General features: G+C 39.4%; 4 protein-coding genes across 16 annotated transcripts in view; 2 read left to right on the top strand and 2 right to left on the bottom strand.

Annotated features, from left to right (window-relative positions):
- Window positions 1-64,322: 64,322 nt before the first annotated feature.
- On the top strand, window positions 64,323-66,749 carry EIF1 (eukaryotic translation initiation factor 1). The gene is made up of 4 exons (XM_074223941.1): window positions 64,323-64,488; window positions 65,109-65,272; window positions 65,416-65,517; window positions 65,834-66,749. Exons 1-4 carry the CDS (start codon window positions 64,458-64,460, stop codon window positions 65,876-65,878), a joined length of 342 nt encoding a protein of 113 aa, XP_074080042.1. The 5' UTR covers window positions 64,323-64,457; the 3' UTR covers window positions 65,879-66,749.
- A 19,817-nt stretch (window positions 66,750-86,566) lies between these two features.
- On the top strand, window positions 86,567-87,423 carry GAST (gastrin). The gene is made up of 2 exons (XM_074220545.1): window positions 86,567-86,777; window positions 87,323-87,423. Exons 1-2 carry the CDS (start codon window positions 86,567-86,569, stop codon window positions 87,421-87,423), a joined length of 312 nt encoding a protein of 103 aa, XP_074076646.1.
- Window positions 87,424-89,606: 2,183 nt separating this feature from the next.
- On the bottom strand, window positions 89,607-121,289 carry HAP1 (huntingtin associated protein 1). 5 transcript variants are annotated; one of them, XM_074223937.1, is made up of 17 exons: window positions 121,211-121,277; window positions 116,138-116,216; window positions 111,396-112,957; window positions 106,174-106,250; window positions 104,873-104,989; window positions 104,528-104,628; window positions 103,160-103,268; window positions 102,840-102,918; window positions 98,963-99,093; window positions 98,686-98,760; window positions 97,006-97,143; window positions 96,660-96,727; window positions 93,537-93,707; window positions 92,462-92,751; window positions 91,953-92,165; window positions 90,730-90,832; window positions 89,607-90,564 (listed from the first exon to the last, which is right to left on the bottom strand). In XM_074223937.1, the coding sequence occupies exons 3-17, from the start codon at window positions 111,460-111,462 to the stop codon at window positions 90,165-90,167; spliced, it is 2,139 nt and encodes a 712-aa protein (XP_074080038.1). In that variant the 5' UTR covers window positions 111,463-112,957; window positions 116,138-116,216; window positions 121,211-121,277; the 3' UTR covers window positions 89,607-90,164. The 5 variants fall into 5 exon arrangements, with proteins under 5 accessions (XP_074080038.1, XP_074080040.1, XP_074080039.1 ...); XM_074223939.1 differs by lacking the exon at window positions 121,211-121,277 and adding an exon at window positions 121,084-121,204; XM_074223938.1 differs by lacking the exon at window positions 116,138-116,216 and having other exon boundaries at window positions 121,211-121,289.
- Window positions 121,290-138,555: 17,266 nt separating this feature from the next.
- Window positions 138,556-144,179, bottom strand: part of JUP (junction plakoglobin) — a 50,782-nt gene continuing 45,158 nt past the window's right edge. For all 9 annotated transcript variants that reach the window (XM_074223929.1, XM_074223930.1, XM_074223933.1 and 6 more), the window contains exons 9-15: window positions 141,859-142,014; window positions 141,556-141,675; window positions 140,980-141,130; window positions 140,712-140,833; window positions 140,413-140,452; window positions 139,957-140,129; window positions 138,556-139,443 (exon numbers count right to left, since the gene is read on the bottom strand). In XM_074223929.1, the coding sequence (XP_074080030.1) occupies window positions 139,975-140,129; window positions 140,413-140,452; window positions 140,712-140,833; window positions 140,980-141,130; window positions 141,556-141,675; window positions 141,859-142,014 (744 nt within the window). In that variant the 3' untranslated portion in view covers window positions 138,556-139,443; window positions 139,957-139,974. The remainder of the gene's footprint in view (window positions 139,444-139,956; window positions 140,130-140,412; window positions 140,453-140,711; window positions 140,834-140,979; window positions 141,131-141,555; window positions 141,676-141,858; window positions 142,015-144,179) is intronic.

The raw sequence follows: 144,179 nt of genomic DNA, 5'->3' as shown, positions 1-144,179 counted from the left end.
ATTGAATGGAACTGGGGTAGCTAGGTGGTGAAGTAAATAGAGCATAGGCCCTGGAGTCAGGAGTACCTGAGTTCCATTCCAACCTCAGGCACTTAATAATTACCTAGCTGTGTGGCCTTGGACAAGCCACTTAACCCCATTTGCCTTGCAAAAGCCTAAAAATATAAAATAAATAAATAAATAAATAAATGGATGGATGGATGAATAAATAAATAAATGAAATAAAATAAAATAAAATATAAAATAAAAATAAATTGAATGGAACCAGGAGTAATGAATGTCCTGGATGACTTGGTGGCACCATAGTTCACAGAGTATAAGACCTACAGTCAAGAAGATGAGTTCAAATACAACCTCAGACACTAACTGTAACCTGTTTGCCTGAGTTTCCTCATCTGAAAAATGAGGAGGAGAAGAAAATGGCAAACCAATCCAGGATCTTTGTCAAGAAAACCCCAAATGGGGGTCACATAGAGTCTAACACAAGCTGATAATGACTGAACAACAACAGCAAATAGATGGACATTGAGAAAAACTAAGGTAGGGTCTATAAAAGAAAAATTAGACTAATAATAAGATCTATTCTTAAGTGGGAATGTGCTGCTGAAGGAGGTCATGGATTCCTCCCCCTTTGAGCAAAAGGTTAGATGACCAGTGAAATTCATCAGGTATGGGCTAGACTCAATAGCTCCTGATATTTGAGTCAACTCTATCACTATATCATACTTCTTTTTCAAAGGTTCTACAAATATTATCAAAGGCCCTTTTGGAAGCTAGGTGGTATAGTCGTAAGGGCTAGTCTTGAAATCAGTACAATTTATGTTATAATCTGCCCTCAATAGGGGTTGCTAGGTGGTACAGCCCTGAAGTTAGGAGGACCTGAGTGCAAATTCAGTCCCAAATACTTGATACTTACTAGCTGTGTGACCTTGAGCAAGTCACTTAACCCCTTTGCCCCCACCAAAAAAAAAAGTGGGAGGAAAGAAGAATCTGCCATCAAACACATTAACTAGTTGTTTGATCCTAGGCAAATCCCATTTCCCTAGTTTTCTCATCTGTAAAATGTGGGTAATTATAATACCTACCTCCCAGAGTTGTTGTATGGATAAAATGAGATAAATTAGGAAAGTGTGTTGCAAACTTTGCAGCATTATATAAATGCTAACTATTATTTATTACTCCTATAATGGTGATAGTCAGCAGCCTGGTGTGAATGTCTCCATTGCCCTTTGAGTCATACACATTGAATGAATATTCTGGAATGAATGAATGAATGAGTAAACGAAAAAGCATGCATTGAGTACCAACTAGGTGCCAACCACTGTGCTTTGTGATTCTAGTAAGACCCACAATGCTTCATGATTCAGGAGCCCTTGGAGAATATTGATGTGTTTTTTAAAAAATGGATTTTTTTAGTCTGGCATCACAGAATCAATCCTAGATCTAGACATAGAAGGGACTTCAGAAACCATCTAGTACTCCTCCCCATTTTACAGATGAGAAAACTGAGACCCAGAGAAATGAATTGACTTGTCCAAGGTCACACAGAATGTGATCAGTGGTAGAGGTAGGATTCAAACCCAGGTCCCCTAACTGATGGAGGTTCTTTATACTGCAGTATATAGTCTCCCTAAGCATCTTGGGATTACTGAGGCCAGTTTCTCAAATGCAATTCAGTCCTTTATCCTCCTCTGATTTAGTTCTGGGTCCAACTCATTTCCATCCGCCTAAAAGAGAACCCACTGACAGACCAACACATTAGGTTGCTGATCCTGCTGTGAGATGTTCGGGACAATAGACTTCCTTGTGGAGAAGGGTCTGCCATCCCTGACACTGGCAATAGCAAATAGTAAATGCTACCTATAGGCAGGTGACCCCAGGAAACCCAGAAATAGCAATGACTCCCAAAACTCCAGTCTACACTGCTTCTGAACCCTCCTGCAGAAGAGCCAAATTGTGGAGAAGCAACCTAGCAACTACTACATTTGCCGCAGCTGCAGCCACATCAGTTAGCACAGTTACTGAAGTACTAAAAAAGAGAACACACCATCAAAACCCAAGCACTGTCAAAAGAGTCAGCACTAAAGATGGATATTGTTTCATCAATGGAAATTACATTAAAGAGGTTATCTATATTCAAGGATTCCCCAAGTCATTGCTTCTATCTTGCAACTGAAATCTTCTTTATGAGCTGTCTCTACCCATTAGAAAGTATGGACAGCTAGGTGTCACAGTGGATAGAGTGCTGGGTCTGGAGTTAGGAATATTCAGTTTTCCTGAGTTCAAATCTGGCCTCAGACTCTTATGAGCTATGACCCTGAGCAAGTCACTTAACTCTGTTGCTTCAGTTTTCTCATTTGTAAAATGAGCTGGACCACTCCCAGTATATCTGTAAAATGGCAAACTACTCCAGTATCTTTGCCAAGAAAACTCCATAATGAGCTCACCAAGGGTCAAAACTGACTGAAAAATTACTCAACAATTAAAATGCAATCTTCTTGAGGGTAGGAACTGTTTTGTTTATTTATTTATATCCCTATTTGGCACATAGCAAGTATTCACATTCATTCATTCATCTCCACTCTCTTCCTACCTAAGAATAGGATTCTTTCCCTGGAGCCCACCTGGCAAGTGATAAGCCATCTTTAGTTTTATCTGACTCAGTCCAGGTCTCCAATGCGCTTCTAGACCATTTATTTTACAAATATATGTATAAGTGTGTGTGTATACATATATATATATATATATATACACATAAAGATATATAATTTGTTATTCTAACTACATACAATGGTTTTAACCAATCATTTTTGCAAGGTTTAGAGTTTTACAATTTTTCTCTTGCCCTCCCTTCCTTTCCCCCTCTCCCTGACAAGAAGCAATCCACTATAGGTTTTACATTTGTGACATGCTAAACATAAATCAATATTGAATGTGCTATGAGAGAAGAATCAGATCCAAAAGGAAGAAAGAAAACATTAGAGACAACAAAATGACATAATACATAAGACAACTTTTAAAAATTAAACATACTAAGTTTTAGTCTTCATTAACACTCCACAGTTCCTTCTCTGGATTTGGATGGTATTTTCCAACAGAAGTCCTTCAGACCATTTCTAGGCATGTTATCTGCTCCCTATTTCATGGGGGACCATCATCTCCTCTCCCTTCCACCTGAGAATGGACCCCTTTAGTTACCCTGGGCTTTGATAAACCAGTTTGGGCTTTATCATACTCAGAATCTGACCCTTAAAAAGTTTAATCCATGGTCACCTAGACATAAATGCCAGAGGTAAGATTTGAACCCTATTCTCTCCTGACAAAAAGTTAAGGTACTTTGTCAGGGGATTGGGGCAGTGACTTTTGCCATGGTGTAGGGTATGGACCTGGGGCCAAAAGGACTTTTTCTGGAAGATGAAGCATTAGGGGTCACTGGAAGGTTCTCTGGGACATTACCTCAAATTTCCAGTTCCAACTCTATAGAGTCTCCCTTCGTTTCCTCCCTTCTCTGCTTCAGTGGGTCCCATTCAATCTTTTTAGAGAAATTGTTGATACTCAGTTTCTCCATCCTCTGGCTACAGTAGTTGCCATGATTACTTTGCATCTTTGTACTTGCAACATCCAAAACTTCCTGGAAGATGCAGCCCCACTAGACCTAGCCTAGGTCCTGAGCTCAGTCACCTCCCTACCAAGAGCAGCCCTATTGGGAGCAAAGAATAGCCACCCAGAGGAAAGCAGATGAACTACCTGGACACCCTGAAATGCTGAAGCTGCCAACCAGTCCCCAAATCTTTAACAGGCACTCCCTCTGCTGGCTTTTAGGCAGTACTGCATTTCTGCTGTACTGTGATTAAAAGAGAAATGATCGTCCAGGATATGTGGTCTCACAGCTGAAATGAATTGTAAAGATTAGAACAAGAAGAGAAGAGAACTCAGAGTCCAGCCTTTCTTATCTTGCCCATGAGGAAAGTGAAATTTGGAGGAACTAAGTGATGCCCAGGATAGCACAGCTAGTAAACGCCAGAGGTGGGATTTGAACCCAGGTCCTCAGACTCCAGCTCATCTAATTTAATAGAGAGAGAGAGAGAGAGAGAGAGAGAGAGAGAGAGAGAGAGATGATTTCCCAATCTCGTCAAGATTCATGCCTAAGTGTTCTGATTCCTCATCTGGGGCTCCTTTTACCCCACCTTATTGCCATAGAGTTTCTGGGAATTACAGGAAGTCATTTGGTGAAGAAGAAGGCAACTAGTAGAGTACTTGAGGGAAGCAGCAGGAAGAGCACAGATACCTAAGCTCGGGTATGCGTGTCTATCTAGGTGTATCTATTTATCTGTCAGCCTCTGTCTATAGGTAACAATGTACAATTATGTTGGTGAATGTATGGGACCCCAACACAAAAGTATGGAAATGGTTATGGCACTGATTGCACGAACTTGCAGGTATCCTCCCCTCTGCCTCAACACCTCATGTCCTTCATCCCATGGAGAAGTTCTGCGTAGAAAAGCTCAATCCTTGATCCTCCAAAATAACTCAGAATTTAGTTTCTATGCACTCACCCCGCCCCCATCCCCAAGTGGGGAGACATCTAAAAGAAGGGGATAAAAGAGAAGTGGATTTAAGGAATTAGGGGAAGATTTACTTTCCAAAGCAATTGGAAACTGAGCAGGGGAATTTTCTGATATCCATCACCCCCAGAGGGCAGTACTGAGCTGCTTCCAAGGAAATAGGTAATGGAGATTCAAAGCATGTCCTCTGATACCATTATCAGATCAGCTAGTTCCTATGACCACAGACAGTCGATCTGTGTCTCTTGATTTCCTGATCTGCAAAATGAAGGTGAACTAGATGGCCCTTCCATCTCTTGATCTAAAATCCAATAAACAATTGGAGAATCCAGGGTTCAACTTTTCCAAGGTGTTTAGGGAAAGGAGAAAGAAAGAAAGAATGGTGTTGGAGGGTGAAAGAGAAATTAAAATACTTTCAGAATTAGGTAATTGAGAATTTCCCCCATAGAATCATCTGTATCTAACTTTTCATGAACAACCTGCTAAAGGTATTCCTTCTTTCTCCTTTCCCTAAACACCTTGGAAAAATTGAACCCTGGATTCTCCAATTGTTTATTGGATTTTAGATCAAGAGATGGAAGGGCCATCTAGTTCACCTTCATTTTGCAGATCAGGAAATCAAGAGACACAGATCGACTGTCTGTGGTCATAGGAACTAGCTGATCTGATAATGGTATCAGAGGACATGCTTTGAATCTCCCTCCCCCCCAGTCTTGTGTAGACCTTTCCCTGTCCTGTTAGCAGAGGTCAATGTAATACATCGAAGCCCTCTCTCCTGATGAACAAGCTATGGAGCAAGGTTCTGCAATTAAAAGCTTATCCTCGGGGATGGCTAGGTGGTGTAGTGGATAGAGCACTGGCCTTGGAGTCAGGAGTACCTGAGTTCAAATCCAGCCTCAGACACTTAATAATTACCTATCCGTGTGGCCTTGGGCAAGCCACTTAACCCCATTGCCTTGCAAAAACTAAAAAATAAATAAATAAAAGCTTATCCTTAAATTTTCTACACTAGCTCATTTTACAATAAGGAAACTGAGACCAACAAGGTCTCATACTATGTGACTGTTCCTTGCTCACAGTCACATAGCTAATAAGTATCAAAGTCTAAATTTGAACTCAGACTTGATTCCAGAAGCAGTGCTCTAACCACTGTACCACCTAGTTGACCATGTCAGACATACCAATATTTTTTTAGATTGAATGCATTATTTCAATAGTATAGGGGACTCCCAGTGTGGAAACTCCCTCTACCAATGCAAGTTGACAACTTTTCTGCAATTTAGAGTCCTAGAAAGTCTCCTGGGTCACCAAAATATTAGCTGATTTTCTCAGGATCATACAGTCAGTATTGGTCAAAGGTGGGATTTGAACCCAACTTCCTGATTTGAAGTCAGTTCCCCAATCCAATTTGTCACTCTACCTCTCATATTAAGTTCATTATTTGGATTTTGTTAACTCCTTCCTCTGAGAACATATATTCCTTACTACTCTTTAATGCTACTCCTAGGTAAAGATATTTTCCTCCTCAGCTGTGAGGAGAAACATCCTCTGAAAGACAAACTGTGTGGTACAGTCTCTAACTCTGTGCATGGTCAAATGTATACAACAGGAATAACAAGAATTCTGGAAAGAACCCTTCTCTAGAGAAAGAATAGTGTCAATCAGAAGACTTATGTGAACCCTGGTTGAGTCATTAGACAGGCTGTGAGCTTAGACAAATCTCTTCCAAATCAGTCCTTCCCTCTCTCCCACCTCAGTTTCCCTCTCCGTAAAATGAAGGGGATGATCTCTAAGGTCCCTTCTAGGTCTAATATAAAGAGGCAACTAGTGAAGCTATGTCTGGAGTTGGGAAGACCTGAATCCAAATATGGCCTCAGACACTTATTAGCTATATGATCCTGAATAAGACACTTAATTTGTGTTTGCCTCACTTTTCTTATTTATAAAATGGGAATATTAAAAACCCCTACTTCCCAAGGTTGATGTGAATCAAATGAGATCATAATGTGCTATGCTATAATATACACTATATAAATACTATTGCTCTGTCATGTCCAAATGTGACCCTGTGGACACAGCATGCCAATGCTGTTCATGGGGTTTTCTTGGCAAAGATATTGGAGAGGTTTACAATTTCCTTCTCCATTGGATTAAGGTAAACAGATGTAAAGTGACCTGCCAAGGGCCACACAGCTAATGTCTGAGGAGGGTTTGAACTCGGATCTTCCTGACTTCAGACCTGGTGCTGCATCCACTAAGCAACCTAGCTGTATATATGTGACTAGGCATGTGTATGTTTATGTTTGCATATATGTAATGTGTGCATGTGTAGTATGCATTGCTGGGGTATCGATGTATGTGTCTTTATACATGTAAATGCATATACATGCTAATATTATAACCTCATTGTCATCTCAAGAATTCTCTAGTTAGTGTTGGAGCCTAGGAGAAATCCCCCCTCCCCAGGTTAGTTAGCCCCAGGGACTCAGGAACTTTTGCACCACAGGAGGAGGAAGTTTTAGCTTCATGACTGTATGGGATGAAACAGGTTTCCCACTACAAGCCTCTCCCTCTGAGGCCCCAGGATACCAAGGAAAAGTAAACATCTTCCCTAATCTGGGCCCCCTTAATCCCACTCTATCCCCGTGACACCACCAAGGAAAATAAAGGGATCTTTGAGAAGATTCCTGGTTCTGTCAAAGGTCAAATGCTACTGCCCTGGATAACCCAACAAGAGTCTCTGGGAATTGTACTATACCGTATGTAATCTGCTAACTCAGAGTTGGGGAGATGAAAAGAAGTTAGTCTTTGCAGAGGGAGGTTTGAAATGGGGTCTGTCAGCCCAAAGACCCAATTTCACTGTTCATGCTGAGGGGGGGGGAAGTGAAAATAAGGGAATCAACCTAGAGAGAAAAGGATAATGACTGAAGGAAGGGGACACTCTGAGAGAGGGAGGCGAGCTGGAGGAAAGGAGGGAGGAGTCTATGGATCATGAAGTAAAGAGAGGTCTAAATGGACACTGGGAAAACTGTGGGGCCACAAGGAGAAGAAAAGAGACTAGGGAAACACTGGAAGGCCAGGGGGGGCAACTGGGGGAACACTAGGGAAAGAGTGAGGGACTGGAATATGGAAGGATTAAGGAGACGGACCTGAGGGAAGGAGAGGGGGTCCAGGGGAGCAGAGAAAGCTGGGGGATGTTGATGGAGAGGAAGAAGCTAGGGGTTCTGGGGAGAAGGAAAAGGGGTAGGAAAAAATGGAGACAGAAAGGGGTTGAGTGGACACTGTGAGAGTGACAGTGGGAATTGTGAGAGTGAGGAGGGAGTTAAGGAAGACAATGAGGATAAAGGGGGAAATAGGGGGATGTTGGTGGAGCAGCAGGGACTGGGGACACTAGGAGAAGAGTAAAATGAGACTATGAGCACACTTTGAAAAAGGAAAGGTAACTGGGAGACCTTAAGGGAGGGGGCTAGAGTATATTGGAAGAGAGGGAAAAGGGTCTGAGGGAAAGGGAATCAGGGAAGGTCAAGGACCAGGAAGGCTCTTAGGGAAGAGGGGCTTGGGCTGAGACCGATGCCCTCTCTCTGCCCATGTTTTACAAGCACATTCTTGGGTAGGGTTGTTGCTATGGGGCCTTGCTGAGCATGCAGACCTCCCGCATTCCAGGAGTCACACCCTGCCAGGTATTGAGCCCTTCTTGTTCTCACCAGCACCCTCCTCCTCATAATAGTCTAGTTCTCATGCCTCCACCCCTCCAACTGGGCTTTTGGGGGCCTATCCCTATGTTCATTTCTAAAAGGCAAGTTGTTCTTTTTCTCCGGACCTTAGTTTCCTTATTTGTAAAATGTAGTGGGACTAGAATGACCTAGAAAAGGAGAATAGGATAACATATTTTCTAAGATCCCTTCTACCTTCCTCTTGAAATGAGATACTCATTTTGGACATGGCCAATATAGAAATTTATTTTCCTTGACTGTGCAAATTTACTACCAGAATTTTGTTTTTCTTTTCTTTGAAGGGAGTAGAAATGGAAGCAAAGGAAGATAAAAGTTTGCTATCTATTAAAAAATTTTTTTAATTTTTTCTAAAAGAATCCCCCAGGCCAGAAACATAAGAGAAGCTGCTTACTCCTAACCAGGCCCAAGGCTCAAGACAAAGCCCTGAACAAAACAGATATTCTTTAAACAGAGACCCAGTGCCAATCTCACTCAACTCTGAAACTCCCAAGAAAGTTAGAAGTGTCCATGACAGGGGGAATTAAAATTCTTCAGAGTTCTCTTCTGAAAAAATAGGGCAATGCCCCATGATTCTACTCAGGGCTTCCCATCCCCTGCCTCCAGACTAGGTCCTCTTGGACCCAGACCAATTTTTTCTTCCTCATCCATGGCACTATGGCAAATAACATTGCCTTACTACCCTTGAAAGCCAGAGAGTCAAAGGGAAAAATTCAATGACTTGAGGTCCTTACCATGGGGAGGGGTGGGTATTACTCCATACCCCTTCTATGCCAGTACAGGTCACCTGGACTCTGCCAGACAGAAAGCCAATATGAGACTGTAAGGAAGAGGGGTGAGGGAAGGGTGCCAAGGAAGAGTTGGAAAACTGCCCTCAAGGAAAATTGAAGAAATCAATCAATAAATATTTATTAAGAACCTATGAAAGATATGACTCTAGTTCTAACATGGGGAGGAAAACCCAATCTCTATCTTGGTTCCTTGTCCCCCCTCCAAATCTCTAACATTAGATCAGGCCCAGAGAAGCCAGACCACCACTCTTCCTCCTCCAGAATCCTCCACTACCATCCCCAATGTATGCCAGCTAATCACTGGTATATATCAGAAATGTATTTTCTGTACAGAATAACTTAAAAATCTGAATTTAACAAATACCAAATTAAATGAGTATTTCCACATATGAAGTAGAATGAAAAAAAAAAGAGGATTTTACATGAAAGTGTAGCTCTCTTAGGTGTGGTTTTGTTTGTCCTTTTAGGTATATTCCACATATAACTTTCAAAACTAGTATTGCTTATTTAAGTTACCTTCTTTTGACAGGACTTACAATGGGAGTTGAAGCAGCTAGGTGGTGTAGATGCTGATAGGATATCAGACCTGAAGTCAAGAAAACAAGCTCAAATTCTATTTCCAGAGAAGACTTCTCAGACCCTGCTAGGCCTAGTTAATGAGAGTTTCCGACTCTATCCTGGGAACTTGGTGGCAGACTTAGCCTGCCCTCCCTCCCTTGTTCCTGAGGTTCACCCTTCCCTGGCCCAGCCAGAGAACGTAACTGAGATGAACTGGGAGGCTAGGCCAGGAGAAGACCTAGCATAAAGGCTCTAAGCCCAGAAATAGTCAACACCACTGGAACTAGGCAGGGAGGATGAACAGGATGGGGTCAACAGGCCCTGGATCCTCAAAACCAACAACTATCTAATAGCCTCTGTCTCCCTTGATTGGTACAATAAGTAGACAGAGTCCAAAGAGGACTCTGATTGCATCTCCTCTGACTTCAATTTGTAAGATCTGGAGCTAGAAGGGACCTCACAGGTCTGACCCCTTTACTGAGGAGGGAAACTGAGGCCCAGGGAAATGAACTGACTTGCCCCAGGTCACACTAATGGTAGGCATCCAAGGAGGGATTTGAACAAAAGTCCTTTCAGAACACTGTACCCTAACTCCACCACTTTTTGTCCCTCCCTAGAGGAAGAACTCTCCCAAAGGGCAGAAGAAAAATGCCTTGACCTTATTTTAGAAGAGAAATGAAGAAAAGTGACTCAAAGACTTAGCATCATGGTGGAGGGCAGGTGCCCAGTTGGTACCAAGGAAGTTTCTACCTGAGAAGAATAAGCAGACAGACCTCCCCCAAAAACCTATCTCCCATATTGTACCTTGTGCAAACCCAAGCTCCCCAGCTAGGGTAAAGAATGGGGAAAAACCCACCTACCAAAAAAAATCTCCCATATTGCACCAAATGCAAATCCTGTCTCCACAGTCAGGACCAAGAACGGAGTAAACAAAAAAAAACTTCATCTTTCACATTGCACCAAGTGCAAACCCAAGCTCCCTAGCCAGGGTCAAGAATGGGAGTAGGGACAGGGTGGCTAGTGACCATTCCAGGAATTCCCCCTTCTTCTGTTCACACACACACACACACACACACACACACACACACACACACACACAGCTCCCTCAAGACTAAAAGCTTCCACTCCTTTCCATGAGAAACAGAATCACTAAGCATCTCACCCCCAGCTTTGCCTTTCTTCCTAACCCCTTCACTTACCATATAGTAGGAGTTTCATATTGGCTAACCAACTAACTTTGTATCCCCAGAGTTTAGTTAAAAACCTAGAACATAGCACTCAAATCTTCCCAAATCCTACAACTCACCAGCTAAGTTCAGAACTAACAGAAGTTAGGTGGATACAGTATTTGTGAGGGCAGTGTAGGGTGCCAAGCAGAGGGACCTCCAAAGGATGCATCTATCCTGGGGTTTTCAGGGGGTCACCCCCTCCCCCAAGTCTGTTGATGCTAAGCCAGCAGTTCTCATAGCCCAACCCCAGCTCAGGAACTAGCCTGTTACCTTACAAGGTCACAGAGCTGAGTTGGCTCCAGGCAGGGCAATGGGGTGGAGGCTTTAGGAGGGGTGCACACACCTGGCTTGGCCAAGCCTGAAAGACATTGTAATAGGAACGTGGGCGCCTCCCAGACTCGTAGTCTGGGAAAAATGCCCAAACCCCGAGGCTCCCACCCATCCCTTCTGCCTGACTCATCCCTGGGGAATAAAGAAAACAGCTGCCTCAGCAGAGCTAAGAGATAATCCCCACCCCAGCCCTCAGTCCCCAGCCCCAGCCTCTCCAAGCCTGGGAAAGAAGACCTAAGATCTTAGGTTCTTGGGTCTCAAGAATAGGGACAAAGTAGAGAGACCTAGCTCCCACAGAATCCAATTGCCCTCATGAATGTTTTCTTATGGTATATGATCTAATATGTTTTACTGTTAACACTATAGTTTTAAAATATTTCAGAAATAATCTATTTCAGCATTATCACGTAACATACAAGGAACAGATATGTTTTCCTGTAGCCTAACTTTATTACAATTTTTGAATACCAAAAATAAAGGCATTTAACAGGCTTAACTCATTCATCTGAGGCTCCTCAGATCTCTTTCTCTAGACAGGGAAGGTAAAAAAGACATAAGGATGGAGCAGCAGTAAAGGCCTTTCTTTCCTGAACACCTCCATTTCCTCAATCAGCCAATCCCAAGACATGGATCTGTGAACAACCTCAATGAGTTCAGGAACTCCATACTGGGTTCAGAGAACTGAATTCTACTGCAGTTAACTCTTTGGGAAAATCCTTCCCTGTAAGTTCTCTGGAAAAGTATATAATGAATTCCAAATTTTAATGCTCACTCCCAAAGAGAATGACAGGAAAAAATCACATTCAGGCTAGTTAGGTATCTCCATCCTTCCCTTAATCCACAAACAGGTTAATGAGTTGCCCACCAATATAGATGAGGAGAGGGAGATTCTCTTATATTAAGAAAGTCACTGCCTCCCTTGTTACCCATAATTTCCCTAGTCCCTGACCCTGAAAACCAGGAAGGTCTATCCAATAACCACACTCAACTTCATCCATGAAAGCCCTTTTTCTTTCATTCTGTCCTTTCTAATTATTCCTACTGTTCCCTCAAAGCAATTAGGGAAGAGAGGATATTAGTCTGAAGAACCACAGGGTTCAAGGCAGAAGTTAAAGCCCCATTGGGAGAGGGAGAATAATATAAGGTATGAGGTACTATTGGGTTATGCTATATATTGACCCTCTGTCTTAGAGTTATTGTGTGACTTTGAAAAAAAAAGTTATTTTTCTCAACGGAGAAATGAGACAAATGGTTAGGGCAGAAGAAACCGGCCAATGCTGATCTGGAAGTCATAAGTTTAAAAAGGAAAGAAAATGGGGAGGAGAGGGCTTTGAGTAGTAGAGATATAACCTATTCTTCATCCTCAGGCTCCTGCCCCCCTACCCACAGGTGTTCAGGCTTGGGTGTATGTGAAAGGGAGAAGAGGGAGTAGCAAGGCATAGTGTTTGTTGTGAGTTGTTCTTGGAGGTTGCCAAGGAAGAGAAGGGATGGGCTGGTTTGGGCTAAGTTTATGTTTGGGCCCTAGGCAATAAATGTGGGTGGGTAGGGAAAGAGGGAGAGGTAAGCTTGCCTGAACTTTCAGGTCCTCGGCCCTGGGCCAAGAAGCACCCTGTTGGGGCAAGCTGTTCCCAGACGAATTGAGACAAGTTCTGTTCTCTACCTTTCTGATGGCTCTGGGAAACTTGAGTCCCTGTCAGATTGGGTGGGGCAGGCCACAGTCCTTCTTACAGACAATAGAGAGAGGGGAAGCAGAGGAAGCAGAGTCTGGGGGAATTAGATCCTGAAGCTCCCACCTGGTGGTCCTCCTAATCACACCAACCCTTAAGAGTTGGCTTATATCAGTACCAAGGAGAGAGGACTCCTGGGTCTTAAGGACTTCCCCAAAAATAGTGAGGGTTGTTTTTCTTTTGGAGACTGGACTTTCTAGACCTGGAAGGACCTAGAGATTGCCTTATCCAACTTTGTAGTCCATTGTGCAGATGAATAAACCAAGGCTCATAAAGATAATGGGGATGGCAGGCAGAGTAGCTCAGTGGGAATAGCACTGACTTTAAAACCAAAAAGATCCAGGTTCAAATTCTGACTCAGTTAACCTGTAAGACCTTGGGTAAGTCACTTCATCTTGGACCCCAGTTTCCTCTGTAAAAAGAAACAAATGAACTAGATGTCTCTAAGACCCTTTCTAGTTCTAAATTGATGATATTATGGCCTTAGTATCACACAGGTAGCAACTTTGTATTATAAGGTAAATTGTTTCAAATTCATCTTTGTGCTCCCTTTAGGGTGCAAGCACAGTGTTTTTCAAGGGAAGTATGCAGTAATCATTAATTAATGATCTTTGAAAGAATGAATGAAAGGGCAGATAGTTAAGGTAGCTTGGAGGAAAGAGCACTGGACCTGGGATTAGAAAGACCTAGAATCAACTAACTTTGTGACCCTGGGCAAGTCTGTCTACCTCCATTCTTTATCTGTAAAATGGGAATAATAAGTGTACTTACCTCCTCACATCAAAGAGATAATATTTGTAAATATTTGTAAAACACTTTGAAAACCTATTATTATTACTTACCATAGCTGAAAAACTTTGGATTTTTAAGCCAAATGAGCCCAATTTGAATCCAGCCTCAGATAATTTACAAGCTGGGTGACCCTTCTCTATGTGGTTTTCTGTCTATAAAATGAAGGAAATGGGCTAGATGGTCTCTGAGGATCCTCCCAAATCTAGATCTATGTTCTTATGATCCTATTATTCAAATAAAGAAATAAAAAGTCTAACAAAGTAGCAAAAATTCATTTCAACATGAAGAAGATGCTTATAACCAGCCAGATCAATTTGGTCCTTTTCCCATAATTCCTAGTTCTACTTTCCAGGACCAAGCAAAGCAAACCCAATCCCTCTCCCATTAAGAGTCCTAAAAACACATGGACTCAGTTATTGCATCTCTTCTCCAGGCTAAAACTTCCCAATTCTTTCAGTGGACCTTTCCCCTCTATCCTGGTTTCCCTCTTCTAAATGTTCTCCATACTATCTACATTATTCCTAAAAATATGGTGCCCAGACTCACAAAAGAATGTAAAAAAATATTTATAGCAGCTCTTTTTGTGTTGGCAAAGAATTGAGGAGATGCCCATCAACTGGAGAATGCTTTGAACAAGTAGTGGTATGAATATAATGGAACACTATTGTTACATAAGAAATTATGAGTGGGCACATTTCAGAAAAACCTGGAAAGACTTACATGAACTGATGTTGAATGAAGGAAGCTGTACCAGGAGAACATTGTACACATTAACAGCAATATTGTGCAATAATCAACTATGATAGACTTAGTTCTCCTCAAAAGAACAATGATCAAAGACAATTCTAATGGACTTGTGATAAATAATGCCATTCACATTCATAGAAAGAACTGTGGAGCCTGAATGTAGACCAAAGCATGCTATTTTCACTTTTTTTTAATTTGTTTTTTCTTTTTTCTTTCCTCAAGGTTTTTGTGCTGATTCTTCATTTACAAAATGACTAATATGGAAATATGTTTAACATGATTGTACATGTATAATTTATATCAGATCATTTGCTGTCTTGAGGAGAGATGAGGGAAGGGAGAGAGGGAGAAACATTTGGAAATCAAATTTACAAAGATAAATGAATTACATATGTAGGTGAAAGATATACATATTTGTACATCTTTACATTTAATTAAAAAAATAAAAAACTATTAACTGAAAAAATTTTAAAGAAAAAATAGGTGCCCAGTTGAACTCAACACACCAGTTGTGTTCTAAACAGAGTAATATACATCTCCCTAGTCCTGGGAGCAGTGCCTCTCCTTAGGATGACCAAGACCATGCTCCTTTTCTAGGCTACCACATCACACTGTTGATTCATATCAAGCTTGCAGTTCACTAATACCACTCAAAGGGGACAGCTAGGTGGCACAGTGGATAAAGCACCTTCCCTAAAGTCAGAAGGACTAATACCCCTCAAATTTCTTTCCAGTGAACTGCTCTCCAGCTCTACCTCCTCCATCTTGAATTTAGAAAGTTTATTTTGGGGGAACCAAATGGAAGACTTGACATTTAGCCTGAGAAAGTTCAACTTGCTGGATTCAACTATGATATCTGCCTGTCATCCAATGTTTTAGAAAGCCTTCATAGCTTTGTTCCATCTATAAACTTAATGATCTGATGTTGCCTTTACCCAGTGTTTTGATCAAAATATTCAATGGCATCAAGCCAAGCACAGATTCAGTTTGACTGATGTTTCGTTATAGAAGCCACTTGCTTCTCTTTGATGTGTGGTCATCTTGTTTTTATTCTGAAAGCACTATTCCTTCTCAAGTTCATCCATCTAACACATACACACACACACACACACACACACACACACACACACACACACACCCTAAGTGCAACCATATGTACATGGACACAAACACAGACACACCATATATGTAGAAGTATAGTATAAACAGTGGCATACTGGTAAATATTAACAACTGGTTTTCCAGGAGGGGGGGAGGAAATGTACACATAGCACACTTTAAGGTTTAATCTTCATTATTAACATTTCCTCCATCCCTTTCAAAAATCTAGACAATTAATAAAGCAATAAATCAAAACCATTTATGAATCCAATTTTCATTGTGTAAATGTTCACACTGAAAATTTAACAATTGACTCTAATGAGTTAATTTAAGTTGGCTTCAGTAACCTTTGTACATAGAGTCCAAGAAGCAATAGAGCTGAAATAATAGAAAACCTGGGTTCAAATCCAGCCTTTACCACTTCTTATAACTTGTAAACTTGGATAAGTCACTTTCCATCTCTAGTTCTCAGCCTTCTCCTCTATAAAATGGGAGGATTAGACAAGAAAAGAATTCTTAATCTTTTTATGTCAATGGAATCCCCCCTACCTTTACAGTCTACAAAAACCTAAGGACTCCTTAAAATCTTTTAAATACAGAAAATAAAATTCATAGAATTACAAAGGGGAATTATACAATTAAACAGAAATGCAGTTATTGTTTTAAAAAAACAATATCCCAACTATGCTCAAAGGGCAATAAAATTGTATGTACCCTTTGATCCAGCAATACCACTACTATGTCTATATCCCAAAGAAATATTTTTTAAAAGGGAGAAGGACCCACATGTACAAAAATATTTATAGTAGCTCTTTTTGTGGTAGCAAAGAACTGGACTGAGGGGATGTCCATCAACTGGGGAATGCTTGAACAAGTTGTAGTATATGAATGTGACAGAATATTATTTTTCTACAAGAAATTGTGAGTACAGACTGAAGCACATTTATTATTATTTGGGGGGGGGGGTACAGGGCAGATGGGGTTGGGTGGCTTGCCTAGGGCCGCACAGCTGGGTGATTGTTGGGCGTCTGAGGCTAGATTTGGACCCTGGTGCTCCTGACTCCGGGGCCAGTGCTCCATCTACTGTGCCATCTGGTTGCCCCTATTATTACTATTTTTTTATTTTAATTTTAATTTTTTTCCCTCTTTCTTTTACTTTATTGCTCATGAGGGTCTATATTTTTGTGGGGGAGGAGGTATTATGTTTACTCTTAAACAAGAATATTTTAATAATGTATAAAAAAGCATCACTTGTACAAAAATAAAATAAATATCATTAAAAAAAAGAAACTGTGAGTAGTAATTTTTCAGAAAAGCCTGGGAAGACATACATGAACTGATGAAGGGAACCAGTGAAGGAAGCAGAACCAGGAGAACACTACACACTGTAATAACACTGTGTGATGATCAACTAGGATAAATTTAGTTCTGCTCAGCAATACAGTGATCAAAGACAGTTTTAAAAGACTTGTAATGAAAAATCCCATCCACGCTCAGAAAAAGAACTATAGAGTCAGAATGCAGACCAAAGCATACTAATTTCATGTTTTTGTCTGTGTTTTCTTTCTCATGGTTTGACCTTTTTGCTCTGATTCTTCTTTCACAACATTACTAATATAGAAATATGTTTGGCATGATTATATATTTATAACCTATTAGATTGCTTGTGGTCCATAGGAAGAGAGGAGAAAAGAAAAGGAGGGAGAAAATTTATAAAAATAAATGTTGACTGTGAAAAATATACAAAAATAAAGAACTCAGGGGTTTAAAAGACTCCTGGACTCCAGAGCTGTTAGGTTCCTTCCATCTCTGATTTCTGTTATTTACTGTGCTCTATTAGATTAAAAATACAATGGTAATTAATTCTAAAAAGGGGAAAGAGTTAAGACCTCAAATGGGTGGGAGCTCCTCCCTACCTCTAGCCCCCCACAAGAAGCATAGTTAATAGCTCCCAAAACATGTTTTGGATAAATGCGTATGTGCTCATTCTCATCTAATCCAGGATTAGGTCACCAAAGCCCAAATTCCAGGTTTGCAAAATAGGAAAATAAGCCTGTCAGCACATGAGATTCCTGCCTCATCTGCCTAGGCAAGGCTGTTGCAAAGAGGGAATGGAGAAGAGAGGGGCTCTGAGATATGGTCCTGAATTTTGGACTTATTCATTACACAGACACACACACACACACACACACACACACACACACACACACACACACACACAAAACCAACAACAACAACTAAAAGCCACGGTAGATTATCATGGCTAAGCAAGAAAACATTTAGAAGTTCCATCACAATCCTTGTCCCTCCAACTCCTCATTGAGACCCACAAGAAATGCAGTTAGCCTTCTACCTTCCAGTGATCTCTGAAACCCCAGATTACAGATAGGATTGGGGTCCTCAGCACTAGTCCTAGATAGCTATCCCCCTCACAAAGATTTTCCCTTTGACTTGGGATATAGTAAGAGTGAGAGCTGACTCAGCATAGAGCCAAGCAGGTTCCAACAGACCAGACCTATGGGTGGGGAAAGGAGAAGCTGCTCAGAGAATACCTTCCTTTCTCCTTCCTGGAGTTCACCTTCTGTCATTGCTCTGGGATTCAACTTGCTCTTGAGATGGATATTGAAAGATTTGACTAGAATAAGATCATTAAGATGCTCTCCTTAGTCTACTGAGACATGATTCTCAAACTGAAGAGGAGCTTCAGTCATTTGTTTTTGTATTGCCAGGCCCAGAAACTGGAGTTTTCTCACCTAAGTATTCCTAGGTCTGAACACTGAAAGAGTTGGAAGGCAATTCATTTCCACTGCCTCAAATTATTTGCCCAAAGTATTACCAGATAATATGTTTGAGAGGTAGGATTTGAACTTGGGTCCTTTAACTACAAAGTCAGTAATCTATTCTCTATCCCTCAATACCTCCCTAAATCCCATTTCTCCAAAAACATTCCCATTGCTCTGCCCCACAACTAATCCCAACCTACAATTTGATCATTTAAAATACATGCAATGTGGGAATTGACAAGAAATTTTTACTTCACTTCTTTTAAAGCCCCCAGCCTAGAGCCAAACACACACATACACACACACACAAATACACTCACTATTTAGCCACAACTTTGTAAGAAGACCATAATTACCCCATCTTACAAAGAAACCCAAGGAATCATCCTAAAGTTGGGAGGACTTATGCCTAACTTCCCTAGAACTGTTTCCATATTCCTATTTCTAAAACTTTCTGCAATCTAAACATGACCCTTATCCTTTTAAATCACCAAAAGAAAATGCTATTCAGGAGATTTGAACTCCTCTAGCTCCTACATAAACTTCCCCATAATAAGAAATCAAGGAAGACTGCATCAAAAAAGGAGTTTCTTGAATTAAGCCTTGAAAGAGGATTTTTCTCAGCAAAGATAAAGAAGAGATGGCTGAAAATATGTGCTTGCCAACTCTGGAGTCAGGAAGACCAAGCTCAAATGCTACCTAAGACACTCCAGCCTTTGCCACTTCCTATACCCTGTAAACTTGGATAAGTCATTTTCCAGCTGTATGACCAAAGGCAAGTAGTTTAACTTCTATATACCTCAGTTTCCTCATCCATAAGATGTAGATGAGTAAGCTGTACCCTCCTCCCTGTGTTCTTGTGAGAATAATACTTGTAAAGTATTTGCATAAATCTCAAAGTGCTATTTAAATACTAACTCTTTTACCCAATGATGGAATACTGAAGTAAGAATTAGTAACTCTGGGAACCTAACCTATTAGTGCAAATGAAGGTTGGAAGAATTATTACAGAAGTGGTTAGAAAACTGTGTGTATTGTCTCCCTCAATTAGATAGTAAGTTTTTTGAGATCAGGGACCACCTCACTTTTCTATTTGTATCCCCACAGTTTAGCATATAATAAATAATGAATGCTTTTAAACTCATTCACTTATTCATTATCTGAATAATTTAATTGCTCTCTTTACTTTGCCTTTTATCATTTATACCTTAGTCAATAAGTTTCTTTAAATTATATTTTTACTATATAATTATTAATAATCACAAATATTTCATTATTCAAGCACAAAAATAATTATATATGAAACTATGAAAAAATAAATAAATACTAACTTTCTTTTATTTTTTTTAGTTTTTGCAAGGCAATGGGGTTTAGTGGCTTGCCCAAGACCACACAGCTAGGTAATTATTAAGTGTCTGAGGTCGGATTTGAACCCAGGTACTCTTAACTCCAGGGCCGGTGCTCTAGCCACTCCTTAAATACTAACTCTTATTAAAACACCAGTACAGGATGGAAGAGGTAACAATACTTTGTCTGAATATGATCTGAGGGTCCAAGCTTCATATGAGAAGAGTTAACATGGCTTTAACCAGGAAATCTAACACTAATGAAATTTGAGATTGCATTAAATGAAAAGTGGTATCTTAGATTAAGTAGATCATAAAACCCCTCACTCTGACCTGGTCAGACCATGTCTAGAGGACTATGCTATTTATATTGGGTGCCATATTTTAAGAAGGAACCTGAACATCTGGAAACTGTCTAGAAGAGGGTAATCAGGATAATGAAGGGGTTTGAGTTAATGTGATATGAGAATTCACTAAAAGAATTAGGTGGTTTTGCCAGGAGAAAAGATGACAGCAAGAATGTGGAACGTGATCACTTTGTTCTAGGATTTGAAGGCTGATTATTTGGAAAAAGAATTAGATATGTTCGGTTTGGGCCCAGGGGGTAGAACATGGAGTGAACGGTGCAAAATGTACAAAAGAAGATTTAGGTTTGATGCCAGAAAAATCTTCCTAACACATAGAAATGATTCAAAATGGAAAGGGTAGCCTTGGAAGGTGCTGATATTCCCTCAATGGAAATTTTCAAGCAGCTGCTGTCCAAACCCTTGCTAGATGTTTGGATATGGGAATTCTTGTTCAGAAATGGGTGGAACTGTGTTGATGCTAAGGTTATGCCAATTCCTTTATGTAGTCTCAGGCATGAGGGATGGCCTTTATGAATCCAGAAAGGTAGAACTGAGCAGGTTGAAGTAGAGAAATAGATAACACTAATCTGCCTGGAAGAGAGAGAATAAAAGTAGTTATGTAAAATGAGACTGGAAAGATAGTCAGACCATGGAAGAACTTGAATACCATGGTAAGAAGTTTACACTTAGGGGTGGCTAGGTGGTGCAGTGGATAGAGCACCAGTCTTGGAGTCAGGAGTACCTGGGTTCAAATCCAACCTCAGACACTTAATAATTACCTAGCTGTGTGGCTTTGGGCAAGTCACTTAACCCCATTGCCTTGAAAAGAAAAATTAAAAAAAAAAAGTTTACACTCAATTCAACAGCTAATTGGGAGCCAGTGAAGACTCATACAAAGCAGAGTCACATGGTTACACCTGTGTATTAGAAAGATTATTTTAAACAATGATGTGGAAATTAAACTACTGAGGAAACGAATATTAGGAAGTTAGCATGAAAATCCAGTAAGAATTAGGGTGGTAGTCATATGGGTGGAAAAAGAAGAATTTAATGTGAAAGGAAGAAATATTGTGGAAGTAGAATTTGGCATCTGAATGGATATGGAGGTGAGTCAAAGATAAATGGAGGTTTCAACCATGGGCTTCTGGGAGGTAGGTTGGTTGTGCTATCGACAGAAATAGGGAGGGACAGCTTTAAAAGGAAAGTGAATGAGTTTCTTTTTGGATTTGTTGAGTTTGAGATGCCAATAGAATATCTAAGAAGAGTTATCCAGCATGGCAATGGAGATGTGGAACTGGAGCTCATGGAACAGATTGCAACATAATAAATATGCCAGTATAGCCCCCAAGAATATAGCTTTCTCTCAAACAATCCAAACCATAATGACCTCCTTTCTTTTCAAAAATCTTATAAAATACTATCTTCCTTTTCCTGAGTGCAGTGTGTTTTTATTGAAAGAACAATGTAGAGGATCTCAGGTCAAATCCCATTTCCAATGCTTATCATCTCTGTGACTTTGGGAAAGTCATTTAAATACTCTAAGCCTCAGTTTCCCCATCTATTAAATGAGAGATTTGGAATTGATGGTCTCTGAGGGCCCTTCCAAATATAAACTTATAATGCTATGATCCTTCTTGAAGTTTCCTCTCCCAGATCTTCCCCTCAAACCTCTCCTATTCCACCCAGAAAATCCAAGTGAAAGATAAAAGTGAAAGAGAAAACAAAGTGGTCTAAAGCAAAGAGAACCATAGATTTAGAGCCAACAGACCTGGATATTCAAATCCTAGCTCTGCTATATAACTAATTGTGTGACCTTGAGAAGTTCTCTCTGAATCTCTATGAAAAGAACATTGCTAGACTAGAACATCTCCAAGGTCCCTTCCACCTTGAAATCCTCCAACCTTCTGTGATATAAAAGGAAAGACATGGGGGGAAAATGCTAACTGCAAGCAAACAATAGACAAACCAGCTTGGATTCTCCTGTATTGCTAAAAACATTTGGAGTTAGAACCAGTCCTTTATGGGACAGATAGGTGATGTTGTGGATAAAGTACTAGTGCTAGATTCAGGAGGATCAGAATTCAAATCTTGCCACAAACTCTTACTAGCTAGGTGACCCTGAGATAATCACTGAGTCTACCTCAATTTCCTCAACTGTTTAATTTAGATAATAATAGCACCTGCATCCCACAGTGGTTGTGAAGAGATGGTAGTAATAAGCACTTAATAAATTTTTGTTTGCTTCCTTTCTTTTCATTACAATAATCAATAAATTATTCATTAAACAACTACTAGGTACCAAACACTATGTTAAATGGTGGTGATAAAAAGAAAGAGGTAGAAAATAATCTCTGTCCTCAAGGAGCTCCAGAGTGAGGGAAGAGCTTGATGAGAAGATGAACAAACTCAAAAGTTGAGGCAAGGGAAACAAAGCTTACTATTTGAAGAAGGATCATAATTGAGAATTTGATGCATAAACTAAAGGGGTCCCATGGACACCCCAGTAGACCCTGATCTATGAAGATCATCCTTACCATATTAACAAGTAGCACTTATATAATACTATTATTTTCACTTTGTATTTGTTGAGTTTGAGATGCAAATGGGATATCCAAGAAGAGTTATCCAATTAGCCATTGGAGATATTCATGGAACTGAAGTTCATGGAACAGATAGAAATGTCTTTACAGTCCCAAGAATAATGCTTTATCTAAGCTCTGTTTACAAATATTATCTCATTTGATTCTCATAAAAATTCTGTGAGGTAAGTGTCATTATTATCCCCATTTTAAAAATGAGGAAACTAAGACAACCTATGTTAAGTGACTTGTCCAAGGTTATATAGTTACTAAGTGTCTGAGTTCAGATTTAAATTTAGGTCTTCCTGATTCCAGGCTTAGCATTCTATGCACTGCACCACCTTGCTGTCTCAGACCTAGGACTCCATCTCTATAGCCTTAAATTATATTATAGTGCATATAGTGCACATATATAGCGTATGTTATATATTCTCCATGATCACAAAGGTGCTTCACATATATTATTCCACACAACCCTGATAGGTAAATAATGCAACTATTTATTATGCCCATTTTACAAATGAGAAAACAAGTTGAGAGAGGTACCATATCCAAAGTCACACAGCTAAATAGGGTATGGAGCCTGGACTCAAAACCAAGTCTTGCAATTCAGGTTCCATGTTTCTTCCAATTCAGGTTTATAATAGAATGGAAGCTTCTAGAGGGCAAAGTCTATTTATATTGGTCTTCATATTTCCAGCATCACATACTAGACCTGTTTAATTGAATTGAATTACACCATGATGACCAAATATTCTCATAGAGCAAGGAACATTCTTCCCATTCCAATCTATTCAGAGAAAAAGAAGAAATAACAGGATTCTTTTTCAATATTCACTTCCTCCCCCTGCTCCTCTTATCATGTCTGAACAATAAAAGATTAGGATAGGAATAAGATGATTCAAGTAGAGGGATTAGGAGATAAAATTACAGAACCCTTAAGTGTAAACACTTTCAGTATTGAAATAACCACAGAGACCTTCTTGTTCAGTTAGCAACCAAACCAGAATCTTTTTCCAAATGCTCAACAACAGATGCTCAACAGCCTCTGCCTATAGATCTGCGTCAGTGATGGAGAGTCTTGCACCTTTATTCTAGGATAGCTCTAACCAACTGGCAGTGTTTCCAGACATCAAACCTAAATTTGCCTCTGCAAATTTAGCTCCTACTTCTGTCTTCTGGGACAAGTAAAACAAAGCTAATCACTCTTTGAAATAATCAGTCTTCAAATACTTGAACACAGTTAAGTTATATTTTCTTTCTTTTATTGTTGCTCATTTAAATAATTTTTATTTTCAGTCTAATTCTCCCCATCACTGTCCATTGAGAAGATAAGAAATACTATATTTATTCTACATATGAAGTCAAATCATATACAATTATCCTATCTATTCTATATATATAAAGTCCCTTCCACATCACAACTTTCCCCATCTTGGTTTCAACATATCATGAGTTGGCATAAGAAATTAAAAGGGGGCAGCTAGGTGGTGCAGTGGATAGAGCACCTGGCCCTGAACTCAGGAGTACCTGAGTTCAAATCTGGCCTCAGACACTTAATAATTACCTAGCTGTGTGGCCTTAGGCAAGCCACTTAACCCCATTTGCCTTGCAAAAACCTTAAAAAAAAAAAAAAGAAATTAAAAGGGAATTTGGGAGGAATTTTGTGGAAGCTCCAGATGAGACACAAAGGCCAGTAGATGAAACAGAGAAAGTTATTTTTCATACAGTATTTTTACTTAACATTTAACTAAGTATAGCCTATGACCAAATATTTAACCCAGATTTTACAATGAGGGACTATAAATACTGTATAAAAGAAAAAGAAAAAATTCAAACTTCTCTTTACAAAGGGAGGGCCAAAAATTTTGCCAGAATTTTCCAGGTCCTGAGGGCATTATGCCCCTAACACCCTCCCCAATGTGGAAGGCATAAGTGCACAATATTTTCTATATCTTCTCTCCTCCAGGCTAAACAAGCCCAGTACATTTAACCAGTACTCATATGCCATTAAGCACCCTTCATCATACTAAACACAAGTTCGTGAACTTGTTTTTTTTAATATTTTGATAAATGTTTCAATATAATTGGCTTCTTTTGTATTTTATTTGATTTATTTGAAGATATTCTTCTGAGAAGGGATTCACAAACTTTACTAGACTGTCCAAGAGATCAATGGCATAAAAGAAAACTAAGAACTCCTAATCATGGAATAGTGGACAGAGCATGTATGATCCTGGCCAAGTCACTTAACCCTGATCACCTCAAAAAAACTAGATGGCCTCAAAGGTCCCTTCCAGCTCTAAATCTGTGTTCCCAAGTGACTTGTCCAGGATCATACAGCTGGTACATGACTAAGACAAGATTCAAATTTGTCTTCCTGATTCAAGTCCAACATTCAACCTGGCTTTCTCTCATTCACCTTCTTAAACTGGGGAATTCAAAATAAGCACAAGACCCTTCATCATTATCATCATCATCATCACCATCATGGTTAACATTTATATAGAGCTTTAAGATTTACAAAGTGTTTTTGCATATTATTAGGCCAGTTGGGGCAAAAAGACCCATGGAGTCAGTCCGGCTGAGATGACCACCTGCACTAGCTGGGCCATGATGCTTTATCAACCAGCAAAGCTGGGAGGGCAGGGGAGGAGGCAGGTCGGCTGTACAAAGCCTCCATGCAAAGACCAGGAAAGTCAGGGAGGAATACCAAGAACTCAAGACCCAGAAGCAGGATTGTTTTATCACGATCCCTCCTTCTTTGGCCTCCCTACTTCACCACTCTCACTGTGGCAAAGCAAACCCCCAAAGTTCTTTGCTCTGCAGACTTGAAACCAGGACCAATTAGGGACTAATCAGTTTCTGACTCCTCTCTGTGCCACCCCCCCACCCCCCCCGACTCCCCCAACACCCCCCCCACCCTGCTATACCTAGAGAGAGCCTCCTGCTGGCTCACCAAGTTGGCATGGCAGCCAGGTAGTATGCTAATTAATACTCTTCTACTGCCACCTTGTGGTCTCTTGAGGAAGGGAGTCTCAAAGCATCCCAGTTGGAGTCTGGCCAGGCCCTACCCAGATCCAGCTCTCTCAATAATGTTGAATATAAAACCTTTTGATTTACCCAGACTGAAAGGGCAATGCCTTCACTGTAACCAGTGCTAAAGTAACAGAGGGCCCGGCCCCTCCCCACTGTTTTCCAGTGCAAGGCTCAGGTATAGTTTATGGTGGAAAAAACTTTGTTATTATTTTATTTTTTTTAATTTGCTTTTTATTCTGAATTTCAAATTCCCTATATCCTTCCCTCCCCTTCCCCCAATTTGATATAGTTTATACACATAAAGTCATGCAAAATATATTTCCATATTATTCATGTTAGGAAATAAAACAGTTCAAAAAAAAAAAAGAAAAAGGAAAAAAAAATTTTTAAATACTCTGATCGGCATTCAGACTCCATTAGTTTTCTCAAGAGGTGGATAGCATTTTTCATCCTAAAACTGGAAGGGACTTTGGAGGTCATTTACTCCAAGGCCCTCATTTTACAGGTGAAGGAACTTAAGATCACATTTGTAGCAAAGGGCAGAATCTAGATGTGAATCCAGCTCTCCTAACTTCAAATTCAGCATTCTACACACTACAGCAATGCTAGGCTATCTAACCAAGTTATTCAAACTTCTCCAAGTCTCCATTTCCTCATCTGTAAAATGAGATTTGTAATCCTTTAGAACCTGTGTGACTGATATATTGTTAGGAGATTTAAATAAGATCATATATTGCAAAATACTTTGCAAAGTTCAGAGAAATGTTTATAAACATCCGTTTATTATTATTAACTCACAATTACCTTTGCATTCTTCATGGAACAAGACAAAGAAGTTGTTACAGAATCTAAGACCCACAGAATTTGAGAGTCTGAAGGGGTCTCAGACAAAATTTAGTGTCCTGAAATGAGCCATTCTGTTGGGAGGTAAAAGACCTGGTTTCAAGTTCCAACTCTGTCATTAATTCAGTGTGAAACTTTGGGGAAGTCACTTTTCTTTCCAAGGTGTTTCCTCTTCTGAAAAATGAAGGGGTTGGAACTGATGACCTCTTAAGTCCCAGTCAGTTCTAAATCCATGATGTTATGACCTCTGAGCTCCCTTAGAGTTCAAATATTCCATGATTCTAGTTCAACCTCTTAGCTTATGTTGGAATATCATGAACTGGAAAACTCACCATTTGATGAGATACATTTATTAGGTACCTTACTATGTGCTAATCCATATGCACTATGTCATAGAGACTGCACCCCAACCTGTGATAGTCTTCCAAATTTGTATTGGTCTCACTGTACCTTGACCCCAACATTTTGGTCCTCTTCAAACACAAAGGACAACAACATACCAATCATGTCCCCAGGTACTGGGGGTATGAAAAAAAGGCAAAAGGTAGTCCCCGCTCTTGAGAAACTCACAGTGACAGCCTAAAAACAAACGAGATACCTACAGGATAAACTACAGTCACAGAAAGGAAGGTTGACATTAAGGGAGATCAGGAAACTTGTAATAGGTAGAATTTTTGTTAGGAAATGAAGCAGTGCAAGAGACAGAGATGTGGCAAAGAGAGCATTCCAGACATGAAGCCAGCAGAGGAAATGCCTTGAGTCTGGAGATGGAGTGTCTACAAAGAGGTCAGTATCACGGTCATGGAGGAATTTGGGGGAGTAAGGTGTAAGAAGACTAGTAGCCATGGGTAGCCCCTCATAAGGGGTTTTAAAAGTCAAACAGGAGGTTCTATATTTGATCCTGGAATTAATAGAGAGGTGGAGTTTATTGAACAGTTATGGAAAATGACCATTTTATAGAATGTCTGATCTGACTTCTATGTGAATACTTTCAGTGATGGGCAGTTCCTGACTTCAAAAGGTAAACCTTTCAAACACAATGAGCTTTTCTCAGTCTTTATCTTTCTTGATCTTTATTCATTATTTGACAGTACTGGTCTCCCTATCCTTGAAATTCTAAAATAATGACTTTTTATTGTTCTCTTCCTCCTTCTCCACCTTTTTAATTTCTTCTTCTCTTTCTCTTCATTGCTTCTCTTCCTCTCCCCACAACTTAATGAGGATGATGCCTAAGGATCTGTTCTTAGCCTTCATTTCTGTATGAGATTCCCTTCCAATGATCTTACCTACAATTGTGGTTTTGGTTCTCACTCCTGTACTCATAATTCCCAGACCTTGACCACTAAGAGCCTATCATTTTCCTGAACTCCAGTCTAGCATTTTTCAACAATACATTGAGAGAACATCTCAATCTCAATCAATATACCCAAAACAGAACCCCTTTTCAAAACAAAACACCCTGCTCTTCCTCTCAGATGCTACATTCCTATTAACGACACTATCAGTCTTCCAGGTTTAGGAGATCCTGACCTTATTCAAACCTGTCATATGTCTATATATTTGCTCATGTCATCCAATCTTCTCCTATCCCACCCCTATATCTACTTTTTTAAATTCTGCTTATTCAAGGTTCAACTCAAGTGGTATATCCTCCAGAAGTAGCCCTTTCTAGAAATAACCTTTCCTTCACCCTCATATCCAAACAGTAGAATCATGTTGATTCTAACTCCCATTGCCAACTTTAGTTCTGATCTGTCTAACCTCTCTGATTCAGACCATTGCAGACTGTGAATCTGTCTCTTTGCCTCTTCATCCTTTAATCCATTCTTCACCCTGCTTCCAGAATCATCTTCCTGGTATATAGGTCATACCCCATCATTCACTTGCCCTAAAACTTTCTCCAAAGCAAAGTCAAAATATTTCAAAATTACAAAATATTGAAAACAATACAAATGATATCTGCCATATCAAGTTCCTGTGTAAAAGTAAAAACTAAATATCTAAAATATTTGGGAATCATGAAAAGGATTAGGAGATGAATGTGAAACTGATTAAGGGTTCATCACTGTCATAAAATATATAATAGAGTTTCAGTTGAGACTATAGCAGTGCTTCCTATTTCCTAATTTGTCATAAGGTCAATGAAAAATTACTTATAGTCACCTTTTGTTTCATTTAACACCAAAATAAGTTTTCATTACATTTAAAGCTCCTGTAGAACTCAGACTGTAGCTCCTCATTACCTATAGAACAAAGTAAAAGAGGACTGGAAAATGAAGGCCAGTCCCTTGCTGGGTTGCAAATCTAATATATAGAAAGCTTGAGAAGCCGACTTCCAGCCTGGGAGAGCTCTTGTTGTGTCATCTATGACACAACTCTTAGGTCTCCTAGTTGGCTGAAGAGCCAGAAGCACTATTGACTCAGGAGGCTCTAAGAAAGAACTGTTCACATTCAAAAAGAACAATATTCTGTCCTTTAGCTTTTCTTTCCTGAGACAAAAATTGCTATTAGCTGCCAGATGGAAGAAAGAGCATCTACTGACCTATTCCCCACCTGTCCACCATATGTCCTGAATACATGATATGTCTTTTTTTGTTTGTTTATTCTTTCCTGATTTTAGGCAAATGTATATTCTAAGAGGGGAGTTTCCAAATAACCAGTGAGATAAGGAAATTTACCAAAACCATTAAGGGTTCCAGACAACAACCAGAGCTAGTTGTAGCAACAGGTGAGTCTGGTGAGAAGCCATAGTAACAACTGAAGGACTTGATTGACTCATCACAACAGTAGATTGACCTGTAAGCCAGGATATGCCACCCTCCAGCTACTGAGCCCAGCTGAACAAGGGGAAGGTCATTTGTCCATCAGAGACACCTAACCTAGAAATCAATTTGTCAAGGACTCTGCAAGTGAGAAAATGCCTCCTAAGAATAGGAGTCATGAATTATTTTTTGGCTCTTTATGTTCCAAATAGATGTACAAGATCCACATTATATATAAACATATACACATATTTTTGTGTATAACTCTTATACAGATATACATGTATGTATAAATTAATTTATACATAATTTCCTTCCATTAGACTTTAAATTTGAGTCCACTATCTCTAAGAATCTCCTATGTGTGTAAAGAAAAGGCTGTACCACCTGGTTTGAGGGGATTGTTTTGTAACTCAGGAAGACCTGAGTTCAAATCCTATTTCAGACCCTTTTTAGTTATGTTATTCTTGATAAGTCATTTATCCTCTGTGGGCATTGGTTTGCTTATCCTTAAAATGATGAGGGTGGCCTCAGTGACCTCTAAAATCCCTTTTAGTTATAAATCTTTGCTCCTAAATTCTTGTATACCTTCTCAGTAAGTTCCCTTTTATAAAAGTTGACTGATAACAATTGGCTGATTGATATTGTGCAGCAATAGGATGAGGGCTTATGAGCAAAAGCAATAAAAACCCAGATCTCTAGGAAGTTCCCCCTAGAATCCTGAGGGGACCAATATTCCTCTGGGAAACCTAACCTGGTAGTGCATATCGGGAGACTGAGTCCAGACTACATATAAACATAGGTTCATATACATCAATATAGACATGTAGATGTGCATATGCTTATACATATATGTATATATATATATATTGTTCTTTGATCAACTGAGTTAAAAGGTAAAAATAAAAAAAGGACACTTACCTCTTCCTACCTAATATTGTTTCTTTCTTCAGAGTAAATCAGAATCCTTTGAAAATTATGAAATGTTCAGTGGACAGAACATAGGTCCTGGAGTCAGGAGAACCTGAGTTCAAATTTGGCCTCAGACACTTAACACTTACTTAGCTGTGTGACCTTGGGCAAGTCACAACTCTATTGCCTTGCAAAAACAAAAACAAAAAATTATGAAGTGCTAAGAATGAATAGAAATTCCAAGAATGAGTCGACACACTTCCAGACTTTCAGAGAAGTAAAATGGAGCAATGTGATGCTAGATTTAAACTCAGAAAACCTGGATTTCCATTCTAGTTCTGACATTTTCTAGTTATGTGACTTCATTTTGTTAAAATGATCATTCTTCATATTATTCATATCACTTCAATTCTGTTGGGTTTTTAATTCTTGTGTTAGTATTTCTGCTGAATCTCATTTTTTTATATTCTGTCTCCATTTTTTTCCCTTCAACGACTTTTGATTTATTTTCTACCTTCTTCTCTAAACTTTCAATTCCTGTTTTTGCCTTTTCAAATTTTACCTAAATGGTTCTTCCTTATATCTTCCTTATATCTTTATTTTATTCCTTTTTAAGGTATTATCACACTTTATATGTCCCTTTGATTGTTTCATTCTTAATTGAGGGTGACATTATTATAGTATGATTCTTTTTTCATGGAGATTTTTCTTCATCTTCTTTTATCCCAAAGTATTTAGTAATAATATCAAGAGCTCCTTTGTTAATTCATTTCTTTAGTCTTTCTGTTGATTTGATGAGGATGATTTATTTCCTTTCTCCTTTTTGGTGTTCTTTTATTTTGAGAGGTTGAATGCTCTTTGGGAGGTGATGCAGAGGAGCTATTCTTAGAATCAACTACTTGATCATCTTGCCAAAAGTGTCAGCTAAGTGATTTGGGGGGGGGGGTTGCAAGGCAAATGGAGTTAAGTGGCTTGCCCAAGGCCACACAGCTAGGTCATTATTAAGCGTCTGAGACCGAATTTGAACCCAGGTACTCCTGACTCCAAGGCCGATGCTTTATCTACTGCTCAACCTAGCTATCCCTTTCAGCTAAGTGATTTTAAACAAATCATTTAACTTCTCTGAGTCATGATTTTCTCTAAATGAAAAGTAATGATAATTATTATTGTACTACCAACCTCATGGGGTTGTTGTGAGGCATTCACTACTAGCTGTGGGACTCAGGGCTTTGAAAATATTAAAGGTAAAGAAACATGACTTTCCTAAGATTTGTGATTTTATCACTACAAAACAACTCTGTGAAGTAAGGCACACAAATTATTCTCATTTTACAGATCAGGAAACTGAGGCACATGAAAGTTTAGGTCTTGGCCTTGGTCACACAGTTAGCCAGGTATCAGGATTGGATTTAAACCCAGGTTTGCTGACTCCTTTTTATTAATTTAATATCTTTTTTTCCCAATTACACGAAAAGCAATTTATAACATTGTTTTTTAAAATTTTGAGTTCCAAATTACCTCTATCCCTCACTCCCTTTCCTCTCATTGATAAGCAATCAGATACAGGTTATCCATTTGCAATAATGCAAAACATTTTTATATCTGTCCTGTGAAAGAAAAAAGAGTCCAAAGACAAGCAAACAAGAAAAATAAGGAAAAAATTTTAAAGTGTGCTTTGATCTGCATTCAGTCTCCATCAGTTCTTTCCCTGAAGATGGAGAGTTGTTTACAAAACAAGTCCTTTGGAAATGACTTTTTCCACTCTTACTACATAAGGGCCAATGACCCTGGTAGCCAGTCTATTGTTAATCAAGTAGTTAATTATTTGCAAAACATTCCTCTAATTGCTACTAATCCAACCCATTATGTCTTATCTCAAACATAAGGAGAAGCAAGGCAAACAAGAATGTTCTTAATAGGACAAATTTACAACTCTCCCAATTTGTCAACATGGACACAACAGTATAGAACGGGCTAGCAGCTCCCTCTGCTGGACATATCCTGCTTTGTCACTTCTCGTTTCATCTTATGTCACTGCTGCCTTGGGATAGCATAGAACCAAAGGGAGCTGAAAGAAATCTTGTAGGACATTCTAAGTCGGGGGTTTCCAGTGCATTTTGTTCTAATCATCCTTTCAATGACAAAAACAAATGTGTTGTGATCTACCAAAATATGTTAACATACTACTCATAATATATTTACTGCTTCAAGTACCATTAAACATTTTTAAGTGGGAACCCCTTGTACCAGATGATTTATGAACCTCTAAATAGAAACCACTGATCTAATCCAACCTTACTTAGATTGCAGAATGAAATACAGCCCTAGAGAAGGGTAGTGATGTTGAAGCAGTCTTATAGGGACTCAGTCACATAATGGAGGGATCTTAGGTATCATGAAGTTCAACCTCCTCATTTTACAAAGGAGGAAATTGCTCATCCCAGAATCACACAGGATTTGAATCCTCCAAACACAGAACTCTAGCCACATATCCATTGAATCTTCTTATTCTACATTTCTAAGTAGCAATCACCTTCTGAATCAACCTGAAAAATGCCATCACTATTTCCAGCTCTCTCCACTCTTTACCTGTCTTTTGAATTAGTATTAAAACAAAGTTGGAAAAAACTGTGAGGGAAAGTAAAGGTTTTCTAATTCTTTTGGGGGGGGGAAGATTGTGAGGAAATGGGGATGAGTGATTGCCCAAGGTCACACAGCTAGCAAAGTAAGATTTGAACTCAGACTCCAGGAGCTGTGCCCTATCCACTGCACCACCTAGCTGCCCTAAGAATGTCTACTTCTAGCTCTTCCTTTTACAAAGGGGGGAATTGAGGCTTAGAGAGATAAAAGTGGCTTTACCAAGATCACTTTTAAAATCTGGAAAAAATGGTGACTCATAGGATAGAGCACCGGCCTTGGGGTCAGAAGGACCTGAGTTCAAATATGGCCTCAGATGCTTAATAATTACCTAGCTGTGTGGCCTTGGGCAAGTCACTTAACCCCATTGCCTCATCAAAAAAAAAAATCTGGAAAAGTTTTCTCATCAGCTTTGTTGAATATGTTCTTGCCCCAAGACAGAGAGCTCTATCCATGAGGAAAGGTTAGCAAAGTATCTGATACACTGGAGGAGCTCAATAAAAAGATGCAATCAAAATTATCCCTAGGCATATTAATGAATGCTTGCTGACTGATCCCTCCTGCCTCCCTTATTAAGTCTCACCCAGGAGAAGAACTGCTGGGTAGTAATTTGGGGGGAGGGAAGTATAGCTTCAACCCCTCTTGACCCCTTACCTATCCTTTAGGGAAAAAGCAGTTCTTCCCAAGGAACCTCCTACCACCACCATCACCCCATCACCACTACCATCACCACTATGGTCCCCATCCTGATCACACACTATGACTTATTAAACAGAATTGATGATCCTAGAGCTTTGCCAACACCCCAGGCTTGTTAGAAGATGCCCTTCTGGGCCAGGACAAAGTCTCTGCCTGGGAGGACTTCCTGTAGAAAGTCTCTGGGATGCTCCGGCTCCGCAGCTTTTTTTCAGGTTCTAAATATCTAAATCCTGCAACCCTGGTCTATGCTGCCATCATGTGGTAATTCAGGGTAGTGCACCTTACCGTTCAATTACAGTCGATAAATATTAATCAACTGGGGGGTGGGTGGAGAAGGAAAGTAATAAGCATTTCTATAGAGCCTCGTATGTCCCACGCTAAGCACTTTAAAAGCATTAACTCATGTGAACCTCACAATAACCCTACAAGGTAGGCACCATTACTATCTTCCCCATTTTACAACTGAGAAAACTGAGGCAAACAGAGGCTGGATTTGAACTCTGGTCCTAGTGACTCTAGGGCCGGTGCTCTATTCACTGTGCCACCTAGTTTCTCCCCCATCTTTGTTCTCTGAACATCGGATTTCCTTCCTATCCTGCTTTCCCAAGTCAGTTACTCATCATACAATCTACTTAGACCATTTTTTAAATTGTTTTTAAATTTTGAGTTCCAAATTCTCTCCTTTCCTCCAGTCTTCCCTCATCCATTGAAAAGGTAAGCAATATGATATCAATTATACATGTGAAATCACACAAAATATATTTTCTCATTAGTCATGTTGAAAAAAAGAAAGAAAAATAAGGTAAAAAATTTTTACTTCAGTTTGCCTTCGTAATTCATAAATTCCCTCTCTGGAAGTAGCTAGTATTTTTCATAATGAGTCCTTTGGAATTGTCTTGGATCATTGCATTGACCAAAGTAAAAGTCTTTCACAGATAATCATGCTTACAATATTTCTATACAATGTCCTCTTGATTCTGATTACTTCATTTTGCAATAATTCATTTAGATCTACTCTGAAGGTTTCTTTAATGAGGAAAAGATACTGTTTGCCAGTGAGCTCTTATTGGTATATTTTCCTAAGACCTAAATTAATTTTCAATTCAGGAACAAGGGATATAAGATTTCAAAAAACTAAAGCAATATTCTCCAGGGAAATCAACTTTTTTAAATTTTTTTGGTTCTTGAAAGGCAATGGGGTTAAGTGACTTGCCCAAGGTCACACAGCTAAGTAAGTATTAAGTGTCCGAAGTCAGATTTAAACTCAAGTCCTGACTCCAGGACTGTGCCACCTAGCTACCTCCCTTTTTAAATTTATTATTTTATTTTTTCCAATTACATATAAAAACAATTTTAACATTCTTTTTTTATATAAATTCTCTCAATTCCTCCTTCTCTCACACTCATTGAGCCAGCAAGCACTTGACATAAGTTATACATGTGTAGTTGGCAAAACACATTTCTATGTAAGTCATTCTGTGAAAGAAGACACAGACCAAAAAAAAAAAAAAAAACCAAAAAATAATGAAGGTTAAAAAGTTCTTTCTCTGGAAATGAACAGCACCTTTCATCATAAATCCTTTGGAATTATCTTGGGTTATTGTACTGCTGATAATAGCTAAGTTATTGATGATCATACAATACTGATATTACTTCATATAGTGCTCTCCTGGTTCTGCTCATTGCTCTTTGCATCAGTTCATGTAATCTTTCCAGGTTTTTCTGATAATATTCTGCTCATCCTTTCTTATAGGACAATAAGATTCTATCACAAGCATATATCACACATGTTCAGTCATTCCTCAATTAATAGACATCCCCTCAATAAGAAATAAACTTATTGAAAAATGGAATGATCCATGGATCCAACCAGGTATCTAAAAGTTCAGGTCAAAGTTGCTAAGCAAAATTCATCCTTCACATTCATTTTCCCAAAATAAAACTGTCAGGAAAGCAAGATCTAAGTAGAAACATCATTCAATTCAATTTTGTTTTACTTTTGCCTTTTTTATCTCCAGAACCTAAGTCCCAAAGCTGATTAATATGGAACTCTTTCTTCTCAGTAGAGATCAATTCCCTTCACCTTCTTGAGGGAGGGGAACAAAGTTGTTAGAACCTGGAGAGAGGAGACCTCTGCTCTCCTCAAAACAATTGAATTGTCTCTTCAAGCTCTTCAAGTCTTTTCAGATCTCTTGAAGTATCTAGAACTCTTTTCAGATCTCTTGAACACTCTTCATATGTTGCAGTTGCTTTGGGCACTTTGGGCTTCTAGATTTCAGAAGATGGATGATGCCAATCATATTGAGGAACTTTCTATTGGGTGAGATCCAGGACTTTCTTTTAGTTGAGCTCTCGATGAAAGAGCTTATTCATGCCTTTCTATACTTTCTCTGATTTCATTTTCCTACTGACTAGGATAACTGGATTTCTTTGCTATTTCCTATGTGCATTTATTGCAAAATTTGGTATTTAGTGGGAACAGAATCAGGTTTTGGATATAAAGTTTAGGTCTTCCTTCCCTCACTAATAAAATGTGATCAAAAGTTTTACTTGAATCTTGAAAAAACATATCCCCTAAACTAATAATATTTAAACAATCAGAGAGCATAATTCTAGCTCCATACCCCTTGAGGAGAACAGAGATTCTGGTTTCAACCTCCTGCTTTCCCTTTTGGCAGGAATTAAAGTCTTCCTTGAAGAAGGGTGGGAGAGAAAAGGCTAGAGATGTCTATTCTGTCTCTATTTGTGTCACTCCCCAAATGGAAGATAACCCTCACAACACTAACCTTTGGTGTAATGAGTACTTAGATAGGTGTAACCCTATCTTTGGTCATGCCCACAAGTGGCAGTTCCCTCCAGGAAAGAAAAAAGACCTGCTAGAGAGATGACTATGATTTGCCCAATATTCCAATCTTCAGGGTCTGATCTGACCTTGATTTGTTTTCTTTTTGTGAGCAAGTTGTGCTTTGATTATTAAAGCCCCAATCAAAACTACCCAGTCAAGTGGCAGCAGAATTTTTTTCTTTTTTACAAGGCAATGAGGTTAAGTGACTTACTCAAAGTGACACACCTAGTTATTTATTAAGTTTCTAAGGTCAGGGGCAGCTAGGTGGCTTAGTGGATAGAGCACCGGCCCTGTAGTAAGGAGTACCTGAGTTGAAATCCAGCCTCAGACACTTAATAATTACCTAGCTGTGTGGCCTTGGGCAAGCCACTTAACCCCATTGCCTTGCAAAAACCTAAAAAAAAAAAAGTTTCTAAGGTCAGTTTCGAACTCTGGTCATCCTGACTCCAGCAAGGACTGCATCACCTAACTGCCCCTAGTTGGCAGCAGAATTTTTACTTAAAATGCTAGCCCAAATAAAGTGCAAGCCTGAGTATTTTACTGACCTTATGAAAAGAAGGAAGCCATCACAAGTGAGAAAAGGAGGATGTCAGGAATAATAAGCACCTGATTGGAAGAGCCAGCATGAGCAGAGTAATAACCCAGAGAAGGGTGGATGTTCTAAGAGTCCACTGGGGATTGGGCTGAATCCATATTGCTGAACAAAACTAATCCAGGAAGAAAAGATAGTGATTTTTCTCTCATCTATTTCTGATTCTCCTGAAAGTTTTAACATCTCTGCATTATTTGCTTAATTTCCTTTGCTGGCTCATCATCCACATCTTATCCCTTAATTCTTGGTATGCCCCCAAAGTTCTGCCTTAGGTCCTCTTTTCTCCCTCTATACTTTCTCCCTTAGCATCCTCATCAATTCCTGTGGATTTAACTATCATCCCTGTCCAGATATAAATATCCAGCCCCAGTCTTTCCCTTGAGTTTCAATCCCAGATCACTAATTATCTATTGGACATTTCAAATTACATGTCCCAGAGACATCTTAAAACTCAGCATGTCTAAACTAAATTTGCTATTTATCCTCTCCACAAAAAAAACCCTCTCTTCCAAACTTCCTTATTTCTGCAAGAAATCTTTCCTGTTTCTCAAATTCACAAACTCAGCATTATTCTTGACTCCTCATCTTCCATTGCCCCACATATTGAAATCAGTATGTATACATATAAAATGCATATATTTATGTGTATTTGTATTTGTACCACCATCTCTTGTCTCCAATCCCCTCTCCATTTATATAGATACTACTTTAATTCAGACCCTCATCACCTCTCTCCTAGATTATTTTTTTTTTTAGTTTTTGCAAGGCAATGGGTTTAAGTGGCTTGCCCAAGGCCACACAGCTAGGTAATTATTAAGTGTCTGAGGCTGGATTTGAACCCAGGTACTCCTGACTCCAGGGTCAGTCCTCTATCCACTGCACCACCTAGCCACTCCTCTCTCCTAGATTACTGCCATAGCCTTCAAGGGATCTCTCCCTGCCTCAAGCTCTTTCTCACCCCAGGTCCTCTTATGCACTGCTAACACAGTAATTTTCCTAAAAAATCTGACACTGGACTCCCCTAATCAACTTGTAGGATAAAATATGAGCTCTGTTGGAAGTTTAAAGCCCTAAGCAACTTGGCCCTAATTTATCTTTCTAGTCACATTAGTTATTACTCCTCCTTCTACACTGAAAGCTATGCTGGGTGATGGAGCTAACCTGACCTTCAGTCATGAGACACTCCATCTCCCATCTCCATAGCTTTGCAATGACCATCTCCCATGAGTGTAAGACCTTTCTTTATTCCTTATCTCTACTTCAAAAAATTCTTCTCTTCCATTAAAATGCAACTCAGGCACTATCTTCTATATGAAACTTTTTTCTGATTCTCCTCCAACTGTTAAGGCTCTCTTTCCCAAACTACATTGCATCTACTAGCTAGCTAGCTATTTTTCTATCTACCCACTATCTACTTATAAAAGTTATGTATACATATAAAATGCATGTATTTATGTGTATATGCTTATCTATATTACAAGTACATACTATTAGTTTTATGTTGATGCTGTTTATATATCTTATATGTACTTGTCTCCTCAATTAAAATGTAAGCTTCTTCCAAGTACAGATTGGTTTTTTTCATATTTGAATCTCCAATGCCTAGTACTGTATCTAAGACATAATAAGGAGTAAAGATATTTATTGATTGGTTGAATGAATGAATGAGTATTCATTTCCACTCTGCTTCCATCTGTCTCTCCTAGGCTATTAGAAAGGATAACCAGGGCTTTGAGAGCATTTTTCTTTGCCTAATTTTTCATTTTCTTCTTTTAATCACCAAAATGTAAAGAAAAAAAGAGAAATAAACCTTGCTGATCAACAAAATCACTAGTTGTTGTTGTGTTTTATTAATGAACAATTGTAGATAAAAAGAGAGAATGAGGATTTCTCCTTCCAAAGAATGAAAGAGGAGTTTTTGTACAAGACTGGGGTTAAAAGCTAGTAACTAGTACTGTCTTTCACAAGCCTTGCAAAGATATACAGAGGTATCCTCAGATTCCTTTCTTTTATAATGTCTCCTCTACAGAAAGAAGGACTTTCCCTGGACCCACATAAGCTATTGGAATTTAGATTTCCTCCCCTCACCTCCTACTATGCTCTCTCACTCCTCTTCTCTCTCTCACTCTAGCTCTTTCTCTCTGTCTCTGCCTCTCACTTTGTGTGTGTGTGTTTCCGTCTTTCTGTTTCTGCCTGACTCTCTCTCTCTCTCTCTCTCTCTCTCTCTCTCTCCCCCTTCTCTCTTTATCTCTCCTCTCTCTTCTCTCTCTCTTTCTCACCTCTTCTCACATCCCACCACATCCCAAAACTGCAGGGAATTTCCTTGCTTGGGGGTTGAGCAAAAACTCCAGATCCCAACAGAATCACAACAGAATCCCAACAGATTCCCAACAGAATCCCAACTCTGCATAAAAAGCATTATACTTCTCCAAAACACCCTTTTTTTTCTGGAAAAGGCAGCAACAAGCCAGAAAAAAAACATTCTGTGAAGGAAAAGAAAAGCTAGCACCACTACACTGAGAGATTTGGGGTTTCCCCACTCTTTTTTCAAAAACCAACCAAGTAAAGAAAAAGGGAAGAGGGAACAAAGACACAATCCACAGCCTCCGAGTTGAAGGGCATCAACGATGCAACGTTCAATCAGTCAAATGAAGCTTCCACAGCAAACCCCGCAATATTACTAGTGTCTAAAATTGATCAAGAGCTCCCTCAAGTGGTTAAATATATGAAATGAACCGAATTGAATTGAATTTATGGAAGCCTAGTTGGAAACCTTACTACCTTATTCATTAGATCTCAGATCTTTATTAACATCCAGCAGGAAAAGAAATATGGTAAACAATTTATATTACAAAATCCTAGGTTTAAAATGATTCTCAGAGACCATCTAGCCACACCCAATAAAAAATTTCCTTCAGTTTTTGCTTGTAGACCTCAAGCAAGAAGGAAGCCAAGTTGTGGATATTGCTTTAACTGGCTCATGAAAATCAATTGGCAGATTTTCAGGTAAAGCATTTATAACTCAAAAAGCTCCAAATAATAGATTGAAATATTGTTTCGGTTGATTATCCAAACTTAAGGCAGTGATTGAGAAAATATGAATAGTGGAGATTTAAAAGTCTGTTTTAGGTGCTTTTTTTGTAGAACCTGTTGTTAAATATTTACCAGTACCCACTCGGAAGAGACCCACTATATCCCAAGGCTGCCTATTCCACTTTGGAATAACATCTTATTTCCAGACCTAAGCTCTCCAAGAATGGAAGGGTGGGAATGAGGAAAAGTTTGTCTGCCACCAGTTTTGTTACAACCACTTAACAATTTTTCCATCTACTTTTTTCCTAGTTTATCTAGGAACAGTCAGCCCTGTCAGTTTAGCCACAGGAACAACTAGCAGTGGCTGCTGGACCTGGAGTCAAGAAGACTTGAGTTCAAATTCAACCTCAGACACTTACTGGCTAAGCGAACTTGGGCAAGTCACTTAACCTCTGCCTGCCTCAGTTTGCTCATCAGTAAAATAGGAATAATAAAAGCAGCTACCTCCCAGAATTGTTGTAAAGATCAAAGACCAAGTAAAAAGTGCTTAGCACTAGCATATAGCACATGCTTTATAAATGCTTATTTTAAAAAATAGTGGCAGAAGTTATGCATGGGTATATGGGTACACTCTCTCTCATTTCCTCAAAATCCTATCATTACCATTGAGATCTCTCCACCTCTTCCCTCTCTGTGTCTCTGGTCTCTGTCTCTATCTCTTTTTATCTCTTTCTCTCTTATCTATTTCTCTGTCTCTCTGTCTCTATCTATCTATCTATCTATCTATCTATCTATCTATCTATCTATCTATCTCTATCTCTCTCTCTCCCCCTTCTCTCTTTATCTCTCCTCTCTCTTCTCTCTCTTTTTCTCATCTCTTCTCACTTCTACGTATTTCTCTTCTCTTCATTCGTAATCTGTCTTTCCCATCTATAAGATGAAGATAATAATATTGCCTGCATCTCAGAGTAGTTATAAAGATTAAATATGGAAACATTTTAATATTTACATAAATATTATTAATAAAAAAGTAATAATGTTTAAAATTGCTATTTTGACCAGAAACCTTAAGGGTCTTTCCCTCAGAGATTGAATTTTTTTTGTATGAGGATCAAATGAGGAAATAGTTGTAAATCACTTAGCACTGTGTCTCCAAGTTGTGGGTGTATTAAAAAAATATTTGTTTCATTTATTCCTTTTATTTACTTTATTCTTTTATCAAGGAATTTTGCAAAATTTCCACATGTGCTTGGAAGGTACCTTGTTGGAGGAAAACCAACATTTTCCCACAGTCAACAAACACTAGCCACCTTCTCCTATCCTTTCAGTCAATTGCAGAACTATTTCACAGAAACACGCAATTGGAAGGGAGCGCAACAAAGATCTAGTTAAACCCATACGTTTTCTTCTCAGAAAGAGGTGTTTGCAGAGGCAATTTCTAGTTCTTTGAATCTCCTTATTGTGGAAAATAAGTTTGCATCATTTCACTTTCCTTTGATTTCATCTATTTTCATTTTTCCTTATCAATAAAATATTTAAATGGATCAGGTTGGAATTGTTTTGATTGCAATGCTATGTCTTCTCATTTTTATTCTTTCTTCTCATTTGGAATTGATTTCTAGCCTTTTAAAAAAAAGTACTTTGCACAATCCATTCAGAAATCCCTCTTACATTGGTCATCTGTTAATATAATATAATAATATGCAATATATAACATGATGTATAATGTTAAAAAGACATATTCATAACATGTAATGTATAATATATTATAAAATATAATAGATTACTTATAATGTATAATAATATTATAAACCTAATAGGTTACATATAATGTATAATAGATTATATATAGCATATAATGAATAATGTTATATCATAATATATAATAAAATGTTAAGTTATGTGTTAAAATAGTTGTAATAAGAAGGGTTGGGGTGGCTAGGTGGTACAGTGGATAGAGCACCAGCCCTGGAGTCAGGAGGACCTGAGTTCAAATCCAGCCTCAGACACTTAATAATTACCTAGCTGTGTGACCTTGGACAAGTTGCTTAACCCCATTTGCCTTGCAAAAACCTAAAAAATAAAAATAAATAAAATTTTTTAGAAAAGAAGGGTTAGCTAGGTGGTAAGTGAATAGAGTGCTGGGCCTGGAGTCAGAAAGATCTGAATTTACATCCAGTCTTAGACACTTACTAGCAGCTGTGGTACCCTGGACAAGTCACTTCACCCTGTTTGTCTCAGTTTCTTCATCTGTAAAATGAGTGGAGAAGGAAGTGGCAAATCACTTCAGTATCTTTGTTCAGGGTCACTCTGATGGAAACTATGTGAGGCTAAATCTGAGCTGAGGTCTTCTTATGCACTCTGCCTAACATACTATCCTCTGGTTTGGGAGGCTGCTATACTTTGGCTCTTGGTATACCTTCTCAGCGGACAGCTTAATGACTAAAGAGCACTGAGCAGAGTTCTTAAGACTTAAGTACTACATGGGGGAAGGATCAGGGAATAAGCTTTTGTGCTAGGCGCTTTACAAATATGATCTCATTTGATAATTCTGCAAATTTACAGTAACCTCATAGGCTTCTAATTTTATATGAACCATCATGTCAGATCCCCAGAATGTGACTGACTATATATCATCCTGCACATTCTCATAGTAAATCTGAGGAGTTGGGGGAAGGCTGTCTAATACAATAGTATTCAGGAGCTCCCAATGCTTTTGCTTCCCCTAAAAATGATTACCAGTTAATATCTTCCTGATATCACGTAACCATTTTTTTAGCAAGGCAGTGGAGTTAAGTGACTTGCCCAAGGTCACACAACTAGGTAATTAAGCATCTAAGGCTGGATTTGAACTCAGGTCCTCCTGACTCCAGGGCTGCCACCTAGCTGCCCCTTAACCAACTTTTTATAAAGAGGTATTTACTGAAAAAGTAATGTTGTTCAGTTGTGTCTATATCTGACTCTTTGTGACTCCATTTAGAATTTTCTTGGCAGAGATACTGGAATAGTTTGCCATTTCTTTCTCTAGCTCATTTTACAGATGAGGAAACTGAGATAAACAGGATTATAAGTCTAGTGTCTAAGTTCAGATTTGAACTCCGGTCTTCCTGACTCTAGGCCTGGCTCTCTAGCCATTAAGCTGTCCGCTGAGAAGGTAAACCATATATACTGATGAAAGAAGGTGCCTCATCCTAGATTCTTTGCAGTCATAGACAAGGATCTAAGATGAGACACCTTTCTTCATCAGTTAAATTAAAGACTCGATTAGAATCAGTTTTCTTGACTCCAACACTCTCTCCCTTGAACCATACTTTTTTTTTTTTTTAGGTTTTTGCAAGACAATGGGGTTAAGCGGCTTGCCCAAGGCCACACAGCTAGGTAATTATTAAGTGTCTGAGGCTGGATTTCAACTCAGGTACTCCTGACTCCAGGGCTGGTGCTCTATCTGTGCGCCCCTTGAACCATATTTGCCCCTCTTTTTAGATGATGATTTAATTTGAAAAAGCATAGTGATAGAGCATTGGCTCTGGAGTTGAGGACCTGAGTTCAAATCTAACCTCAGACACTTAATAGTTATGTGACTCTGGTCAAATTAATTATCTCACAATTGCTAAAAAGGAAGGAAGGAAGGAAGGAAGGAAGGAAAGAAGGAAGGAAGGAAGGAAGGAAGGAAGGAAGGAAGGAAGGAAGGAAGGAAGGAAGAAGAAAAGGAGGGAGGGAGAGAAAGAGGGAAGGAGGGAAGGAGGAAAAAACATCATAGATAGAAAATTGGCCTTAGAGGCAGAAAGACCTTAGTTCAAATCCTGCCTCTGAGTTTGGTTATGTGGCCTTAGGCAAGTCACTTAATTTCTCTGTGTCCAGGCAATATATATATAAACATATAGAGTGTATATATATATATATATATATATACTCTATATAATATAAACAATAGAGTAAATACCAATCAGCTTTTGCTGAAAAAGTTTCCTCACTATATCACAGATCTGGACCTACCCCTCCTCCTTCTTAAAAAAATAAATAAAAAATAAAAATCTAGAAGATTTTATCCAGTTTTCCATAAACTCCACCTCCTTCTTCATTCTCTGTAACAGATGCTGGTACATAAATTACAATTGCAGTCAGTTCTGCTGTAACACTTGCTTTGAAAGCTCAAATTTGATCCAAAGGGAGTGATAGAATAGGGAACAATTTGAGCATAATTAGAATTTCAAATTGCTGATGTGAGATTTCCTTTTCCAGAAACAGCTGACAAGAAGATAAAAAACTTCCTATGCCCATTTCCACAAGCAATCCAGGTGTTGTTGGTTTTTTCCCAAAGTTAAGAGTCACATTTATTATATATGAAATAGCGACTATGGATAAAGGAGAATGATCTGAACTGACTGCTCAGCTTGGGCAAGAATTTGCCAGTCCAGACCATGGAAATTGAGTGTGGGCCAAACTATATTCACTATTTATATTAATATTTATACATTTCTTAACTATTATATATATATATATATATATATATATAAAATTGAGCTACTGTTTTTTATTAGTTTTCTATCTTTTTCTTACATGTCATTGACAAAGTTTTTGAGCATTATGCCCAAAATGCCTGTAATTTTTATTTTGTGATTTTGCATAGCAAGAGGTTTTGGGGAAATACATATATCACAAAACTGAATATCTTCATGGTAGTCTCCTTGTTTCCTATCTAATCTACATTATTAATATTTTCTCTCTCACTTTCTTTAGTCTAATCAACAACAAAACACTAAATCAAGGTTGATTTGCCAGTGTTGCCAATTTCCTAGATGTAAATATTCAGATTGCAAATTTAACAATTGGTTCCCCAGCTAGCTCCAAAAAATCCCTGGAAATAATCCTACCTGTTGACAGAAAACACAAAAAGTCTCTATATATATAGATAGATAGATAGATAGATAGATAGATAGATAGATAGATAGATATTTGTTACAAGAGAGCTTTTAACCATGAGGGGAGTTACTAATAGTTATGGAAAAATAGTATCAATAAAATACTGTTTTAATAAACAATAAGAAGAAAAAAGAAGTATATAAGTGAACATAGGGAAGCTAGATGACTCAGGGGATGGACCTGGAGTTGACAAGACTCCTCTTCTTGAGTTCAAATGTGGCCTCAAACATTTATTAGCAGCGTGACTCTGGACAAAGTCACTGAACCCTGTTTGCTTCAGTTTCTTCATCTGTAAAAATGAGCTAGAGAAGGAAATGGGAAACTACTAGAGAATCTTTGCCAAGAAAATCCCAAATAAGGTCATGTAGAGTAGGGCATGACTGAAAAATGACTGAATTAAGTGAATACAAATAGAGCAATTATATTCAGCCTTCTAAACTTAATATTCGGGGTCTTCCAAATGTCTTTAAATTTAAATAGCTTAAAATAGACCTTAGGACTTTTTGTAAATGTATTTGGTAATATTAGATTGGGTGTTTGTTATAGGATGTTCTCTGAGTGAAACAAAAACACAGATAAAAAAATCAAATAAATTCTAGGGATTCTAGCATTTATTTAGAATCTATGATGCCAGGGGTGGCTAGGTGGCACAGTGGATAAAGCACCGGCCCTGGAGTCAGGAGTACCTGGGTTCAAATCCGGTCTCAAACACTTACTGATTACCTAGCTGTGTGACCTTGGGTAAATCACTTAACTCCATTTGCCTTGCAAAAACCTAAAAAAAAAAATCTATGATGCTGCAGGAACTGTGCTAGGAAAATAAAAAGACAAAAACGAAATAATGCCTGCCCTCAAGAATCCCTTATTAGCTTTGTTCTACAGAGGTAGTAGGGCACCCTAATTCAGCTGTGTTATTTCATCACCTAAGGTACAAGAGACAACAATATCATACTTCCTGCCTCCTCCCATAAACATCACCCCTGTTCATATTTCCCCAAGCATCTTCCTACTTGGTTTGGTTCTTCTCTAGCCCATTTTACTACAGACTTTCAAATCCAATCCCATCCCATTCATTTTTAACATTCCACTATATTTTCAAACTTTTTTTACAAACATTTCTTCCACCTCAATTGAATTTGATTAAATAAGCATTTATTAAGCTCCTACTATTTAGACTTCTTGATCCTCAGTTTCCTCAGAAGTAAGATGAAAAAGTTTAAAAAGAAAAAGGTTGGATTAATTGACCTTTGAATTAGGCTGTCTTGTGTAGGATTTCTGACTGCTTTAAGCCCTTTACATTCCTCCCTTATCTAGGGTTAACAAAAATCCTTAAGCCTACTAACTCCCAAAGAAGGTCCAGAAGTTCTATCCAAAGGTAGGAAGTCCATTTGTTTAATCTCAAGAGTGAGGGGAATGAAAAAAAAAAAATGTGAAGGGAGTGGTCCAAGATGAATGAGATAATGACTTTGTTGTTCAATTCGAAAATGGCCATTCAGACTACATTTTAAAATATCTTTTCTTTGTCAAGATTCTTATAAATGTAGACTGAAATTTTGGAGCTGAGAGTCATCTTGGAGTGCATGTAGCACTATGCCAGTTAGATCTTTCCAATTTAGGAATGTCTTGCAAATAAAACCTTTTTTCCAACAACTCATCAAATTTTTCTCTTTAAAAGTTCTCATATTTAAGTGATATAAGTGATTCATATTTATAAAACTAAAAGTCATTCCCTAATAGGTAAATGGTTAAAGGATATGAAAAACAGTTTACAGAGGAATCCAAGTTTATCAATAACTATATGAAAAAATGCTCCAAATCATTAATAGAGAAATGGAAATTAAAACAACTCTAAGGTACCACCATACATTCAAGGGTATGCTGATAAATGTTTAACAATCACCTCTCCCCATCACACTCATCAGATTGGAAAAAGCACAAAAAAAAAGAAATAAAAAAGGTATACAGATACATTGTTGGTAGAGCTGTGAATTGGTCCACCCATTCTGGAAAGAAATTTGAAAATGTGTCAAAACTTACTAAACTATGCATACTCTTTAACCCATCTCTATTACCAAGCCCATACCCAAAAGAGATCAAAGAAAAAAAAAAAAGAACTCATATTGTTAAATGCATCTCTTTTCACAATAATATATGAATGGAGTGGAAAACTATTGTGCCATAAAAAATGACAAAATGAGCAATTACAGAGGAAATTAATTGATGAATAGTGAAAGGAATAGACCTAAGAAAATAATTTACACAAAAATAACATCAGGACAGCAAGATGGTGAAGCAGAAAGAGCACTGGCCCTGGAATCAGGAAGACCTGAGTTCAAATTTAAACTCAGACATTCACTAGCTGTGTGCCCCTGGACAAGGCACTTAACTCTGATTGCCTTAAAAAAGATGACATTTTAAAGAAAGTATCTCTGAAAGATTTTAGAATTCTAATTAATAAAATCATCAACCACAAATCCAAGTGCACTTGGATTTGTCAAGAGCACTGAAGATGAATTATGCCCTCGTCTCCTACTAGGGAGTTTATAAACTGAAAATCCAGAATGAGGTATGTCTTTGAAAATGACCAATAAGGGAATTTGTTTTACTAGACTTTAGGTATTTATTGTGAGGAAGTAGATTTATGTATTTGTTCTGTTGGGGAGGAGTAGATGAGATAAAAACAAACAAATAAATAAATAATATTAATTTGATGTTTATTTTAAAAGAAAATGTTAATAAATTAATTGTTTTTAAAAAGAATCCATCTCAAACCTGGCCTTAGACACTTAATAATTACCTAGCTGTGTGACCTTGGACAAGTCACTTAACCCCCATTGCCTTGCAAAAACCAAAAAAAAAAAGGTATCCACTTGAAAGCTATGAGGGAGATGGACTGAAAAGGAAAGAGAGTAGATGCAGAAATGGCTATTATAAGGCTATTGCAATAATACAGGAAAAACTGAGATCCTGAACAAGGATAGTGGCTACTAAACAGAGAGAAGGGAAATGAAAAATGTTATCATTAAATTCTGGCCTTCCTCTAACCAAAGTAACCTTCTCAACTCATCCTTCTTCTACCTACCTCAACTCATAAAATCGAGAGAAATGAATATTTTTTCTTTTATATTAATAATCATTTACTGAATTCAAACTAAGACTCTTCCCCTTTTCTACTTCCTCATTCAGAAATCAGTCCCTGTAGATTATTCAGCTTGTCTTTAAATTGCCAGGTAGATAATGGGATGAAATCGTGGGTAAAAGTTACCCAATTGGGAAAACTTAGTCTAGATATGGTGAATTCTGGCCCATTGTGTTTTTAGTTAGACAGATCTGAATGGAAATGGCTTGCCCCTTTTATCTAGATTTCTCTAGACTGGGTTGTTCTGAGAAGAGATAAGTCTCTATGTCTAGGACTGTTTAATCAGAGTCCCATTCCTCAGCCACTTATTAGAATAAGTCTACTTCTCATTATAATATTCATTCTCTCTTTAACTGTTAACTAAATGGAGTCATTGCCCCTTTTAGGAAACACCCACTCTTCCAAAAGCATAAAAGTGTTGAAAGACCTGTTATGCAGGGTCTTTAGTTTATGAGAGATGGCCAAATGACCATCCTTTTATTCATTATCACTAGCTAACTAATAAAATGATTAATTATCCAGAAATCGTGTCTCAAATTTTTTCACATGCCACAGAGCCAAAGGAGAGAGATGAGTATGCTTTCTGATCTCCACTGCCACTTGCATTCATTCCCTTACTACCACCCTTTATTGACCTGTCCTCCTCTGAGGCCTAGGCTGCCTGTTTTTGCAACCCTGAGCCATCCTTGTTATCATCTACCAACCTCCAAGTCATTATCCTAACTTTTCCAATGATTTCAGTACCTGATTTGCTGTATTTCCTATTGCCCTCTCCCCCATAATTTTCTTCAGAGCTTCAATATTCATCTTAAGAGCCCCTCTAACAGCTTAACAACCCCTCTATGGAGGCAGCTAGGTGGCACAGTGGAGAGAGCCCTAGACCTGGATTCAGGAAACCCTGAATTCAAATGTTACCTTAGAAACTCACTAGATGTCTAAGAACAACTGCTCTCTGCCTCAATTTCCTCATCTGTAAAATGGATATAATAGTAGCCTTGACTTCCTCATCTTCAAATTGGAGGTAAACAGTAGCAACAAACCTCCCACATCTATTCCATATTAAATGGACCATGTAAGCACTTTATAAATATTATGTCATTTGGGATCATCCGTTAGCTATCATTATTATTATTATTATTAATATTATTATTCAGTCTCCTCACTATGCTACTTCAGCCATATTTTATTCACCAGTTCTCACAATTTTCCCACTTCACAATGCAAAACTTTGAAATTTCACTCTCCTTTGACAACCTCCAAAATTCCTACTTCTCCCACTCTTACTCACCAATGCTTCACTTCATCCTGATTTTGATATTCATAACTATAACTTGTACATAATGCTTTAGAATTTGCAAATCACTTATATATATTATCTCATTTGATCCTCATAACAATCCTAGGAGATAAGTCCTATAATTATCCCTATTTTACAGGTGAGGAAATTGAGGCAAATAGCAAGTAAATGACTTATCCAGGGTCATACAGCTAGTAGATTTCTGAGGTTGGATTTGAACTTAAATCTTCCTGACTCCAGGTCCAATGTTTGATCCATTGCCCCAGTCTGTCCCTTGACTCATCTCTCTTGTCCAAATTCATCTCTTTTTCTTCCTTAACTAGAATTGACTCAATGATTCACCACTTTAACATTTCACTGGATGAGAAGAGGAGGGAAAGGGAAGAAGGAAGAATAGAAGAGTGGGGGAAAGAGAGAGAAGAAGAAGAATGTAGAAGAAGAAGAAGAAGAAGAAGAAGAAGAAGAAGAAGAAAGAAAGAAAGAAAGAAAGAAAGAAAGAAAGAAAGAAAGAAAGAAAGAAAGAAAGAAGAGAGGAAAGAAAGGAGGAAAAAGAAAGGAGATACACGAGAGAGAGAGTTCAGAGACAAAAAGAGAACGTCTATTTAAAGAGCTTCTTATATGTTTGGTTCTGTGGTACCCCCCTTAGAATTCCTTACTACTCATCTAGTACTGTCAACCTTCATACTCATCCTTGAGTGATCTGTCTCATCAAATTTCTCCTTGCTTGCTTGTTTCAGTCTCAGAATGTAAATAATAAAGTTCACAAAACTGAGGTCTGGATGGTGGCTAAATGCAAGAATAAACCAAGTAATAGGCTAAGGAGTGAATAACAAGTGAAATTGGTGACTCACATATGCCTATTACATATATGGCAACAAGACTTTCAAACCCTTCTACAAATGTAAGCACTTTATAATCATCTGATCCCTTCCAATTGCTTGAATATGAATATTTTTCTCTCTGGTTCTCTTGGATCTGCATTTGCATTTCAAAGTTTCTGCTGAGTTCTGGTTTGGTCTTTTGATCACTGTTAATAGGAAATAAATACCTGCCCCATATCTTCTCTGTTTCTCTTGATTCCTATATTTGCTTTTTAAAGTTTCTGCTGAGTTCTGATCTAGTCTTTTCATCATTGTTTATAGGCAACAAATACCTGTCCCAAGTCTAATTCAAATTATGTATCGAATAGCTTTCTACTTCCACATTTTTAAAGAAACCCTAAGCCAAACACCTAGGCTGGAGAAGGTATCTAATGAACTGAAGAGTGTGAGAAAAGAGAGTATGATCCCTTTCATTAATGGCCAAACTCTTCTAGGACTGAACCTGGTATGAACCTCATTACTGGTTCCAGAGTAGTTACTCTTGGGGAAAAGCAATGCCAATCCCTTGGTCCCAGTAATCATTTCTAAGACTAGCCCATGGGGGTGGCTAGGTGGCACAGTGGATAAAGCACTGGCCCTGGAGTCAGGAGTACCTGGGTTCAAATCCAGTCTCAGACACTTAATAATTACCTAGCTGTGTGGCCTTGGGCAAGCCACTTAACCCCATTTGCCTTGCAAAAAAACCTAAAAAAAAAAAACTAAAAAAAAAGGACTAGCCCACATTTAAGTGAGAATTTGAAGCACATTCCCATTCTCCAACAAAATAGGCTTAAACAAAAATAAACTCATTCAACATCTGCTCACTGGACCATTTCCTCTGAAGGCTTCCATCGTTCTTTCATACATAGCCTTTTGGACTCATCTTTCCACAGCCTAACTTAAACCCTTAGAGTGAGCCAGCCCCAAACCAAGCTTCACATTCCAAAAATCACCCTCCAGGAAGCAAGGGCCTATATATGTATCTTGCTATCTATCCTAATTCACCTCACCTTTTTCACTTCTTGCTCTAAAAACTGTAACTAAATAATACTATCACTGTTACTAGAAAAGTCTAACTAGTTCTCTCATCCCTGTCTAAATTCTGAGCTCCAGCTACCCTGTCTCCACTTACAACCCCTGCTATCCTTCAAACCAAGATATTTTCCCTAATTATTACTCTCAAAAGTGTTAACCTGAAAATAAATGATCAAAGAGTCATTGAGATTATAAAAAAAAGTTTTACACCAACTGGCAATTGAAAAATAATAAAATAAAGCACAGGTTATAGGCAAAAAACCTTCTTTATTCTGTTGGTTAAGCAAACCTAATGCTAAGTTGTTTCATTCTTTAAAATTCATGTCTCTGGAGGACAAGGGATTGTCTTATTTTCCTGTAACTCAGGATTCAAGCCTAGATCATTTATGTTAGATTCTCATCATAGATAGAGATAGCTGAATGAGGACAGAGTTGACCCAAGAAAAAACACATTCTTCTTCCCTTCTGCCTGTAGAATAGACAGGTATTGTTTTAGACACCCTTCAGAGAAAGAAGAGAGAAAGAGAGAAAAGTCTTTGAGAAACAGTAGCAGACATGAAGGTAAGTTGACAGCTCATATGTCTGCCTCTTCTCAAAGCCTTTTCTTTCCCTCTTATCTGGAACCACTTGTGCCCTCCCCACTTGCAATTATTAGGGTTTTAAGCAAATGACCCAGGCTTGAACATTAGGTAACATTCATGGTTGTATGCTCAGCACCTGTACACACTAAGTATGTAATAAGTGATTTTTTTTCATTCATTCACTTCATCCCAACACACTTCTTAAAAGTGTGAAAATCTCTTCTTGTTGCAGTAGAGTTCCTTTTTGATACTGGCTTCAGTATTCAAACAGACTGATTCATTCTTCACTCAAGAGCTAATATCCAGCTGAGGGAAGCTCCCAGAATCCCACAGGAAACAACTGGCTATGAACTAGGAACTATTGTTTATCCTCCTTTATTGACAAATTCCCCCATTCGGGATATATCTAGGAACTTCCACTGGGAAGCACCCATAGGTTTCTCTTCACAGATCAAAAGTGGTCTCCCACAAAGAATTTTTCACTAAGAGAAAGATTGCTTAGAAAAATTGAGAGGAACCAGATCTGGCTCAGCAGAGCTTTTCTCTGGGGGAGTAAAACAGATAATAAACTCAACTAGTTAATGAGCGAGCTTGGCTTAGAGCCTGGGGGATTTGAGAGAAAGGAGGCTGTTAGTAGGCCACCCAGCTCCTCCACCCCCTACAATATAGAATAAAGAGGAACTAATCTATCCTTGACATCTGAGAACTCAAAACAAACCTGCTAATGGAAGGAAACCAAGAAGACCCTGATTTGGAATTAGAAGAGGGGGTTCTCTATTCTTTAGGGCAGTAGGTGATGCAGTGGAGTCTGGAAGACTTCTTTGTGAGTTCAAATCCAACCTCAGTCACTTCCCAGTTGTGTGACCTTGGGCAAGTCATTTACCCCTGTTTGCCTTGGTTCATCAGTTCATCTAGAAAATAAGCTGAAAAAGGAAATAGCAAACCACTCCAGTAACTTTGCCAAGAAGACCCCAAAGTGGGTCATGAAGGGTGGAACATAAATGAACAACAGTTTCTATTCCCTGGTATACGAGAAGGAGAGATGAAAGGAGTGTAGGAAGTTTAATTAAAGTCAGGTAATTGAAAGAACACAAAGGAAGGGAAAGGGCTTGACGCCATTGAAAATGACAAAGTGGTATAAGGATAGTTTTCTAGCCAAAGCAGTGATGCTTCATGGGGAGCTGGCATTGGAAGAATTGATTGGTATTTTACCTCATATGAAGGAAAAGGGAAGAAAGTGAGTGACCTAAACAAAGTTGCAGTTATCCAAATATGGATGTAGAATTAGATAAGATAACTGAGGTTCTAACCCAATAACTGAATTTAGAAGAGGTTGATATTCCAATCAATTCTTCATCATAGAAACAACAAAGCTTTGCAACTGATTAGCAACCAATCAATAAACTTATTAAGGGCTTATTATGTGCTAGACAAAAATAATTTGCTGATTCCTTCCTTCTTTGCAGAAGTAGAAGGAATATGGGTATGGAACTTTGCAAATACTGTCAGAATTGGTTGAAAAATACAAAATGATTTTGCTGAAGTTTTTTCCTCTTTTTTAATTTCCTTTTTTATTTATGTCCTCTTTTATTTTATCCAGTCCTCTGGATAAGTGACAAAAGATAAAAAAAAAGTCTTTTGAAAAAATAATTAGTTAAAATAGCTAACGGATGGTTTCTAGAGTGAGCTCCTCCCTCACCCCACCCTTTCAGTGAGATACTCAGGGGTGAGTCAGTCCCAAATGAGGTCATTTTGTGCTGATTAACAGGGTCTATGTTACTTGGGCCTGGAGCAAAGAATCCTAGTTAATGCCAAGAAATAGCAGCATACCTGTTTGAAGAATTGACCCACAATGTTGGCCCCAGTAACTCATATGTGAAAATTGCCTACTAAGGTACAGTGGGATTGTATAGTACTGTAGGAAAGTAATATCTTGCTAGAGCTGGAAAATTCCTATGAGGTAGACCAGTCAGGTTAGTTTTTCCCTTAAAAGGCAACGGAATCATCCTTAAAATTTAATTGGTCCAGGAGACTATTGATCCCTGGTCACCTAAGAAATTAAAACCCAATATCCAAGCAGCTGGCAAGGGCCAGCATGGCAAATCTGGGGGTAAGAGGAGTTGCATCCATTCATCTGAACCCAAAGTTACATGCTTGCAGGATATCTTCCCATGCTCATTGCTAAACAAACTTCCTTTCATAAAATACTATTGGTGTACTATTTATCTCATTTTGTTCCAGTCTAGAGCCTAAATAACCAGACTGGTCTGAGACAGGCCTGTCCCACTGCACTAATAGACAAAACCACAGCAGAGTGGCAACTTGGAAAGAATGTTGGATTTTGAGAACTGAGTTCAAATCTTGCTTCAAACACTTACTAGTTTTGTGATCTTGGGCTCTCACTCTCTTAGTTTCCTCAACCCATTAAGTGGAGATAATAGTATTTATATTTCTTACAATTAAGCAAATTATTCATTGAGTATCTATACTTTCTAGTTACTTTCTGGGTGCTCAGACAACACAAGACAAAAATGATAACAGTTCCCACCCTTAAAGGACTTGTATTTATTGTCATGGAAACATGTACATAGACAAGCAAATAAAAAATTTAAGCAGGGCAATGTAAGAGTGAGTTCAAAAGTTTTTCAGATTTTACTTTCACTATCTGTATTTGAATGGCCAGAAACATGGCATCAAAGGTGGGAGAGGCAGGCCCACACCTTCACCCTATGCCCAGGTCTTCTCATCTATAGAGCAGAAGTGGGAAAAATCTGGGAAACCCCTAACCTCAGAGCTGTTTGTCAGAAAATCTCTGCATAATTAATGACTAATTCAATCTCACCCTTCAGAATTTAGCATCTGTTTAGCAATACATTAAGCAATTGACAGGTATTTATTGTGCTAGATTAATAGATCGATTGATTCTGGAAATGACATCCTGAAATAACTCATTGTAAAGTAGGATGCATTTTCCCATAGAAACATTGCATTCCTAAATTGGAGATTAAGTTAATCATAGTTATGAACAATTTGTGGCTAAAACATAGTATTTTTTCTTTTTTACACTGTAACAACCTGAGGGCTGCTAAGTGGATAGAGTGCCAAACCTGGAGTCAGGAAGATCTTAGTTCAAATCCAACCTCAGATCCTCACTAGCTATGTGATCCTGGGTAAATCATTTAATTCTGTTTGCCTCAGTTTCCTCATCTGTAAAATGAACTGGGGAAGGAAATCACAAACCACTCCAGCATCTTGGCCAAAAACCTCCAAATTAGATCACAAGGAATTGGACGTGACTGAACAAAATGTGCTAGGCAAGATTCAACCTTCTTTGCAAAAGTGGAAAAAGTAAATTAGAGTGAGGTTACCCCATAGAGATCTCAAGCCCAGACCAAGTAATTGAGTCCAAAGATAAGACATATTTGAGCTTGGAACCTACTTAGCTAGAATTATCTGGTTTTGTTTTCTGTGAAGCCTTCTTCCATTCGAGATAGAAGGCCTTCTAAACAAAAAGGTCATCCTCTAAGACAGGATGGGGTACCTTTTTTCTGCCAAGGGCCATCTGGATATTTATAACATCATTTTGCAGGCCATGCAAAATTATAAGCTTAAAAATTAGTCCTTTGGGGCGGCTAGGTGGCATACTAGATAAAGCACCAGCCTTGGAGTCAGGAGTACCTGGGTTCAAATCCAGTCTCAGACACTTAATTATTACCTAGCTGTGTGGCCTTGGGCAAGCCACTTAACCCTATTTGCCTTGCAAAAACTAAAAAAAAAAAAAAAATAGTCCTTTAACCTTTTATTAGATCAAAGACTTAATTAATGCACCCTAAGAAGCTCCTCCTTCAGTTGTTATGGCAGTGCCAGACCAAATGATTTCGGTCCTTGGGAAACAAAGCCATGGAAGGGTTTTTTTAAGGACACATAGAAGTTGCTTAACACATTTGTTGAACTGAATTAAAAGTCCATAACCAAGCCTTTCCAATGTTTAAAGAACTGCTGGAGTTTGCCCTCCACAGCAAAGAGAAAAGGAGAAAGGAAGCTAAGTACTCAAAGTTTTGTCAAGTTTCCCTTCCATTGGATTACCCTTTTATCTTCCTCTTTGAGAGGTGGGGGCTACCAAGTCAAAATACTGAGATTTTGGTTTCTGGCTTCTCTCTCAAAAATCTCCAACTGTGTAAAACCAGAAGTCAAAGTCTCAAATATATCACCCACTAGTGGACTCAAGTTCTCCCATAGCCAGCCCCCAAAAGGCCAGCAATGTAGGGCCTACCTTAATTAACAAATATTAATTGTATTAGATGAATACCTAGAATAGGTAGACCAAGGGTAACATATTAATGAGGACTTTAAATGCCATTGGATTTTGTATGTTTCATAATATAACAAAAATCTGAAGTTTTATCAGTGTTTAATTCTATTACTCTGAAGTTACAAAAACAAAAGGGAAATACTTGTCCATATCCTCATGGAGTTTACATTCTACTTAGGGAATGCAGCCTTTAGACAGTGAATAAATATTTAAAGTGCCCACCACTGTATTCTTATGTTGGAGCTACAAAGAAAGGCAAATACATGGTTTCCTAATTCAGGATATGTTGGTAAATATTTATCAACTGGTCCTTCAGGAAAAAAATGGACACACTTTTACATTTATTTAGAATTATTAATATTTCCTCCATTCTTTTCTTGAAGATAAAATGATCAAAAAAAATAAATTAAGTCCTGATATCTAGGTTTGTAAATTTTCATACTGAAAATTTAAAAATCAGCAGCTCATCTGATTCTAACATCACATTCTACCCTCAAAGATCTTACATTCTAATAGGTGAGGTAATGTACACAAATATTATACACAGTTTATATTGAAAGTAATGAGTTTAAGGTGGGGAAGCACTAATAGGGAGAATGGAGGAGAGGGAACTGGGAAAGACTTCTCAAAAATACAATATGTGCACAAATAAATAGATGGCAAATAATTTAAAGAGAGAGTACAAATTACCAAAGCAATAAGAGGTATTAGAAAAAGCCTAGTGTCTGAAATGACACCTGAGTACCATGGGATATCACCTGACCTGTATTTTGAAGGAAGTAAAGAATTGCAAATGGCCTAAAGACATAAAGAGGGAATGTATTTTAAACATGGCAGAAAGGCTAGGTGAAAGGTACAGGGAGCAGGCAGCCAGCTTGACTAGAAGGGCTAGTGAATAAAGTAGAGTAATAGAAAAAATCTAGAAAGGGTACTATATTGGGGCAGCTAGGTGGCTCAGTGGAAAAGAGCACCAGCCCTGGAGTCAAGACTGAATTCAAATTCAACCTCAGACACTTAATAATTACCTAGCTAACTGTGTGACCTTGGGCAAGCCACTTAACCCCATTTGCCTTGCAAAAAAAAAAAAAACCTAAAAAAAAAAGGTACCATATTATTGAGGACTTTAAATGCCACAGGGGTAAAGATATTTTATGGTTTATTAATATAACAAGTCTTGTTGCTTAAGCTTTCCTATATGATAATAAGGGGCAACTAATAATAAAGAGGTCACAGTGGATAAAATGCTAAGCCTGAACTCAGGAAAACTAGAGTTCAGAATCTCTGCAAAAATAAAATCTCAAATAGAGTCACAAAGAGTCAGACATAATTGAAATGGTTCAACACCATCCCCAAACAGTATTTCCTTTGTTTTCAGAACTTTGTCTACCATAAAAAGTGCTGCAATTAATATTTTGGCATATATATAGGACCTCCCTTTCTGATTTTTATCCTCTCTTGGTTGTCATGCCTCATGATTGAGATCTCTGGGTGGTTAAATTTTTTTAATTTTTCAAAATACTTACAGAGCTGTGACCATATTGTTAATTCAGACTATATTGGGACTTAAAGAAAGTCAGGGAGATCTGTATGGGGGAAAAAATGTCCAGAAGCAAGTGATGGCGTTCCTTGGGAAAGTGTGTATTGAGGAGTAAAGTGTGTATTGAGGAGTAAGGAGTAAAAAAATTGGAAAGGTAGGAGGAGGGGGGTAGGTTATGAAGAGCTTTGAATGCTTTGACTCCAAGTCCCCAACCTGAAACCAAATTCCTGGCAGAGAATACTTCAGTGTTAGATTATTACTATCTCTGCTCTGGAAATGTTTCCCCATTCAGTTCCTTCCTCCCAATTATCTACCCAAAAAAATATTACTCCAGCTAGAAATATGCTAGGTGGATTGCTTTATAAAGACAAGAGAATTATATTGAGAAATTGACTACCATGTAAAATCAAAAGGCATCAAAAATAAAGGGAGGGAGGAAAAAATGTATTCAAAGGGTAATAGATTATTTAATTATTACGTGTAAATGACTTTTTTCTCCAGGAGAAACTGTAAAGACCATAAGGTAAAGAGAGAGCTCTCTACCTCCTCCAGCCTAATTTAATTCTTCTCCTCTCTCCAATCTATATGAAGTCCTTTTTATTGACTGAACGACTCCTGCTTCACCTCTGACCTGCCCCAACCAGCTTTCAGTCCCTCCCTTAGCCATGCATGTTTGTGTTTGCAGCAATAACTATTTACTGACTATGAGTTCAGTCCTAGCACCTGTCAGAAGGTCATCAGAGGGGAAGCTGAAGAATGTGAGCTATCCAAGCTTCTCCCTTCAGGGGTTTCCTTTCTGCTAGGAACAGTGAGCATCAAAAGTTGTTTCTCCAAAGTAAAGACTAACAGACTGCCTTCTAGGGGGGCGGGGTGAGGGAGGGAAGCAAGATTAGGGGGAAAATTGTAAAATTTAAAATAAATAAAATCTTTCTAAAATTTTTAAAAAAAGGAATTCAAAGTAAAGAGTGTATATAGCATGTTGTAGAAGAGTGTTGGGGAGATTATAAGAATCAGAACCCACTCAGCAACCACAGGGAGATATTGATTTGCCAATGATATAAAGAGAAATCTCTGATATCAAATCAAGTACATAACCCAGTGTCACAAGGAGTTCTAGAAATTAATACTTGACCCCAAAAAGACACAAACTAAAAGAAAAAATTTACTCTAGATAAGGAAACAATGTTACTTCAAACAAAACTAGGGACACTAACAAATTGTATATACATACATACATACATATTTATATTTGCAAATACACATATATGTTTGGATATACATATTTATTTGTGTGTATAAATACACAAACATATATTGTGAATATATGTACATATATTTATTTATATATATCTCTTTTGGAATATATAATAATATAAATATATAATTATATATTTACACATATGTCTGTTGGAAAACCCTCTTTAAAGTAGGTTTCACCTGCTGAAAATTCCAATCTATAGAGTCTCCATAAGAAATAATGAGATAATAAGCAGTAGCAGCAATCCCATAGTTAGATGTTCTCGACTTCCTTCCTAAATGAAGATGACCTGCCCTATGATTGACCTCCTCAACAGCATTACACCACCACTATTTCAGGAAATCAAAATTCCATTCAAACCTAGTCAACTAGGTACTTGTACATACATGTGCATAACAGTTTTTGGCTTTGGATTCAGATTTTTGGTGTTTGTTGTCCTTTGATCATTTTCAGTAGTGTCCAAGTCTTTGGGAGCCCATTTGGGCTTTTCTTGGCAAAGACATTGGAGTAGTTTGCCATTTTTCTTCTCCAGTTTAGTTTATAAATGAAGAAACTCAGAGGTTTTTTTCCTATTTTTTTTTCTTTGAATCATACATTTTCTTAATCTTGTATAATTTAGTCTTTTTTTATTTTTTTTTTTTTGCAAGCAGAGTTAAGTAACTTGGTCAGGGTCACACAACTAGTAAATGTCTGAGGCCTGATACTGATTTGAATTCAGGTCTTCCTGATTCCAATCCTGGTCCTCTATCCACTGAGCAACCTGGATGCCTTGGAATCCAAGGAAAGGGCTACAAAGGCAATTACTACTGCTGCTTACTTACTTTGTGATCTTGGGCATATGTGTTGCTTAATTTTCCAGTTTCCTAATGAATAAAAAAAATGCAGGATCTCCTTGAGACCTTTCTAGCTCTAGACTTCTAATAATCCTGGTACTTAAGTGGCACACAGGCTATAGTGCTAGGCCTGGAGTTAGAAAGACTTGAGTTCAAATATGACCTCAGATACTTTCTAGCTGTGTGACCCTAGACAAGTCACTTAAACTCTATTTGCCTCAGTTTCCTGATCTGTAAAATGGAGATAATACCCTCTATCTCCCAGGGTTATTGCAAGGATCAAATAAAATAATAAAACCATTTAGCACAATATAAGCACTATATAAATGTTAGCTATTATAATTATTATTAAATTAATAATAGTACTATTATTAAAATTTAACATTCCACCTCCTTCAGGTGCCAAAGCACAGTCCTTCAAGACAACTAGGTGGTACAGTAGACAGAGTGATAAAACCAGAGTTCAAATTGAGTTCAAATACAGCCTCTTATATACTTACTAGTTGTATGACTCTGAGCAAGCCATGAAAATTCTAGTTAAGTTTTTTCATCTGTAAAATGGGGGTGATGATGGCACTTACCTCCCAAGGTTATTGTGAGGATTAAATGAGATATTGTAAAGCACAAAGCCTAGTATGTAAATACTAGCTATTATTACTTCAAAGAGAGAGCTAGGTGGTACAGTAGATAGAGTACCTGATGTGAAGTCTGAAAGACTCATTTTCCTGAGTTCAAATTCAGCTTCAAATACTTACTAGCTGGGCAACTAGGTGGCACAGTGGATAGAGCACTGGCCCTGGAGTCAGGAGTTACCTGAGTTCAAATCCAGTCTCAGACACTTAATAAGTGCCTAGCTGTATGGTCTTGGCAAGTCACTTAGCCCTATTTGTCTTGCAAAAACCTAAAAAAAAAAAATACCACCTGTGTGACTTTGGAAAACTCACATAACCCTGATTGCCTTGAATTCAGGGCCAGCTCCAGTCATCCTGATCCTTATCTGGCCACTGGACCCAGATGGCTCCAAAGAGAAAGTGAAGCTTCAGCACAGCACCCCCTCACTCAAGACCAATGCACTTGCTTGTCACGGCATCACCTCCATGACATCATGGTCCTTTTAAAAAAAAGGACAAAAATCATCATCATCATCATCATCATCATCATCATCATTTGCCTCAGTTTCCTCATCTGAAGATGAGCTAGAAAAAGAAGTAGCAAACCACTCCAGTATTTTGCCAAAAAAAAAAAAAAACCCAAATGGGATCATAAAAAGTCAAACATGATTGAATAACAAATTATTTTTAGGAATTAGTTCAATGTGGGTGGGGGGACAGCTAGGTGGCACAGTGGATAGAGCACCAGCCCTGGAGTCAGGAGGACCCGAGTTCAAATCCAGTCTCAGACACTTAATAATTAGCTGTGTGATCTTGGGCAAGTCACTTATCCTCATTGCCTTGCAAATAAAATAAGAATTAGTTCAAGTTCCTCCCACAGAAGCCTGATTCTTAATTCCATCTCACACCTCCAGTGTTCTCTACTCCACCAAATTAAGTAATATTATGTGTGTATACACACACATTAAATAATATTAAATAAGCTATATAATTTTCCTAAGCCCAGGGACAGTGTGTATTTGTTTGTTTGTGTGTGTGTTTTTATATTCCTTCCCCCTCAACAAAATAGTAATGATTAGGTACAAGATACTAAAGTTTGTTGAATGAATATTGAATACATTTGATAGAAACCTGACCAACTAGAGGCCCCAAGTACTATTGGGAAATTGCAATTCCTCTGAACCTGGCTTTTTGATCTCATTACCTCTCAAATCCTTATTAGCATATAGAAAAGACGAATATGGAGAGATGATTGATATCAGAGACTCCTGGATGAGTAAACTCCTTTTCCAATGTAGATTAGGACTTTAGGTGTGTTAGGAAAATATGACTCCATTATCTTTACTAACTGGAGAACTAAGGACAGAGGTGTGACTATACATAGATTATCACTAACCATACACAGGTTCCTTAATTCTTACAGGGTCCTTTTCTCAACTTATCATCTAGTATCACCTTGATTGCTGTTGTTTCTCCTAACAACCTAGTTTCTTCTTCTGTAATCACTTAACTCCAAGTTTTAAAAATCTTCTTAGCCTTTCTACCAAAAAAAAAAAGAGAAAAATGCAACCAATCATGTGTTTTGTTTTGTTTTTTAATATGTGGAAATAAATGCTTCTTGTTTGAATACCCAGAGTCTGTCACATGGGAGTTGTTATTTGGAGTTTATCCATAACTTAGTGTTTGATCAGTCTTCACATTCTGTGAACAGGTTAAATATTTGTTGACTTGATTAACTGGTGTGAATCTCTGGGCTTGTTATCCATGCTAATGACATTCCAATGAATCTGGAGATAAGTCTCCAAGAGAAGTTTAAGGAAGAAGCTATAGCTAAGTTGGTGTTTACACGGAGGGTCGTCCTTTCACAACAAACATTTCAGCCCTAAAAATTTAAAAAGACTCTTTTGCTAACTAGAAGAGAGAAATCTTTACCCCTGAAAATATCAAGAAGGAAGCTGTTAAGGATGCCTTCAACAGCATCATTATTAAGGATGTAATCATAACTTTTAATAGAATTGACTTTCTTGGTAATTCTATATATTTTATTTAGAATTTATTTGGTACATTTACAAGGATTATTCAAGGATGGTTTCATGTTTGAGTGTTTTTTGTTTTGTTTGTATTCTAGCACTTAGTACATAATAAAAAAAATCCTTCTTGAATGAATGAATGTTTATAAGAAGCATATACAGGCATCCTCAAAATCTCCCAGAATATTTAGTCTAATCCTGTTCATTGAATGTATTTAGGAAGAAATTGAAGCTCAAAGAGCAGAAATTATTTGCCCATAGTTAAATAATTTCTAAGAGTCAAAATTGGACTTCATATCCAATATGAATGATCCCAATAATAATAGTTATCTCACCTGGGTTCCCATATGTTAGCTTTTTTTATGACAGAGTTGGAAGAGAGTTCATTTTAATAATCCTGGAATTATTCATCAAGAGTCTTTGAGGGCAGCTAGGTGGTGCTGTGGATAGAGCACTGGCCTTGGGGTCAGGAGTACCTGAGTTCAAACCCAACCTCAAACACAATAATTACCTAGCCTTGTGGCCTTGGGCAAGCCACTTAACCCCATTGCCTTGAAAAAAATCGAAATATATATATATATATATATATATATATATATATATATATATATTGATTACTTTTAAAAGAATTGTCTTTCTTGGTAATTCTATATATTTTATTTGATGCATTTGCAAACATCATTCTGAGAAGGGGACCATAAGTTTCCCCAGCTGCTAAAAAGGTTGAGAAACCCTGATCTAAATCCTATGCATAGGGGTGGCTAGGATAGAGCACTGGCTTGGAGTCAGGAGTACCTGAGTTCAAATCCGACCTCAGACACTTAATAATTACCTAGCTGTATGGCCCGTTGCCTTGCAAAAACCTAATAAAATAAAATAAAAATAACAAAAATAAATCCAATACATAGCCAAAGAGGGATCCCCATGCGACCCCCCCACCCCAGTGGTCGCCCAGCCTCTCCTTATCAACATTCACTACTTTCCAATGCAGATCAGTCTACTTTGGACTCTGAGAAAAATTTCCCCTTAGGACAGGCCCGAATAGGCCTCTTTGCAGCTTCCACTCCCTTAGCTCTGGGGTTTTGGCCCTGGGACCCAACTGAGTAGAACTGTCTTGAATTGCCCTATGAATGGTGGAACTAGCAATTACCCCATATCCCCTTCCCAGTCCACCCTCCCTCCCCTAAATCATTCTTTTTTCAGGTTTCAGCCTGGATTAGAAATTCACTTAATCCCCAGTTCCTGCAACCAGTCAAGGAGGTTCCTTAGCCTGGTTGCTCTTTCAGTAACATTCCCCAGCTTATCAATACCCTTATCAATATCCTAAATAATATCGTGTGATTTAGGGGAATCTTCTTGGGACTCATTGGGTCTTTTTAGAGAATGACGTGTATGGAAGGGCTGAATGTGAGAGACAATGGAAGCGAGGGGCCACCCTCCGGGGACACTGCAGGACAGGGGCTCAGCCTGGGCACTGGGGGGGCCAGGCGGCTCGGCTCGACGCTTGACTCGTAATGTCTGGGCCGCACCCCTCCCGCCCGCAGCTGGGAGGATCCCGGAGAGCCGAGTGCTGATTGGAAAGGAGAAAAAGAGCGGGCCGGACTGCCCAGGGCGCATGCGTCACGGGTCTCTCCGCCCTCCTGGGTCGCATCACTCGGCGCTTGCGCTCAGGGAGCCGGGGCTGGGTGGCGGGGGATCAGGAAACCTCCCCGAGCCAAGAGAACCCCCTCCCCCCGCCAAGGCCTTTCGCCGCGCAGCCTCCTTCCCACCTTCCTCTGGCCCCGACCAATCAGGAGCGGCGCAGTCCCTGCAGCTCGGGGCCGGGCTCGGCGGGTGGGGCTGAGACGTGAGGGCAGCGCGCTGACGTCACAGGGGCGCCTATATAAGTGAGTGCCGGCGCCGCCCCCCCGCCCCAGTCACTGAGCCGCCGCCGAGGACTCAGCAGCCTCCCCCTCGAGCCCCCTCGCTTCCCGACGCTCCGTCCCCCCCGCCCGCCTTCTCCCGCCATCGCCTTCCGCAGGCCGTTTCCACCGAGGAAAAGGAATCGTATCGTATGTCCGCTATCCAGAACCTCCACTCTTTCGGTGAGCGCTGGGCGGGGCCGCGGCTCGGGGCGGGCGGGGAAGGGAAGGAGGGGACCCGGGCCCGAGGCAGGCCTAAGCCTCCCGCTTACGGGGGAGGGGGAGGGGAGGGGAAGAACGGCGGGAAGCCGCGTTTTCGGTTGGTTCCGAAGCATTGGGTCGGCTTCCCGCGGCCCGATGGGAAGCCGTGGGTCTGAGGCCGAGCCTTGGGCGGACCCCCCAGAACCGAAGGTGGCGCATTTACTAGTGGCTTCTGGCCTGCCTCGGCCACGCCCGCCGCCGCGCGTCACGTCCCCTCACGTCCCCGGCCGTTGCCAGAGAGGGTGTGGCCTGGGGGAGGCGGGGCCGGGCGTGAAAGACGGGGGCACAGGCCTGTAAGCTGCCGGATTGCGTCAGTGGGGCGGAGCCGCTTCGATGCGCGCTTCCTCCTGCTCGTGATTGTCCCAAGGGCTGCTTGGCGAGGGGAGGGCGGGACTTGTGGCCTGGATCGGGCTCCTCCGGAAATGCCAACTCCAACTTTGGGCTGAATTTCCAGCTCTGTTTATCCTTTTGTGCCAGCCAGAAAAAAAAAGAAAGGATAAACCCAGTAGCTCTCTGACTTAAAATTTTGTCCTTCGTACCAGACCCCTTTGCTGATGCAAGTAAGGGTGATGACCTGCTTCCTGCTGGGACTGAGGATTATATCCATATAAGAATTCAACAGAGAAACGGCAGGAAGACCCTCACTACTGTCCAAGGGATCGCTGATGATTACGATAAAAAGAAACTAGTGAAGGCATTCAAGAAGGTAAGTGGTGTTGCTTTTACGTGTTTGTATATGGATAGATTGATTGTTCAGCATTTTAGCTGAAAATTATAGCAAAAGACAATCTTACTCCTTCACCCCCAATTGATTTAGTCAATTAAACTAATTTAAATTTACCTTTTCAGAAATTTGCCTGCAATGGTACTGTAATTGAGCATCCAGAATATGGAGAAGTAATTCAGCTACAGGGTGACCAGCGCAAGAACATATGCCAGTTCCTCGTCGAGGTAAAAACTGCTTTGGGTTTAGTTATGAATATATGTAGAGAAGTAGACTCCAGGTTTGAATTTAGCATCTTAATAAAACATTGGTGAGAATTTAGAATTAAGAAGCAGTCAAAGTCGTTTAATGACAATGGCAAATTTTAATCCTTTTTCTTCTAGCCTTAGAACCTATCAGTGTACCTAATCAAAATGAAGCAGGAACAAATACATTTGCAAATTAAATAATGACTGTCAGTGTTACCATTCTGTTAAAATTAGTGTTGGTTGCTTCTTCCATTTTTGCCCTAAAAAACATAACTTTTTTTTTCTATTTTTGCAGATTGGACTGGCTAAGGACGACCAGCTGAAGGTTCATGGGTTTTAAAAGTGCTTGTGGCTCACTGAAGCTTAAGTGAGGATTTCCTTGCAATGAGTAGAAAAATTCCCTTCTGTCCCTTGTCACAAGTTTAAAAACCTCACAGCTTGTATAATGTAACCATTTGGGGTCCGCTGTTTAACTTGGACTAGTGTAACTCATTCATGTAATAAACTGAAAAGAGCCATGCTGTCTAGTGTTGCAGTCCCTCATTTAAACAGAGGTAAACCCTGGCAATGCCCAGCCTGAAACAAATAATCTAATGTTTCAGTCGAATCCAAAGCCCTTGTAGCATCTGAGACCATGTCTGTCCAGAGGCTCCTTGGTGCTCCCTCTGCAGAGCTCCCTGTCCATTTAAGAGAACATTACTACCCTCTGAGCTGCCATTGGTGGTAATGCTCAGAAGAGTAAGTTAAGGCCACCAACCCAAACCAGCTATACCACCAAGATAGTTAACTTTGGGTAGTAGAACAGGGTTACCCCTGGTAACTTGACCACCTTCCTAGGGAGGAGTTTCATTTTGGGGCAGTGGCAGGACATTTTGTTTCTTACATCACATCAAGGTCCAATGTTGTCTGACCAGACATTTTTAATAGTAGTGCCCTACCTCTGGGGGATGCACAAGTGGAGAGAACACCATACTGTGAGGCCAATTTTACCTGAATTAAACTTTTGACAAGGGAACAAATTTTGAACTAATGTATCAAAACAGTCAAATGTAGTAACTGCAGAGCTTGCAATTTACTAGCAACAGCTGCCCAATGCCATGTGAAGTAACAGACTGGTTTGGTTTTGGTTTCTTTTTTCTTTTTTTTTAGTTTAAATGTTATGTAATGTATTTAAACTCTTATTTAAATAAAACTGGTTTTCAGAAATGTGACTTTGTATATATTCCCTTTTTTGTAATGACTTTTCACAAACTTACATGTTATAAGGGAATAAATATAGGTATAATTCTGGAATGAGCCATAATTACATATATTCTAGTAGGATACTTTCAGAATGCTTTTAGGTAGGATTCTTCCCTCCCTCCCAAACTGGTTTTAATGCCCAGTGGACTCGGCTTGTTCAGCTCAAGGGCAAGTTAAGAACTGAGCAAGCAGTTGTGTAAGATTGTTACATGGTGAATGTCATCTTTTTATATAGGTGCAAAAGGGCAGTGGTTGGAAAAAATAGCATATGACATCCTTGGCAGCTGACTCATTAAAGAGCCGCTGGGCATTCCTAGGCCTAATGCAGGATCTCTCCCTAAGGAGTCCTTACAGTAAAGTATAAGAAAGTAGATAAAAGTTAGAAAGTCACTAATTAGTGTGCATAAGTTTGGTTAGGGTTTATGCAAAGGATCCAGAGGGATTCGTGGTGGCTGAAGGAAGGCACTGATACTTTAAAAATCCCAAAAGGTTGACCTTGCTATATTCTAACAAGGATTAGTTAGTACCTTAACTTATTTATGGTAGCAAAAAAGGGAATACAAAGAAACAAGTCATTCCCCTCAAATAATTTTACTCCATAATAACCATGTGTATTGATTTTATAAGTGAGTAAAAGTGGGTTTGATAAAAGAAGTATTTTGAACACACCAAGCATTTGAATCCTTACTTTCTAGAGCTTAGTATGTGGTCTTGACCCTCAAGTGGAAAAATTGAATCCTTATTGGGAGGCTCTGGAGTTCACACTTGTACAACTAGTTCAAGTTGAGCAAGACTATTTTCAGAAACTTAAGAATCAGAGAGCTCCAATCCATCCTTTTGCTCACAGTGAGGCCTGCCAAAAACGGCATTCTCGAGTCTGTAAAGTACAAAATTGAGGTTGCTGTTAGTCTTAACCTTTGTAGGGTCGTGTGTGTAGTGAATTAAAAATGGGCTAATTTATTAGATTATACATTAATTTCTAGGAATGAACTTCATTCTTATTTGTCCTCACTGTCAGAAAGGCTTCAAAAGAATTTCTATAGTTAGCTTGGGTAGCTAGCCCTCTTTGGTAAATGCCTAACTTCCACACGGAAGTGCCAATAACAATTGTCAGTTTATATTCCCACCTGGCTTGCTTTTGTAAGCCTAACAAAAAAAGAACTGTAAGTCTGAAAAGAGTGCTTTAGGCTGAATAAATTAGGTCATTGAGTCCCAAACTGACTGGCTGTATACTTTTTAGTGTTTTTACCAAGAAAATATAATGTGGAAAAGAAATGAAAATTTTTCAGCTTGATTCCCTGGGAAAGATAAGGAGCATGAAGGAAATGGCAAAAGAGACAAATTTAGATTTGATCTTTGAAAAAAAAAACCTTAGTTATCCAAAAGTAGAATTCTAGTAGTATGGATTGCTTCTCTCTGGATGTCCAAACTACACAATGAAAACGTTGATATCTGTTGAAAAGCATTCAAATAGGGGTTGGATACCTCCAGAGAATTGAGGGCAAATAGTGTCCACTGAAGTATTACATATATTCAAATCTGCACTATTTGAAGTCATTATAATTATGTAAAATAGTCATTGTTTCCAATCTAAGGAAAAATTGGCTGCAAATTAATGTGATTAGTCATTTTTTAAATGCCTAATATGTCCAAATCACTATTATAAGCACTGGTCATACAGATACAAATAAAAGAATTCTCTGCCCTCAAGGAGCTTACAATCTAATGGAGGAAGGCAACTCAGAAAAGCTGAAAAGGAGAAGAGGGAAGCAAGGAGAGGAAAAATGTGGTGTTCCCCCTCTTTAAAAAGAGGCCCTCCACTTCCAGTCACAGGGTCTAATTAGAGGCACAGAGAGGGTATTGATGAAAAGGACCAAGAAGATTCAATCTTGAAACAGATTTCCCAATGAGTAGGTTTCCCAGGAAAGGGTTTTCTGGAGAGTTCTAGAGAAGTCCAAAAGCAGTGTAGCTGTTGATTTACTATCTATGCCAATTGAAACTTGGTTGTAGATGGCTTGTTAGTTCCTTGCCAATTCTGAAATTCTGTGACTAAAATGATGTGTAAAGAAAAAAAGAATTGACTCTTGACAAAAAAAGATGATGGACTCAATATGCCGAAGGAAATAACATTTTTGGACATAAATTTGGTGGGGGGGGTGGGATGTTTTTGAGTAGTTGGGGATGGGAAAGTAGAGAAAGGTGTGAAAATGCTTTTTCATTAGGGGGGAAATGCATTAAGGGTTGGGTAAATGAGTAGATGCATTAGGAAGTCAGGAGGAAATTACAACATTACCAAGTCTGAAATCTAAGCAAGGCAACACAGGAAGACCAGAGTTCAAATCAGCTGGATGGCCCCAGGCAAATCACTTAACTTCTATTTGCCTCAGTTTCCTCAACTGTAAAATGGAGTTGATAATACACCTACCTTCCAATGTAGTTATGAGGACCAAATGAGATATTGCAAAATGCTTAGCCATAGGGCCTGACAGTGAGCACTTAATATATACTTTGTCTCCTCTTAATCACCTTACAGCAAGTAAACTGTAAGTAAGCACAGGTAGCTCCTGCTGATTTCACATCATTTTATCAGCCAGGATACCCTAGAACGTGTGAATTCAACTTCCTGTCTTGGAAAGAAGTAATTGGTAATTAATTGGTAATAGTGTTGACACTAATACTTCCAATAGCGTAAATAGCTACATCATACAATCCCAAAAGCTGAGGTTGCCAAGGAATGGACAATTGGTCAAGCCATAAATAGTCATCCATTTTGTTATCAATAATGATTAGGAAGTTGCAGAACTGCTCAGAGAACAGTCATATCCAGGAAAGGAGCACTTTATCACTCAGTGATCCCAACCTGTTTCTAGGAATGCCCCACTCTGTTGCAAGGGTATTAGATTGGCCTGCTCAGTAGGGGTTGGAGATGTCAGATGCCCCATTTCTTCTAAGAATATCTCACTAGAAGAGAAATGGGGGTGGGGGGGTGGACCTAGGATCTAGGACTTCTCCATGGGTATCACAAGGTTTCCTCATCTGTAAAATATAAAGATGAAATTAGCCCTATCATAGCCAGAGGACTTAAATGAGATAAAATGTATGTAAAGCACTTCATAAATCCTATAGCTAATATTATACATGGTTTATATTTTTAATGAATCTGTTTTATTCACAAAATAGTTAACTGATACATCCACTTTAAAATCTTTCACTAGAAACACAACAGCATATGTAGAAATATGTAGAGAATCAATTTCTAAGCCAGATCTCATAAAAATAAAAAAAAATGAACAGATAAAGTAACTTTCTTCCATTGTCATGTATGCTTTGTGAGGATTCACCTGGAAGAAACGGTAAAGAATATTTTACTTTGGAGAACAGTCAGAGGCATGACATCAAATATGACCAAATATCTTATGGGACATGACACAGACAATCAAATATCTGAAGGGCTATTATTACATGAAAGAAGAATGAGGCTAATAATGCCATCCCAAACAAATTAACACTTATCAGGGAAGTAGTAATTCATGCTTCCTGAAAGATTAGGAAGTTAAAGAGAATTCATACCTCCAAAAAGGACTGAAATTGACTCCCTCTGATGCTAAGATTCCATAAATGTATGAGAAAACAGTTTTCACATGACCAGATGCTAAAACTCTATGGGAGGACCTGAATGGGACTCTTATAAAGCAGCAGAATCATGGCCCAGGTGTCCTTTAACAGGTCAGCTAAGTGAACTGCTCCCATGTAGAAAAGATATTACTTTGTGCTACATTAAAAGGCTGTTAGATATGTGCATTCTTTTCTCACAGAAGTGTCTCTAGAATATAGCACAAAGTCCAATAATTCACTTTCCCCAGCAAAAGAAGACAATCCTAAGCAAAAGTTCCAAGTACCCATGGATTGCAATCCTTTGGTGACTGACCACTCTTGACCACTCTTTGAAAAAAAAAGATCAAATTCTCTGTCTTTCCCACTCTTATCAAATTCAATAACTATCACATTAATCCCATATATTTGCCTGGTATGATGATAGACATTGGGAATACAAAGAAAACAATTATGACAGTTCTCCCCAAGAAGTTCACATGTATACAGATAAGTAAATTACAAAATATGCAATGGGGGGAGGGTGTTTATTTTGGGGGATTCATTAGGGAGCATAGCAAATTTTAAATCACCCACTGTGATAAGGTACTGTTTAATAGAATCTTGGTTTCAATGTATTATTTTTAAAGTACTCACAAAAATCTGTTTAATAATCCATTGTAGAATGTTTTTGGAGAATCAATGTCAAATTCACTGGATTTTTAGTATACATCTGTTTCTTTAAAAATGGGTATAATTTATTCATCTCAAGCTTTAGAATCTTTCCTCTTATGGGGGGATGAGTACATTATTTTTATTTTTATTCATTCAATTTTGAATACACCATATATGAGTCTTACCAACATAATGATTTCCAAATAAAAGTTGTCTTTCTTATCAACTCTTGATTCTTCAATGCTTTCCTGTCAAAATTTCTTGTCATTTTTTCCTATTTTTCAATATTTTTTCTTTTTTAATTATATATTTTATTTGTTTTCCAATTGCATATAATGGTAGTTCCTACCGATCATTTTTTTGCAAGGTTTTGAGTTTTATAATTTTTCTCCTTCCCTCCCTTCCCTCCTCCCTCTCCCCAAAAGAAGGCAATCTGATAATTGACTTTATATTTGCATGCATGATAACTATAGATAGAAATTGAATTTATTGTGAAAAGAATCAGATCCAAAAGGAAAAAAGAAAACATTAGTTATAGTAAAATAACATATTACATAAGACAACTTTGTAAAATTGAAGATAACAGGCTTTGGTCTTCATTTAAATTCCACAATCCCTTCTCTGGATATAGATAGTATTCTCTATCACAAATTCCCTAAAATTGTCCCCGATTATTGCACTTATGGAATGAACAAGTCCATCATGGTTGATCATCACCCCATGTTGTCGTTAGTGTCTATAATTTTCTGGTTCTGCTCATCTCACTCAGCATCAATTCATGCAAGTTCAATTTATATTTTTAGGTTTATTATCCATTACTTTCTGGCACTGTATGGTTCAGCTGAATTTTTCCTTCAACCTTCAACTTTTACTGCACTCTATTTTCCACTACATAGCCTCACAATTTAAGAAAAGCATACTCCCTCTTCATCTCCACTCTTTAAAATCCCAAATTTCTCTGAAAATTCAGTATAAAGGAATCTTCCTAATCTCCTGGCTTTCAATTTCTAGTGCTTTTCTCCTGAAATTATCTTGTAATAATTTATGTTTTCTTTTTGCTTATCTTTGTGCAGGTCTTATCACCCTAGAATGGAAGCTCCTTGACAGAAAGAATTTGTATTCCTAAAGCACCTTTAGTAGAGTGCTTGGCATATAATATAGAATCATTATAATAAATGCCTATTTCTCATTGTGCAGCAGCTAGGTGCTAGAGGATAGAGCACTGGTCTTGGAGTCAGGAGAACAGGAGTTCCAATCCAGCCTCAGACACTTGCCACTTACTAGCTGTATGACCTTGAGCAAGTCACTTAACCCTAATTGCCTCACATCCAGGGCCATCTCCAGCCATCCTGATTCATATCTGACCACTAGACCCAGATGGCTCTGGAAGAGAAAGTGAGGCTAGTGACTTAGCACAGCACCCCCTCACTCAAATCCAATTCATGTACTTGTCATGAATCACCTCCCTGATGTGATTCATGACAAGTACATGAAGGACAAATATCATAATTTCTCATTGTATGCTTTTCTATTCACAAGCCTGCATGAGTAAAGGAAAGGATTATAAGTACTATTTAGATGAAATACCTGGATAAGAGTGTTTTCAGAGATTCCAGAATCCCAAAATCTCAGAGCCAGAACTGACCTCAGAGCTCATTTGGTGTGACTCATGTATGAACAATGTTCACATCTCTCAAAAATGATCCTCCAGTCACCATTATAAGACACTTGGTGAGTGATGAAGAAATCATTACCTCATTAATTACCACTCATTCCATTTGTGGCCAAATCTATTGTTGGGATTTTTTTTCTTTGCATGAATCCAAAAACTGCCATTTTGCACCTAATACTCCTACTTCTGCAATTTGAGACCAAAGAGAATAAAACTAAAACCTTCTTCCAGACTTGAAGAAAAATGGGATGAACTTGAAAGAGGAAGGTAACAGGATGAACTTTTTAAAAAATACAATATTTTCCTATCACATTTGAAACAAAAATTTATATGGATTTAAAATTAAATGCTGAAGCATACATTATAATAGTGCTTTAGTCTTACTAAAAAAAGGCAAGAGTAGCTAGCAATCATGAACTCAAGGTAAGAGTAAAAATAAATATGACTATATTATGCTTGAAGTTATCTTAGAGAATCAAATAATATTAATATGCATATGTACTCAGGATGGAAAAAATCATTGAAAAATAGAAATACAAAATAGTGAGGTGCTTAATGTTACCCCTTTCAGAGCTAAAGAAATCTAATAGATAAATAAGAAAGAAGTTAAGGATCTAAAGTAGAGTTTTAAAAAGTTGGATATGATAGATTTCTCATGATTAATGAAAAAGAAAAGAAAGAAATATACATATTCCTCAATTATGTATGGTACCTTTGCAAAAATTATCCATGTTCTCTGCTAGTGCATAAAAACCTCATAAACAAATGCAAAAGAGCAAAAATTTTTTTAAAACCCTATAGCAACCTCACCAAAATAAAAATTTATCATCAAAAAAGTACCTTTGAAGAAAAAATTCCAACATAAATGAAGACTGAGACAAAATTTAATCCTTTTTTTTTTTAGGTTTTTGTAAGGCAAACAGGGTTAAGTGGCTTGCCCAAGGCCACACAGCTAGGTAATTATTAAGTGTCTGAGACCGGATCTGAACCCAGGTACTCCTGACTCCAGGACCGGTGCTTTATCCACTGTGCCACCTAGCCTCCCAAAAGCAAAAACTTTTAAGCCCAAAACAAAAATAGAAATGCTAAAACTAAAATTAAAACAAATTTAAAATAACACTGAATTAATAAATTATATCAGATTTTTTTCAAAATAAAAATACATAAGTGACTAACAAATCTTTGTTTTTTGTTTTTTTGTTTTTATTTTTTTAGGTTTTTGCAAGACAGATGGGGTTAAGTGGCTTGCCCAAGGCCACACAGCTAGGTAATTATTAAGTGTCTGAGACCGGATTTGAATCCAGGTACTCCTGACTCCAGGGCTGGTGCTTTGTCCACTACGCCACCTAGCCGCCCCATGACTAACAAATCATAAGGAGAAAAAGAAAACCACATTACCAAAATCAAAAATGAAAAAATGCCCAGCAAGTAAAAAGAAAATAAATTACTAGACATTATTTTTCCTAATTATATGTCAATAAAATTGATAATGTAATTAAAATGGTGTGAATATTCACATAGATATAAAATATCCAAACTAACAGAAAAAGAAAATAGAGATTTTTAAATAACAATCTCAGAAAAGGAAATTATGCATGTCATAAAGGAGATCCCAAAGGGGTTTTAAAAAAAAGATGGATTTATGAATGAATTCCAAGAAACATTCAAAGAAGAATTAATTACACATATAACATGTATGTCTGTATGTATGTATATGTACACATAAACTTATTTTCAAAAAGAAGGGATTCTATGGACTCCTTTAATGAGCAAATGATGGTCCTGATACCTAAAATAGGGAGAGAAAAAACAGAAAAAGAAAATTATATGTAGGGCATCTAGGTGGCATAATGGCAAGAGTACGAACCTGGAATGAGGAGGACCTGAGTTCAAATCCAGCCTCAGACACTTAACAATTACCTACTTGTCTGACTTGGGCAGTCACTTAACCCTTGTCTTGCAAAAAAAGAAAAAAGAAAAAAGAAAAGGAAACTATGTATATTGATGCAAAAATACTGGCTAAAGAAACAAAAGCATAATAATGAAAAGATTGTATGGGAGGGTGGCTAGGTGGTATAGTGGACAAAGCACCAGCCCTGGAGTCAGGAGTACCTGGGCTCAAATCCGGTCTCAGACACTTAATAATTACCTAGCTGTGTGGCCTTGGGCAAGCCACTTAACCCCGTTTGCCTTGCAATAACCTAAAAAAAAAAAAAAAAGATTATATACCAGGGTGGGTGGGTGGCACAGTGGATAGAGAACACTGGCCCTGGATTCAGGAAGATCTGAGTTCAAATCCAACCTCAGACATTTAATAATTACCTAGCTCTGTGACCTTGGGCAAGTCACTTAACCCTGTTTACCTTGCACAAAAACAAAAAAAAAAATAAACAAAAAAAAATATTATATACCAGGAATGTTGGGTTGCTTTCAATAGTAGAAAAAACTATAAATAGATCACATCAATAATAAAAAACTTAAATTACATGATTATATCAATAGATATAGTTGACAAAACATTACCCCATTTCATGTGAGAATCATTTAGAAACATGGGGATAAAGGAACCTTTCCTTAATTTGATAAATTGTATCTAGCTATACCTAAGAACTGGGGCAGGTAGATGGCATACTAGGTAGAGTACCAGGCTTGGACTCAGGAAGACTATCCTTCCTGATTCAAATTTGACCTCAGACACTTGCTGACTGTGTGACCCTGGACAAGTCTTAACCCTGTTTGCCTCAGTTTCATCACCTAGAGAAGGAATTAACAAACCACTATGATATCTGCCAAGAAAACCCCAAATGAATTTGCAAAAAGTCAGATCATTTTTAAGCAACAAACAATAAAACAAAGAACTAGCTTTAGTTGTAATGGAGAAATGTAAGAGGACTTTTCAACAGTATCAGTAGGAAATCAAGGATTCCATCAGCACCAGAAGATCTAATTCCCAAAATAAATATGGAATTGATGTAAATATTTTAAGAACAAAAATCATTCCTCAATAGGAAAATGATCAAAGGCTATGGGCAGGTAATTTTCAAAGAAGAAAAGCAAACAGCCAACAGCCACATGGGGGAAAAAATGCACCAAATCACTAACAAAGAGAAGCACAAATTGAAACAACTCTGAGGTTCCTCCTCATACCCATCAAATGACAAAGGTGACAAAAAAAGAAATTGAATATTGTTGTTAGGTGATATGTGAGGGAAGGCAGAGTTGAGAAGTATTCCAATCTATCTAGAAAACACTTCTGAATTGTACTCCCCAAAAGTCTCTAAATTGTGCATATCCTTCGATCCAAGGATACACTAAACTCATACCCTTTACAGATCAAAGAAATCTTATATTAAAAACATTTATAACAGAAGTTTTTTGTTGAAGGAAAAAAAGTGGCTATCCACCGGCTGGGGAATGAATAGCTAAAAGAAATTGTGAAAGTAAAAGAATGTTTATACTATAAGAAACAATGGATCAGAAAAACTGGGGCAGAGTTGTATGACCTGTTGCAAAGTTAAATGAGTAGTGGGGCAATGATCAATCTTGATAGACTCATTCATTCCATCAGTGCAACAATCAGGGACAATTTGGGGCTCTCTGCAATGGAGAATGCCATCTGTATCCAGAGAAAGAACTGTGGAGTTTGAACAAAGACCGAGGACTATTGCCTTAGATTTAGGGAAAAAAACTGATATCTTATTGTCTGATCTTGCTATCTCTTATATTTTGTCTCTTCAGTAAGGATATGGTTTCTCTCTCCTCACACTCAATTTGGATCAATGTATACCATGGAAACAATGTAAAGACTGACAAATTGCCTTCTGTGGGGGGGGGGGAATAAGATTGGGGGGGAAATTGTAAAACTCAAAATAAATAAAATCTTTAATAAAACATTTAAAAAAGAAAAAAGTTAAATGAGTAGAATCAGAAGAACAATTTATACAATGACTACAATATAATGAGGAGAAATTACTGTCAAAAAATTAAAAATTATGTTCAATGCAAAGAATAATCAGTTCTCCAGAAGGTTAATAATGAGTCTTGGATTTACATCTTCACACACAATCAATGTATAGGTTTGTATTCTGTAAAGAAAGTTAATCACTCACAAGGGACAGATTTTTTGGGGGGGAAAGGGTGAAGAAGATACTAAAACATTAAATTAAAAGATGAAAAATGCTCTCTTCTACCTTTCCAGACGCCTTAACCTCTACTTAACTTTCCTATCACTTTCTTTTGTGTTCTAACTTCTTTAATAAATCTCTATTCTCTTTTACACCTGCAAAAAAAAGATGAAGAATGTCAGTTTATCATTTTAAAAGTACACAGAGATAGTGCTATTGTTCTGTAAGAAATCATAAATAGGCAGACTTCAGAAAAACCTGGAAAGACATACATGAACTGATGATGAGTAAAAGGAGCAGAATCAAAACACTGTATACATCAATAATCACATGTAAGATAATTAACTATGATGGACTCAGGTCCTCTCAGTTCAGTAATCAAGAACCATCCTAAGATTTGTGATAGAAAATGTATCTACATCTAGAGAAAAAACTATGGAGTTTGAATGCAAGCCAAAGTATATTATGTTTACTTTTTCAAAACTTCTTTTACGTTTTTCTTTGTTTCTCATGTTTTTTTCCCTTTTTTGTTCTAATTCTTCCTTCACAACATGACAAATTGGTAATATGTTAAACTTGATTGTACATGTACAACCCATATCAGATTACTTGCTGCCATGTGAATGGGGAGAAAAGGGAGAGTATTAAAAAAAAGCAAGACTCAAAAGCTTACAAAAAGATGAATGCTGAAAATTATCTTTGCATGTAATTGAAAAAATAAAATAATATACCCTAATAAAAAATCTTACGTAAAGGAAAAAATTTTTTAAATTAAAAGTACATAGAAAAGGGCAGGGGGCGGCTAGGTGGCGCAGTGGATAAAGCACCGGGCCTGGAGTCAGGAGTACCTGGGTTCAAATCCAGTCTCAGACACTTAATAATTACCTAGCTGTGTGGCCTTGGGCAAGCCACTTAACCCCATTTGCCTTGCAAAAACCTAAAAAAAAAAAAAAGGCAAAAGGAAGCTCCAAAGGGGATGCAGAAAAGAAGGGACAAATTTCTCCAATAAAGGATAAAAGCAAAGGGCAAAGAAAAATTAATCTAAAGAACTGAAGATTGTTTAGTGATAAATGGAAAATGAAAGTTAGAGAAGAGTACCTTGCATAGTGGTTACATTTGATAATTGTCATTAGGGGGTTAACTGACCACTTCAACTATATATGTACTTCATATTTTTTTATTTATATTATAATGTAGAGGAAAATGTATGCCACTTAGAGTCAGAAGACCTGAATTCAAATACAGTCCATGCTACTCAAACTGAGTGACCCTGACCAAGTTACTTTCCCTTCTAGGTTCTTATTTCTTTTGTTGTTGTTTAGCCATTTTCATCACTGTTGACTTCATTTCTACCTCCCTCAAATAAAGAGGGATTTCTAAAATCCTTTCCAGCTATACTAATGTTAACTGATATTTGTATGGCTCAATAATGTTGACAGAGCAGCTGGGTAGTGAAGTGGATAGAGACATTTGCCTCGGTTTCTTCATCTTTACCATGAACTGGAAGAGGAAATGACAGACCACTCCATTATCTTTATCAAAAACCCTAAAAGGGGTCACAAAGAATCAGACGTAACTGAAAATAACAACAAATAAGGGTTCCAAAGCATTTTATGTGCATTATCTCATTTGATCTTCACAACAACCCTACAAGATCAATAGCATTAATAATTATTATCAATATTTTAGAAAACTGAGGTTAAGAGATTAAATGATTTGTCCAGGATCACCCAGTTGGGAAATGATGGAGCTAGGATTCTAAGCCAGGTCATCTGATTCCAAATCCATTGTTATACCAATGTTAAATTTTAATACCAAATTTCAAGTGCTATACCAAGTTAAATTTTAGTGATAAATAGATGATATATGGATGGATGAACAGATAGATGAATTAGATAAATTATAAATAAATAAAATGAAATAAATTATCAAATTATAAATTATAAATGAAATATTATCAAATCATAGAACCATAAAACATATTTTTTTTTATATATTTTTCAAGGCAATAGGGTTAAGTGGCTTGCCCACCGCTAGGTAATTATTAAGTGTCTGAAGTCTAATTTGAACTCAGGTACTCCTGACTCCAAGGCTGGTGCTTTATCCACTGCTCCACCTAGCCACCCCCCATAAAACATAATATTTAAAAGAGATCTTAGCAGTCCTTTAGACAATTTATAGAAGGTTGATAAGGAGTTGCCTTAAGAAAGAGAAAACTTTGCATGATGACTGTAGCAATATAAAGGAAAACAATCAGCAGACACTGGAAGTCTGATCAGTGCAATTCAGAATACTGCTGTGACACACTATGCCCTCACTCCAGGGATATTATATACCCTAAGTACAAGATAAGCTTGTGTTGTCAGATATATAAACTATATTTATTTGTTACAATGAAGGGATGAGATCAGGTGGGAGAAGGATTAATTAGAAGTATAAAAAAATAAATCATCAATAAAGCATCTATTTAAAACTGAGAGAGAAAGTATTTCTTGACTAAGATTGCACAGAAAATTAGTGACAGATTAGAGACTTGAATCTTGTCCATTTGGAATTCTAAATGGGGAGTAAATAGAGCCAGTCTAAATTAATGTATAATTAAATTCAGAATATGCTCAACTGCTGGGGAAAAATTATGGTACATGGATGTAATGGAATACTATGATGAATCAAATGAATGACAAAGTGGACAGTTTTATAGGGACCTATCAGAGTGAGGGGAGAAGAACTAGGAGAACAATTTATATAACGTAAATACCATTTTAAAGAAAAACAACTTTGGAAGGCTTTAGATCTTTGATCAATGCAATGACCTCAAGTCTAGAGAACTGAAGAAGAAGCATGTTCCCCATCTCTGGCTAGAGAGGTGATGGATTAAAATGTAGAAAAAGATATATTTTGGAAATGAAATTGTGGACTTTGTTTTGCTGAAATATGCATCTTGTTAATGAAAGTTTTAAATTTCATTTTGTAACTGATCGATTAAGGGGATAAGTAGGTGGAAGATTTAGCAAATTATTGTAAAAATAAATATTAAAATGTCACCTTTCCGAGATCTTGAGGGGGAAATTATTCTTTGGGTGGGGAAGGACTAATTGACTTCTAAGGGTCCAATGCTGGAATTCTATCATTTACCTACCAATACAAAACAGGTTTTCAGAACCTGGTGTATCAGAACCACAAATTTGTGCCTTAGTTCTTTATTGAGTTGTATACAGATCTCTTTGGGTTGGTAGCAAATCCCCTTTTCTCCTTCCACTCTTAATTCCCACTCACCTTCTCTCTTCTTTCTCCTCCCTACAGCCCTATTCTAGTTTCCATACTTTGTGACATATTTTGCAAAGTGCTTAGTGACCTTGAGTCATGTGAGGATGAGAGCAGGAAAGAAGACGAAATATATTTAACATTCATTCAGCAAGTATTTTATAAGAGCTTACCACAGGTTCTATGGCACAGTAGATAGAGAGCTAGCCTTAGAGCCAAGAAGCCCTAGGTTCTAGCCCCACTTATGATATTTCATGGCTATGCCACCCAGGGCAAGTGACTGAACATCTCAATGTCCCCAGACAACAACTTTATAAGACCATAAATTACAGAACTACAAGGGTTTATCTTACTGGGAGATCCACATACCAAGGAAATCTCAGGTTTTATCCCTCCCTCCTCCCAAGAAAAAGGATATATGGGGTGCCGTGTACTGGAGATGCAAAGTCAAAAACAATCCCTGCTCTCCAGGAGCCAAGAGTTAGGTTGGGGAAGTGACTCTATGCTGGGACTCTCACTAAAATAAATGTATACATACATACATACACACATACATACATCAATACATAAATAAATGAAAATTAAAATGAAGCATCATGAAAAATTCATGGGGAAATGCCAGTTCCAAATAGAACTTCTTCCCATAATAATTTCTATTCATATGGCATTTTTAACAGATAAGATTTCAATATTCAATTTAATTCAATAAACATTTATTAATTACTTACAGGACTAACACTCTGTGGAATATACAAAATCTAAGAAAACTTCCCTCAAGAAGCCTATGATCTAATAGGGAACTAAGATTCAAAAACAGATAATCTAATATTAAATCACACATGATAAGTACATGGTCCATGTGCTATTTGAAATCTGAGGGAATGTGAAAAGTCCTTATGAAAGTCTTTCAAAAAGAGGTGGTATCTGATAAGAGCTTTAAAAAAAGAAGAAGAAATTCAACAGGCAAAGATGAGAGTGAATGGCATTCCAGATGTCAAGAGCAACATAAGTATAAGAGGTAGGAAACCAAAGGCAAGAAGAAGAAAGAAAAAGGAAGGGAAAAGCATGGGAAAAGATTGGGTGGATAGTGAAATGCCAGATTGTAGAAGGGCCTAAAAGTTAGACCAAGTATTTCGAGGAGGGCAGAGCCAAGATGGCAGCACAAAGGCAGGAATTCCAAGTTCTTCCCCCTAAAAAAACTCCAAAAGGTATAAAATTAGGACACCAAACAAAACCTAAAAGGGCAGGACAGAAAGACTAAGTAATCTTCCAGTCTAAGATGGCTTAATGAATCCATGGGAAAGTTCTGTTCCACCAGGACCAGGGGTCGGAAAAAGCTACAGCACAGCCATGCTACACTGAAGCAAACCAGCTCCAGCCTTCCAGGAACAATCTGCGGGGTGCCTGAGTCCCTGGGGGTGCCTGGATCCATGACCTCTTGGTGGGGAGATTACCTTGGCTGGAAAGCTTGGAGGGTCAACAGGAAAAGTCTACCCCACTAGCGTCAGCACAGAGCCCAGACTGACATCTGCCTCAGGTGGGAACCTACAGACAGTAAGGGGCTGGGGAGAAACAGAGAGTAAGGGGGTGGGAAGAGACTGCAAAGGTCTCTCTGCTATCCCTGGAGCAGGACTCTGTTACTTTGCCCATATTCCGATCCAGGACCCAGTCTAGGCCCCCATACTACCATAGAGGAGCAGGGACCCTCCTCACAGCTCCAGGACAGTGGGGCATGCCTTTGGTCAACCACAGACCAGAGCCCAGGCAAGAGAGCAGTCAGAGCCTTTCATAAGACCTTGAAGGAACTGAGGTGTGTGTGTGGGGGGGGTTGCCCCCAAAATTCCCAAAAGCTTTGGAAGTATGGTAATTTGGTTCACAGGCTGAGGAAATGAACAGAAAAAGAAGAATCTAACCATAGAAAACTATATACTCAGAAAATTACCAAGTCCAAGCTTCTATATCCAAAGCCTCCAAGAAAAATAGAAAATGGTCTCAGACTATGGAAGAGCTCAGAAAAGACTTTGAAAAGCAAGTAAGGAAGATAGAGGAAAAAATGGGAAGAGAAATGAGAGCAATGCAGGAAAATCATAAAACCAAGTCAGCAACTTGGTGAAGAAAATACAAAGAAACATTGAAAAAGATAACAAGTTAAAAACCAAATTTAGTTAAAACCAAATTTAAATTTTAGCCAAAGTTAAAAACCAATTTAGTCAAATGGAAAAAGCAGTTCAAAAGACAAATGAGAAGACAGCCTTGAAAAGGAGAACTGAACAGTTGGAAAAGGAGATTAAAAAAATTCTGAATAAAATAACTCCTTCGAATGTAGAATGGAACTAAAGGAAGCTGATGACCTTGGGAGAAATCAGGAAACAATAAAACAAAACCAAAATAATGAAAAACTAGAAGAAAATTGAAATATCTCATTGGAAAAACAAGTGATCTGGAAAACAGATCTAGAAGCAATAATTTAAAAATGATTGGGCTATCTGAAAGTCATGACCAAGAAAAGAGTCTAGAAAATTGCCCTGAGATCATAGAAGCAGAAGGCAAAATAGAAATTGAGGGAATCCACCAATCACATCCTGAAGAAATTCCCCCCAAAAAACTCCCAGGAATATTCCATAACTCCCAACTCAAAAAGAAAATACTACAAGCATCCAGAAAGAAACAATTCAATTACCATGGTGCTACAGTCAGGATTACACAGGATTGGGCAGCAACTACATTAAGGACTCATAGGGCTTGGAATATGATATTCCAGGAGGCAAAAGAGATTAGATTACAACTGAGAATTAATTACCCAACAAAATTGAACCTCCTCTTTCAGGGGACTTTCAGATGGACTTTCAGGGGCAGCTAAGTGGCACAGGATATAGAACACCGACCCTGGGGTCAGGAAGACCTGAGTTCAAATGTGACCTCAGACACTTAATAATTACCTAGCTGTGTAACCTTGAGCAAGTCATGTAACCCCATTGCCTTGCAAGCACCACCACCATCAAAAAAGAAGGAAAAGATGGACTTTCAAAGAAATAGGCAACTTGAAGATTTTCCTGTTGAAACAACCAGAGGTGAACAGAAAATTTGATCTTCAAGTACAGGACTCAGGTGGGTAGACAGGAAAGGCTAATTATAAGGGATTTAATGATGCTGAACTGTTTGTATTCCTTCATGGGAAGAAGATATTGATAACTCATATGAACCTTTTCATTGATAAGAACAGTTAGAAGGAGCATATTTAGACAAGGCACAAGAAGGGAATTGAATATAATGATACAATATAGTATAAAGATGGAGTCAATGGGTGAAAAAAAGAATGTACTGGGAGAAAGGGAAAGGAGAGGTAGAATGGGCTAAGATATTTTACATCAAAGAATCAAAATAAGTTTTTGCAATAGAGTCAAAGAGAGGAAGGGGGACAGGGGAATATGTTGGTGTTAAAAGAGGGAAGAAAGTGAGAGTGTAGTCACATACAACAAACTTTGAAGAGGGACAGGGTGAAAGGAGAGAGAGAAGAAAATAAATGGAAGTAGGGAGGAATAGAATGGAGGGAATTAGAGTTAACAATAACAACTTTGGGAAAAAATTTTGGAGCAATTTCTCTGATGGACTTATGATAAAGAACGCAACCCATATAAGAGACAGAGCTAATGGTATCCTGAATACAGAATGAAGTACCCTTTTTTCCCTCTCACTTCATTTCTCTTAAGGTTTCTCAATCTTCTGGGGGGAGAGGAAGAAAGTTAGGTCAAGCAAAGATTCTTTACTATTTCAGAAGGCAATAGGGAACTTGTGGAGACTCCTGACCAGAGAATGACGCCGATCAGATGAAGGATGAACCTATAACCACCAAAAATGTTGGTAAATAAAGAGTTTAGATAGGAAGACCCAATAGAAAGCAATTGCAGCAATTCATGCTTGAGGTAAAAAGGGTCTAATTTTTTAGCTGGATATGTGAACCAAAGTGGTTGAGAAAAATATTTCAGAGATAGGATCATATCCTAAATCAAAAATACATTGAAGGAATCCTTGACTTCTTAAGTTTTTGTCTAGAATAATTCACTAATCAAATTTAAAAAGACTAAAAGGAAACAGGTAAAAGGAAAAATCAAGAAAGAGCAGTAGTACAGAAGGTAGAAGAGAAAGGAGTATCTAGAAGAATAGCATTATCAAGGCCAATCAATAGTGCAGAAAGATCAAGAAAAAAAGAGTAAGGAAAATCTACCTTATGAAAATTCTTTTGCCAACAGAAGGAAAGATCAGAAGGAATTATTCTAAATCAATGACCCAGTAAAAATCAAAGCAAGTTGTTTAAGTCATTACAAATTCCTAAATTAGCAAGATGTTACCATTAAGATATATTTAAGTTGGGGGGGCAGCTAGGTGGCACAGTGGATAGAGCACTGGCCTTGGAGTCAGGAGTACCTGAGTTCAAATCCGGCCTCAGACACTTAATAATTTCCTAGCTGTGTGACTGGGCAAGTCACTTAACCCCACTGCCTTGCATATATAGTAGAGAAAATAATAATAGATCATAAGATCACAGAATGTTAGATCTCATAGACCACTCAGGATAGCACCCTCAGAAATGAATAAAAAAACTCAGGGGTACCTCACACCCAGGAGTGTTAATCCTATGGACTAATGATAAGAGGGAACGTACCAAGAGGGAAAGATAGTGTTGGCTTTGTCAACAGAATCAGAACTAATTCAAAAGAACAAAAAGGGAAGAGGCTTCAAATGGGAAAGATAAGAGTTTAAGGGGACCATGCAGAAGGGACAGTTGGCAGAGAGAAGTACTGTCTGGGGTTGGGACTTGTACAGAGGTGCTAAGCAGTTGTCCAGCAGACATCACTGGGCTAGTAAACAGAACAAGTAAGGAAATACATTAACATCGCATGGTCCATTGCTCCTGATAATCATGCATGTTCTGTTTGTCAAACCTGAGAGTAAGGAAAGATCAATACACATCTGCTTTCTCCATCACCATGAACCCCACCACTATGGGTTTTAGACACTTTCTTCTGGTTCCAAAGTCATCGGGTCCATCCCTTTGCCTTCAGGGATGGGGAGGGGGATTGTCTAGAAAAGATCTCCTCCAGCTCTAACCAGCTTATTCTAAGAAAAGGTGAAAAGTGGAGAATACTTCCTCTGGTCCCTAAGGAATCTCCTTTCCTTCGTCCTCAACAATGGAATCCCCCTGTTCTCCTGACTCCTCACTCTGTGCTCTGTGGTACTCAGAAATAGAATGTCCAGGTTAAGATCAGAGAAAATAGTAGTTCCTTAAGGGCAAAGACTCTCATTTTTGTCTTTTGTTTCCAGTACCTAGCACATAATGATAATGCTTGTTGAGTGATGGCCTGCTCCTGATATCCACAGCAGCCCTTGACTATAAGATATAGCCAGAATCATCAAAGGAAGGAGTTAGTGTGTTTTCCATCTGTGCCTCCACCTCCCTCCCCTTCCTCTCCTCCTCCTCCATTTCCATTAATACCTCCTCTCCCTCTTTCCTTCCTCTGACCTCATGGTGGGAGGGGTAAAGTGAAGGGAGGGGCCTCAGGATTATAAAAGGGAGAGTTCTCCTTCAGAGCAGAACACACCTAGAGGACACTCTGAATAATTGCCACCACCATCCAAGACCCTCCTCAAGAACTCTGCAGGTAAGAAACACTGGGAAGGGAGAGTTATGAGTGACAGAGGAACATTCTCCCTATAGGTAGCCTGGCACACACCCATTATGCTAAGCTAAATTGCAGGACCCAGATTCCTCAGGGTAGATCAGGTCACCTCTCCCTACTACCACCTGAGTTGTGGTTCTGACTAGATTCCCAAAGTGAGAGTCGACTGGAACCTCAGACATTGCTTCAAGACTATAGCAGCTTCAGGTTCCATCACACCACTAAGAATCTTCAGTCTGTCTTGACTATGGCCACAAGTCCTGTCAGATAGAGAGGACTACTACTGTAATCTTCTCCCACTATAGATAAGAAAACAGAGACTCAAATAGAGGTAGAGCTAGGAGTACTGTAGAATCCACAATTCCCAAGGCAAAAAGCTCAAGGATTTTTCTTCTAGAGCATTTTGTCCATTTTCCCTTTCTGTAAGGGGGGACACTCGTACAAAAAGGGGAAGATATTGGCAGGTACTAGAGAAGGAGGGGTAGAAGTATTTTATCCAGTTTTCTAGGGAAAACTAGAGAAAGTGCAAGTTGTTTTCACTATTCATGCTCACTTGGTATAGTAGGAATGGGGTAATTCCTAGGTTTCAGTGTTCTCTCTGCTGATTATTGATTATCTTGAATTCACCTCCTCCCACTAAAGTTCTCAGTTTCCTCCTCTATAAAGTGTGGGGACTGATTCTTTAAAGTCTCTTTCTAAACCCTATGATCCTAGAACTGGGAAGAGGGTATCAGATGGGCCTGCCTTTCCTCCTCCACTGAGTCACATCTTTCACAGACAGGATGCTGCCACTATGGGGGTGCATACTGATTTCTGCCCTTGCTCTGGCTACCTTCTCTGAAGCCTCTCAAAACCCCGAAGCCCTGCTCCAGGACTCTCCTCCAGGCTCTGAAGCCAGTAAGAACTTCAACCTGAAATGGCCAAAGGCTCTGGGTTCTCCTTCCTACCACAGGAGACAACTCCACCCTCAGGACCTTCCTCACCTCATGGCAGGTAAGAATTGCCACCAGGTTAAGGTTGGGGGAAAAAAAGATTAGGGCTTAAAATCATAAATTTAGAACCAGAAGAGATTGACTCCAACCTCTCATTCTATACATGAGAAAATTGAGGCCTAGAGAGATCGACTTGCCCAGGGTTCCATAGATAGTATACCTCAAAGGAAGAATAATATAGGTAAGTTTAGAGAACCTATCCTGGGTGTTCACATGGACTATTTGTGCCCAAACTATGGTAGAGCATTTTGAGCTTGTATTGGTCTGATCAGCCACAGTAGAACACATTGTAACTTGTCTCATAGTGTTGTCATTTTGGTCTTCTTCAATAACGAAGGGCAAGAACTAACCAACTAATCAACCAACCAACAAGATAGTACACCCTTTTGAGCTCAAAGTCTTACATCAAGTCAAGTAAGGTTGGTCTGGAAATTCAGGTCTAAGTCTTAACAACAGAGGCCACCTCCTCTCCTACAATCCCTCAGTTCATTTCCCCCAACCTTTGATTCTTTCATTTTCAACATATCTCATCTTTCTTAGTACCAGATCTGTCCAAGAAACAAGGACCATGGCTGGAAGAGGATGAGGCCTATGGTTGGATGGACTTTGGACGTCGCAGTGCTGAGGAAAGGGACCAGCTCCCCTAGTACACACCTCCCTGTCCTATGTCCACCCCTTCTCCACCCTACCCTCTGTTCAGTGCCAAATCAGAATAAACATTTTCTTACTCTATCACATTGTCAGCTTCTTGGTTTGTTTGGTGGTTGGGAAGCAGGAGGAATGAAGGGTGAGAAAGAATAGAGAATAGAGAACATGAAAGCTGGGCCAAAGGAAGCTACCTTCTCCCACTTGGGTCAAGAGCATGGGCTTTTGCTCCATTATGGATAATATAATGGAGATAAAGGAAAAGATTTGACATCTGACACTTCTATAGCTTTCTTCACTCCAAGCCAGGGGTGCAGCTATCACAGGTGCTATCCCCATTTTAAAGATAAGAAAATAGAAGTTTAAAAATATAGGATTGAAGCAATTCTCCAAAAGGTCATACACGGATTGACAAAACCAGGATTTGATCTGAGACCTTCTGACTCCAACTCTAGCATTCATTACACTACACCACCAAAGTAAAAGATAATCAACACTACCCCAATCCTGTCCTTCCCCATTCTACTCCCCACCACCACCAAAAGCCACCCTTAGCTGTCTAAAGGAGTGGAAATCTATGGAGATGTAGGATAGCAAAAAAACCCAAAACACCAGAGATCATAAGAAAGAGTAAAAAACCCACATGTACAAAAATATTTGTAGCAGCTCTTTCATAGTGGCAAAGAATTGGAAATTGAGGAGAGTCGATTTTTACTATTGGGGAATACCTAAACAAATTGTGTGGTCTATGAATTTGATGAAACACTATTGTTCTGTAAGAAATCATGAGGGTAGGGACTTCAGAAAAGTCTAGAAAGATTTTCATGAATTGATGTTGAGTGAAATGAAGAGACCAAATGAACATTATACACATTAACCACAACATTGAGTAATGATCAACTATGACAGACTTGTTCATTTCAGCATTATAATAATCAAAGACAATTCTAAAAGACTTTGTTGGGAATACTATCCATTTCCAGAGAAGGAATTGTGGAGTTTAAATGAAGATCAAAAATTACTATCTTAAATTTTTAAAAGTTGTCTTATACATTATGTCATTTCTCTCTAATTTTTTTCTTCTGTTTGGACTTGATTCTTCTTTCACAACCTGATTAATATAAATCTATGTTTAACATAGTTATACATATAGAACTTATATTAGATTGCTTTCTGTCAGGGGGAGGGAGAAAAATATAAAACTCAAAATTTTACCAAAAAAAATCCAACTACATATCATTGCATGTAGTTGGAAAAACAAATAAATAAAACTTTTAATTTTTTTTAAAAAGAAGCATATTGCAACAGTAACAATAAAAGAAAAAAGAAATAAGCCACTGGACATCAAAAAAACCTAGAAACATAAACTGATGCTGATTGAAGTGAGCAGAACCAGAATATTATACACATTAATAACAACATTGAATAATGATCAACTATGATTGGCTGCTCTTTTCAGCAGTATGATGATCAAAGACAATTCTAAAGGATTTGTGCTGGAAAACACTATCCATAGAAGAAACTATGGATCTGAATATAGGTCAATGCATACTATTTTTAATTTTTAAAATGTTTTATATTTGTTTTTCCCTCACAGTTTTTTCTGATTCTTTTGTTCTTATTCTTCTTTCACAATATGATTAATATAGAAATATATTTAACCTACCTATATATGTATAACCTATATTAAATTACTTGTTGTCAAGGAGAGTGGGGAGAGAAGGAAGAGATAAAAATGTGCAGCTCAAAACCTTACAAAACAATGAATGTTGAAAACTATTTTTGCATGTAGTTGGAAAAATAAATTTATTAAAAAAACAAAACATTAGGGGTGGCTAGATGGTGTAGTGGACAAAGCACCGGCCTTTGAGTCAGGAGTACCTGGGTTCAAATCCAGTCTCAGACACTTAATAATTACCTAGCTGTGTGGCCTTGGGCAAGCCACTTAACCCCATTTGCCTTGCAAAAAACCTAAAAAAAAAAAAACCCACTAGATTAGGGTTTCTGGAGCTCCAATTCCAACTATGCCATCAAACCTCTCAATGTGATCTGAGCCTCAGTTTCCCCCTCTAGACCATGTTAGAAGAAGTGATCTCTTCTAAGTTTCCTCCTAGCCTCAAGGTTCTATAGCTCTAGAAAGAATTCCTTCCCTCCCCTTCCCCACCCAAACTATTCCCTCTCCAGGGAGACAGAACTCAGGCAGTCACCAAGATCATATCATTTATTGCATGGCTCTTCACAAGGAGGGAGAACTCAGATGAGTTTAATGAGCATCCATATGGTGATTATAGCAGGGAGGAGGGGGATCTAGCTACCTCTCCCCAGAAGTGCACATGTAAAGAGTGGTGACTTTTAGAGCAGAAAGGCTAAAAAAAAAAATAGTTTTTTTTTAAAGTAGGGAATCCAGGGGGGCAGGACTCTTACTATCTTACATTATTCACAGGTGAGAACTCCTCACCACTCACAGTAATATATTAACCTCTATTTACAACCAAGACTAAGCTGGATGGGGGAAGGAGGAAGGAGGTATAGGGAAACTAAGTGCCAGGTCCAAGAAAGTGCATATGGCAAGTGGAGACATGGGTCTCAGGACGTCTGTGGGTGTGGTTGGAAGGAGGGAGGAATGGGATCCAACGTCAGCTGCCTCCCAGCAACAGGATAGGGGCGACAACAAGGGGTGAGGAAAGAGATACACCTGCCCCCCCAGAAAAAAAACACTCAAGGGATACTTTTTCAGCACCAGTCAACCTGTCCCTTGTCTGGGAGCTGGGCCAGGATCAGGAGGCTCTTGAGCCCCTACTTGCCATCCTTTTGAAGCCCCTCTGGCCACCACACGGTCCAGTCCCAGTTGCTGTAGTTTCTGTATCAAATTGATGCTGAAGCCATTGATCCTCTTCCGACCATCCCACCCCCCACTCCGTCTCGATGCCCCCGACCCATCTTGAAGCAGTTCTCTGGCTAGACCAAAGCTTCCCATTGGCCAGCCTCTCCAGCCTGGAATCAGGGGTGGTGATAATGTGGGCTTAGTGATAGCAGAGATGCCCTGTTCCTTCAGAAGAGAGAGCAAGGCCTGGGGAGTTCTACGATGGATGGGACTTATGCCCTCTGTGGGACTGCAGCAGGGGGTGGCAGAATGGCAAAGGCTGAAAAAGAAAGAGAAAAGAAGGGAGAGCTTGTGAGTTGAAATAACAAATAGGATCTATTGGGGTGGGGGTAGGGGAAAGAGAGGAGAGCCCCCATTGGTGGTGTCTGGAAAGGATTGGTCTCTAGGATGGAGAAATGAAGCTTTAGAGGCACCATTGCCTTACCTGGGGGTGACGGAGGTGACGTCAGAGGAGGGGTGGACCAGGCGGCAGGTAGTGATTGTGTAGGTGGCTGGGGTCTGGGGGAGATTGTTAACAGAGTGCAACACTGGAAGGGGACAGGAAATGTGGGATTAACACACACGGGGTGGGGGGGGCGTTGAAGGAAGGAAGGAGGAAGGACACATCAGGTGGGGAGGGGTGACATTCACACTCCTTTCCCCATAAGCAAAAATGTCCCTACTCTCCCAGATTCTCACTGAGTCAGCCCACTGATGAATCAGAGGATGAGAGGGAATGAAAGAATAGAGAATAGCCAAAGCCAAAGGTCAGAGAAGTCTGAATCTAAATGGGGCATCTTTCTTAAGACTTGCTTAAACTTAACTACATTCCTGACTAACCCAACTTGAAACCACCTCAACATCAGCATACTCAGTCTATGACATATTCTCTTGAGCTTTCAATGATTAGTTTTGCTCTGATTCTCCTAGTCATGTTTCCCATGCCCTGCTTTCCCTAGCTAGGCTCTATAAGCTGTACATGAAGAGGACTTTCTACCAGTTCTCCATCCTCCACCCCCATCCCAGCATCCAGCATAGGGTGATGTTTATAGAACAAAAAAACACTCAGCCAATGCTTATAGAATGAAAGAACAAGTCATGACAGACTGATTTCAGGGGAGAGATGGTACATGAAGGAGAATCACACAGACATAGGAGCAGGCATACAACAAGGCAGAGACAGGACAGTGCGTGTCAGAAAGGAGAGTCAGTATAGTAGTGCATTGGGCAGGAACAGATGGGGAGTCCCCTGGACCAGGCTTCAGAGGAGTCTACATTTCCAGATGTCAATAATAAGCAACTAGGTGACTCTAAGCACCCAATTTTCAGATTCTGAGTTTCCTCAGCTGTACATTGGGTATAATATCTAAGATGCCTACTTACGGGGTGTTGTCAGAATCAAAAAAGTTTACAGACATGAACAGTTCTTTCTAAATAAATGCCAGCTGTTATTCTATTATAAGGTTTACGGAGAGAACTCTAAAACCCTGACTAGATGTACAAAAGTAGCTCTAATATAGACATTCTGGAGCCTACGGGGAAATGATAGTTTTATCATCCCTCCCTCCTTCTAACATTCTTCTTTCACCTCCCCCTACCTTTTCAGTTGTTCCTGGTTTGGTTTTTATTTAGGAAAAAGGTAGAAGAGAGAAAGAATGTCTGACTCACACAAAGGATAGGCCTTGTCCTTGGTCAGAAGAGTCTTGGATGCCACTGCCTTCTCCTCTTCTTCATCTTCTTCAGGGTCCTGAAGACTATATACCTTCTCTACATCCACCTCTAGCTGATGGAAATCCTTGGTCAGCACACCAGGTCGAGGATCCAGGATCCCTGCCAGATGGGGCTGGGCCAGCTGCTGCCAGTGGTGTAGAGTCACCGAACCTTAGGAGGGGACAGGGGGCAAAACATATATAGACAAGTTACTCGACTCTGGCTCTCCCATCATGCCCTCCTCCAACCTCTCCCTGGACCCACAAGATAAAAGATGACCCAGATGACAAATAAATCACATACAGGTTAGTTGCTTTGGGTCACAGATTAGGCTCGAGAGACACAATAATGCTCAAGGCAGCAAAGAGTATATAAATATATACACCAGTAAACATGAAAACTATTGGTGTTGCTGTGGGGGATGAGGTCCATGTCCCCAACCTCCTCCCCTCTTCTTCTGTTCTTACCTTCCAGTGGCTTGACAATCTGCAGTTTGTCAGGTAGGTAGGCAAGGGAGCCCATGGAGAAGATAGAGCCCCTGGTGGGATCGGAGCAATCTGACAGAAGACTCTCACTGGGAGTCAGGATCCCACTAGAACTCTCAGCATCCCGACCCAGCTTCTCCAGAATTGGCTCTGCCTCCTGGGCCTCCTGCCAAGCTGCCAGCCGCTGCAAGGCCAATGCTAGGTCCTGGCTCCCAGGGGTGCCTGGGCAACCTACCTTCTTCTCTTCTTCCTCACCAGAGACCTCCTCCAACCTAAAAGAACCCAGAGTCAGGTGAACTTACCTGCATTCCATCCCCATCCCAACCCCACATGCCCAGCTTTTGAGGGGACACCCACACCTACAGCTTAGAGCTGCCCAGGAAGGATAGCAAACATCAGTCAGTGAGCTCCCATTATTTTTCATATATAGATAGATCAATAGATTGATATAGAAACAGATATAGACATATTTAGATAAAATATTATTTATATCAGATATGCTATATATTTTCCTGAATTAAATACTACAATTTTAACATCTGGGCTTTTGTTTTGGGGGGGCAGGGGGTTAAGTGACTTGCCCAGGCTCACACAGCTAGTAAGCTTAAAGTGTCTAAGGTCACATTTGAACTCAAGTCCTCCTGACTCCAGGGCTGATGTTCTATGCATTGCACCAACTAGCTGCCCCAACATTTGGGTTTTTTCTAAAGTTTTAAGTTCTAAATTCTGTCTCTCCCTCCTCCCCTCCTCTATCCCCTCCCTGAGATAGTAAAAATAATCAGATATAGGTTTTTCATGTACAATCATGTAAAACATTTCCATATTAGTCATTTTTCTTTAAGGCTCTATCTAGGAATGTCTTATATGGGGGACAAGACCACTCCAACCACTGGTCCATCATTAAGGGTTATTTTACTTTCTTCCTACTCCCCTCCCTTCCCATTGTCACTACTCTCTTTTCCGCTCTGGTTCCAAGGTCCTCAAGCCCTACTTTATCCAAACCCATTTGAATTCCCATTAGTGTCTTCCATTAGCACCTCCCACTTCAGGTACTTACAGGAGAGCATTAGGAGAATGATCCGAGCGGTGGCGGTTTGTAGAGGGACTGCCAGATGGACTCCCAACTACTGAGGGTTGGGGAGACCCCGGGAGGGGATGGAGAGAACCTGACCGGGACCTACTGCCCTGGTTCACAGCCTTCACTGTCTCAAACACCCGACGCAGATTCCTGGGAGGAAGGGCATAAAAAGTTACAAGAGCACCTTAGTGAAGTGGAGGGTTCTGCTGCCAGAGAGGACAAGACACACAAGAATTGGGCATGGCAAGGGAAGTAATGGTTAATGGATGCCTTTTCTGTTGTCCTAGAAGAGAGCTGAAAGGGCTGAAAGTATCTTTGCCCTAGCCTGCAATACTCAGGCCCCTCGCCTCTGCTTCAAAGCTTGCCTTCTTCACACCACCTTCCCAGGTCCCCGTCAAGACCAGTCTGCCCTCCGAGATCACCTTCTACCTGCTCTGTACATATCCGGGATGGAGTTATTTACTTGCTACCTTGCCTCCCCCATTACCCCCTTGAGAGCAGGGTTGTATGTGTATGGGGAAAGGGGGTCTTTGCTGCTTATTGCTTTCAATTTCTTTTTCTCTCCTGCATTACTATGTTCCAGTCTGGAAAATAGGAAACACTTAATAAATACTAGTTAGAAAGAGCACTGAACTTTGGAGTCAGGAAAATTGAGTTCAAAGTTCACCTCTTCCAGCTTCCATTTACTCAACTGCTATAATAACAGCCCATATCTCTCAGGGTTGATGTAAGAATTAAATGAGATAATATCTGTAAAAGTCATGTAGTATAGAATCTGGCACATAATAGATGCTTTATAAATCTAGCTATATGACCACAGGGAAGTCACAACCTCCCTAATCCTCACTTTTCTCAACTGTAAACCAGGATACTAGGACTACTTGCATAGAGGTAGTTCAGTGGACAAAGCACAGGGACTGGAGTCAGGAAGGCCTGCTTTTAAATCCAGCCTCAAATACTTAATAGCTGCATGACCCTGGGCAAGTCACTTAACTCCTGTTTGACTTAACCCACTGGAGAAGGAAATAGCCGTCCCTCCCAGGAGCTTTGTTAAGAAAACCCTTTGAATAGTATAGCCTAGTTCAGTCATAAATGAAAGCCTGAACAACATCAAAATAAAGACCTGCTATAGCTTACAATAGGACCAATTCAGACACAACTGAATAGCAATTACATGTACCACTTATTTTGCTCCAATGAAAGAGCAATGGCAAAAATGAAGGTCAGGGCAGCTCAGTGGCAGCGGCAACATGGCACCAACCCTGGAGTCAGGAGGATCTGAGTTCAAATCCAACCTCAGACACGTCATGATTACCTAGCTGTGTGACCTTGGGCAAGTCACTTAACCCCATTGCCTTTGAAAAAAAAAGAGTGAAGGTCAATCCTCAAGCATTGATTAAGTGGCTACAAGGTCACTGGCAATATTCTAAATGCTAGGAATACAAAGAAAAGGGGAAAAAAACACAGCCTCTGACTCCACAATGGGGAGACACCATGCAAATAATTACAGACATACAAAATCTAGACGGCATGGATGGAAGGTATTCTCAGAGGGAAAATACTAGCTTTAAAGTGGGATTTGAGCTGAAACTTGGAAGCCAGGAGGAAGAGAAGAGGAGTGAGATCATTCCTGGGATGTAGATCAGCCAATACTAAAGGTAAAAGATGAAAAATAGAGTAGCCCATTTGGGAAAAATTATAAAACATTACATAAATTACTATGATTATGACTTCTACTCACAATAACCTTCTCTAGAGAGGAGCAGGGTTTTTTGGTATGTTTTCAAGGGTACCGAAAAGGACCATTTCTCTCCTAAATCTTCCCTGCCACCTACAAATTCATACCTTAAATTTCTTTACCAAATGACAAAGTCATCATCATCAGTGGAAGTTAAGAATATGATATTGCTAGAAAAGGAAATGGTGCCAAACTCAAAAAAAAAGGTAAAAAGGATTTCATGTAAGTCCTTCTCTGATGTTTCATTCTAGTAAAAGTCTGGTGGTACCCCTGGGTTCTTGCCAGTGAGTAATTACTAGTAGAACACAGACATTAGGCCAGATTCCTCAAACGGTTCTGGTGACAGACCCTCTACCATCTGAGCCCCAGGCTTCCTTGAGGCTCATGACCAGAAAGTTGGTTGCTGGGCAAAGATTATTTTTTTCCTCCACCAGAACAACTCATGATTAGGTCAAGATGAACTCTCAGGGGGTGGCTAGGTAGCGCAGTGGATAGAGAACTGGCCCTGGAGTCAGGAGTACTTGAGTTCAAATCCAGCCTCAGACACTTAATAGTTACCCAGTTGTGTGGCCTTGGGCAAGCCACTTAACCCCATTTTAAAAAAAGTATAAGATGAACTCTCAGGCCATCTCAATCTAGGCATCAAGGTGGCATAATGAATAGAGAGTCAAACTTGGAGTCAAGAAAGCCTGAATTCAAATTCAGTCTCATCAGAGGATAGAGCACTGGCCCTGGAGTCGGGAGGACCTGAGTTCAAATCCAGCCTCAGACACTTAATAATTACTTAGCTGTGTGGCCTTGGACAAGCCACTTAACCCCATTGCCTTGCAATAATAATAATAATAATAATAATAATAATAATAATAATAATAATAATAATAAACAAATTCAACCTCATGCATTTACTGTGTGACCCTGGGCAAATCATTTAACTCTGTTTGCCTTAGTTTCATCAAAATGATGAATGAACTTTTCTCCAGAGAAGGAATTCATGTCTCCAGTATCTTTTCTGAGAAAACCCCAAATGGTCAGACATAAATGAAACACAAAATAAAGACCTTCTGCCACAGCTTACAATGGACCGAGTTCTCTGTCAAAAGAGAAAGCACCTAGTCAACAAATATTAATGCTTACTGTGTTAAGAATGGTGTAAAGTATTGAAGAGCAGAACTTTGTCTCCTCAAATGCACTGAAGGATCTCAGATCTTTTCCCAGGTGTTGGGGGAAAGAGAGAAAGAATAGAGTGTATGGAAAGGGAGGGACAGTGACATTATGTTGGGGGAGGGGGAGCATAATTGGAACATTGGAAACAAGCTTCAGTTTGTCACTAAACAATAACTCACCCACCCCAGGCCCTCACTCACCTGTAATCAGAGGAGGGACTCTCAGTTCCCTTTCTCATTGTCCCTTTAATCTCTGCAGCCAGGGAATCCTAAAAATGTGAGGAAAGACTCTTCTCAGAGATCAGAGGAAAAACAAGTATAAGGAAATTTATCTTGCTTAACTATGATTAGGTGTGTCAAAGGTTTCATTTCTGTTTTCAGTGGCAGTAGGGGGAGAAAAAGAAATGTTTGGGCATTGAAAAATAATGAAAATGTATCATTATTATAATTAAAAGTTATTCATTTAATTTTTTAAATACTTAGTAAGGACATTCTTCCATTAGCTGTGACTCTGGGGAGGAAGATGATGTATGTGCTGTATGCTCACCAGGGGCAGACTATACACACTGTTATAGTGGCTGATCGTGCCACTGGGCTGGCTTTGGAGACGGAGTTTTTTGAGTTCTTCCTTGGCTTCGTTCAGCAACCCACCACATTCAGCATATTTCTCTTGCAGGTCTTGCACCTGTGGACACCATTAAGCACTGTCAAGACCCTGGCCCACACCCTCATTCCCCAGCCTTCCCTTAGACATCTGAGCAAGTTGGTGTATTTGCATAGTCTATTGCTGAAGTCCTTTTCTCTCTATGGGACTTGGCTTTCAAGGCTTGGGATAGACTAGGAAAGAAGAGAAAGAGGACAGGGAAATTGAAGACTGACCTGAGAAACACCAGTTCTAAATTGCTATATGACTTTGACAAGATGCTTCATCTTGTCTGGGTCTCAGATTTCACTTGTAAAATAAGGAGGCTAAAACCACCATGGGCAAAACTAAAGTTTAAACACAAACTTAAATGGATATGAAGAATCAGAAAAATACAGGAAGTCTTGTATGAACTGATAGTCATTCAACAAGCATTTAGTATAAGTAACTATAATGTGTCAGAGTGAGGAAAAGAGAATGAAGTACCATGATAATCATGATGAAAACACCAAAAGGCATTAAGATGCAGGTCACATACCAGGGACAAACCTGATTCCAAATTCAATCAACTTATTCAAATAATTTATAGTCTGAAAGTAGTCTGAGACTCAGTTAGATCATGGTCACAAGGCTAGTGTCAGAGGGGAAATTTGAACCTAGGTCTTCCTAACTCCAAGCCCAGTGCTTCCTCTATAGTGTTAACATTGTCTCTCCAGTTCCTAGAGAACAAATTGGTTAAAGCACATCCTTTCTATCAAAAGAATCACAAAAACAGAAGTTAAATGTGCTAACTATTGCATATTGTTTTGCTTAACTGTCTTTTTTTAGAAAGATACTATGGGATGGGTGGGGAAACTGAGAAATCTGAGAAATGATATATCAAAACAAAGAATATAAAAGTTATTAAATTATTCATTAAACCAGGGTTTTTTATATATATATATATGCAACTATCCATAATCAATAAAGTGTGAACTTTCTTTATTTTTATCTCTTCTTGTTCATATTTTAATATTTAATACTTTTCTTTGGAGGTGAGGGGAAGGGGAGCTGGGAGTAGTTGCAACAAAATGGTGGCATCAGATCTTTGATTTCGTTGATAATGGGAGGAATTCCTGATGACTCCAGTCAGTGCAGACTAGACACTCATTTGTAACTTAGTCTTAGAAAGTTGCCTGGGAAGGTCAGAACCCAAGGTCAAACACATTTTATTCTATGTCAGAGGCATGACTTCCTGACTCTAGGGCTAGTCCTCAACCCCAACCTAACATTGCTTCCTTTATTTGTTAATAACAATTAACACAAAGATGATTGCTTTTTTTTTACAACAGGGACAAAATTCAAGGAAAAGATCAGAGGGTGACATTGAAATAAACAGAACAGTAAACAACTTGTTAAGCCAACTTAAAAATTTGTAATTTTTAAAAAAAAAAGGTTTATTTGAATGTTTTTGTTAAAGTTTAGGAAAAAAAGGTTAATAAAATGAGGACATTAGGATTAGCTACTCTCTCCTTTTTCAATTCAACCACTCTTTGTATCCATGGGGTCAGAAACAAGAGGCAGATGAAATGAAGGGGGACTCACCTCTGTTCTAAGTTTCCTCTGGATCTCTTTGGCTGATGTCAGATGCTGTTGGAGTTCTTCTATCTCTGTCCCATACTGAAAAGCAACTATGAGTTATCACCACCTGGGGTACTTAAGATCCATCCCCCTTCCCAAGATTCCTGAGTCTCTGGATGCCAACTGCCCTATCTAAACAGATGGCAAATCTCCCTCCCTGGAAGGCAATCTTCCCCTGAAAAATTCTCTGAAGCAAGAGTAAGGTTTCATCCCACAAGGAAAGAGAGGAAGCATCACTCACCACCTGGCACCGCTGTTGGAGCCCCCCAATCTGGGCCAGGAGCACACTTATCTTCTCCTGCTGTCGAGCCTGGTCCTCTGTCTTTCGGGTCAGTTCCTCTGTTAATAGAGCTACCTGCTGGCTCACCTCAGCTGGAGATAGGGAGAAATGGAAATAGATGTCTCTCTCATCTCCCACTTAAATAATGCCCCAACCCCTAATCCTAATCCCTAGTTGGCATAGTTGACATTGATATATTTAAAGTTTATGAAACATTTTATATATATATATATATATATATATATTAGTTTATTCAAGCCTCACAATCTTGTGATATAGTGCAGTGATTAAAGTGCTGGGTCAAGAATAAGGAAGACTCATCTCTCTGAGTTCAAATCTGGCCTCAGAAACTTCCTAGCCATGTGATCCTGGGCAAGTCACTTAATCTTGTTTGCTTCAATTTCCTCATGTGAAAAAAAAAAAAGCTGGAGAAGGAAATGGCAAACCACTCCAATATCTTTGCCAAGAAAACCCCAAATGGGGTCACAAAGAGTCAGACACAGCTGAACAGCAACAAAATAAGGCTCAAAACTGAAACAACTAAAAAAATGTGAGAAGCAGGATTTGAACATGAGTTTCTAGAACTTTCCTCTCACCTTCATCAAATTTTCCTCAAACAGTTCCCTAGTCTCTCCTTTGTTACTATTGTTCCCTACCCTCAATTCTATTTTTTATTTTATTAAATTAAATCTTAATTTTAATTTATTTATATCATATATAATATATGATAATATAATCATTAGATTTATTTAAATTTATTAAATTATTCCAATTTTAATTTTTTATTGAATTTTAACTTTTATTAAATCTTCATTTTAATTATATGAAATTAATTTTAATTTTATTAAATTAAATTTAATCTTAACATCTTTATTTTCTCTAATTACACGTAACATAGTTTGCAACATTCTTTTTTTTTAGGGTTTTTTTTTTTGCAAGGCAAATGGGGTTAAGTGGCTTGCCCAAGGCCACACAGCTAGGTAATTATTAAGTGTCTGAGACCAGATTTGCATTTTTATAAAATTTTCTCCTTCCTTCTTTTCCCCTTTCTCAAGACAACAAGCAATCTGATATAGGTTATACATGCACAATCATGTTAAATATATTTCCATATTACTCATGGTGTGAAAGAAGAATCAGAACAAATGGGAAAAAGTGGGAGAATGAAAAAAAAGTGAAAGTAGTATATTTTGTTTCCACCTTCAGATTCCATAGTTCTTTCTCTGGTTGTGAATGGCATTTTCCATTACAAGTCTTTTAGAATTATCTTTGATCATTGTACTTCTGAGAAAAGCTAAATTTATCAAGGTTGATCATCACAAGAGGTTTGCTGTTACTGTGTCTTGTATTCTTTAATCTGTGTTCATGCCATAATCTGCCTAGTACAATTAAAAAATCCTTGAGGTCACTAATTTTTTTCATTTTTGTCTTTGTATCATCAGCACCTAAAACTTTGCATATAACACATATATGTGTGTATGTATATACCATATATATATATATATATATATGTATATATATATATATATATATGAGTATGTTTATGTGTTTCAAATAAAAATTTAGGGTTTGAGGAAAAAGGAGCAGAGGACTATCTTTTAACTCTGTCTTTCAAACTCAAGTCCTGCCTCCTCCAAGAAATACACCAGCCCCAGCTGTCCTTCATTCATCAGTCATCAAATTTATTATGCATGGTCTTCTTTGTATCAGATACTATGCTAAAGGCTAGAAATACCAAAAAAGGTCCAAAATCTCCAGTCCTTACCTTCAAGAAGCTCTCAGTTGAATGGAGTACTAAGTACAAACAGGAGACATACAGGGGCAACTGGAGTTAATCTTAATGAGAGACTCTAAGCTTAAAATGTTTCTTGTAGAAAGTAAGACTTTGGACATTAGAAAGTAATACTTCTGAAAGAAGCCAGGAGACAAAATCTCCTAAATTCTAACTGAAACTCTCCACAAAGCATTATTTGGAACTGAGCCTTCTCTCTGTTCTGTGGATGGTAGTTTTGTTTCTCCAGTTAAAAATGGAAGGGACTGTTGTCTGATTAGATCTTATTGTCACTGTGCTAGTGAGGAGTTCAGTTCCACCCTCATAAAAAGGCTCAGAGAGAAGCAGACCCTTCAAAAGAGAGCAGGCAAAAAGTTACTTGGCTTTATACCTTTGCTAGGCCTCCACCCCAAAGAGATCAAAGAAAAAGGACTCAAGTGTACAAAAATATTGATAGCAACTCTTTTTTTTGTGGGTACAAAAAAAACTGGAAACAAAAAGAGATACCCATTAGTTGGGAAAATGCTGCTCAAATCATGCTGTATGAATATTTTAGTGCCATTTAAAAAAATGAAGGGAATGGTTTCAGAGAAATTTGGAAAGATTCATGCTATAAACTGATGAAGCATGAGGTGAACAGAACTAGGAGAACAATTTGAATAGCCACAGCAACTACATTGTAAAGACAAGCAACTCCAAAAGACTTAAGAACTCTAATCAATGCAATCACTAACCACTTTTCCTGAGGACTTATAATGAATTATACTACCACTCTCCAGAGAGAGAGGTGATAGATTCAGGATGCCAAATGGAACATATATCTTTTTTGGTCATAGCAAATACAGGAATTTGCTTTTTCTCAACTTATGTACATTTGTTATGAGAGTTTTGTTTTTCCTTTTTCTTTTTTCCCCAATTTGGGGGATAGGAAGGGGAGAGGAGGGGAGGAGGGAGTGGCAAAGAAAGAAAAGAGATTTTTGTTAATAGAAAAAAATTAAATTAAAAACAATATTAGGGAGGGGGAAAGTATTGGATTTGAGATAAAGATCCTCCTCTGATTTCTGGGAGAAAATTAAGAAGGAACATGACCCAATAGAAAGAAAACTGAACCTAGATTCAGAGGATCTGACATTACTACTTTACCAACTGCCTAATTTGAGACAAAGCCTTTTTAAACCCTGAGCCTTAATGTCTTCACCGTAAAATGGGGATAATGATACTTTCACAATCTACCTGGAAGGGTAATTTCAAAGATCAAATGAGAGGAAGTCTGGGAAAACCTTTTATTAACTATCAAGTCCTCTATAAATGTGAGCCATCATCAATAATAATGATGATGATAATGATAGCCATAATATAATAAAACAGGGCAACTTGGTAGCATAGTAGATAGAGTGCTGAGCCTAGACTTACTAGCTCTACAACCCCAAGCAAGTCATTTAACTCTGTTTATCTCAGTTTCCTTGTCTGCAAAATGAGTTGGAGAAGAAAACGGCAAATCACATAAGGATCTTTGCCAAGAAAACCCCAAATGGTTCTCTCTCCCTCTGCCCTCAAATTAGAAAAAACAAAAACAAAAACAAAACTCTCATAACAAATGTATATAAGTTAAGAAAAAGCAAATTCCTGTATTCGCCATGTCTAAAAAAATATATGTTCCATTTGGCACCCTGACTCTATCACCTGTCTCTTAGGAGGTAGAGAAGTGGACATGACTAAAAACAACTGAACAATAACAAATAATAGTAACATAATATTAAATAGCTTTTATACAGCACTTTTCAATTAAGAAAGCACTTTACATGTGCTATCTCAACTGATCTTCACAACCCCACCTTGTGAGGTGGACATTATTACTATCCTCCAATGGGAAACAAAGGCCAAAAGAGATAAAGTGATTTGCCCACAGCTAAGAGATTGAGGCAAGATTGAAACTCAAGTTTTCTTAACTCCAAGTCCAGCATTCTACCTAGTTGCCAAATAATGGTCAAGAGGATGGTATTGTAACCAAGGGTCATCTCCCAATCACAGCCACCCAGCCCCCACTCCCACTTCTATGCCACATACAGAACTGCTCCACACAATCTAGCATCAGTTGCTGCTCCTGGTCCTCATACTGGGAGGTCTCTGTGACAATGCTGGTGGCCTGGAAGAAAGAAGATGTAGAAAAGCATGAATAGTCCATCACTACTACCACCAGCTGACTGCACTGTGCCACCTGGCTTCCTCATCTGAGAGTCCCTGTCCCTGTGACGTGCATGTTTAGGGAAGTCTGAGCAGCAACAACATGGGAGGAAAAAAAAGCTCCCTGGCTGCTCTTCACCCTCCTCAGCAAAAGTAAAGCAATTTTTGAGAAAGCTCAACTAACACCAAGCCCCTTTTCCCACCTCCAGCCTCAGTTGCTGATTCTCTTCTTCCAGGCCCCTCAGTTTCTGCTGCAGAGTATCCAACTGGATGCAATGTTGAAGAGAAACTGAGGAATCACAATGACGAAGTCTGGTTGGTAGGGGGAGATAGAGAGGAAGAGAAGGGAAGAAGATCAGAGAAGGGGAAAATGCTGGGGAAGGGGCCCTCATACCTCACCCCATGTCTGTCTATCTGTCTGTCTGTCTGTCTGTCTCTCTCCTCATCAGAAGGTAGACATCTAGCCTTTTGATGATGGGAAATCTTGGGGTTAGAATGACAATTCTAGTATAATAGAAAGGACTGAAATAAAAACCTAGTTAGTTTCAAGTCCCACATTCAATCCATTCTTTCTAGGTGACCATAAGCAAGTCATATAACCATTCAAAGGTCTGAGCAACTCTCTAAGACAAATTGCAAGCAAAGTGCCCCAATCTGCATTGATAGGAGTTTTCTCCCCTGTTGTTTTTGTTCAGTTATCATCAGTCATGTCTGACTCATCATGATCCCATTTGGGGTAATCTTGATAAAGAAACTGAACCCTGAACTATTTTGCCATTTCCTTCTCCATCTAATTTTACAGGTGATAACTGAAGCAAACAGATTATGTGACTTAACCAGGGTCACACAGCTAGTTAGTGTCTAAGACCAGATTAGAACTCAGGTCTGGCTCACTCCAGGCCCAGCACTCTATCTACTGTGCCATTTAGCTTCCTCATCTGAAAGTCTCCTATATCAAGTCCCTTGTCCCTATGGCATGGAATGTTCAAGGATGTCTAAGTAGCACAACAGAAAAAAAGGCTAGTTATTCCAACCTCCTCATTTCACAGATAAAAAAATTAAAAACTCAGAACCTGTCCTAAGTCACACAGGGAGTAAGCATCACAGGTGTCCTCTGATCCCAGACCAGATGTCGGAAGACATAAGATTTGGTATCAATTCTATCATTAACACAGAGTGAGACCTTGAACAAATCAATTCTCTTAATGGGCCTGATCTCCTCATTAGCAAAACAAGAATTACTAGCTGTGAGACCCTTGGAAAAGTCATTTAATACCTATTTGCCTCAGTTCCTCATCTGAAAATTGGGGGACACACTGGAGAAGGAAATGAAAAGTCACAGAGTCTGACACAACTGAACGATAAAATGAGAATTAGACTAGAATGGTCTTTAAGGTCCTGCCAGATCTAAGATTCTGCTCAATGAGTCTAGTTTGGAGTAGGGTGGAGAGAAGGGATTCCAGTGATTTCAGCTTTCAGATATCCCATAAGCCCCTCTTGGATCATCTGAACCTGTTATAGTGAAGTCAACATGGATACAAAAGAGCAGGGCCCAGGGCCAAGGAACTCACGGAGTAGGAGCAGCACTGGAAGACTCGCTTTCTTCCACAGTATCTGTATAGAGGTGGAGGAGATTGTCACGCATAGCAACTTCATGTCGAAGCTGGGCAATCTGAAGTGAGTGGAAGAGACAAAGTATGTGGGTGTGATGAGGGATGACCTACAACTCTGGGTTGGGGGCAAGGGTGAAGCAGAATAGGAAGCATTTGAGAATGGATTTGGGGATAGATTACAAGTCAATGGAAAAGATAGATCTTCCCAAAAGATCTTCTGCCCCAAGGGTGAAGGGCAAAAAGGGTACCATTTAGGAGAAGAGGCCACAGAGTACCTGCTGGAAAGGGCCCAGCATTTTTTACCTCCTCCCTGGCTAACTCCAGTTGCTCCTCCAATAACTCATTCTGCTTGGACAAGGAGCAATTCTGTTTCAGCAGAGATTGGCCAATCCGAGCTGCTAGCTCCAAATCCCGTTCTTTCTGCAGGTCAAAGAAAGGAAAAGAGGGAGAAAAAGGTATTTACAGGTTCAACTAGTCATTAGGTAATCCAGGGAAGTTAGAAGGGTGAGGAATGTGGTCCTAATACCAAGTATTACCTAAGAAGATGTGGGGGGGGGCTTTTTGGTTCAGACTGACTGGGAAGGCAGTATGGTCTAAAACAAAAGTTTTCAAAGTGGGAAATTCCAACTCACTGATGGCCCCCCCAAGACCTTTTCTATATTCCAAGGTAAAAATTATTTTCATAATAATATAAATTTGTCTGTTAAAATACTCCTTCCTAGGGGGCAAATAGGTAGTGCAGTGGACAGAGCACTGGTCCTGGAGTCAGGAGTATCTGAGTTCAAATCTGACCTCAGACACTTAATAATTACCTAGCTGTGTGGCCTTGGGCAAGCCACTTAACCCTATCGCCTTACAAAAAAAAAAAACCCTAAAAAAGATACTCCTTCCTTTTCTAACTACTTATCTATATGAGAACATATTTTCTTACTTGTTTGGATCAGATTGAATGCAGCAGCAGATAAAAGAAACCATTTGACTTCTCTGAAGGCAGATATTAAAAAGATTTTAAAAATAGACACTCTTCTCAATAATTGTTTTTATTGGAGAAAAATATAGTTATCTTTCATAAAAATAGTAGGTCAACATATAAATTTAAAAAATTTTTAACAAACAAGTATGAAACATTTGGTGTTTTAATTTTTAAAATGAAAAATATTAAAGGATATAGCCCACATAAACAAAAACTCTTTGGAGTCCTCAATAAGTTTTAAAAATATTAAAGGAATCCTGAGACCAAAAAGTTTGAGAACCACCTATGTGCCTTTAGGGTAAACTGCTTCTCAGCTCCCATTTCCTCTTTAGGTTAAGTGAGGTTGGATTTAAGAGGTTCTGAGCTTCTTTTAAGCTCTAACATGCCATCATTCCTTTCCCTTTACTACCCTTTGCCTGACTCCATCACCTGGTCTGACAGATTGCCAGGTACTCAGAAAGATCCTGTACCAGAAGGAAAACAGTAAGAACAAGATCCCTCTTTCCCCAGAAAGCTTTTAGAATTGAGATTGAGATCTGGTCCCTACTTAAAGGACTGGGACATTGAAGGGTGGTAGAAAAAATAAAGCTAGAGGAAGTAATTCCCCAGGAAGAACCCAAGGGACATTCACCTCTTCCAGTAGACTGGTCACAGCATCAATATCATGATAGGTCTTGGTAACTTGGCTGACTCTCTCGGAGCAGAGCACTGCAAGGGTTAGGAAGAGAAAACATAGGGAGGGAGAAAAAGGAGAGATCAAAGGGATTATCTATTCAGCTTTACTTTTACTAACTCATTCCCACCTCCCCCTAAAGGAATTAGAATGAAGAAAAATATCAGACATGTGGCTTCACACTAGCCCCCCCCCCATTAAAATGTCCAGATCTTCAATCCTAAACAAACACCCAGTATCTGAGCAGCAGAGATGATCCCCCTCCCCACCTCCAAGGGAGATCTGATTTGACCTAGTTTCTCTGGTGGGAAGAGGGGGAGGAAGGAGAAGAGTTTCAGTCTGCTAGAATAAGTTAAATGCTGAGCCTTCCCCCCCTCAGAAGTACAAGTAGCCTCTAGAGTCCTCCAAATCCTTCATTGTTTTTCTGCACTTAAATATTTTTGTAAGAGGAGAGATGGGTCAAGATGGTTCAGCTTGCTTGGGTCTCCATTTGCCCAAAAGTCAGGAAATTAAATGGTGCTGGGGGGGGGGGAGATAAAGGGGGGGGGGGTAAGAACTGCACGTAGGCTTGAGTGAAACAATCTTCCTTCCCATTTCCAAGAATTAGAGCCTGCCTGGTTCCCTGTCAACTCATCAGCCTCTAATTGGTACTAATTGCCACATAAGCCTCATTAAATAGGAATCCCTTGATCTTAGCATAGCCTTTCTTCTCATCCCCCTTCCTAAAATGAGGGAGGAAGGGGGGATGTCCATCTGAATAAAGAGGAAAAAGAAGATTCTGTGGCATCTCTAAGGCTAGAGATCTCTGCTGGGATCTGTTTGTTTTCCCCTCTCACTCCTCAGTTTTGCCCTCCACAACCATACGGAGAAGAAAAGGAGGATTCTCATATGCCAACCAGGGCCCAGGCTTAAAGTAAACGTCCCCTCCCCATCCATACTAAGAAGGAGGGAAGGAGTAGGGAGAAGAAAAACCAAGCTGACCTAGATAGAAGACCCCTCGCCCCCCTCCTTCCCTCTCGAGGAATTATAATGGAAATAGCATACGGTGAAAATGGCTAAGCAGGAGACTTTGGCTTTCTAAGTGTCCGTCTCAGAAGGAACCCACACTGAAAGCACGTTCCTCAGCCCAGTCACTGCGCCTGCTTTACTCAGTATTTGGGAATGGGGTGGGGGTGGGGAAAAGGAAGGGAGGAAAGAGAAGGAAAGCTAAAGAAATGCATAGAGCTGCTGCTGCTGCAGGGAAGTGGGGGTGGGGAGAGTTCAATAAGCCTAACAAAAGACCAAAAACAGGGCTGGCAGGTCCTGGGAGAGAGTGATTACAACTAGAAGGACCCAGTTAGGGGCAGGGGACAGAGGACTAGAGGTCATAGAGAAGAGGTAGATGCTACAGCAAAGACTCTCCCATTAAGCGCCTGCTGCGGGCCAGGTACGATAGAAGCACAGTGGATCATCTCCCCAGCAACTCTGACCCTAAGGGACTGAGCTGCCCAGGACCGCGGACCTGGATGCCAGTGGAGGATGCGCATCCCTTCGGCATCCCGGCCCCACCCCACCACGGTCTCCCAGCTGCAGACTCCTGGGCCCCCGTTACCTTCCTCCAGCTCTCGGATGAGCAGCTCCGTGGCTCTCTCGGGGCCGGGTCCCCCGGCGCAATACGCCGCCGGGCTGCTCCAGATTTCTACCGTCACCGGACCCTCCATCGTCCGCGCCCGCGCGGGCCGAGGGGCACTACTCACGTCCCCGAGAAGGATCGGGAGTGGGGCGGGGCGGGGGCAGGGCGAAGACCGTGCTCAATAGACCCTCTAGGGCCCCGGACGCCCACCCTCGGGTGCCCCAGCCAGGGGCTCTGCAGCCTGCAGCCCTGCGCACGCTATTTATAACCTGCCGCTTGTTTATAGCACCTGGTGGAGCCAGACCACGTGACGGGGAGGGGACTGGGACCAGGGGGTTGTGCAAAGAACGTTATCCTTGCTCCCGACTGGGATCAAACTGGGACCCTCCTCCGTGGGGAGATGAGAAGGTAGGGGGCGAGGCAGCAAGCGGCAGGGTGAGGGGCCTGAGAAGATTTCTTCGAGATTTAAAGCAGCTCCTGCCTTTCCTCTCCCTCATATTAGTCTCCCTCCAACTCTCTCCAGGGTTGTTTAGCCCAAAGCAAGAGAGTCTAGCATTGCAGATGCAGAGCACGCCTGGATCTCACACATGCACACACAATCACAATCATCATCATCATCATCATCATCATCAGTGCATAGATTTAGAGTCTGAAAGGACCTTAACGTCATTTTACAGATGAAGAAACCAAGGACCTCAAGGAGATGGTGACCTATCCAAGGAAAAATCAGAGGCAGGATTTGAACCCATGGTCTCTGATCTCAGAGTCAGCACTCTCTCCATTGTCCCATACTGCCTTCCACATGCCTTCCCTTTCCTTAGATTTTCTCCTAAACAGACCTGAAATACAGGGCCAGGAGTGGGGACACCTGGAGTAAGGTGGTGAAAAGAGTACCAGAATCAGAATGAGAGGACCTGGTGGCTTTGGAACAGGTTTGAAGCTAGGGGGTGTAATAAAGTAAGGTAGTAATGGAGTAAGGAAAATGTGAGTTCAAATATGAGCTTTGATACCCAGCTAGGTGACCTTAGGCAAGTCACTTAACTTCTGACTTGCTTCAATTTCTTCATCTGCAAAATGAGTATAATAATTACATCTATCTCTCAGGATAATTTTTGGATCATCAAATGAGATAGTTGTAAAGCACTATGTGTTCAGTCCCCTTTCTATATAGAAATGTTAGTTATTATTATTATCATCATCATCATCATCATTATCATTTCTTCAACCTTTCTGTAAGATGAAAGAACTTCTTTCAGTCAGGATCATACAGCTGGATTGAAAGGAGAATGGAGGGTGAGGAAGGGGTGAAGGGAGAGGTAGGGAAGAGGAGCAGGAGGTATCAACAGGGTATAGCAAATCCGTGACCTGGCACATTCAACTTGTATTAAAAACAAAACAAAATAAAATAACAACAAAAAAAATCTAGACTCAAATGCCCTGCTGGAGTTTAGGAGGGCATTGGGGCCAAGGACAAGCAGACTTCTCTCTAGCCCTAATTCTTCCAAATGGGATTTGTGGCTCTACTTGACTTCTTGCAATCAGCTTAAAGGATGGAAAACTTTTCAGCTGACATGGGATAACTGGAACAACTGAACAACATCTCCCAGGCTTCCTTGTCCTCTACCCCAAAAGGTTGTGGGGTCTATGCCTAGGACCTTGAATAGGGCTAAGGGAATCCAAAGCATCAGTGACTGGGGTGTCCGGCTACCAGTTAAGCACCCAGGGAAACAAAGAAAGGTAAAAAAAAAAAAAAAAAAAAAAAGAAATTAGTCTCTACCCTGAGGACTTTACATTCTTAAGGGGAAGATGTAAACAACTAGGTAAGCATAAGACATATACAGAGTAGATAGATTGGATTCTGAAAGGGGAAGACATTAGCAGTCAGACAACTTAGGAAAGGCCTCCTGGAGTATGTGAGGTTTGATCAGTCTTTAAGGAAGTTTAAGTAACTCATATAAGTTTAAGAATTTCTCACACTGGGCTGTACTACTTCAGAACTTCTTTGACTGACTTCACCTTCCCCCCCTTTTACTTTCTTTTGTATATTTTCTTCCCCCATTAGACTATAAACTCCTCGAGAATAGGGTCTTTCTTTTTTGGTTTTGTACTCCTCCCACATAGTAGGTGCTTAATTAATACTGAATGATTGAAAGCCAGTCAGGAAAATGAATAAACATAGGTGAAAGGACAGGGATGGGATAAGGACCTTACCTGACAGACTGATGCTCTGACCCTTCAGCTACCTGCATGCCCACCTAGGCAGGACTCTGCAGTCCCCAGCCTTGCACACTCTATTTGTAAACTGTATCTTGTTTATAGCCCATTCCTAACATGAGGAACAACTAGTACAAAGGCAAAGAGGTTTTAGGAGTTGATGATACTCCAGGGTATAGTGTGTGTGTAAAAGAACTGTAGGAAGGGGTCAGAGTATGAAGATCTTTGATGTTTGTCCTTCATTTTTTTTTTTGGTTTGTTTTTGTTTATTGCTCTGCAATGGGGTTAAGTGGCTTGCCCAAAGTCATACAGCTAGGTAATTATTAAGTGTCTGAGGTCAATTTGAACTCAGGTCCTCCTGACTCCAGGGCGGGTGCTTTATCCACTGCGCCACTAACTCCCTTATGAAGATCTTTAAGTACCAAATAAAGGAGTTTATGTTTGATCCTGAAGATGATAGAAAGCCAGTCAATAGGAGCTCAGGGGCAGGAGGTCCTGACATAATCCAACCTTTAAATCTAAAACACTGGCAATAAAGAGGTGGAGATGTCCAACTGTTTCCATAGAAATAACATCTCTTAAGCAGAGTTTGCTCTGGAGATAAATGGAGTTTTCAGGTACAGCATCTTTCCCTTTTTTTTCATACCTTCCAGGTCTCAAGTGTTCTGAAAGTGTTCCTCTGGACTCCCTGAATAGACTGGGGAGTCCTGGGCTTAATGTACATGAAAGAAGTCCTGTTGGTCCCAAGAGGGAAGGGGGGAGGGGCTTGTGTATCAAACAGTTACTAGGTTGTAAAGCTTTAAACTTCTTCTCAGGACTTGGGGGGGAGGGTGAGAGGTGGAAAATAAAGGGGATTCATTAATGCCTGCTCCCCTGACCTAGAAAACATCTCAGCAAGGACGATTAACTGCCCTCTCCTTCCATTCAGCATGACCATCAATCAGGCCAGGTCCTCTGCTTCTTCCCTTAGTGTTGGTTTAAAACTCCAAATCCTCTTTAAATCTCTACTTTTATCTTACCCAGAATCCAGCCTGGTTCTCTCCTCAAGGAGCTCATAAAATCATACTTAAAACCAAGATTTGTAAAGCAGACTTGCAAACAGCTTCCCAGACTCTAGCAGCTCAGAACCAAGTCCCACTAGTCCAAGAGTGAAAAGAACAGATTCTCACAATGATACAATTCTATAGAATGGAAAATTGAGGGCAGGGACTATTTCATTTTTATTTTTTATATCCTAACATCTAACACAATACCTAGCTTATAGCAGGTACTTAATAAATAATTATTGATTAATTGGTTGTTAATTTAAGCCAATTCAAGGATTTGGGTCCAAGTCTGGTAAATGAATACTCACAGAAATATTGCAGTGTTTCCTGGATCTGGGTGGGTGTCAAGTGTCTGGAGACATCAGGGGGTACCATTGGAGTCTGAATCCAATCATGATGTTCATAGCCAAAGACAGAATCAGCTCTAAGCTTGTAATGAGGCAACTGCTCCCCAAGGAGGGTGATGATCTCCACTTCAGGCACATCATTACAGATTTCTGCCAGGAAGGGAAAAGGGACTCAGGAAAGTGAGGGGCAGATTGGCAGAGAGAGGAGTCCTTACAGAGCCCCAGATTTTTTACCCAACAGGTTGCTGCTGACTCTCTTCCCTCACTCTGATTCCTAGGTGTCACTTAGTAATTACTAATTACAAACAAATTCTTTTCAAGTTTCCAAAGTACTTTTAACAACTGCCATTTCATTTAATCTTCACAGCAAATACTAGAAGGTAGATAGTGCATTTGCTAGGTATGCTCCTCATTTTGTAAATGAGGAAACTGAGACACAGACAATTCAATGACTTGCCTAAAGCAATATAATGTGTTGATGACAGAGCTGGAACTAGAAGCCATATGACTCCTAGTCTGATCTTGAGTCAAGAGATATAAATTTAAATCTTAATCTGACACTATCTATTGCCTTTGACACTGCTGACCACCTCCTGGACACTATCCCCTTGGCTTCTATGATCCTATTTTCTCTTGATTTTCCTCCTATCTTCTAGGGTTTCCTTCTCGATTTCCTTTCTTAGTTTCTCATCCATCTCAAATCCTAAAGCATAAATATCCCACAAGGTTCTGTCCTGAGTCTTTTTTTCCCCTCTCTACACTTTCTCATCTGCCCAATCATCTCTCTGCAAATGATTACCAGATCCTAGATCTGTATCTCCAACCCTCATCTGTCCCTTGGACCTTATCCCTTCCCCCATCTGAGATCTCCAACTAAAATGTCTCATCAGCATTTTAACTCAAAATTTCCAAAATGGAATTCATCATCTTTGCCCCTTTCCTCTCCTATCTGTCTCCCCTCTAAATCTTCCTGTGTCTATTTAACATACTTAATATTTATTTCACCTCTCTGTGACTCAATTTATTATCTGTAAAATTGTGACAATATTTGCATAGGGTTGTTCTGAGAAAAGCACTTTGTAAGTCTTAAAGTGTTATAGAAATTTAATTATTATTATACAGTCATTTTTATTATAAACATTTATTATAGTTATTTTGAGAATATACTTGAGAAAGGCAGTTTGTCCTCTACTGCACTTCACCAGGGCTCCCAAAAGATATTCCCCAAGGATAGTCATTGCCCTCCCTTTACCTCTGTCATGGTGCCTCATAATGGGAAAATAACAGACTCCAGAATGCAATGTTGATCTCCCACCTTTGAAATCTTTCCATTAAACCACCCCTAGGACATTCCCCAATCACCAGTGAGAGTGGTGGCATCACAGAGAGCAGCTGCCTCAGGCACATCCAGGTGTCCCTTTGGGGTGCCCTGGTCATCCAGTTTGACCAGAATCAGAGGGAAAGGCCTGTGCCCATGGGTAGAGATCAGTGGTACTTAGAGACAGGAGAGGGGCCCAGGGAGGCTGCCAGGGTAAAAGTGAGAGAGAAAGGATGATCAGTATCAGAATAGGTAGGTACAGGTCCCTTCCCATTGTCCCTGTTTCTGCTTCACAGTAGGGGTCTGGCCTTTGTACTCTCCCACTATGGCAAGATTCTATATTTACATCTTTCTCATGGGCTGGAGAGTGTAAAAGGGAAGTTTACTTTCTCATTGACCCTAGAGAAGAAACAGACCTCTTCTCATTTGTTTCCTTGCAAACAAGTAGAAAATTTAAAGGAAAAGTAGAAGGAACAATAAAAACAAAGCAAATCAATATCATAGGGAAAAGGTATATTACATCTTTGGTAGAGCCACGAATTGGTAGAGTCTTGTGGGGCATGGAAATCTGGCAATACATCTCATGCCAGGACTATTACAATAATCTGGTGGTCGATGTCTTCCTTAAGTCTCTCCAATCTCCATTCAGTTATAAAATGATCTCTTTAGAAGCTTATGTCTGACTTTTAAAACCCTTCATAAATTGGTCTCCTACAACTTTTTCAGATACCTACACACACACACACACACACACACACACACACACACACACACACACACACAGCAATCCCATGTCAATAGCCTTCTAATTATTCCTCAAATAATACATTCTATCTCCTATCTTCCTCTGGCATTTTCATAGATTATCCAGTACCTGAAATTCCCTATCTCCTGACTTCCCTGATTTCAATCAAGTCTCAGCTAAAATCTCACCTTCTACATGAAGTGCTTTTTAATGCTAATTTAACCTCATGGTTGGTTATAAGTAATTTATTTTTGTCTATTTCTTGTTTGTACAAAGTCATATAACTAACTCTACCCATCTATGATTTGGTTTCTTAAGTGATAGGACTTTTAATAAAGATTAAAAACTTGAAAAGAAAAAGAAAAAAGAAACAAGAATCTTAGCTTAACTTGAAATTCTGTAGAATACCAACATGGAGAGAAAATAATAGAAAGAATAGTCATTGTGCAATGACTGAAAGATAAATTACTGTTAGGTTTCAAGGATAAATGTTTTTTGACCCTAGCAATTAAGACTCTACTTAATTTGTGACATATCTAGAAATATATTAGGAACTAGTAAAACCTTAGGTTTTTCAAAATTGAGGTTTTTTTTGTGCAGGAGGCAGACTCCTTGAATCATCATCCCATGAGTCTTTCCTAGCTATGATAGCTCTTTAAAATATACTTTAAAACAGAAAATATATATCATTAAGAAAAGTTATTGATAATTAAGATTTGCATACTTAATGTAATTTCATTCCTTTCTATTGTTTACGCAATTATTCTTCAAAGATAACTACAAAAGTAAAAGGAGAATAAGTGTATTGCACAAAAAAAAAAAATACTAGTGTGATTTGCCATTTCCTTCTCCAGCTCATTTTACAAATGAGGAAACTCCATTAGACTGAAAGGTAGGAACTGGTTTTTTTGCGTTTGTTTGTTTGTTTTTAACCTTTTTTTAGATCTCCAGCACTTAGTACAGTGGATTAAACATAGAAGATACCTAATAAATGCTAATTAACAGCCTGAATTAGAAAGCTATAATATTGAAGAAAGAACATTCAGTCTATGGTCAGAGGACCTACATTTCAATCTTAGGGATCCTATGGCCCAGGGATCTCAGTCCTAAAACTATAGATTAACAATGCTATTAAAAAAAGAAAAAATAAGGGGCAGCTAGGTGGCGCAGTGGATAGAGCACCAGCCCTGGAGTCAGGAGTACCTGAGTTCAAATCCAGCCTCAGACACTTAAAAAGTACCTAGCTGTGTGGCCTTGGGCAAACCACTTAACCCCATTGCGTTGCAAAAAGAAAAAAAGTAAGTTTTGATATTTTGAATAGGACATTGGACTTGGAGAATGGTAGACCTGGACCTTGGACACTTACTGATTGGGTGGTCCTGAACAAATCATTTAACCTCTCTGTGCTTCAGTTTCCTCATCAGTTAAAACAAGAGGTTTGGACTCCATGGCCTGCCTCTGAGATCCCTTTCAGCTCCAAATCTATATAATACTTATCTATATAATAATATATAGTAATCATATAATCTATAATATTATGAACTACACCTATAAAAATATCCTTAACAACTTTATTTATAACGGAAAAAAAGGAATCAGAGAGTCATAGATTTATATCTGAAAGAGACCCAAGAGATAATATAACATTCTTTTTTGACAGATCAGGAAACTGAAAAGGTTCAGTGATTTGAGCCAGGACACAAATAAAAACAATTTCTAAGCTGTTACCAGACAGCTGGGCAGTGCAGATCATGACACCTGGAGTAAGGAAAACCTGGGTTCTAATCCTGCCCCAAATGCTTACTAACTGGATGGCCCTGGTCAAATCACTTAAGGACTCTTAGTCTCAATTTATAAAATAGCTATGACAATAATACCTGCCTCATAAGACTGCTGTGTGTATCAAATGAGATCATATTTGTACAGGGTTACATAAATGCCCACTATCATCTATGATCAATAATTAAAGAAACTAATGAGATAATATATGTAAAGTGTTCTGCCAACCTTAAAACAATATATGAAAATCAGCAATCTGAGCAAAGTGAGGTAGGAAGGTAGGAAAGGAAATTAAATTTTTATTAAGCATCTACTACTTCATGTCAGATACTATGCTAAATGCTTTACAAATATTATCTCTTTGATTCTTAAAACAACTCTGGGAGGTAGGAACTATTATTATCTCCATTTGCAGATGAGGAAACTGAGGCTGAAAAAATTTAGATGAGTTACCCAAGATCACTTAACTAGTAAGTGTCCAAGGTCAGATTTGATCCCAGATCTTCTTGACTCCAGAACTTTGTCTACTATGTCACTGAATCTGTCTTTGTAAATCAGTGTAATGCATATTATCAAGCTCCTGAGAATGACAAAGGTGAAGAATACAAAGAAATAAGAAAATACTTTATGAAGTGAAGCAAAGCAAAGAAAATTAAAATTTGGATAGGAATTGATACCTTGACTAAGAATAAGGGAAACTAAGTTTTATAAACATCTAATGATCATGAAATTGATGTTTATCCATAGTTCTCCAAGAAGACCATGACATCAGGGATGTGATGCCATGACAAGCAGGTGAATTGGATGGGGGGGGGGGGGGCTGTGCTAAATCAGCAGCCTTACTTTCTCCTCTGGAGCTACCTGGTTTCAGTTGTCAGATATGAATCAGGATGACTGGAGATAGCCTTGGATGCGAAGCAATCAAGGTTAAGTGATTTACCTAAGGTCAAAAAGATAGTAAGTGTCAAGTGTCTGAGATCAAATTTGAACTCAGGTCCTCCTGACTCCAGGGCCAATGCTCTATCCAAAGAAGCAATAAGCAAACATGCCTTTTACCCTTTATCTAGATGGACTATGGGTACAGAACATCGCATTTGCTATTGTCATAGACTTGATCAATGAGTTTTGATAAATTTGCTTATTTTTCTTTTTCTTTATTACAGAGGATGGTTCAATGGATATAGAAAAACGGAAAGATATATTTACAAATAAAAGTAATGTAAAGATAAAAGGTATCAATAAAAATTAAAAATACATTTTTGAAAAAGAGACCAGAGGTAGGTACAGAGAAAATATATTTCTATGGTTGAAACTTTGTTAGTGTTTACATTAATAATTCCTTTTTAATGTAAATAGTTTAAAATTTAAGGCTTTCTTGAGTTTGATTTTGGGAAATTTTTGCTCATTTTGTTTATTTTACTTGTTTCCTTGAAATAATATATAAATATCAGTTTTGGGGGAATGGGGCTCTCTTCCTTCTCCTTTCATTGTCCCCCACCCCTTCTCATGAAACAATCACTTGCAAAAGTAAGTAAACAAAACAAGGAATAAATTCCAAAATAAAAATTGAAGAAGGTTTCTAGCACATTGACTAGATTTCCTGTCACAAATATATAGGAAGTCATGAATAAGAATCATACAGGATGGACAGACATAGATGGTCTAAGAGTTCTTTGCCCATTAGAGAGACCCAAAGTGATGGTATCACAGGACCATTGGAAAGAGAGTATTTGAGGATATTTAATTGTTGGTATCTGTTGAGATATTAATTACTTTTATAGAGCAGGGGAAGTTGGGAGATAGGGGATGCCAGGACTTGGGGACAAGGAGTGGGAAGGCTCTGATACACCCTGACAATAGAGTGGGGGGCTGGGGAAGATAAGAGCAGGATCCAAGGATTTTCAAAGCTTCTGTCAATCTCTCTGGAGTTTTCTGTGCTGACTTAGGTCACTCCACTCACCTCTCTGTGCCCACCAGAGGGCAGTGCCAGCCCATGCCCAATAGTGGATTCCAGGAGGGCTCTGAATAGTCTCATGCCCCTATCTTGGAGAAACAGAAGTCCTTCTGGGAGGTCTTTCAATCAGTGGCCTTCCTAAATCTCTCCTCTCTATTGTATATTTAAGTCTATTCTGCTGACCTATGAAATGAGGAAGATTCCACTCCAAGACTACCTACTTGCCTTGTCATCCCCATCTTTTATTGAATTTTACATCTGGTCTCTGTTCATATTCCTTCTTGGGGGGGGGGTGAAAATTTTAGGAGGGGACCAGGAAAAAGTACCCTTCCCAGAAGAGGTTCTACTTGCCCATAGGCTTCAGGTCAGGTCATAAAGATCTTACTGGCACAGTGTGACACACCCAAAGTCAGGTGCCTGCCTACTGTCAAGGCTGATTGAGTTGACCCTTCCCAGAGGCAGCTGGGCACACCCCCCACTGCAATGCGAAGCTGTGGAACTTGTATTGTGTTCAGGGTACAGGCCACTGCTGCAACCTCCCACCCCTGCCCGAGTTTCAAAAGAAGAACAAAAGCTTTTCTCCCTTAGGAAAAGTCTCATTTTCTCTGAGACCTGGGACTGGCCAGTATCTATTATAAGGAGCCCCAATCCTATAAGGGAGTCTGTGATTGGAATTCTCTCCTCTCCCCATCCTTTGGTTCCCATGCCTCCCTAGGTTCCCCCCATGGGAAACACTCCTCTATCCCCAACTTAGGAGCCCAACCACCTCTCCCCCCACACTCTTACCAGCCAGAGATGCTGCTGCTGATCGGCCCCCTAACTCTTCACAAGGCTCCCCAAGACACACCTCCCTCAGTCCCTCCCCTAGGCATACAGGATGGCAGTAGCTCTCAGACGTCTTCTGTTGTATTCTTCCTCCTCCTCATCCCTCTCTCTTAATGCTCTCTCTCTCTCTCTCTGGTCCCAACTCCTTGCTCATGGGCTCTGATCTAAAAAGGGTCAGCTACAGGCAGGGCATCACATCCGATCACCATAACCCTGGCCTTTGTTCTTTCCCTTGCCTTGGGTACCTAGGGTCAGTCAAACCATAAGCTTATTCCTACTGCTCAGGTAGCCAGGCCTGTCTCCTTTCTGCTACTCATTCCCAGCTGTGTCTGGGGATAGGAGAAGGTGGAGAGGACTGCGTGAGTCAGCATTCTTCATATGGATGGGATGGAGAGGAGGGTGTTTTGGCCACATTTCTAAAGAAGAATTAACTCCTTGGTTTTTTCTGATCTGGGTGTGAGAAGTGTTGACGGGTGGGGGAAGGAAAAGGGCTTCCAGAAGGAAGAAGAGAGAAAAGAGTATAGTGAATTGGAAATGGTAAAGTCATCCAAAAAGGAATCCCTACAGGATAACAAGAAATAAATTCACAGAATCTTAATGTGAAAATTCAAAAGGGGCCTTAGACATATTTAACTGACATCAAATTGCTTACCATGATAGGAAGAGGGGAGGGGAAAGAGGGGAAAAAATTTAGAAATCAAAATTTTGTTAAATCAATACTAGAAATTATCTTTATATATAAAATATATATTATATATAAAATAATATTTTAAATGAAAGAAAAGGGTTCTTGAAGACTACCTAGTTCAACCTCCCTTGATTTACAGATGAAGAAACTGAGTTCATTAAGAAATCAGTGGTATACTAGATATCACATAGGAAGTAGCAAAGGTGGGATAACAGTATAGCAAAGGATTCTAGAGGGAGGAGATTTGGTGCAAACTTTACTGCTAACTTTAACTTCCCTATCCCTTCTCTCCCTACCTTCTAAAAAAAAGATTGAGGGATAGATTCAGCTGTGGAATAGGAACCACAGACCATAAGACCTGGGGACTGAGGACCTAAGACCCAACTAGTCCAACCCTATCATTTTACAGATGAATGGGCATCTGGAGAGGAATTAACTATTTAAGTTTCTCTGGTTTGGGTAATAACAATAGAGGAGATGAGAGGAAGCAAGGGAATGGGGAAGGAAAGAGAATGTAGGAGAAGGGGGAGAATAAGGGATAAAACCATCCAATAAGAATGTCAGTGATGTCAAGGACTTAGGAGATCATTTGCTCCAAGTTCAAATTTTACAGAGGAAGAAAGTGAAACCAAAGAAAGCAGACCCAGAGAGTCAAGTGCTTTGCCAAAGGTCACACAGCTAATTAATTGTAAACAGACTTCCAAACTCAGCATTAATAATAATAATAATAATAACCCACATTTTAATGGGATGCAGGACTTGCAAAGCATTTTCCATATACTATCTCACTTGAACCTTACAATAAGCCTGGGAGGTAGATGCTATTCATTATCTTCAGGTTACAGTTGAGGAAACCGAGGCTAAGAGGTGAAGTGACTTGCTGATCAAGGGTCACGCACAGATTTTAAGTATCAGAGGCCCCTTGATTCTTCCTGACTCCAAATCTATCATCCTACTTCTGCCATTCCTAACTGCCTCTGTTTCCATAGGTAGATCCCTTCATCCCGCCCCCACTCTTAACCTTTACTAGGATGAGGATTTATTGGTCAAGGGCCCTTGTGGTTCCTTACTTGCCTGGAAAAGGACAAACAGGACAAATTCCTCCCCCATCATCCTTAGGCTTTTGCTACTCCCCTTTCCCCCCTCCCATTCCCCCCTTCTGTCTGCCCTCCTCAACTTCCTCTGCCAAAGGACATTCAGGAAACCTCAGGCAGGAAGGGAGGGAGGGGAGGTAAAGAGCCCAGGCAGGCTGAGACGAGCAACAGAACCCTTTGCCTGGGGGATGCTGTTCTTCTACCTGAGATCAGCAGAAAACTAATATGCCAGGGCTATGGGCACAGAGACAACAGGGTGGGGTGGGATGGGGTGGAGAAGAGTGTGGGAAAAGAGAAAGTAGGAGGAGTGCCTAGAGCAGAACTTCCCCATTATGCCCACCCCAGAGAAATAGGAGAGAAGAGAGGGGCCAGGAAATCAGTTGTGCCAGGGTCAGAGTGGGCAGGGAGATTAAGGCATTAATCTGCCCTGATATGCCCTTATAACTTTTTGGGATCTCTGAACATAGGAAAAAAAATCACTCACACCTTGTCTAAAAGTGCATGGGTTCTCAATTCTAGAGAATAGATAGACCCCAGAGTCCCTTCAGGTCAGAGTTAGAGTTGAATTTGGTAAGAAATGAGGGCAAAGGGTTAGGGAGCCCTAAACCTCTAAGGATGTATGGAAATTGTCAGTTTGTCAAGACATTTTCACCAAAAGAGATCCCATTTATATTCCCAAAAACCTTGGAGGTAGTAGTCAGGGGAAGTCTTGTTATCCTAATTTTTCATATGGGGAAACTGAGGCTGAGAAGTTAAGTGATTGCCTGAAATTGCTAAATGGCAGGATTAGGACCCAGGGCTCTCTTCCATTGAGCTGCCCCCAGCCAGGATTCATTCTTCTTAGGTCACCTGGGGCTGGAGAGCCAGGCAACTATCTCCCATCACTCCCTTTCAGGTCACTCAGGATACTTGCGAAAGGCACTTCTAGATATAATCTACTAGACCCAGGACAGAGAGATATCCATTCTCGGAGATTTATGAGTGCCCAAAGGGAGATGGGCCCAGTCCACTTTTCCTTCAGTCTGCAAGCCAAACAATAGAGCCACCTCCCCCACCCCAAACACAAGCCAGGGGGAGCATGCTAAAAATCCATCCTCATTTTAAGACTCCTTACCAAAAAAGAGATAGTGGCCAGAGAGATCTCCCTAGAGCTCTGAAGAGAGAAGCAAGCCTCCCCCCTCTCCAGGATCCCTTTCTCCTACCCCTTCGCCAGCCCCTCCTTTCCTTGGGTCAGAGTCCCAGGTACCTTTCAGGAATCCCAGACACCTGCCCAGCTTCCCAAAGAGGGACCCACAACAACTAGAACTCCTTCAGGCCCCGAGTCAGCCCTGAGGGTGGAGAGGGAAGGTGGAGGGCTCATTCCAGACACTCACTCGCTCTGGCTCCAGTCTCGGTCCCAGATCCTGTTCTAGCCTGCGGATCCCCACTCCAACCTTCCCTGAAGCCTCGCCCAGTTCGGTTCAGCCTTCCTCTCCCCTCCTCTCCCCTCCCTTTCACTCCGTTTCTGCAATGATTAACCAGCCCTGAGGCACTGAATCGACGCGATGACAGCTGGGGTAGATACTCCAATATCCTGCCTCAAAAAGAGCATAGCCCAGGTTCCCCTCCCCCACAAGTCCTAGAAGGAGTACCCTGGTCTCACTAACGAAGCCAGAATTTGTGGGGACCTCTGCCACACCCACTAGTTCCAAGCCACTCTCCCCAGCCCAATACACCTCAATGGACTTTTGGGACATCCTTGCTCCTGGGGCCATCTCAGTTTGGCAAGTTAGAAAGAGGGACCCAGGTTAGGCTATTTTCAAGAAAACTTCCTGCATCCATAAAAGGAGACTGGACCACTAAGCAGTGTCCAGGGGCTCAGGACTCTGTTGTTCCCTACAGTCAGCAGGGCATATAGTATAGATTTCATCCCCGTAACCCTGAGCCCTACTGCCTACTGGAGGAGTCTTGTGAGTGAAAGTAATAAGGATTGTGAAGGAGTCCTGGGAGAGAAATGCCTTGGTCTCATATCCCGGGCCTTTTTTCCTTTGTGTTCCTTTGTAAGTCTATTTTTCTATTTTTAAAGATCCAAGAGGGCAAGAGAGAAAGGAAAGGAGATAGGCCACAGGATCCTAGGATTTCAAACTCTTACATAAGGCAACGCTGAAGCCCTGAGAGCCTCCTAAGAGGGGAAAAGGACTTGCCCACAGTTACTCAGTCAGATTATAGGTAGAAAGTTTAAGTGTTTCTAGTCTGACCCTCTCATTACCCAAGAGAGAAAAAATAAAACTCAGAGAGGTTAAATGATTTGTCTGTGCTCACACAGCTAAGTGTCAGAGACAAGGATATGAACCCAAGTCTTCCAGATTCCAAGTCCAGCATGGAAACTACCATAACACAAATGAAAATATAGATCTTTGGATTCCAAATCTTATATTCCTTGCTAATTCCAGGGGACCTTCCTTCCATGTCCAATGTAGACTCTTCCTCTCTGAATACTCTGGCTCCCAGTTGACCTCATCTTCTGACCTCATAGACCTTGGAGAACTTTGTACCAGACTTACTGGTGACCTCTTTGCTGGTCATGAGTGTGTGTATTTATAAGTTTTGTGTTTTTCTGGTTAAAGCACAAGTTTCCAGACAGCAGAAGCATTGCCTTAACCTATTTTTCTATACCCCCACTTAGCAGAGCATTCTACATATAATAAGGGCTAAATAAATATTGGTTAACTGAGCCTCACAATGGAGGATGCTATGGTGCTAGGAAGGCACAAGATGGCACTAGGGATACAGTGGTTTCCAGAGATGGGAGGGCGGGGTTTGGGGAAGGGAAAGGAGAAAGGGAACCTCCTAAGCCAATATAACAATCTGGCTTCAACCTACTTGGAAGTCTTCCCTTCATGCATCCTCTGTTCCAAACAAACTGGACAGCTAGTTGTTACCAAATACAATTATTTCCACAAGTTACTGTGAAGAACAAATGAGATAACAACTGGACATTTATGCCTATCATATGGTAGGCACTATATAAATGTTAGCTATTTCTGTTATTATTATTATTATTAATTATTCCATATACACTTGGAATATATTCTGCCTCTTACAATCCCAAACTCCCTTTGAGATTCAATTCAAGTACCAATTCCCATATACTATGACTACCACCCTTCTCTTGAATAATTTGTGTTCACCTCCATCCTCAAACTGTCTGGTATTTATTTCTCAGTGTACATGTTGTATCTACTCAACAGACCATAAACCCCTTGATTATGGGATCATTTTGTTTATGTCTTTTTATTGCCATCATCTAGCATAGTGCTTTAGCCCAAGTGGATAGTTAATCAATGTTTGTTGAACTGAATTGTTGAAAAGGAGAAAAGAAATAGCCCCCAAAACTCATGTAACCTATAATATCCCATAGGATATACTTTCTTCTCCCCTCTAGACATTCCCAGATAGTAGCTGGCTTAAAAAGAGATGTAACCCTAAGGTCCCTAACCCTGGACTCTTTCCATTCCAGGTAGAGTTCAAAACTAAGGATTCAAAAAGGATTCCGGTTAGATGCCCCCTTTAAAAAACTTTCCCAAACCAAGAAGTTTATGCCAAGATATCTTCCCTGGAGATATTGAAAAGGGGATTTCTGGTTGAGCAGGACAAGTGAGAGGCAAACCTTACCCAGAAGCAGTGACATACAACGACTTCTTAAAAATCCCTTCTAACAGAGACAGCCATTGGTCCCAGGGTCTGGGTCTAGAAAGTGATAAGCCCTAAAGGAAGTTTCAGAAGGAAGAATTGGGGGGGGGGGGGCATTACTCACATACCCTCCTTCCTCTCTCCCCAACTCATGGAACAAGAAATAGTTCATTAATGAGGAAATTGTATTAGATGGTCTGAGTTTTCTTCTAGCTCTAACAAGCATCTTATTTATTCCTCTATCACCATCTTTTCAAATTCATGCTAATCATTTACACTATCCTCTCCTCAATCCTTATCACTTCTGTTTACTGAAACAACATGGTATAGTATAGAGATTCTTAATCTCTGATATGTCATGAACTCTTTTGGCAGTCTATGGATGCCTTTTTTATTTAGCATTTTATTTTTCCCCAATTACATATAAAAACAATTTTCAGCATTCAATTTTAAAATAGAATTCCAAATTCTCTCCCTCCCTTCTTACCACCCTCATTGAGAAGACAAACAATTTGATATAGGTTATATATGTGTAGTCATGTAAAAATTTTCATATTAGTCATGTTATAAAAGAAAACATCCAGAATAAAAACCCCCCAAAAAAAATAAAGTTAAAGAAGTTATGTTTCGAACAGTATTCTGACACCATTAGTTCTTTCTCTGGGGATGGACAGAATTTTTTCATCATAAATCCTTCATTGTCTTGGATCATCTAACAATAGTGCTTTTACTGTGTATAATGTTCCCCTGGTTCTACTTGTTTCACTTTGCATCAGTTTATGTAGATCTTTTCATCTAGTTTATCATTTCTTATAGCACAATAATATTCCATCACAATCATATACCAAAAATTATTCAGCCATTCCCCAGTCAAGGGCATCCACTCTCATTTCTAATTCTTTGTCATCAGAAAAGAACTGCTATAAATATATTTGTACAAAAAGGTCCTTTTTATCTTTGATTTTTATCTCTCTTAGGATAAAGAACTAGTAGTGCTATTGCTAGGTCAAACTGAAGGCAAAGTTTTCTAGACCTTTTGGCATAGTTCCAAAATGCTCTACATAATTATTGAATCAGATTACACTTACGGTCCTCTTCTAAGAATAACACTTTTAAGTGGACAAAAATAATTATATAGGATTACAAAGGAAACAAAATTAATGAAATATAATTATCCAGATTTTTTAAGTTTTTTAAGCTCATGGACCCTAGGGTCTAAGAACTCCACATATAGTGAAAAGAGTACGGAATTTGGGGTCAGAGGACCTCAGTTCAAATTAGTTTCTACTATTTATGTAGAATATTCTCTATTGCTTCTCCTTCCAATGCACAAAGATGAAAAGCTGGGCTCTTCTCCAATTGCTGACTTTCCCTTTAACTCCCTCAAGGTCTCACAATCTCTGACTAACTCTTAGACTTATCTACTTAAAAAGTCCTTCATGGCCAACTAGTCATTTAGGTGAGTCTTCCAAGTCATTCAAAGTATTTGTACTTCAGAAAAGATTAACAGGAATACCTCATCATGTGATTGGACCCTTCCGGTGCATCCATTCAAGGGAAGAGGTCCCTCCTTTATATATATGTCATAAGATGGCCAATGATGACTCAATCCTTAGAGCCCTCTTGGATTTGTCCTTCCTGATAGAATATGAAGAACACAGGCAATATTCTCTGCCTAGCTCCAATCCAATTTATGGAGACTTGATAAACCCTCCTCTGGCATGAATAACTGAAGGGTTGATGCTATGCAGTGATTAGTACTCCTTTGGTTGACCAAAGTGCCAGAAGGACAAAGGCCTCAGAAGACAATTAAACAGGCTCTTTTTGAGAGACAATGAGAAATATAAGAGCTGAAGAGAACTGCCAAGTAGAAGATTTGGCACACGCACTGCCCACCCATGTGTCCATGAATATATGGATATCCTATTTCTTTTGTATTTACTCTTTACCAATCTTGGGTGAACAAACCTTCCTAGAAAGGAGTGGCTAGGCCGCTGTTGAAACCATCCACAGCCATAATGACACAAAATCAGCAATCTGAGTAAGTAGTGATTGAACCCAATGAGTCAGGGCAGTCAAGGGCCCTGCGGCCCAGCCCAGCAATAGATTGATCCACAAGCCAAGACACTAAGCTGTGAAAAGAATTATCCCAGCTGAGCAGGTAAATAACTTTTTCATTGCCACAAAGCATGTCGGACAGAACATCACAAAAAGAAAAAAGTACTCCCAGAGCCAGAAATCATGAGGTCAACCTTGACTTGCCCCAGCATGCTCCCTATATGTGTGTCTTTATGCTTTAAATTTGAGCCCACTGTCCTGGAATTTTGTGTATTGAAGGAAGAGTGCACCCTTAACTTGAGGAATATTTCATAATTTTTATCTTTGTTATATCTTTCAGTTAATATCTCTTTTGTAGGAATTAATTTGTATCTGGTTTAATTAATACCTTACAGTGGAGACTCTTGAGTGACAATAGAAACCCTTAAATCTATATGGTTATTCTTTAAAACCCTGAAAGAAAAAGCAATATTTTCCTTTCAGAGAGCCTAAATAGCTAGTCCAACATGAATTGTAAGAGTACCTCACACATAAAATGAAAGGGTGAACTAGTTAATCTTTGAGGTACTCTCTATGATCTATGAACTGGAGAATCAATCTTCATCCCTTTTCAATATATATATATATGTATATATATATATATATATATTAATTGATAAGCAATAAAATGGTTTTGAGTGGTGGTGACAAGGGATCTTAGAGTTCATAACAAATAAGGAGGGGAAACACCTAAAATAATATAAGTACAGTAAACCTTGGAGAATGGCTTTCAAAAAACTCAGGGGTAAAACAGGTAGGAAGCCATAGACTAAAACTTACAAAGTTAGTTTTTTGTTGAGGGAACAGAGGTTCTCAAGATGAAATACTAATAGCTAACATTAATATAGCATTTCAAAGTTTACCAGGTGCTTTACAAACATTATTTCATTCAATTCTCACAACAACCCTGAAGCTGTTATTATTGAGGTAGGTGATACTACTATCCCATTTTATAGATGGGGAAACTGAGGCACAGCATAGAAAGATTACATGGTTTGCCTTTTTGTTGTTCAGTCATTTTCAGTCATATCCAACTCTTCATGCTCTCATTTGGGGTTTCCTTGGCAAAGGAACTGGAGAGGTTTGCCATTTCCTTCTCTAGCTTATTTGACAGATGAGGAAACTGAGGCAGTGTTAAGTGACTTGTCCAGAGTCTCACACAGCTTGTAAGTGATTTGAGGTCAACTTTAAACTCATTGAAGAACTTGAATTTTAAGAATAATACTTGCTGTTCTGTTGTTTTAGTCATGTTCAACTCTTTTTTACCTCATTTTCAGTTTTCTTGGCAAAGTTAATGGACTGGTTTGACATTTTCTTCTTGAGCTCATTTGACAAGTGAGGAAACTGAGGCAAACAAGGTTCAGTGACTTACTCAGGATCACACAGCTAATATATGAAATCAGACTTCAAAGGTCCAGTACTCTATCCACTATGCCACCTAGCAGTCCCAAATAATATACATATGGAAAAAATGGGCAAATAATTACAGTTACATACAAGCATGTACAATCCTATCAGAATTGTGTCAAAACTACCTAAGGTTGTATTTGGCTGATAGAGGCTATGTTGGAGAAAAGAATAGAATGGAGAGGAGAGAAGAGAGAAGAGGGGAGAAGAGAGGGAAGAGGAGAGGAAGGAAAAGAAAGAATAGATAAGGAAGGAATCAAGTCATTGGATTAGGATAGTTCAGAGAAAAATTGATGATAAAGAGGTCCTATTTGTCGTGTTTCTCTTTTTTTTTTTAAACCAAGGGTAAAGATCTTCAGATTGAAAAAGCAGAACTCAAATATTCAACAAATAATTGAAATTCAAAGTAATTGAAGAGATGAAGAGTTGTTCTTTGGATATGGATATGTCTTTGAATATCTCTTTGGAGATGGATGTAGTTGTTCTTACAGAGTTTAAGTCTTTAGACCCTGATGAATGACATCTACAAGAATAGGGGATAGGACTGAAAAAACTGCCAATTATGATTACTGAACTGTTTTTGATCATCTTTGAAGAACTGTGAAGACTGGGGAAAATTTTGGGTGATTAAAGATGACCAATCGAGATAATTTTCAAAAACAGGGAAGAGGGTGAACTTGTTACATAGTGAGCCAGTAAAACTGACATGAATATTTGGAAAATTCCTAGCCGAGGTAATTCAGAGATAGTTCCTGAGTCTTAAAAAAAAAAAAAAAAGAAAGGATAATCACTAGGAACAAGAAGGGGTCATGCCAGAAGGTATGTCAAACTAACTTCTTTTCCTTTTTTAGAGGGTTGCTAATTTGGAGGGGAGATAGCTGGTGGCTCAGTGGATAGAGCACTGTCCCTGGAGGGAAATCGGAGTTCAAAACCAGCTTCAGACAGATCTTGTAGTGTGACCCTGGACAAGTCACTTAACCTAATTAATCCTAACTAATCACTAAACTTAATTAATGATCTGACAAAATGTATTCACAGGAGAAGGAAATGTCAAATCATTCCAGTTTCTTTGCCAGGAAAACCCCAAATGAGGTCCCAAAGGATTAGACACAATTGAAACAGCTGAACAATAATAGATTGGAGGAATGTGATACCAGGAGTTCTCAAACTGTAATCTTAGCACTCTTGGGCTTTCTTAAGACCAGAGGAGTATTGGTAAATGTTTAACACCTGCTCTCCTCCCAAAAAATTTATGGAAGTTACATTTTTAAGTTTAATTTATATTATTGACATTACCGCCATAGAAAATTGATAGAGCAATAAATCAAGTCCTGATTTGTTACATTTGAAAATCTCCAAGATGTAAATGCTTGCAATGAAAATTTAACAATCAAGCTGGCTCCAGCACACCTCTGTCCAAGAAACTTAGGGGGTTCTTGCAGAAATACTTTTATAATAATATTAAATTTTTTTAATTTCTAATACAATAAATATCAATAGACTAAAGGATCTAAGAGGGTTCTTCATTGATTTTTAAGAATGTAAAGGCCAGTAGAGACACTATAATTATGTAATTGGTTTTTGATCAGCTCCCCAGCGGAAGACATAAAAATAGAAATTAAGGGACAGTAATGAGGTGTTAAACTAAATGTAAGGTTTTTGTCTATAACCTGTATCCCTTAATGCAAATATGAAAGAAGTCTCCTTAAGTAAATTAAAAAGGGAGCTTGGTCATGACTCTAAGGACTTTTTAAAAGCTCAGTCCCTTATTCCTTGGGTCACTAAGTAGGAAAACAGTATTAGGAAGAACCTAATAATTTAATAATAACAACATTTATATAGTTCTTTAAAATTTGCAAGGTGCTTCTCATTTTATCCTCTTAGCAGTCTTAGGACAAAAGTGTTACTATTACTTCTTAAGAAATAAGGAAACTGAGGCAAACAGTAGTTTAGACATTTGCCTAGGTCCACACAACTAGTAAGTTTCTAAGACTGGATTTGAATTCAGGTTTTAAATACTACTTCATCACCTAGCTGCCTACAAGTCCCTGAGAGGAAATCACTCTTCCCCTTTTGGAAGAGAGGTGAAGGAAGTGGTAAGAAGAAGGGATTTTCTATTTCCTCCCCTCCATTGGCTATGGAATTTTGAAGACACCAAATCCAACAGGAATCAGAGATATACTCTCTTTAGGCAGACAGTGGCACAAAGAAGGAAGGAGCTTCAGGAAACAAGACCTTTGGCAGCAAAGAGAACTGATCATAGATTAAAGAGAGAATTATCCCTAGGAATCTAGTTAACCCTAGAACCTGAATGTATTTTACTAAGTATCCAATTACTGAGTAGCTGTCTCCCAAGTATCCCAATCTTTGAGAGCTAGTTGGAGAAGTGTGGGCCTGCGGTACCATCTGGGATCACAGGAATAATTGATTTAGAACTAGAAGGAACATCATTCAACAAGAAAATTGTCAGAGTCTCCCGTAATATCATTGTGAATATGATGAAGAAATGTGGAAGAGATGGTAGTGCACAAATTGGGGTTATAGAATTAGCTGAATGAGTGACTGGTGTTTAATAAATCAATGTCAAGGTGGAAGGAAATCTCTAATAGAATGTCTCAGGGCTTTGTCCTTGGATGTATTCTGTTCAATGTTTTTCAATTTTTCAATAGCATGCTTAGTAAATTTTTAGATGGTACAAAGCTTGAAGGGATAACTAAATTTTTTTTTAGGGTTTTTTTTTTTGCAAGGGAAATGGGGTTAACTGGCTTGCTCAAGGCCACACAGCTAGGTAATTATTAAGTGTCTGAAGCCGGATTTGAACTCAGGTACTCCTGACTACAAGGCTGGTGCTCTATCTACTCCTAAATTTTTTTCATATGACATGAGCAGCTCAGAAAAACCTTACACGAGCTGATGCAAAGTGAAATGTATTGTGTAGGCTGGCAGTCTTCTCTAACCATGGCCCAGCCAAAGCTGCTTGGCTGTTTTTTTTATCTCTCTCTCTCTCTCTCTCTCTCTCTCTCTCTCTCTCTCTCTCTCTCTCTCTCTCTCTCTCCCTGCCCCACAGCCCTTCCTATGTCTTGTAAGTTTTTAAATAAATTTTTGTCTTATTTCCACCCATGCTTTCCCAGTCTTAATAATGATTCCTCATAGGCAGAATCGAACCCAAGTAACTCAGTGGCTACATATTGGCGACCAACAAAGAGATTCTCCCTGCCCAGACTGGGAAATTTGATCAAGCTCCATAGTTGTATAGCTCCAAAACCAGCCTGCGCAGATGTCAGCCAGCTGTGCCAGCCAATCATTCCCTGGACTCTGCCTCAACAAAACCTCTGCATCTCCAAATGGACTCTGAAAAGGCCCAGAAGATTCTGGTCCTAAAATGATTGAGTGGGGAATGATGCAGAATATTAAGGAAAGAATTTGGGTGGAGATGTAAATTGACTCTTGAGATGTAAATTGACTTGAAGTAGAGAATTATGATTGTAACAGAAATAATTGTTATTTTGAGTGGGGAACCTCCCCATTTTTTTTTTTTTTTTAGTTTTTGCTAGGCAAATGGGGTTAAGTGGCTTGCCCAAGGCCACCTGGCTAGGTAATTTTTAAGTGTTTGAGGTCAAATTTGAACTCAGGTACTCCTGACTCCAGGGCCAGGGCTCTATCCACTGCACAACCCAGCTGCCCCAAACCTCCTTATTCTTAAAGTACCATTGTTTAATGTAAAATTTGTATCCTGATCTCCCTGGGCTTAACCCTCTACCTAATTCCAGTAGAGTATAGGGGAAGGGAGTTTACCTTTTGTCCTCTGGATGAGAGGCAAGACATAAAAACCTGAGCTGGACTCCACTTCAGGGCCAGGAGTCTTCTATGACCATGGCCCAGCCAAGGCTGCTTGGCTGTTCTTTAATTTCTCTCTCTCTCTCTCTCTCTCTCTCTCTCTCTCTCTCTCTCTCTCCCCCCCCCCTTCCATCCCTCCCTATGTCTTGTAACCTTTTTAATAAATTTTGGTTTTATTTCCAAAGAAAAAAAGCAATGTACTGTGTACAATGCAACAGCAATATTGTAAGATAGATGATCAGCTGCAAACTACAGCTTTTCTCAGGAATACTGTGACCCAAGACAACTCTGAAGGACTTATGATAAACAATGTTATGCATCCCCAGAGAAAGAGCTGATGATGTCTGGCTACTAATTTTATTTTTCTTGAGGCTTCTTTTTTTTGGGGGGGGAAGGGAGATATAGATCTATGTTTTCTTTCATAACATGACTATTATGGAAATGATTTGCATGTCCACATGCAATTTATAACCATTTATAACCTAAATCACAGTGCTTGCTTTCTGGGGGTGGGGGAAAGGGGGCAAGAGGAAAGGAGACAATTTGGAACTAAAAGTTTTAAAAATGAATGTGAGATGAGCAGAACCAGAAAAACACTGTACACCCTAACAGCAACATGGGGGTGATGATCAACCTTGATGGATTTGTTAATTCCATCAGTGCAACAATCAGGGACAATTTGGGGGTATCTGCAATGGAGAATACCATCTGTACCCAGAAAAAGAATTGTGGAGTTTGAACAAAGTCCAAGGACTACTTCCTTTAATTTAGAAAAAATAAACTGATATCTTGTCTGATCTTATATCTTATACTTTATGTTTCTTCCTTAAGGATGTGATTTCTCTTTCATCACACTCAATTTGGATCAATGTATGACATGGAAACAACGTAAAAACTGACAGATTGCCTTCTGTGGGGGTGGGGGAGGGAAGTAAGATTAGGGGAAAAATTGTAAAACTCAAAATAAATAAAATCTTTTAAAAATGAATGTTAAAATGTTTTTACATATAATCAGGAAAAAATAAAATACTAAACTTTAAAATAAAATAAAATATATGATTTGAGCAGGATCCAGAAAGTTTTGAAAATAATGGGATTTCAATGACTCCATGACCAGTCACACGGATGAGGGTCTTCCTTCCAACAGCATAGATTATAACGCATCTATCTCTTCTCATCCTGTTTGACTCTTGTAAATTCTCCCATAAATCTGATATGAGGACATCTATCCAATATGCTGAAGGCCTTTCTCTAGGTCTTTTAATATTATAAAAGAAACAGGGAAGCACTCAGGGTAACCATCTGCTGCATGACTGACCCTTCTTTTCCAGTCATATATTTCCAGAAGCTAGGTGGGGCAGTGGATAGAGCACCTGACCTGGAGTAAGGATGATCTGAGTTTAAATTTTGACTCTTCCACTGCATGATCATTGTCTTTGCTTCAGTTTTCTCATTCTAACAGCACCTGCTTCCTAAAATTGTTAGTATCAAATCAAGTAAAGTGTTTGGACATCTCAAAGAGCTATATAAATTCTAATGATGATAATTGTATGTCAATCCCTAAAACTTATTATGTTATAGGTCATTTTTCCACCCTAACTTGAGAAGGTTTACATTTTCCTTATTTTGTGAATGACAAAATAAGAGTGAACTGTGAAAGGAGGCAGCCCTCCTGGAGCAGACACCTGTGGACTGAATTGGTTAGTCTGCTGCTTCCTAGGTGGTCTGACAGGTTTGTGTTCTGACAGGATCTGACTTCAGGCACCGGATTATCATAGTCAGTGATACTGGTTTACTACACCCCTGCTCATCTAGCTTTAGGTTTGTGGGCAACAATTCCCCTCTTCTCACCACTACAGCAGCTCTCACTGATTTCCCAAGCTCACTTTAGCCACTTTGAACTTTGGTTTTACCTACACTCATAATGGCATCCCTGGATATCCACCTCAGTTGACTTCATCTTTTGTGCAGTTCTGGTCTGAATGAAGATTACTTCTGCTTGCTTTGTTAATTTTCTCAAATTTCTTTACCATTGTTTTTTCTGGTATTTTAAGACATTTGCTGGAACCATTTTAGTAGCTAAGTCTCTCTTTCCATTTGCGCCCCTTAAGTGATCTACACTCAGATGGCTTCAGTTAATACCTCTACAAATAATTCCCCACCTTTATATTCAGAAGTCCTTCAGCTTTTAGTCTTTCAGACATTTCCCACTGTCTACTGGTCTCCACTTGGAAGACCTACTTGTATCTCAAATCCAACATGTCTAAAATTAAATTAATGAGCCTCCCCCAAAACCCTGAACCTACCCACACACATATTCTCTTTCATAGTCCTTGAAACCCAAGACTGTGACCTCAGAATCATTGTTGATTATTCCTTCTCCCAGACCACCTCCCACTCCCCAATCCAATCCATTGCCAAGTCTTGCTGAATTGATGTGTTGGGAGTGGAAAGAAAATTGGTGTTGATTCCCATCTCCTGTATGAACTTGGACAATCGTTTCAATTTTATCTATAAAATAAAGTAGGACTAAATCATGGTTAACATTCCTACAAATGCCAGTCTTAATTACATGATTCTACTTCTCTGATCCCTTTCCATTCTCACTGAAACCAATTGAGTTCAGGACTTCATCTCTCCATACCAAAGTATCTTAACTGATCTTTTTGCCCAAAGTTTGTACCTTCGTCAATTCATCCTTCACAGTATTTCCCAAGCAATATGTCTAATATACCCTTTTTGGGGTTTTTGTTTGGTTGGGGTTTTTTTTAGATTTTTCAAGGCAATGGGGTTAAGTGGCTTGCTCAAGGCCACATGGCTAGGTAATTATTAAGTGTCTGAGGTCGGATTTGAATTTAGGTACTCCTGACTCCAGGGCCAGTGCTTCATCCTGTGCCACCTAGCTTCCCCTCAGATACTTTCTAGCTATATGACCTTGGGCAAGTAACTTAATCCTGTTTGCCTCAGTTTCCTCATCTGTCAAATGAGTTGGAGATGAAAATGGCAAACCACTCTAGTATTTGTGTCAAGAAAACTCCAGGGACAGCTAGGTGGTGCAGTGAATACAGCACTGGCCCTGGAATCAGGAGGACCTAAGTTCAAACCTGACCTCAGATACTTGATACTAGCCATGTGACCCTGGGCAAGTCACTTAGCCCTGATTGCCTAGCAAAAAAACAAAAAAAGAAACCCCAAATGGTGTCACAGAAGAGTCAGCTATAACCAAAAATGATTGAACAACAGCAAGACATGGACAAGAAGTTATACCAAACTGCACCATGCAATCAGCTGTTCTTCATACTTCTACTAGAAATCCTTCCCTCTTAACCTTCCAACTTTGTCCTTTGCAAACTCCCAAGTCTGAGTAATCCCCCCACTCTCCTCCTCTCCACTTCCACTCTGGTTACCAAATGCTGCTAAAGTTGAAACTAAGATTACTACATCCACTACACACCTATTCTATCTAACTCTCTCTGATGCAAGTGATTATTTTTTTTAATTTCTTAACTTTTTAGTCAAAATATTTGGCATGCACGTTAAACTCTTCATTCCCAGGGAATGACCTTAACTATGGCTATTCTACTGAGAGATGGGAAAGGAAAGAGGGAATAAACATTCATTGAGCATATATGCCTGAGCTAATTGCTTTAAAATATCTCATTTTAGAAAAGTCATCAAGTGGGAGTGCCTTCAATTTTGCTCTTTTCCACCATAAAATTTCTCAGTATTTTCACTTATTTTCTCCTTCCTTCCCACTATCACTTAATAATTACCTAGCTGTGTGGCCTTGGGCAAGCCACTTAACCCCATTTGCCTTGCAAAAACCTAAAAAAAAAAAAGTGAACTATCCCTTTACCTCTTCAAAACAAATCTTTCTATATGTGCAGTAGATAACAAACTTCCTGAAGTTATCCAAGAACTAATTTCATCACTTTCCCTTTGTCTTCACTGAAACTTACTCTTTCCCTTTCTCTCCTGCCTATAGATGTGTCTTCCCTATGTTAGGGAGAAGAATGTGGACTAAACCTGATTTCATCAGTATTAAACTTTCCCAACTTGGACCATGAGCAAATTTCTTCTACCAATGTAAGTTGGCACATTCTTAGCAATTATAAATAATAAATTGCTTACAGAGTGGCCTAGAACCCTGAGACATTTAAGTGATTTGCCTAAGGTCATACAACCTATATTTTGTCAGAGTCACACATTTCTGATTTCAAGGTAGACTTTCTATTTATTACTTCCCAAAACAAAAGCCTTACTTCCAACCTGTCAATACTCTCTTTTCTCTCCATTCTTTCACCTTCTCAAAAGAGGGCTTTATACTCAATGACTCTGATTCATCACCCACTTACAATCTGATTTCCTGACAATCTGACTTTCTTTCCTATGACTCATTCATTCAACAATAAAACACATTCTCTATTGAAATTGCTTTCAAAGGTCACCAATGATCTTCTAGTTACCAAATTCAATTCGCACAGTTACTCAGGCTCAAAACTTTCTTTACCCTCCATTTTTGTCATTTACTACCCATGACTCTTTTTCTCCCCCATCTGTCCCTTCCTGGCATCTGCCTTGATCTAATCCCAACCTACCTTTCTGTTCATATTTCCCCTTGTGGTCCTCCCAACCTGAATTAGTTTCCCAAGCATACTTTGTACTTTTCTGCATTCTTAACCTTTGCTCAGGTTTCCACCACCTAGAATGCGCTTCTCACCCTCAGCCTTTGCTTGTTGAAATTGCAGTTTAAATTACAACTCTATGAAATTTTGCCCAATTATCCCAGACAGGACTCCCAAATTACTTTGTACTTCTCTAAAGGGACTCAAATATTAATATATGATGGTATTTGTGTTCCCATAATGTCTTGTCTACCAGATTCTAAGTTCTTGAGGATGAACTAGATCTTTATCCCACTGCCTCCAAGATCTAGAATTTTGAAATTCCCCTTTCCCACCACAACTGCCTATCCTTCCAATTCTCCTTCACATTTAAAAATCTACTCTTTACCCTCATCACCAGCCCCTTGAGTCATCTCTACTCCCCCCATTCATTTTTCCTCTCTTCCTTTGTCTGTATCCCTGGCTTCCCTCCATAAGATCATAGAATTTAGAACTAAAAAAGATCTCAGAAACCATCTATTCCAATGCCTTTATTTTACAGATGGTGTGGCACCTTAACCTTTTACTAGCTATTACCCAAGAATATCTTGTCCCCTTGACATTCTCTCATCCCTAATAATGAATCCTCAACCCTGTGTAACCTTTACCGCCTGATCCCTTCACTCCTGGATTTTAAAAAGTTTGCAAGATCAAGCTGCCTTTCTATATATATTTACTTTCCATCTCATTCCCCCAAAGGGCTATTCCAAATTTCCTTTACCCCAAAAAACATCCTGACTCCCATTGTTAGAGCAAAATAATCTAGTCCATTTTTTTTTAGTTTTTTGCAAGGCAAATGGGGTTAAGGGGCTTGCCCAAGACCACACAGCTAGGTAATATTTAGTGTCTGAGACTGGATTTGAATCCAGGTCCTCCTGACTCCAGGGCTGACTCCACTGCACCACCTAGCAGTCCCTGTCTAGTCCATTTTCATTGAGAAAATAGAGGCAATCCACAACTTCAGAACTCTTTGTCATCATTACCTACTCTTGCCTTCTCTTTGGTCACTCCATGAAAGGTATTAATCCCATTCCTTCCTACTTCCTCCAGACACCTCATCATCCTTTCTCTTTCCCCTTTCTTTCTCCTTTCACCTTTCAATCTCTGATTTACAACTGACTGCCACTTTCCCATCAATCTACCTACAAATATTCTCATGGTGGTGTGATAAGATTGCACCTAGAGTCAGGAGGATCTGAGTTCAAATCCAACCTCAAACATTTATTAGCTGTGACCCCAGGCTGTTTGCCTCCATTTCCTCATCTGTAAAATAAATTGAAGAAGGAAATGGCAAACCACTCCAATATCCTTGTCAAGAAAACTTCAATTGGGAGATACAAAGAGTTAGACAAACTGAAAACTTAATGACAACAAAGCTCAAAACTCCTTGGTTTTCAAAAAAAAGTGCCCCCCCAAAATAAAATTTCCAAAAAATTCATTTTCTCCCATGGTTTTAATGAATACCTCTGTGCAGTTTTCCATCCCTGATCCTAATTTCTCTTTAAAATGCCAGGTCCTCATCTTCAACTGCCTGAAGGGCATCTCTACCTGGGTGTCCCACTGCTATCAGAAAGTTCCTCTTAAACTTGTACCTTTTGACTTCACTGGTTCTGCTGTAATATCATCCCTGGCCCCAGTCACTCCTTTAATGGTTTTCCTTTCCCTGATAAGTAGTTATAAATCCTGCTGTATCCACCTCTACTTCTTGAGACCATTCCCTCTGCTTTAAGTCCACTGCTATCATCCTAATACAGGCACTTGTCTCCTATCTGCACCCTACAATACCCTCCCCTAACAAATTTTCTTCATTTCTTCCATTTTCACTCCATCTATCATTTCACCATCAGAATGATATTTCTTTTTTTTTGTTAAGGCAAACGGGGTTAAGTGGATTACCCAAGGCCACACAGCTAGGTAATTATTAAGTGTCTGAGACCAAATTTGAATAGAATGATATTTCTTATGCACAGATCTGGTCTTTCTACTCCCAGTCCAAAATCTTCCATAGTTCTTTTCCACCTCCATCTCCACAATGTGGCACACCACCCCTGCCTTTTCAGGCTAATCTCATATTGCTCCCCATCCCCATCATGCACTGTGTGTCCAAACTGCACATCCCTCTCCACTCTGACCTTGGGCTGCTCTCACATTGCTCCCTGGGTCTGTTTGGCCTTCCATCTCCTCTTTGCTTATTGAATTTTACTCATTTTTCATCCTTTTAATCACAATTCAAATGTTACCTCTTTCATGAAGTCTTTTGACCTGCAAGCTGAAAACCATCTTCCCTTTCAGAACCCACACTTAAAACTAAAGTCCTTATATAAGAGTGTGTTGTTAGGGATGGCTAGGCGGCACAGTGGATGGAGCACCGGCCCTGGAGTCAAGAGTACCTGAGTTCAAATCTGGCTCAGACATTTAATAATTACCTACCTGTGTGGCCTTGGGCAAACCACTTAACCCCATTTACCTTGCAAAAAAAAAAAGTAGTAGGGTTTTTAGCCATAATTTGCAAAGACCAGGTACTAAGGGCTTCATATCAGTTTCAGTGGAGATGGTATCCCCAAAGTTATTAGATTTTGCATGTAGAGATTGTGTCTGAGTTAAACATAAATGACTTATTAAATTTACTTACTGGTTATCTCTTCTTCTGTATTCTGTTCCTTGTCTGTATATTGCTATATAAATATTCTTAAATTACTGTGAATATCCTATATCTCCTCCATTAACCTAAGAGCTCATCTTACCAAGGGAAAGTAGTACCTCCAGAGGACAGACAATTTTTCCTCCATCCTCTGGAGTATCTTCTGTTAGCTCTACACAAGGATCATTCAATAAAAGGAATTTATTAATTGAAGGACAAAAAACTTTCTAAAAAGTTTTTTTTTTATTTGTGATTGTAATCACTCATTTCTCTACCCCACATAAGCTGGCTTTGAAGGTAATGAGGGAATTATGGAACCCTGACTCTCCCTTGTTTCCTTCCCCACCCCTACCCCCAGTACCAGCTCTCCAAAGAAGAAGTTCTCTCTTCAGACCCTTGGTAAATTTGTTATTTTTATTTTTGCTTTGGTCTATACAAAAAAACCAATAACCAAAAACTTACAGAGATTATAATCAAACTCTCAGTTCTTGCTCCCCTCAGCTTCCCCAACACTCCCAAGTAGAGTAGTAGGGAGATGAAACAGGAAGAGGGAAGAAACCCACACCACACACCAGAGAGGGTCAGTCAAGAGTATGAGTTGCTTCTCCAGGGTCAGAGTGGTTATATGGGAAGGTGGAGGTTAGTGATCTCATTAAGTAAATTCAGCATCCTAAAGAGAAGCAGAAAGTCTCGAGAGGGAAATGACTCTCTTTCTCTCAAGTGGTCTATCCCTTTATTTTTCAGTCTTTTGGAAGAGGGAAACCTTGAGTTTCTGAAGTTTTGAGTCCTAAACTCTGGGCTGGGGATCAGGAGGGGACTGGGAAAAGCAAATTCAGAAATCAGCACAAACCAAAGCTTCCCCGAGCTCCAGACTACTTGCACCGAGAGTTTGGAAAAGGGGAAAGGTGCCTGAGTGATCCAACCAAGGACAGGTCATTGAGGTGGAGTAATGGAGAGGTGGCATGTGTATTATATATATATATTAAAGCTTCAGGAGTCAGGGCTGGGGGTGGGGTGGGGCAGGGGTGTCAGGCCCTAGACATCAAAGCATGTGCGTGCACACCCACACACACACCCACACACATACACACACACACACACACACACACACACACACACACACATACACACGGAAAGGGAACTCAAAATTAATAAAAACCCTAAAGAGGAGAACCTCTTATGGGCGTGGGTGAGTGAAGTCCCAGCCACCCAGCTTGGTGCTCCGCTCAGGCACTTTCTGTCTCAGTCCCTCACCTGGAGTTAGCCACTAAGGGATCAAGAATGATACCTGGGGGGAAAGAAAAGGTGAAAGTCACTGAAAAGACCATTTCTTCTTCACCAGATTCTCCATAGTAACCCTCCCCCTCCACCCTTCTCCCCCAATGTCCTGGGCAGGTATTCTACCCCAGGAGAATTGCTTCTCTTTCAGCCAGTTCCATCAGATGGAGATAAGAAAGATCAGTTCTCAGAAAGGACATTGTAACAGGGAGGAAAAGAATGCTCTTTGCCTTTCCACAGGGATTAGAATAGTGATGTGTACTCTTTAAGAGTATTTTTTTTCTAAATCATAATAAGGAGACCTCAAAGAATTACTTTATTATAGAAAAAAAAATCTCTGCACAGAAGAGACTCTCTCCCACTAACCCCATGCTTCTATTGCAGTAAGAAAAAGGAACAGCCACCAGGGAAGAGATGAAGGTAATCCCAGAAGGGAACACTTGGCTACGCTAGCATTCAAACTAGAATAAGACCTAATAAAGATCTGATAAAGGCCTAGAAGTCTTCGAGGTGGGAGTCATACCATGATTGAGGGGCTGGGTTAGGCTAGCATATGGTCAGCAGTAGGGTAGGGGGGCCGGAGACCATCACTGTAGGTGTCGATGGGGTAGTCCCCCCCATCCATGTCCATGTGCATCTCCATAGCATCCAGTGGTCCATCATTTGGGTACATGGAACGGTATGTGGCATCCAGGTCTGAGAAGAGAAAGATTCAGTTTAAGAACCTTCTAAACCAGAAAAGAGAATGGAACCAGGTAGTTTCTATCATCCTCTGCTATGCCCTTCCTTCCCATATCTCCTATCCACATACTTCAGTGTTCCACAGTTGCACTACTTGAGATAACAGGGGCCCCAGAGAACAGTGAGCTAGCTAGATAAGGATTTTTATAGTTATTTATCAGTTCGAAGATAGGACACAGACATACAAGATACAGAAAAATGGAAATAATTCTCCTATTGTTCAGTGCCATATACTCACCCTCTTGGTATGGTTCATTAATGGGGATCATGCTCTGAGCCTACAGAAAGAGAAATAAGAAAATCTAAGGTGTGCGGCAGGTATGAGGGAGGTCTCCTTGGAGGAAGAAGGGGAAATGCAGCAATAAGTCTTCTTCCCTTGCCAAGTTTGTACCACAGGGTTAAATAGTAGCTCTACTTAGGCTCTGGGGGTCTCCACTACAAACATGATGGAGGGAGAAAATGGAAGGGAACCGGATGGGTTCTGGATGGGTGGATGATTCTGGAGAAGAGAAAAGGGCTGAGAGCTATGATACTCACAGCCTCCCAGGCAGCTGGGTCATGCTTGAACAGTGAATTTGTGAGCTCCACAGAAACACGTTTGCGATAATCTGGGTTCTTGTCCTCAGAGATACGGAATAGAACAGCAGCAGCATAGGTTGCTGATGGGAGAGAGACGGAAACACGGGGAGTTAGGAAACACAGGGAGTTAGAAGAAAGAGGAGAGGGGCAAGTTAAGACAAAACAAGTCTCCTGGCCATCATGGCCAAGGGAGCCCTCAGCCCCCCTCTCTTGACCCCTCCCTCACCAGTGCCCTCATTTCGGCAGTGTAGGAGCTCCATGAGGGGGGCCGATGCCCCCTCAGCATCAATAGAATCGGCTGCCTCTTTGTCCTGGGCCAGCTCACACAACACTCCAGCTGCCACTCTTTGAATATTCTCCACTGATGAGTACAGGAGCTGGGGAAGGACAAGGGCCAGAGTATGACATGGGCAAAGGGCTACTGACCCCATTCCCCTACCAAACACATACACCCCACCTTTCTGCCTTCCTGCTTTCCTGCTTTCCAAAGGGCTCCTCATCATTATCACCTTCTTTTCTATTCTCACAGCTAAAGATACACTGGGAGGGAATATTTCTTAAGGATTAGAATCCCAAGGTATGGACATCCCTGGCTGAGTGCAGAGAAGCCTGTGGCTCTAGAAATGGAACAAGTAGTTAAGAAAGGTGCCTTGCCTTCACAGGGAACTTCTAAGATCAGAAATTAAGGAAATTGAATTTCTTCCATTCTTCATATTTCCCATCAGAACAATGTAAGACTTTGTCTTCAATTGAGTAGAAGAGAGTTTGTGACTATCCTGCTGCCCAACCACCCTGATCTCACCTGTACAAACAGAGGAATGGTGTTCAGTCGGAAGATCTCCATTCGGTTCATGGGATCCCGGGCAAGGATGTGCAGAGCACCAGTACAGCCTTCTACAATTTCCTCCATCTTTACACCATCCTGAAACCACAAACTGGCATCACGAAAGGGAGAGGACAGAGCAATACCCAGGCCTCTAGTGGAGACCAGACTCTGCATTCACATATTCCAAGGAGCAGGTATCCCTGAGGAGGTGCTACCAAATCCCTCCCCTGTTCTTGGTGCTTACAGGCCTCTCCCTCAAGGGATTTGGGGGTACCATACCGTGTAGGGCTGTTGTGTGCCTGCAGCCACATGGCGTTGGGCATCCTGATGGGCCTTGACCAACAACTGGACCAGGCGGGGAATGACTGCTGCCTCCTGAAGGGGAGCATGGTTGGCAGGACACAAGGCCAGGTTCCTGATTAATCCAATAGTTGCCTGTTAAAAATGGGGAAAAGGGAAGGACAGTAAATATGAACACTTTCTGAAGCCCCAGAGAACTGGTCAGTTTACCAGCACCAGAGCATCAAATCCCTTAACTTTAACAGAGGACCATGATAAAAGATTTGCAGTGAATCAGAAACCCTCAGCACTAGATTTCCTTCTCTTCTTGACCAACCATGAAGAGCCAAGCCAATTCAACAAATATGAAATATATATACCATGTGTCCTAGTATGGTGCTAGGAATAAAAAAAAAATTAAACAAAAGTAAAACAGTCTCTGCCTTGAAGGTATTTTGCATTCTTCCACAGGATACAACATGTACCCAAATAAGTAAAGACAAGCACATAGGAAAAAGTAATTTTGAGAGGGAGAGAATGCTAAAAACTGATGGGAAGGTCTTATATAGGTGGTAGCACCCCACATGTGATTTGAAAGATAATAACAATTCTAAGAGAGTGAAGTGAGAAGGAAGTATATTACATGGAGGTCCAATTGTGCCAAGAAATGAATATTAGAAATGAAGAATAGTGAACTAGTCAGTTTGAAAAGAATGAAGGGCAAAGGAAGGAAGGGGAGTGATATGAAATCAGACTTGGAAAGGCAAATGGATTTTAAATGCCAGACTGAAGAGTTTGCATTTGATTTTTGAGTGAGAGGTAGCAAGTCAGACCTGTCTTTTTGGGATATCAATTTAGCAGATATGTGAAAAGGAGAGAGGGAGAACCAAGAAGGGGGAACAGAAGCAAGGAGACCAATTGAGAGGCTATTGTGGGGCAGCTAGGTGGTGCAGTGGATAGAGCACCAGCCCTGGAGTCAGGAGGACCTGAGTTCAAATATGACCTCAGACACAAAATAATTACCTAGCTGTGTGGCCTTGGGCAAGCCACTTAACTCTATTTGCCTTGCAAAAAACCTTAAAAAAAAAAAGAGAGAGATGTGATAAAGGCCTAGACTCTAGTAGAGGCTGTATTGAATAAAGAGGAGAGTCAATGACTACAACAGTTGCAGCGGGACAGGACTGACAGAACTGGTAATTGATTGATGATATGATGGGGAGAAGTAAGGACAAGGGAGATAAAAAAGCATGAGAGTCAAGGATGACCTCAAGGTTGTGAACCTGGAAGAACAATGGTAATTTCAACAAAAATACTCAGTGGGGGAAGATTTGGGGAAAATATGAGTTTTTATTTTGAACAAGTTGAAACCAAGATCCCTATGCCTACAGGACAACCAAGTAGAAATGTCTGGCAGGCAAAAAGGAAAGCAGAACTGGAATTTGGAAGAGATTAGGGCTATGTATATACATATGAGTCATCAGATAACTAAGCCCCTAGAAACAGAGGAGATCAACAAGGGGGAAGAGTGTAGCAAGTGAAAAGGAGGGCCTTGGCCAAGCTTGGAGGACTTTTACATTCTTGTTCAGAAATAAGAGAATGATGTAGCAAATAAGGGCCAGTCAGAACAAGAGGGAGTCAACCAAGACAGAAGCTTTCTAGAAGCCAATGAAGAAAAGCATGTCTTGGGGAGGGTGGATGTGTTTGAGAGCAGTCAGAATTTGACAAGATTGAGTACAGTATGAGCTCAGAATACTTCAGTGTAGTAGCAATTAAAAGATCATGGGTAATTTCGGAGAGAACATTTTCAGTCAAGTCTTAGGGTTGGAAGCCCAACTGCAAGGGACTGAGGATTGAATTAGAGGTGAAGCATTTTTCTAAGAGTCTGACTATGAGAAGAAGCTACACAGGATGAGGGTTCAAAGTATGATTATAATTCAATCCAATTCAACAAGAATGTATGTAGCTATATAACCTATATCAGCACTTACTGTCTCAGGGAAGAGGGAGGGGAAGGAGGGGAAGGAAAGAATTTGGAACTCAAAAAACTAAAAAAAAAAAAACTACTAAATATTGCTTTTACATATAATGGGGAGGGGGAATATATATATATATATATATATATTTTAGATTTTTCAAGGCAATGGGGTTAAGTGGCTTGCCCAAGGCCACACACACTTAATAGTGTCTGAGGTTGGATTTGAACCCTGGTACTTCTGACTCCAAGGCTGGTGCTCTATTCACCACACCACCTAGCCACCCTGAATATATATATATTTTTAAGAAAAATATATATTGTACTTACTAAAAACTAGGCAATACAG

This window comes from Macrotis lagotis, chromosome 2 (assembly GCF_037893015.1).
Source record: "Macrotis lagotis isolate mMagLag1 chromosome 2, bilby.v1.9.chrom.fasta, whole genome shotgun sequence".
Classification (NCBI taxonomy): domain Eukaryota; kingdom Metazoa; phylum Chordata; class Mammalia; order Peramelemorphia; family Peramelidae; genus Macrotis; species Macrotis lagotis.
The sequence above is the reverse complement of the archived record's forward strand: the minus strand, read 5'-3'. Positions and strand labels throughout refer to the sequence as shown.

Excerpts from the sequence above, each read along its gene's own strand:
- EIF1 (XM_074223941.1), top strand. The coding sequence starts at position 64,458 with ATGTCCGCTATCCAGAACCTCCACTCTTTCG. Across the intron at positions 64,489-65,108 it reads CCAGAACCTCCACTCTTTCG|ACCCCTTTGCTGATGCAAGT; the intron begins GTGAGCGCTGGG and ends CCTTCGTACCAG. Across the intron at positions 65,518-65,833 it reads TATGCCAGTTCCTCGTCGAG|ATTGGACTGGCTAAGGACGA; the intron begins GTAAAAACTGCT and ends CTATTTTTGCAG.
- GAST (XM_074220545.1), top strand. The coding sequence starts at position 86,567 with ATGCTGCCACTATGGGGGTGCATACTGATTTCTGCCCTTGCTCTGGCT. Across the intron at positions 86,778-87,322 it reads CCTTCCTCACCTCATGGCAG|ATCTGTCCAAGAAACAAGGA; the intron begins GTAAGAATTGCC and ends TCTTAGTACCAG.
- HAP1 (XM_074223936.1), bottom strand. The coding sequence starts at position 107,915 with ATGGAGGGTCCGGTGACGGTAGAAATCTGGAGCAGCCCGGCGGCGTAT. Across the intron at positions 102,919-103,159 it reads ATCAGCAACTGAGGCTGGAG|GCCACCAGCATTGTCACAGA; the intron begins GTGGGAAAAGGG and ends TCTTTCTTCCAG. Across the intron at positions 96,728-97,005 it reads GTGTGTATAGTCTGCCCCTG|GATTCCCTGGCTGCAGAGAT; the intron begins GTGAGCATACAG and ends TCACATTTTTAG.